At 41.5% G+C, this 144,179-nt stretch overlaps 3 protein-coding genes, 1 long non-coding RNA gene, 1 other non-coding gene and 1 gene segment (V, D, J or C); 2 read left to right on the forward strand and 4 right to left on the reverse strand.

Annotated features, from left to right (window-relative positions):
- The window catches only part of LOC133460792 (uncharacterized), an 18,096-nt gene extending 15,622 nt beyond the window's left edge, over positions 1 to 2,474 (reverse strand). For both annotated transcript variants that reach the window (XR_009784158.1, XR_009784159.1), the window contains exons 1-2: positions 2,411 to 2,474; positions 2,085 to 2,203 (exon numbers count right to left, since the gene is read on the reverse strand). This is a non-coding gene — a long non-coding RNA (uncharacterized LOC133460792). The remainder of the gene's footprint in view (positions 1 to 2,084; positions 2,204 to 2,410) is intronic.
- Positions 2,475 to 28,864: 26,390 nt separating this feature from the next.
- Positions 28,865 to 43,991, forward strand: LOC133460784 (CD209 antigen-like protein A). The gene is made up of 6 exons (XM_061741560.1): positions 28,865 to 28,897; positions 31,355 to 31,402; positions 40,444 to 40,527; positions 41,997 to 42,136; positions 42,356 to 42,471; positions 43,391 to 43,991. Exons 3-6 carry the CDS (start codon positions 40,446 to 40,448, stop codon positions 43,545 to 43,547), a joined length of 495 nt encoding a protein of 164 aa, XP_061597544.1. The 5' UTR covers positions 28,865 to 28,897; positions 31,355 to 31,402; positions 40,444 to 40,445; the 3' UTR covers positions 43,548 to 43,991.
- Positions 43,992 to 54,824: 10,833 nt separating this feature from the next.
- On the forward strand, positions 54,825 to 85,006 carry LOC133460929 (uncharacterized). The gene is made up of 9 exons (XM_061741643.1): positions 54,825 to 54,881; positions 54,986 to 55,302; positions 58,677 to 58,824; positions 60,767 to 60,866; positions 60,974 to 61,278; positions 75,063 to 75,114; positions 76,244 to 76,553; positions 83,538 to 83,644; positions 84,635 to 85,006. Exons 1-9 carry the CDS (start codon positions 54,825 to 54,827, stop codon positions 84,958 to 84,960), a joined length of 1,722 nt encoding a protein of 573 aa, XP_061597627.1. The 3' UTR covers positions 84,961 to 85,006.
- Positions 82,051 to 82,538, reverse strand: LOC133460785 (Ig kappa chain V region 3381-like). The segment is given in 2 exon segments: positions 82,051 to 82,379; positions 82,487 to 82,538. Coding segments are annotated over 2 exon segments (381 nt in total).
- Positions 85,007 to 85,564: 558 nt separating the features above from the next.
- trnak-cuu (transfer RNA lysine (anticodon CUU)) lies at positions 85,565 to 85,637 on the reverse strand. Its single transcript has one exon. It is a non-coding gene; the product is annotated as a tRNA-Lys (tRNA).
- Positions 85,638 to 100,151: 14,514 nt separating this feature from the next.
- Positions 100,152 to 143,345, reverse strand: LOC133460773 (zinc finger protein OZF-like). Of its 2 annotated transcripts, XR_009784152.1 has the most exons (4): positions 143,175 to 143,345; positions 137,595 to 137,693; positions 105,216 to 105,661; positions 103,796 to 103,952 (listed from the first exon to the last, which is right to left on the reverse strand). XR_009784152.1 is itself a non-coding variant. In XM_061741543.1 (3 exons), the coding sequence occupies exons 1-3, from the start codon at positions 143,256 to 143,258 to the stop codon at positions 101,674 to 101,676; spliced, it is 1,125 nt and encodes a 374-aa protein (XP_061597527.1). In that variant the 5' UTR covers positions 143,259 to 143,345; the 3' UTR covers positions 100,152 to 101,673. The 2 variants fall into 2 exon arrangements, 1 of the variants encoding a protein (XP_061597527.1); XM_061741543.1 differs by lacking the exons at positions 103,796 to 103,952; positions 105,216 to 105,661 and adding an exon at positions 100,152 to 102,615.
- Positions 143,346 to 144,179: the final 834 nt, after the last annotated feature.

Raw genomic sequence — 144,179 nt, forward strand, 5'->3', positions numbered from 1 at the left:
CAAGTGTCGCTGTATTTACCACGCTGCATGACTCTGTGTGGCTGGGCCTTTGTCCTCAAAAACTCAGCTCAGACAGCTGAACTGGTGGCGCTGACAGAGGCATGCAAGTTTGCTGAAGGGAAATCAGTAAACATTTACACTGACAGCAGATATGCCTGGGGTGTTGTGCATGATTTTGGCCAAATTTGACGTAACAGAGATTTTTTTTACTTCCACAGGTAGACCCATAGCGCATCACGTACTAGTGGCTGCCCTCCTGGACGCCATGTTGCTGCCTAAACAAATTGCTGTGTGTAAATGTAATGCTCACACTAACAAATCTGGTTTTATCTCTCAAGGCAATGCTTGAGCAAATGCAGCTGCGAGAGCTGCGGCAAAACAAACTTTATCTCTCAAGATACAGGCTGTTTCCCTGCTCTTTCCTTCCTCCGCTGTGACCTCTGTTGAGATTGCTGACCTGCAGTTAAGGGCCTCACACACTGAAAAACAGTCCTGGAAGAATGCAGACTGCAGGGTAATTGACGGTGTGTGGATGGGGGCCCCGACGGCTGGCCATGTCTCCCCAAATGTATTTTCCTTCGCTATGCTAAATTGACACACGGATTGGATCATGTGTCAAAGGGGGGTATGGTGAGTGAAATACGAAGACACTGGTTCACGAGAGGGTTCACAACTTACGCAATAATTTTTGCAAAAGATGTTTGCTCAACAAATAATGTGGGGAGGGGGTTAAAGGTATCACAGGCAGCTCACCCTCCACCAGACAGACCGTTTCAGCATTTGCAGATGGATTTCATTGAACTTACACCAAGTGAAGGCAAAAAGTTTGTTTTGGTCATCGTTTGCATGTTTTCTAAATGGATTGAAGCTTTCCCCACAACAAGGCAGGACTCCGCTGGAGTGGCAAAATCTTTGATGCACCTGATAATTCCCAGATGGGGAGTTCCAGCAAAAATCAGCTCAGACAATGGCATTCCTTTTGTGAGTGCTGCACTGAAACTGGTTGGTGAGTATATGGGAATTGACATGAAACAACATGGCTCCTACCACCCAGCCTCCTGTGGCGCATGTGAAAGGGAAAATGGCACTTTCAAAAAAAAACTTGCTAAAGTGTGTGAGTCTACAAAACTGTCCTGGACCTCCCCATTGTGCTGATGCACATGAGGGTGCGCCAGAGAACCAGAGCCCTTTTGAAATCCTGTTTGGGAGACCTCTAAACACAGGGATTGGGCCCGTTAAGAGGCAGCAGCCAGACACTGGCCTTTGTGAAGATGAAATGTTACGATATTGTGCAACCTTGTCGTCTGTTTTCTCTGATATTCACAAACAGGTTAAGGCTGCCCTCCCCAAACCGGCAGAGACAAAACTCCATGACCTCGGAGTGGGAGACTACATTGTGGTGAAAGACTTCAGACGTAAACACTGGAAAGCTCGGCGATGGAACGGGCCGTGCCAAGTTCTTCTGGTGACGGAGACAGCAGTCAAGGTTGCAGAGAGAGCCACGTGGATTCACGCCAGCCACTGCCGACAGGTTCCTGATCCAACCGCATGCCATGTACCTGATCGAGAGGCCACGGCCGTACAGTCCCCTTAGGCGGCTCGGATGCGGCCTAAAGGCCCGTCTATGCTTGCAGTTCAGAACGTGTACGCGTGACGTCACGCGTATCCTGCGTTCATTTGGCGCGTCGACAGGCACGTTCTCAAAAAGACACTGAACGCGTACGTGACCTGCAGTTCTCGCTCTGGCCGCTAGTGTCGCTGTTCCCGGTCTGATACCAGCTGGCACGATTATGCTGGAGAAAGTTCCCCATGCAGGTTAACTTGCCCCTTGTTAAAGGAGCATGAGGCAGGATTGAGACAGGATTTATGAAAAAAAATTTGTATACGTTTTAAGTTTTCTAGTAATAATGTCAGATGAAGCATTCCAAACCAAAACGAATGAAGCCTCTAGCGTATCTCTCCGTTGCCTTGAACAGGCTGTGTGCTGCAAAATGTGTTGCAATTGTGACCGGAATTTCCCACGCTGTCCTGCGGATGGGACGCCAAATGACTTTAATGAAACTGTAAAAGAAACACTGTCTTACGTTGTTGTCAGTGGTGACCTGTCCACCCATTTCCATTCATATATCCGTTTCGATGTCGACAATTCAGCTTTCAGACCAATCCAGGAGTTTTCATTCGTGTCCAGTTGTCCCACAAAATCCTAAATGACAAGACAAAAGTAGTTTCTGCCGTCATGAATCTGCATATCTGTCGCAGTATCCTGATGATTGTCTAAATGATTTAAAAAGACATTTCTAACTGAAATCCATCAGGATGGAGACAGAAGCAGCACAGACTGACAGCAGGTGGAGAACACAAGTAACAGAAAACTGCAGTAACATCAAATACACTGACATCAAACACCCACCTGCTCCTCTTTGCTGTTAATGATCACCAGATTAGCTCCTCTTTCCTCACACTCCCTCCTGCTCTCAGACCAGGTTTTACTCTCTGTGAATTTTCTGTAAAAACTGGATCCAAATCTTCTCCATCCTTCATGACATTCTCCTTCATATCAGATATCAGACAGACAAGTGGTTTAGAAAGATTTTATGTTAATGAGCATCACAGATGGGTTAGGGGCATCTTAAGACCTCATATTTTTTTTGTTCAAAGATATAAAAGTTTTATATCTTTGAACAAAAAAGATCGGAGAAACAAAGAAATTGAAACAAAGAAACAATTTTAGTATCAACTTTGTTTTATTAAAACAAAGTTGATACTAAAATTGTTTCTTCTCCTTTTTTCCAAATGAGAATCGATAAGGGAATCGAATCGATAAGCAGAATCGATAAGAGAATCGGAATCGAAAAAATCTTATCAATTCCCATCCCTAGACTGGATCCTGCGACGATGCGCATTTTCTCAGTCAAAAGTGTTACCTTGGCTACGCTAGACGCCAAAAAGCGCGCCCCCCTTCATCTAATTGGTCCATATTTGATAGTTCCTACTTTCTGACATAACTTTTGAATGGTTTGATATAGAGAGTCGTGGGTGTTTCATCCACTAAATGTCCAGATCTGAAGAATCTACATCAAGTCATACAAGCTTCCACTGCAGCCTGAACGCGCACAAGGGTGCGAGGGCCCGTTCATCGCTGCTTGCAGCTTTAATTTCTCCTAATTTCGATCACTCACTTTCAGATCTTTTTTTATATTATCCCCTGATTTATATTGTCCATATTTCTCAAGTGTTTTAATCTTGTTGGAAACAAAAATGTCACATTAAAATTTATTTAGTTCTCTGAATCTTTTTTCTGCTGTGTTAAAGTTAAAGTTGAACGTTTTAGGTGGTGATTGTGTAGCTTGAGTTTTTTTTGCTAATTTTAACAGTTTTCTTACCAGAAACATTGTTGAGCAGCTGATTGTAGGTTTTGTTCAGTTGGTTGAGTTTGGTCTTCAGCTGGTTGACTTCCAAGGTGACTTTGTTTTAAATGAACAGATATCATTTAATTTAAGGCTGTTGTTGGATAATGCTCTACTGTAAAAATGTCAGAATATATATATATATATATATATATATATATATATATATATATATTGGAGTAAAAAAAATATAAAACAATTAAAAATTCAGGTTGGGGAACAGGCTCTGACTGTCATCTGTTCCGGAAGGTAATCCTAACAGTCATGACTTTATTTCTTTTTAATACAATCATTCAGTGTTTTAATACTGTTCTTTATTTTGGAATTTAAAAACAAGACTCTGGGTTTTAAGACATAAGTGCACACAAGTGCGATTAAACCAAACACCATCGTCTTTTCACCAGGGTCTGCATTTAAGTTTGAATCAGATGTATTGGAGCAGGGAAACCTCTAAAACATGCAGGGCCCTCGAGGATCTGTACTGGGGAACACTCTTCTGTGGGGAAAAGAAATAAAACCACACCTGGTACCGTGCATGTAAACCGGGCCCAGCTTTCTCAATATCTGTCTCCACTTACACAGTTTAAGACGACTATGAACTAACTATAAAGCTAAGTGCAGCATTACTGTTGACAGGAAGCCCTTCACTCGTCAAAGTGAGGTGTGAGGTGTGAAAGAAAGAACTAGTTTCATTTTTATTTACAGGCTCAAACATGATGGTGAGAAAAAAGTTGTGAGATGATGTTGATGTAAATGGAAAAACTTTCAAACTTATGTTTTCTCCAAAATACTTTACGATGAGTATCATCCATCCATATATAAAACCACTGAGAGTTTCTTATTATACAGATGTACTCAGTACACCTTATGCAGCACATTATCAGGGCCGTGCCGTCAGTACCTTCGCACAGGGTGTCTTGATGATTTGCAATTACAGGCTGAGCCTACCGTTAGTTTTTAAACTGTAAAAAGCGGGGGGGGGACAAAAACATGATTTTAAAAAGTGGGGGGGACATGTCCCCCCTGTCCCCAGTGGAAACTGTGACCTTGTGATGATCTATGAACCACCTCGGTTCACCTCAGTCAATTATTTCCATTATTACATTGATTCAGTCAAAGAAACTCTGAAAGCTACAGAGCTGAACAGAGAACAGAGACCACTGATCCTTTTACCACTTTTGTTCCAGTTTTTTCCACCTGATGGTTTCAGTGTCTCCCAATGGCCTGGCAAGTGCTACTTGTACAGTCTTTCTCTACTTTCTTTTTAATCTCATCCCTAAAGGGTCCATGGGAAACAAAAGCATCAAATTATTTCAATTTAAGTGCATCTAATGTGGCATAAAACACATCAGACATATTAAGATACAAATACTCACAGCGTATGATGAATCCAACCAGAACCAGAAGATAAAACACTCCCAGAAACACTTTGAAAACTCTGAAACTGTTTCTTTTCACAGCTGGGAGGTTCTTCTGGTTGTTTTTTTCTACAAAAGCAAAAAATAGAGAATCCACCAATAAGCTCTTGTGAAGCTTTGTCTTGTTATTAAACTAATGTAGAATGTCTGAAATTTTAAATCACATATGAAAGTAATACAAACTTTTTTAAATAAGTCTTAAATAATCTTGTTCACGTTGTAGTTACAGAAACTGAAATGGATGATGATGTCATCTGTTACTGGTAATGACTGATAATGGTTTATGTTTTAAACCAAATCACCAGAAACTACCTTTTAGCATCAAGTGTTACTGAGACAAGTTCATGAGTTGCTGCTTACCAGTTTGTTGTAAGTCCGGATCAGAGAGTTGGTTTCCTTCGTCCAACGTCTCTATTTCACATTGATCTTGGTCTCTTCCATATTTATGAACCTCTCTGCTAAATTTTACTCTCAAATCTGGTGCAGTTTGAATTTTTGTTGACATCTTGAAAGACAAACTGTAACTGACCTGACAACACTTGTTTCTTTGTTGTTTAGTTCACTTTCAATAGAAAACTGTCAGGAAGTAACAGCATAAAAACCACAGCCACCTCTAAACTGTTTCATGCATCACCTTCTGTGAGCAGTGGGAGGGTACCTGCAAACTATCGACTGGAAAAAAGTTTGATGAAGTTTATATTTTTGTGACTTTTGCAATGTTTGGCTTTTATTTGTAATCGTTTGCAGTTCAACCTCCAATAGATTCAGTTGCAGCCTGAAAGAAAAGTCTCCTCGTTCAACACATGCATATGAGAAAGTCAGATATTTCCACAAATATACAAATAAAACATAAAAATGAAATAAACAGCAGTTCTTCAATAGTGTTTCTTGAAGAGGTTAGTCTTCAAGGCCTTTCTAGGTTGGATATGTGTCTGTAATCGGCAGGGTCTTCCGGGTCCAGGGTGGGGGAGGAGATGCTGACTGAAATTGTTGAAGAGTGTCTGCGTTCACCAGACTCACCATTTTCTGTTGCAGGGAGGCAGCAGTGGTCCTGGTCCTGCAGGGATCATGGAGATCGGGTGCTGGACTTGGACTGTATTGTAACGAGCGGTCTAGAACCCCTGACCTGTCCCTGCAACGAGGAGTTGAGACCTGGAAGATCCCTGGACAAGAATACGTTTAGAGAACCGTAGTCTGTACAGCTGAGGGAAAACCACTGTTGTAGGTTCTAGTAGGGACCTTGTAGCACGGCTACTGCTACGGGGCCTGACCGACAGGATAGAGGAGGACACGGAGTTTTGTGCAGAACCCTTTTATTCACGCCACACGTGCACAAGCACCACACAGGTCAGCAGATCCAGCTTCAGTCTCACCAACAGCTCCTTCACACCAGCCTCCTTCCAGCAGCAGCCATGCCTTATGAAGGCAGGCAGGGTGGAGAGGTTGATGGGACACACCTGTGACCCAATCAACCAGAGTGGCTGCACCTCCACCCTGCCACACACCCCCAACGCCAAACTCGCACTGGGGTCCGTCCGGCCGAGCCTACTCCCCCCCCTGCCCTCCCGGAGCGGGAGAGGAAGCCCGGAACCGCCGTCTGTGCCCCCGGGCCTTCCTGGTTCGGACGGATGCCGAGACCGGTGGGGAGGCCGCCCTCGGCGTCGGGCCGACCAGCGGGAACAGTCGGGAGGTCGCCCTCGGCGTAACCGCCGAGAAAGCCGCTCTCGGGACCGGGCCCAGGGTGGCCTCGGGGCCAGACGGCATCCGCGGCCGGTGTGTGTCCAGGACCACCCCCTCCCCGACGCAGCACTGCTCCGGCCGCTGGTCCATCTCCTCCCTGACGCAGCACTGCTCCAGCAGCTGGTCTGTCTCCGCCTCGCCGACCTCAGTCTCAGCCTCCGACGCCCCCGGGACCGCGTCCTCCGGGACCGCGTCCTCCGGGACCGCGTCCCCCGGGACCGCATCCTCCGGGACCGCATCCTCCGGGACCGCATCCTCCGGGACCGCATCCCCCGGGACCGCATCCCCAGGGACCGCATCCTCCGGGACCGCCGTGGCGAACCTTAGACGTGGCGCTGGAGTGGGTCGCTCCGCTGGTCCCGCAGCCTCTGCCTCCCGGCCTGCCGGCTGCGGCGCAGGCAGCGCTTCCAGCGCCGCGAGCTGCCGCTCACCCTGGCCCTGAAGCACGGCTGCCAGGTCTGCCATTGCTCGGGCCAGTGCCTCCAGGGCCCGCTCCGTGCCTCCCTTCTCCATCCCGTCGGGCCCCACGTTGGGCGCCAGTGTAGCACGGCTACTGCTACGGGGCCCGACCGACAGGATAGAGGAGGACACGGAGTTTCGTGCAGACCTGTTTATTTAAGTTTCACCAACACCAACAATGACGCGTAAAAAATGGCGGAAGCTCCGGCTGGCGGAGTTGTTGTTGTTTTTTCCGGTCAGAGTTAGTTGTGGGCGTGGTTTCATGCATCGCTCCTGTTATGACGTAACAACGGGAGCAGAATCTGAACGGCTCGTAGAAGCCACATCACACTGGACGGCTCATCCGTGCGGCTGTACAGACACTACAGAATTTGGTTGCTTTCCTCCTTCTCTGAGTTGGCAGGCTGAGGGGAGACCACTTTATATATGTCAAAGCAAGAAAAAACGTGTTTTTCATAATAGGTACCCTTTAAAAGAACTTATTCATTACTGCATTAAAATTACTTATTTGCCCTCTAGTGGACATATACATTTTGCAATAAAATGTATTTACTTGCACTCTCATTGACATATAAATTACTTCATTAAAATGACTTATTTGCCCTCTAGTGGACTCATAAGTTATTGCGATTAAATTACTCATTTGCCATAATGGACACATAAATTACTGTATTTAAATGCATTTATTTGCCCTCGAAAGGACGTATAAGTTACTGCATTAAAATGACTTATTTGCCCTCTAGTGGACTCATAAGTTATTGCAATTAAATTACTCATTTGCCATAGTGGACACATAAATTACTGTATTTAAATGCATTTATTTGCCCTCTAAAGGACGTATAAGTTACTGCATTAAAATGACTTATTTGCCCTCTAGTGAACATATAAATTACTGCATTAAAATGACTTATTTGCCCTCTAGTGGACATATTCATTACTGCATTAAAATTACTGATTTGCCCTCTAGTCGACATATTAATTACTGCATTAAACTTAATTATTTGCCCTCTAGTCGACATATTAATTACTGCATTATAATTACTTAATTTCCCTCTAGTGGACATATTAATTGCTGCATTAAAATTACATATTTGCCCTCTAGTGGATATATATATTACTGCATTAAAATTATTTATTTGCCCTTAAGTGGGCGTATACATTTTGCAATGAAATGCATTTACTTACACTCTCATTGACGTATAAATTACTGCATTAAAATGACTTATTTGACCTATATTGGACACATAAATTACTGCATTTGAATGCATTAATTTGCCCTCTAGTGGACATAAAAGTTACTGCATTAAAATTACTTATTTGCCCTCTAGTGGACACATAAATTACCACATTTAAATGCATTTATTTGCCCTCTAGTGGACATAAAAGTTACTGCATTAAAATTACTTATTTGCCTCATAGTGGACATATACATTACTACATTAAAATGTATTTACTTTCACTCTCATTGACGTATACATTACTGTATTAAACTTTACTTATTTGCCCTCTAGTGGACAGATAAGGTACTGCATGGAAACACATTTATTTGACCTCTAGTGGACACATAAATTACTACGTTAAAATGTATTTACTTGCACTCTCATTGATGCCTTTCTACTTTGTGACCAAAATGCATCATGTGGTTTTTGAGGTGGAGCATTTATGAGCAGGATGAACCAGGACTAAAACCACCGTGCACAACACTCACTTATTAAGAGTTCAAAACACCAGCATAGAAAAAAAAGAGATGATCAATGTGGTTAAATGTTTAGCTCCTACATGATGATCTATGAACCACCTCGGTACACCTCAGTCACTTGTTTCCATCATTAATAGAGAACAGAGACCACTGATCGGCCCTTTTACCACTTTTGTTCCAGTTTTTTCCACCTGATGGTTTGAGTGTCTCCCAATGGCCTGGTAAGTGCTACTTGTACAGTCTTTCTCTATTTTCTTTTTAATCTCATCCCTAAAGGGTCCATGGGAAACTTCATCATGTAATTGCTTCAGATTCAAACTTTTTTAATTGATAAAGAACCAAAACAAAAGCAGTTAAGAATCATCAAATTATTTCACTTTAAGTGCATCTAATGTGGTATTTAACACATCAGACATATTAAGATACAAATACTCACAACGTATGATGAATCCAATCAGAACCAGAAGATAAAACACTCCCAGAAACACTTTGAAAACTCTGAAACTGTTTCTTTCCACAGCTGGGAGGTTCTTCTGGTTGTTTTTTTTTTAAATCAAATTTGAAAGTAATACAAACTTTTTTAAATAAGTTTAAAGTTTAAATGTTACTGGTAATGACTGATAATGGTTTATGTTTTAAACCAAATCACCAGAAACTACCTTTTAGCATCAAGTGTTACTGAGACAAGTTCATGAGTTGCTGCTTACCAGTTTGTTGTAAGTCCGGATCAAAGTGTTGGTTTCCTTCGTCCAACGTCTGTATTTCACATTGATCTTGGTCTCTTCCATATTTATGAACCCCTCTGCTGAATTTTACTCTCAAATCTGGTGAGTTTGAATCTCTTTTGCAATCTGTAACTGATCTGACTACACTTTGTTTCTTTGTTGGTTTGTTAACTTTCAATACAAAAACCGTCAGGAAGTAACAGCATAAAAAACCACAACCACCTCTAAAATGTTTCATGCATCACCTTCTGTGAGCAGTGGGAGGGGACGTGCAAACTATCGTCTGGAAAAACGTTTGATGAGGTTTATATTTTTGTGACTGTGGCAGGGTGGAGGTGGGGCCACTCAGGGGATTGGGTACAGGTGTGCCCAATCCCCTGAGTGGCCGCACCTCCACCCTGCCACAGTGACTTTTACAATGTTTGTACTATAGTTAAAATCTGAGAGTTAAGTATTTGGTATTTGACAAATATATTAGTCAGGGTCCAGTTTAAGATTGTATTGTTCATTTCTAAGAGCAAGTTCTCAGGAACAAGTAAAAGTCTGTGAGAAAGCAGATTCAGCTACAACACCTGCTTTAACAGAGAGATGCTGTTTCATTTGGAACAACTAGAAGACATTGTAGTCATTTCAAGCTGGAGCTCGAGTACAACTTACTTTTCAATTATCACGACTATATACTATATATTTTTATTTTTATTCAACCTCCAATGTAATCACAGTTACTCTGTTGAGAATAGTCAGTCATGATGACATTGTTCAAGTGAAATGCTGCATAAACAGTGAACATTTATTTCTGAACCTGAAAATGATTTCATATTTCCAAATTCATTATCAGCATTAAGATGAATTCTCTTCAATATGGTGAAATCTCTCCATACCAATTTTGGGAGTGTTTTATCTTCTGGTTCTGGTTGGATTCATCATACGCTGTGAGTATTTGTATCTTAATATGTCTGATGTGTTAAATACCACATTAGATGCACTTAAAGTGAAATAATTTGATGCTTTTGTTTCCCATGGAGCCTTTAGGGATGAGATTAAAAAATAAAATAGAGAAAGACTGTACAAGTAGCACTTGTCAGGCCATTGGGAGACACTGTACATCAGGTAGAAAAAACTGGAGCAAAAGTCTTAAAAGGGCCGATCAGTGGTCTCTGTTCTCTATTAATGATGGAAACAAGTGACCGAGGTGGTTCATAGATAATCATGTAGGAGCTAAACATTGAACCGCATTGATCATCTCTTTTTTTTCCATGCTGGTGTTTTGAGCTCTTAAAAAGTGAGTGTTGTGCACGGTGGTTTTAGTCCTGGTTCATCCTGCTCATAAATGCTCCACCTCAAAAACCACATGATGCATTTTGGTCACAAAGTAGAAAAACTGCTGTTTATCTCTGAAGTGCTGATGACGTACTTTCATAAAACATTGCTGAGTTTAACCAAAAATCAAACAGAGAAGGTTGTTTGACAGTAAACCAATCCATATGCCACATTAGATGCACTTAAAGTCCAATTATTATTAATTATTATTATTATTATTAACTGCTTTTGTTTGGTTCCTTATCCATTCGGAATTTCAGTTTGAATCTGAAGGAATTACACGATGACGTTTCCCATTGAGCCTTTAGGGATGAGATTTAAAAGAAAATAGAAAAAGATGTTAAAAAATTAGTAGCACTTGCCAGGGAGACACTCAACCCATCAGTTGGAAAAGTTTGTTTGACTGAATCAAAGTAATGATGGAAATAAGAGACTGAGGCGAACCGAGGTTGTTCATAGATCATCATGTAGGAGCTAAACATTTAACCACATTGCTGCAGATCACATGTTTAACATCAGACTTTAATCTTTCTGGACAAACAACACAATTTAACAAGATGCATCAAATGAACATTTCATAAGAAACTCCATGTGACTGTAGAAGGATGAATGAGGACCAGATTGAAGCAGTTTGTAACATTTAAAGAAGGTAAAAAGGTAAGATGTGCTGTCAGTGTGGAGGTTTTACCAGTTACATCGAATTCAATATCTGAAACAATTTTTTTCACGCTGGTGTTTTGAGCTCTTAAAAACCACTGAAGCTTCCGCTCTGTGTTTGCTCCTTACTTTGGTGTGAGGCACTACTTTTTACTAACATTACAGAACACACTTCTCTTTGTCTTATTAATTCCCAGTCTCATGAATTATCTGGGGATGATGTTCTGCACCCAACCTGGGACATAGATTTCAAAGTGAGAGTTATTCTATCAACCTGTGTGGTACTGAGCAAAATGCATCAGCAAGGCTTAATCACACTACTAAGTCGCCCGCTACATCTTTTGGCACTCTGGATCTGGTCCCACATCAAGGAAGACGACTGTATTCGGGGAAGCCTGGGATTCCAGCTTCTGGCAGCTGGTGTCAGTATATCCTTTTTCCAAGGGAAGCTCGTCAACCTCCTTGTCAGAGCAGAGAAGAAGATGTTTCCCTCTAAGTTGAACAACACAGTTGTTGGTGGGGCTGGCTGTGGTACCGACCCTGGCGGTGTGGTCTGTCTGTCCTCGTTAAAATAACGGTTAAAACACTTTCAGTCTCTCTGCATAGTTACAAGAAAACAAAACCAGAAAAATAACACCTCCTATCGTGTACAGGATGGTCATTCTGGGGTGTAGGTGTTAGTGTCATCCTTTGAAGTTGACCATGTTGCTGAGAATGGTTTTTTTTAAAAACTACCTCTTACTAGGAAATGGGTACATTTTAGCATGTTTGTTTTTTTTAAATGGCAGTACTCAAAAATGTTATGAAACCACATAGAAGGCTGAACAAGAAGCACCAGCATCTGAACCAGCACAGATGTCACATTGAATATTGTACAAGAGAAGATCAGCACTTCAACAGCAGATCCACAGTTAGTCAAGTACAGCACCTGTCCGGCTGTCTCTGTCCTCTCAGGATGTCCTCAGATATTTATTCTAAACCAGATTTATCAAAAAAGGTGAGATACAACAGAAATGAGCAAGAAGACGGAGCAGGATGGGAGGAGAGGGAGGTGGATATCTATGAGATTGTTGATGATGTTGGGAATAATCTTACGGTTTTTCAGTCACAGAAAGAAGGTAAGGAAATGACATGGAGTTAATAAAGTTCAACTTTAAAGATAATTATGTTCAGGTATTATACATTCATGTGTGGCTTCAAAGTTTATGGTCTCTGGTTCTGCAGAAAGACAGACTCAGAAGAATCGTGCTCTCCAGAAAAGATCCGTCAGACGTGCAACACTGTGTCGAGGAGTGTTGTGCACGGTGGTTTTAGTCGTGGTCGTCATCTTGTTCATATACGGTAAGATAAAATGCTGAACCTCAAAAACTACATGATGCATTTTGGTCACAAAGTAGAGAAACTGCTGTTTATCTTTGAAGTGCTGATGACGTACTGTTATAAAACATTGCTGAGTTTTACCTAAAACCAAACAGAGAAGGTTGTTTGACAGTAAGCCAACCCAAGAACTACTGGGTTTTTTCTACTTCTAAGTATTGTTCCTGAACAGTAAAACAAGGTACATCTGCAGAACAAGAACCAGTAGATTCTTATGAGCTGGATGAATTGTTTCCAAGTAGAGTCGTTGTACCGCTCTGAGACGGATCAGATGTCAACCATGCATTCTTGTTCAAGCAGATCTCTCTCACTTATGGGATTTTGCTGGCATGCTCTGTTTTTCTTTTTGATATAGGAGGTATTTTATGAAATGTTAAAATGTTAGTTTAATTTGAAAGAATATTTGATTACTCTCAGTAAGTGTGCTACAACTATTACTACTCCTGCTGCGTTTAATCCCACTTGAGGGTAAGCCCACACATTGGATCAGGGCTGAGCCTGACTGAACCACGTAGGTAAAGACCAGGGGCCTCATTTATAAAGATTGCTTGCGCACAAAAAGGGCCTGAAAGATGCGGACGCCACCTTCTACGCAAAGGCTGGGATCTAAAACGAAAAAACTAACCGGAAAATCTGCGTATCCTTATGGCAACCCCGACCCTCCCGTAGGAACTTACTTAAGACACGGGGAACTGGCGACGCAGGCTGTGAGGAGGTGAAATGAAGCCAGATTCATGTCATACTCTTAATAATGTCATCACATATCACAACATATAACAGACTTATAATAAAATAGCGCTGATCGTGTCCCTCTGTGTGTGAAGCTCAGCGTCAGTCAGGACTCTGGTGCAGCCGCGGTGGACACGGAGCCCCTCATTTCTTCCCTAAAGGGACACAGATTTTTTGTCATATATATAATGAGTTTTATGCGCGTGTGAAATCTTTACGTGCGGGTGTAAGCCTAAATTAGGGTTCCACATTAAAACGACGCAGAGCCTACGGCGTAGGGTACGCGGTGACGCGCACCTACGCCGTAGGCTCTGCGTTGGTGTAACGCGGAACCATAAATCAGCCCTGAGTCCCCCTGAGGGGAGAGGAGAGCGGGGGTGAAGCGGGGATGCCAGTTTTGAAACTGTAAAAAGTGGGGGGGACAAAAACATGATTTTGAAAAGACGGGGGGACATGTCCCCCCTGTTGCGCCGGGGCACTCATGGTGTTTAGCGCAGCAACGCCGTGCTGGCTCTCACTCGCTTTATTTTATACTATTTATATACTTTTTCTACTTTTACTGTGACCACCAAATAATGTGGTTTTCCTGTCCTCCACCTCATCCACAACATCTCCATCTCAGATCTCAGTGAAATTCATTGGCACGGTGGCTCGACACGTCTCATTCATTCTGACGCCAAACCAGCTGCAGGAAGCCGCTGCACATGCTCAGCAGGCTCATTTATATGAAAATACTACTTTGCATTGCCCTTTTAAGGTATGAAGTGGGCGTGTAGAGGGCGGGATATGAGGCGGATTCAGCTGCGCAACCTTCCAGCTGGACTGTGATTTATAAAGCGAACATTGCGTGCAGGTGAGCGTGCACATGGTTTTACAGATCCAGATTTTTTTTGCGCCCGCCATTTTCGGCTTTTGGGTGTACGTGCACTTTTAGTATGAATCCTATGCACTCCATTTTAAATGAGGCCCCTGGTAACCAGGTTTTCATTATATCTATGAGAGGATTTTTAGAACCCAAGGGCAGAACAACAACGACAGGTCAAGAGGACAAGTCTGACTGAATTATCCCCAGGAAGGATTTCCAGCTGGAAGTAGCAAACAGTCCTATGAAGACTTGAAGAACCAGCAGAAAACAGCACTGACTGGCAGGCTAGTGAGTGCCCTTGAACAGGCAAACTATTCATTTGGGTGTTCGATGATGGTGACAACACCAGGGAGGGATGAGCTGGAATCGTGATCGAGACAGAAGCAGAACCTGGCAGTCCATCAGTGGGGCAAACAAGGTCCAGAGGTTCAAGGCAGAAGGATTGTGGTGGACGGGCAGAGGGTTGATCAGCAGGTCAAACTACATCCAGAGAGAGTAGACAACAGACTCGTTGTGGGCAGAAGGTCGGAGCAAAGACGAGAAGACATGATCAGGAATGATCCATAATCCAAACCAAGTCATGGATCTGCAAATGAGTGCTGGAAAGTCGTGCAAGCTGCAAAGAGAACCTGACCACATGAGACTTCAGTGCAGCTAAAATGCTGGCATGACATGAAAAGATGAGGTGGTGTGACACGGGGGAGAGTGAACTCACTCACCACAACAAGGTAGAGTGTGACACTCTAACTAAACCATCCTTCCTGCCTGGTTCCAAGCAGTACCGCTTGCTGGGGGACGAACATCGAGCTGTTGATCTTCAAATAACCATCAGAGTCAGAAAAACCACAATAAACTGATTCTTCCTCTAGAACCAGTTTGCCTTGAGAGACAGATCAAGTGGAAATTCCCCCAGACAACGAAGCTCCAGGGATCATTAGGAAATGTAAACCTCTTCATCACAATAAGGTGCAAGTTTGAGGAGAATGTTAAACTTCTGCAGAAACTAAAAGGATATAAACATGAAATAGAAGGTAACATTCCTAATAATTTCCTCAGCATGTCAGATTTACTGACATTACGCTGCACTGCTTGTTGATTAAAAACATATAACTACAGTTTGTAACAGTACAGCATTATCCACAACCTTAAGAGTAAATGATTTCTATTGATTTAAAGCAAAGTGATTGTGTGTTACAGCTCTTTTAGTCACCTTGGAAGTCAACCAGCTGAAGACCAAACTCAACGGTAAGAAAACTTTTAAAATGACCAACAAACTCAAGCTACTCAATCCCCAAATAAAATTTTTTCAACTTTCATTAATTTCTTAAACAAAGTGTCATGTCATGGTAATTATGAGCAGTTTCTCCAGCGAAAGAGACACAGCAGAAAAAATAGTCAGATAACGGACTGAATGATACATTTAAATGTGATATTTGTGTTTCCCACACGATGAAAACACTTGAGAAACATAGACAATCAGAGGATAATGTAAAAAAAGATCTGAAAGTGAGTGATAGTAAAAAAGAAGTAAGTTCAGTTCTTGCCTCTCTTACCTTCTGAATGTGTGCGCGGTCACACGCACATGTAGAAGAGCACATGTCCAGGACGCTGAAACTGAGTGTAATCAGTTACAACGCTGCCATCTAGCGGTCAATATAAGCAACAACATCAGACATTTTCTTTTTTATTTCATGTTTCTCCTTCATAGATCAGTTTTCTTAAATCAAGGTCTTCAGGACTCCACTTCCCTTCAGGTTTTAGATGTTTATCTGTCAAATGTTTGTACTTCAGTAATGAATAAAAGTTTGTGTCCATTTTTGTTTTTTATAATCTATTCATTTTTTTCAACAGAATGTCTGTTTGACCAGTTCTTGTTAATTTATTTTATATTTTACCAGCACTTCCACCATCCAGTCTCTCTACCGCCTGCTCCTCAACCACCACAAATGTTATCACATATTTAACCTACACAGGATGAAACACGTTTTGATATTTTACTGAGTTGTTTTCATGTTATACTTCTAACCAGAAATGACTTTGGACAAAGACCAGCTGCAGGACAAACACGGCCAACTGAATACCAGTTACATTCATCTGCAGGTCAAACACAACCAACTGATCAACACTTACAATCAGCTCAAAAATGAACGTGATGGTAAGAAAGATGTATTACCAAATAAATAAACTTGAACTTCAGCGTTAGCCCCCATAACTTTTTATTTCTATTAGTGTAATTTAATTAAAAATAAATAAGATGGAAAGCTAGAGCTAGAGCTAAAATGGTTTTACAAATAACATGAAAGGTAAAAGTGACACCTGAAGGAGATTTCTGAATATTGAAAGAACACTCATAAATGTGATGCTAAATCTATTAAAAAACACTTGTCTGTCTGATACCTGATATGAAGGAGAATGTCCTGATGGATGGAGAAGATTTGGATCCAGTTTTTACAAAAAATTCACCGAGAGTAAAACCTGGTCAGAGAGCAGGAGGGAGTGTGAGGAAAGAGGAGCTGATCTGGTGATCATTAACAGCAAAGAGGAGCAGGTGGGTGTTTGATATCAGTGTATCTGATGTTACTGCAGTTTTCTGTTACTTGTGTTCTCCACCTGCTGTCAGTCTGTGCTGCTTCTGTCTCCATGCTGATGGATTTCAGTTAGAAATGTCTTTTTAAATCATTTAGACAATCATCAGGATAGTGAGACAGATATGCAGATTCATGACGGCAGAAACTACTTTTGTCTCATCATTTAGGATTTTGTGAGACGACTGGACACGAATGAAAACTCCTGGATTGGTCTGAAATGGGAATGGTCATGGAAATGGGGATATGGATGGAAATGGGTGGATGGATCACCACTGACAACAACGTAAGACACTGTTTCTTTTACAATTTCATCAAATTTATTATTTCAAATCTTTAACAAGTAAAACAGCAAAACATGTTAAAAACCATTTACTTCTGTAACACATTTATTTGAATGAGGATCTGTGTGAACTCTTCATCTGCAGTCTCAGATTAATTTATTTATGACTTCAAACCTTCGTTCTCAACAGTTTTTAAATAATGTATTTAGTTTGTGTTCTGTATTTTTGACCCGTCAGAACAACAGCAGAACGACAGAATTCAGGTCTTTTCCTCTTTGGTGACTTTAAGAACATTAATCATGAAACACGTGAACGTGAAACATTAGAACCTGGGATGAAATAAAAGAGCAGCTTCACCACAAAGTTTTCCTGCAGACTAACTGGTTCTACCAACATCAACGGACAACCGTTTCAAGGTTTTGTCTGTAAAACTGCTGCACAAACTGGTAAAACAACAGCTCCACTATGACTCCTTTATCACCAATGAAACATGAAGATTTAGAGGGTGGGAAAAGAAAAGAAAAAAAAAAAAAAAAAAAAAAAAAAGAAACCAACCCTTCCCCCCACCCTCTTTTTTTTCTTTTCTTTTTTTTTTTTTTTTTTAAATTTTATTGTTATTGTAATGTCTCTTTTTTTATTTATTGTCTTTGTCTTCACTTTAAAAAAAAAAAAAAAAAAAAACATGAAGATTTAGAGAGTGAAAACGTTGACAGTGTTTCTAGTGTCTGAGAGGATTCACAGTAGGACGTCTTCAGCAGAGCTGAGTGTGGTTGGAACAGAGACACTAATGAGCATGTGCAGGGAGATGGAAAACCAGGAAGCAGATCAGCAGGAGAGAAGAGATTTGTGGAAGATGTGCAGACTGAGCTGCTTTCACTGGAATAAATGAATGGATACCATGTTGGAGGATTTAATGAAGACCTCATCCAACATCTGGAATCAGACCAAAAGTTAATTGTGATCTTTAAACAGTGAACATTTGTGTAAAACTATTAAAGAAAGTGTCAGTTTTATCAGAAATTGAAAACAATCTTGATTTTCATCTCAGCTGAACATGTTGTTTTAATACTTCACAGGTTCTGGGGTGCAGGATGGTTTCAACATCATTATAACCAACGTGAATATGCTGCAGTGTGCTGTAATAATGAAGGGAAATGGACATATTCAGATTACAATAACAATAAAAACTGGATCTGTGAGAAGAAAATACAAGATTTCATTGTTGAATCCTGAATAACTTCAGATAACATTTGGTCACTTTCATTTATTGTGTTTCATGTGTCATTTATAAATGTGTTTATTCTGAACTTCATCATGTGTACAGGCTAGTGAAGCTGTCATCAGAACTACAGGAGAACTTGATAATACTGAAGTAAAATATAATGATTGTAAATAAGTATAAATGCAGTTTTTCTTCACTTTGTTTATTAGTGTTGTTTTAATTTGATGTGTGAGGAATGAAGAGTTATCAGTTAAAATAATTGTCTTTATTCTGCTACATTTACATAAACATTTGTCTTCTTGCTTAATTTTCCCCAAAAACCATCAGAAATGATATAAACAAAATGCAAAGTGTATTTCAGGAACAGAGGGAAAAAAATCAGTAAACAAGTGAACTTGACAACAGTTGTTGGATTAAATGTTCCTGCAGGACACAAAGTCTAAAGTTACAATTTAGTTGTTTTTAACATGAAAGTGTTAGAACATGAGGATGAGCAAACTATCTTTCCCAGAAACAGACCTGGATCTTTTATTAACGTGTTTTTTTTGCCAGTTTGACATCAAGTTTATATTATTTTTACTCGTGATGTTCCTGGATTTGTAATAAAGACGCCGTCTTCAACTTAAGTGTGTTATCTGTTTTATTCTTTCAGTTTCTTCGAAAGTTTGTGAGGTTGAAACTGGAACTGATCAGCCAGAACATCACAGCCACTCGTCCAGTTTCTCCGTTATGGATCAGGTCCTCGTGGTCCTAAAACACCTCCAACCAGTCAGGATCTGAACAGAGACCTGAGGGAATCCTGCAGTGTCTGGTACCAGGATGTTGGAAACACATCATTCACACTTTCCAGGTCCAGTTGGATCCAAACACCAACATTCCAACTTCTGGCTTGAAGCTAAAGAGGAAATAAGAAAACTGCAGTTTCTGGAGTTCACTAAAATGTCCAACTTTGTAGCAAAACTAAACATATTTACAGCCTGGTTAAAAAAGAAAGAAACAAACAAAAAACGTTTTCAATTTAACATTTTTATTCAACTTTCTTGTAAATTGCTGCCCCCATGTGGCCAGAACTGGTACGGTGGTTTAAATAGCAGTGGCCACCTGACATGAAGCAGCAGAATCTGAAATCTTACATAAATATACAAGGGCCTTTCTGGAAACAATGTCATGTTCTAGGCAACATATGTTTCTCTTCAGTCCACATTATCACTGTGTGATTATAAACCCCAGATGCCTCTAAGCTTAGAGACACGTTCATCAGTGGAGACAGTGTTCATCGAGGAGTCTAAATGTCTTCATGGCACAGAAAACTTTAACTCATTTAAATTCCATTAAATTTTCTTTCTACATTGAATTCATCTTTAATCTTCTACTAGAACCTACAACAGTGGTTTTCCATCAGCTGTAAAGACTACGGTTCTCTAAACGTATTCTTGTCCAGGGATCTCCCAGGTCTCAACTCTTACTGTTATTTATACATTTAATCCTGAAGTGCCGTTTACAAGCCTATCACCCTCATGTAGGCAGCGCGGGTTCGAGTCCCGTCCTGTCCCACCTTGCTGCGTGTCTTTCACCTTGTCTCTCCCCATTTCATGTCCACCTGCTTTCCCAACAAAGTCCACAAGTGCTATAAAAATGTTAAAATGAAACAAAAGTAACGCTTCCAAATAAATAAAAAAAACAGGAAAATATCTACAGTGTGTATATTGTAACATGTGGAGCGCAATTAATGTAAAGTAATATGTTAAATTTGACAAATAGCCTACATGTGGTTTAAATGAGAGTAGAGTGGGTTTAATTCATACAAATCTGGGTTCAGTGAGCGAAACAACCAAAGACACAACTGGTGAATTCAGCGACCGAGTTAATGCCTATTTGTACCTGTGTACTTTACATGTTTTGTTCTTTTTCTCTTCTGTTTACACACAAATAAAATATGGACAGTTACGGTGGAAAAGTAGGTTGAAGGTCTGATTGCGGTCAGTTGTGATCATTATGTTTCTTATGTATGTGCAACAACGTGCATCTCTTTTTTCTTCTTTTTAGCTGCTATGTGTCTTGCTATGCTATCATTTCTACGCTATCCTCGGCTGGTCACTGCACTGAGATTAAACTGGACAACTGACCACGTTCAGAACCTTCCACCCACAACATAACTAATAACTCCCAGTGGTATTTATGGTGTGTTTATGGCAGGAAATACTTCTCATGGTGGCGCGTTTTTCCCCCAGCTGGACACTGGTATAAGATGTTGCTCTCTTTGACTCCATTTATATACACACTCATTGTTGTACGTTATATAAGAACGGTGTTAGTGTTGTTTTGAAATGTGTTTATATTCCAAAAGTTCATAGATTTAATAATTTTATAAAAAAGAATGCATCATGGGAACATTCCATGTCAAACAAACACAAACCCGGAATAACCGTGTACCGTTAAGTAGCATCAGTGAGTAAATAATTTTAATGCATTAACTTATATATCCACTACAGGGCAAATAAGTAATATTAATGCAGTAACTTATATATCCACTACAGGGCAAATAAATGCATTTAAACGCGGTAATTTATGTGTCCACTAGAGGGAAAATAAGTCATTTTAATGCAGTAATTTATGTGTCCACTGAAGGGCATATAAGTAATTTCAATGCAGTAACTTATATGTCCACTGGAGGGCAAATAAATGCATTTAAATGCGGAAATGTATGTGTCCATTAGATGGAAAATAAGTTATTTTAATGCGGTAAGTGGTATGTCCACTTGAGGACAAATTAGTAATTTCACTGCAGTCATTTATATATCCACTAGACGGCAAATAAGTAAAGTTTAATACAGTGATTTATATGTCAATAAGAGTGCAAGTAAATACATGTTAATACAGTAATTTATGTGTCCACTAGAGGGAAAATAAGTAATTTTAATGCAGTAATGAATATGTCCACTAGAGGGAAAATAAGTCATTTTAATGCAGTAACTTAAATGTCTACTAGAGGGCAAATAAGTCATTTTAATGCAGTAATTTATACGTCCTCTAGAGGGCAAATAAATGCATCTAAATGCAGTAATTTATGTGTCCACTAGAGGGCAAATAAATAATTGAAATGCAATAATGTATGTGTTCACTACAGGGGCAAATAAGTCATTTTAATGCAGTAATTTATACGTCAGTGAGAGTGCAAGTAAATACATTTTATTGCAAAATATATACGTCCACTTGAGGGCAAATAAACTATTTTAATGGAGTAATTTATATATCCACTAGGCGGCAAATAAGTAATTTTCATGCAGTAATGTATCTGTCCACTAGAGGGCAAGTAAGTAATTTTAATGCAGCAATTAATATGTCCACTAGAGGGCAAATAAGTCATTTTAATGCAGTAATTAATCAAATCAAATCAAATCAAAACTTCTATTCACCCAAGTTACACAGACAGACACACACGCAGACACACGGTGTAGACACTAGAGCAGACCTGGGCAATTATTTTTTCCATGGGGCCACATGAGAAACAGAAAATATTGTGGAGGGCCGGGCCAAAAGGCTTAACTCAATTCTGCATAATATTAATTGTATTTCTTTATAAAAAACAGTAAATAGTAGCAATTCATACAACACAAATGAGAGTTTGTACAGTGTACACACTGTTTGTACACCATAGACTGGTGTACAAAAACACAGATTAAAATTTTGACCTTTAGTGAAATATTCAGTTGTTTTTAAAGCTTTTAATTCTGATTTTCTTTCAACTCTTTCTCAAACAAGAAGCCCTAAAGCCATTATGTCAAAAGTTAAACTCCAAATACGTTTTGTCAACAAAAGGATTTGATTTAACAATTTAAAAATAGCCTACATATGCAACACATGATGGCACCACTAACGCGATCAACACCCGCAACAAAATGCAACAAAACGCAAGATCAATTTTCTCAATTTTTCGAACTGTTGAGAAAAAAGTTGGACTCACTGGATGGATGTTATTTTGACTGCAGTTACTTCATTGCGCCGCTATGGGGGCGCTGTATCAACGACAGTGCACCAGCAGAAGAAGACGAAATCTCCAGAATTATTTTCCGTGTTTTTCCGCTATTTGTTGTATTAAAAATCGGCGTCCTGGTTTTCCCTGGCTGTTCAAACAGGTAAATATTGTTTCTTTTGCATCCAAGCATGTCTTGTTTATTCGTCTTATATTCGGTATATATACAGTACTTTAAAAAGCGACCTGGCGACGAGGAGAAGCAAGAGTGCAGGTGAAACAGTGCAGACAATTAACGTTACAGGCAGTTAAAAAGTAATAAATCATGTTACTGACAAGATGCAGCAATTTTGTCAGGGCTGAAAGTAGTGCACAAATATGCATGAAAGGTGATAGCGAGGGTCAGAGTGCAGGACGGGACGATTTGTGAGGCGAGGGTAACGTTAAGGCTGATTTATGGTTCCGCGTTGAATCCACGCAAAGCCTACGGCGTAGGGTACGCGGCGACGCGCACCTTACGCCGTAGTCTGCGTTGGTGTAACGCAGAGGCATAAATCAGTTTTCAGTCATTAGGCGCATATCAACGCGAAGCCAACGTGTACGTGATTTAAACATGACTTTTTATTCATCTTTACAGATCTTCTCAAAAACACAGAGCCAGTGGGTTTGACAAACGGTGGCTGAACCAATTTACCTGCTCAGGCTTACTGAGGAAGGTTTGGTCCGTTATTTATGCCAAAAACACTGTGACCCCCACGTAGCAGGACTATCACTATTTATGTCTGTATCAAAATTAATAAAAAAATACTTAATGCATGAATTGTTTTGTTTAAGGTGAAGACACCTCTGCGCAGCAGACTGCAGGAGAGGCACTGGGATGATGTTGTAAGGACGCCATGATGGACCAGGACCATCGATGGATCAGACCAGGACCAGGACCAGGACCATCCATGGACCAGACCAGGACCAGGACCAGGACCAGACAAGGAGGCATTGGACTACCAGGAGCATGAGGAGGAAATGGAAAAATAGGAGGCTGAAATGTTCTCTGTCTGGTTGCGAGATTTGTCGGTAAAGAAACCCTACAAAAAGTCAAAATCTTACCAAGACTACTTGTCTTATATCCAGTCGAAATGTTTTATTTCTAGTCCAAAAAAAATCATTACATTTAAAATAAGACAGTCACCTAAAAAGTAACTCGTTCTAGAAAACCATTTTCACTCATTTCAGTGAAGATCTTCTCTTGTTCCATTGGCAGTTTTTTTTTTAATTTTAATTTTTGGTAAGATTGAGTTCTTATATTTGTATTTATATTTTTATGTTAATAAAATAATGCTTTAACATGATAATTGTCATATTTTTTCACATCTAATTTTCATATAATTTACATTCTTTGTAAATTGGTTTCTTGGGAAAAAGGGGCAGATTAAATAAGATTCTTCTTTCTGCTCCCTTTTCATTCAGAATTTAGGAAGGTTTGTGTTTATATTAAATTGTTTTATTTTATCAATTAATGAAATAAAGAATAAGTAAATAAATACATTTTTAATTATATTAGAACTCCCAAAATGAAAAATATCTTGTAAAAAGTGTTTGCTTGAGCCAGTTGAAGTCATGGTATACCCGCACGCGTGTGATCAGGATGGTGCCACCTCTGCCTCAATTAAAGCCAGGAAAAACCCTGTTAATATAAATTTGATGTTATAATTATTTATTTTTACTTGTCATGATGACAGGTGAAGCAGCCTCCCCTGACCGCACGTCCTTGGTTATGATTAAGCAATAAAAAAGAGAAGTTGCCCTGCAAAATATGTAATTTATTCAACAACAACAATGGTAAACAAAATGTGATGGTAGCTTTCTAAAGACATCACAATATTATCTTTGCCTCCAAAATATTAAGCAAGATACATCATAACAATTGTCACTGAACTGTGATTTTGAGAAAAAGTAATTTGTAAATTTTGTACATTTGTAATCTAACCACCTCGCAAAAAAATTAATTTATTTAACAACAACAATGGTAAACAAAATGTGATGGTAGCTTTCTAAAGACATCACAATATTATCTTTGCCTTCCAAATATTAAGCAAGATAAATCATAACAATTGTCACTGAACTGTGATTTTGAGAAAAATTAATTTGTAAATTTTGTACATTTGTAATCTAACCACCTCGTTTAGTGATTTTCAGTTCTTCTTGTTCAGTGAGAGAAATCTAGTCTCTGTTGGGCTTTAACGAGTGCATCAAAGTCAGGTTGAATGTCTGAGGTGGAAATGCGAAGCAAAGCTGACAGATGATCATCAGTGAGAGAGGATCTATACCTGGATTTGTTGAACTTCATTACTGAGAATGTTTGTTCACATATGTAGGTAGAGCCAAAGAGAACCAACATCTTTTGAGCATGTCTCCTAATGTTTGGAAAGTTCTCCTCTTTGAGAGAAGAGTAAAAATCCACCAGTGATCCTGACTTAAAGTGCTCCGCCAGCACAGCATCAGACTGCAGGTCAATGAGTTCCATTTATACATCACTGGGTGCATTATCCACACTGCAGGTCAAGGGAGAGGAAATCATGTGCATTTCATCCTCGATTTTTCTGAGATCTTCAAATCTCCTTGAAAACTCCTCATGCAGTGCTCCCAACATGGATGAATACCTGCAGAGGTGATCAGCTGATGGTGTGACTTCTTTCAGGGTTTGCATGTGAGTGAGACTGTTGCTATCCAGTTGGCTTGAAAGAAACTGCAACTTTCTCATGAAGGCCTTCACCAAGCTGTTCATTTCATGAACAAAAAGGCCCTTGCCTTGCAGTTTGGTGTTCAGTTCATTCATCAGTGCAGTCACATCAACAGCAAATGCAAAATCTGCCATCCAGACGTCATCTGAGAGCTCTGGGATGTCTTTGTTTTTCTTTTCACAAAACTCTCGAATCTCTGCTTTCAGGTTCCAAACTCTTTTTAGCACTCTGCCAAGGCTAAGCCATCTGACTGTTGTGTGGTAGCCAATGTCACTATGTTCAGTCTCATGCTCCTCCAAAAGTGCAACAAACTGTCTGTGATTCAATGCTCGTGCCCTGATGAAGTTAACTATTTTAGTTACAACATCAATAACATGGTTAATTTTTAGCACTGACTTGCACAACACATGCTGATGTATAATACAATGCAAAAATACCAATTTGTGATCTGCGTCGATTTCAGTCACTTTATCTTGCATACGTTTCAAAAGTCCGACATTTTTCCCGGTCAGATTTGGACAACCGTCCGTCGTGACACCTGCCAGTCTGTCCCATTTAAGTCCCAGTTTGTCCAAGCACGCATTTACCTCCGTGAACAGATCGCCCCCCGTCGTAGTCCCTTTCATTGGCCGCACTGCTGCCAGCTCCTCCGTAATCTTGAAGTCCGTTATCCCACGGACGAATACAAGTAACTGAGCTGTGTCACGGACATCACAGCTCTCATCCAAAGCCAAGGAGAAGAAGTCAAAACCTGCCACTTCACGTTGCAGCTGAAGCTCCAGATTCCCCGCAATGTCCTCGATCCTTCTGGTCACGGTTCGCCTGGACAGCGGGACTTGCTCAAATGCTTCTTTTTTTTCAGGGCATATAAGTGCTGCAGAGTCCACCAAGCATACTTTCACAAACTCCCCCTCCGAGAATGGCTTACTGTTTTTAGCGATTTTGTGGGATATCACAAAGCTGGTCTTGGATGCTGCATCCCTGGATGCGTGAAGCTTGGTAAAAAAGCCCTGCTGCTTTTGTAGCTTAGCAAGCAAAGCTTCCGATGTCCGCGCCTTTTCAGCATCACTGAAGTTTTTATATTTCTCCGCGTGTTTCGTCTCGTAATGCCGACTCAAATTAAAATCTTTAAACACGGCGATCTGCTCTCCACAAACTAAACACACGGCTTTACCTCCGACTTCAGTAAATAAATACTTAGCAGTCCATGTTTTGTTGAAAATCCTGCATTCGGCATCCACCTTTCTTTTTTTAGCGCGAGCGGACATTTCTGCGGGCTGACACCTGCCAGTCTGTCCCTGTGAAGATGTGACCAGATGTCGCACGTAGGCTATCAATTTACATATATTGCGTCATTGTGTTCTGTACGTGAATGAAAAATGACCTTCAAAATAAAAGCAATGCAGCTTTAGCTCACTATGAGGTAAAATTAGAAAATATGTTTATTTTGTAATTTCCAAATAAACTTACGCGGGCCGGTCAGAGTCAATCAAAGGGCCGTATGTGGCCCGGGGGCCGTACAATGCCCAGGTCTGCACTAGAGGGCAAATAAATAATTTAAATGCAATAATATATGTGTCCACTAGAGGGCAAATAAGTCATTTTAATGCAGTAATTTATACGTCAATGAGAGTGCAAGTAAATACATTTTATTGCAAAATATATACGTCCACAAGAGGGCAAATAAGTAATTTTAATGCAGTAATGAATATGTCCACTAGAGGGCAAATACATAATTTTAATGCAGTAATTAATATGTCCACTCGAGGGAAAGTAAGTAATAAATATGTCCACTAGAGGGCAAATAAGTAATTTTAATGCAGTAATGAATATGTCCACTACAGGGCAAAAAAATGCATATATAAAGTGGTCTCCCCTCAGCCTGCCAACTCAGAGAAGGAGGAAAGCAACCAAATTCTGCAGTGTCTGTACAGCCGCCCGGATGAGCCGTCCAGTGCGATGTGGCTTCTACGAGCCGTTCAGATTCTGCTCCCGTCTTTACGTCACGATGCGTGGGCATGCGATGCGTGACACCACGCCCACAACTAACTCTGGCCGAAAAAACAACAACAACTCCGCCGGCCGGAGCTTCCGCCATTTTCTACGCATCATTCAGGCAGCCAATCAGCACAGTGCCTCATTATCATAGCCTCCCCGCCCACTCAGAATCCCGCATAGATAATGAGGTTAGAGACTGGGAAGATAAATACATGGTTTAGAGGCTGAATTTCTAATTTATTTAGCAAAAACAATCAAAAGCTTGTTTTTAAGACATTCAACGCCTGTTTAAAATAAGTATTAGATGCCATAATAGGTCCCCTTTAAGTTTGTAATAATCTAAATTTTTTTGTTATAAGTAAGTTAAATTCATCATTAATCTTCTTAAACATAGACATTTCCTTTTCCTCTACTAGAACCTACAACAGTGGTTTTCAATCAGCTGTACAGACTACAGTTCTCTAAACATATTCTTGTCCAGGGATCTTCCAGGTCTCAACTCCTCGTTGCACGGACAGGTCAGGGGTTCTTGACCGCTCGTTATAATAAAGTCCAAGTCCAGCACCCGATCTCCATGATCCCCGCAGGACCAGGACCACTGCTGCCTCCCTGCAACAGCACATGGTGAGTCTGGTGAACGCAGACACTCTTCAACAATTTCAGTCAGCATCTCCTCTCCCCCACCCTGGACCTGGAAGCCCCTGCCGATTAAAGACACATATCCAACCTAGAAAGGCCTTGAAGACTAACCTCTTCAAGAAAGACTTTTAAAGAACTGCTGCATGTTTAAGTTTTATGTTTTATTTGTATATTTGTGGAAATATCTGTATTTCTCATATGCATGTGTTGAACGAGGAGATTTTTCTTTCAGGCTGCAACTGAATTTATTGGAGGTTGAACTGCAAACGATAACAAATAAAAGCCAAACATTGTAAAAGTCACAAAAATATAAACTTCATCAAACTTTTTTTCCAGTTAAAAGTTTGCAGGTACTTTTAACTGCTTCTGTGAGCACCCACTGCTCACAGAAGGTGATGCATGCAAGTTTAGAGGTGGTTGTGGTTTTTATGCTGATACTTCCTGACAGTTTTCTATTGAAAGTGAACCAACCAACAAAGAAACAAAGTGTAGTCAGGTCAGTTACAGCCTGCCTTTCAAGATGTCAACAAAAATTCAAACTGCAGCAGATTTGAGAGTAAAATTTAACAAAGGGGTTCATAAATATGGAAGAGACCAAGATCAATGTGAAATAGAGACGTTGGACGAAGGAAACCAACATTCTGTTCCGGACTTACAACAAACTGGTAAGCAGCAACTCATGAACTTGTCTCAGTAACACTTGATGCTAAAAGGTAGTTTCTGGTGATTTGGTTTAAAACATAAACCATTACCAGTCATTACCAGTAACAGATGACATCATCATCCATTTCAGATTCTGTAACTACAACGTGAACACGATTATTTAAAGACTTATTTAAAAAAGTTTGTATTACTTTCAATTGTTAATTTTCAGATGTTCTACATTAGTTTTTAACAAGACAAAGCTTCACAAGAGCTTATTGGTGGATTCTCTGTTTTTTGCTTTTGTAGAAAAAAACAACCAGAAGAACCTCCCAGCTGTGAAAAGAAACAGTTTCAGAGTTTTCAAAGTTTTCCTGGGCGTGTTTTATCTTTTGGTTCTGGTTGGATTGATCATACGCTGTGAGTATTTGCATCTTAATATGTCTGATGTGTTTTATGCCAGATTAGATGCACTTAAAGTGGAATAATCTGATGCTTTTGTTTCCCATGGACCCTTTAGGGATGAGATTTAGAAGAAAATAGGTAGACACTCAAACCATCAGGTAGAAAAAACTGGAGCAAAAGTCTTAAAAGGAGAGATCAGTGGATCAGTGGTTCTCTATTAATGATGGAAACAAGTGACTGAGGTGTACCGAGGTGGTTCATAGATCATCATGTAGGAGCTAAACGTTTAACCACATTGATCATCTCTTTTTTTTCATGCTGGTATTTTGAGCTCGTAAAAACGTGAATGTTGTGCACGGTGGATTTAGTCGTGGTTGTCGTCCTGTTCATCCTGCTCATATATGCTGCACCTCAAAAACTACATGATGCATTTTGGTCCCAAAGTAGAGAAACTGCTGTTTATCTCTGAAGTGCTGATGACGTACTTTCATAAAACATTGCTGAGTTTTACCAAAAACCAAACAGAGAAAGTTGTTTGACAGTAAACCAACCCAAGTACTACTGAGGTTTGTCTACTTAAAACATGTGGGACAGTTCTGTGGACAAATGCTTTAAGAGTTACTTGTTAGGGTCAGAAATCATTGTTTTCATTGCAGTACATGTTATCTGTCATTAGTCTTGGACCATTTGTAAGTATTGTTCCTGAACAGTAAAACAACAACATACATCTGCAGAACAAGAACCAGTAGATTCTTATGAGCTGGATGAATTGTTTCTAAGTACTGTAGAGTCGTTGTACCGCTCTGAGACGGATCAGATGTCAACCATGTATTCTTGTTCAAACAGATCCCTCCTCACTTATGGGATTTTGCTGGCATGCTTTGTTTTTCTCTTTGATGTTGGAGGTTTTTTATGAAATGTTAAAATGTTATTTGATTACTTTCAGTAAATGTCATCTAGCTGCTGAAGGCTTTGATACAACTATTACTACTCCTGCAGGGTTTATTCCAACATGAGGGTAAACCCACACTTTGGATCAGGGCTGAGCCTGACTGAACCACGTGGGTAAAGACCTGGCAACCAGGTGCTCATTTTGTCTATGAGAGGATTTTTAGAACCCAAGTGCAGAACAACAACAACAGGTCAAGAGGAGAAGTCTGACTGAATTATCCCCAGGAAGGATTTCCAGCTGGAAGCAGCCAACAGCCCTATGAAGACTTGAAGAACCAGCAGAAAAGAGCACTGACTGGCAGGCTATTGAGTGCCCTTGAACAGGCAAAACTATTCATTTGGGTGTTCCATGATGGTGACAACACCAGGGAGGGACAAGCTGGAATCGTGATCGAGACAGAAGCAGGTACCTGGCAGTCCATCAGTGGGGCAAACAAGGTCCAGAGGTTCAAGGCAGAAGGATAGTCGTGGACGGGTAGAAGGTTGATCAGCCGGTCAAACTACATCCAGAGAGAGAAGACAAAATACTTTTTGTAGGCGGACAGAAGGTCGGAGCAAAGACAAGAAGGGCTGGAAAGTAGTGCATGCTGCAAAGAAAACCTCAGTGCAGCTAAAATGCTGGCATGACATGAAGAGATGAGGTGGTGTGACACGGGGGAGAGTGAACTCACTCACCACAACAAGGTAGAGTGTGACACACTAACTAAATGCCCTTCCTTCCTGGTTCCAAGCAGCAGCCGCAGTACCGCTTGCTGGGGGACGAACATCAAGCTGTTGATCTTAAAATAACCATCAGAGTCAGAAAAACCACAATAAACTGATCCGTCCTCTAGAACCAGTTTGCCTTGAGAGACAAATCAAGTGGAAATTCCCCCAGACAACAATATATGTGTATATATATATATATATATATATATATATATATATATATATATATATATATATATATATATATATATATATATATATATATATGTATGTATGTATGTATGTATGTATGTATGTATGTATGTATGTATGTATGTATGTATGTATGTATGTATATATATATATATATACATATATATATATATATATTTATATATATATATATATATATATATATATATATATATATATATATATATATTCTTATATATGTTGATTTTCAGACAACGAAGCTCCAGAGATCATTAGGAAATGTAAACCTATTCATCACAATGAGGTACAAGTTTGATGAGAAAGTTAAACTTCTGCAGACACTAAAAGGATATAAACATTAAATAGAAGGTAACATCTGAGGAGATGCTTGACTTTCATATATACAACACACACCATTACATCCCAGTGATGAAAATAATCAGTTATAAAATTTCTGTCCCTAATAATTTCCTCAGCATGTCAGGTTTACTGACATTACGCTGCACTGCTTGTTCATTAAAAATATATAACTACAGTTTTTAACAGTAGATCATTATCCAATAACAACCTTAAGAGTAAATTATTTCTGTTGATTTAAAGCAAAGTGATTGTGTGTTACAGCTCTTTTAGTCACCTTGGAAGTCAACCAGCTGAAGACCAAACTCAATGGTAAGAAAACTTTTAAAATGAGCAACAAACTCAAGCTACACAATAACCACCTAAATGCTTTCAACTTTCATTAATTTTTTAAACAAAGTGTCATGGCATGGTAATTGTGCCGCCCTCGATATATGTTCAGAATATAACTTGGCAGTAAGATAAACACCTTCCGTTCATCAAAACTCTGAAGACAGTGATGAGTTTGTCCACAGGTTTATTGACTTTAAAAGGGTAAAACTGAAACAGAAAGAATTATATTTTAAAAATATACTTCTTGTACAGTACATATTTTTAAATGCTTTTTAACATACTGTAAATATGCTTTTATCAGAAATCAAATTGCTTCCTTTTTAACTCACTCATGAATTATCTATTTATTGCTTATTTATTCATTTTATCTATCAATAAAGAAAACCGCTTGAGTTTAAATGTGTGGTCACTCATACCATTTCACACTGTAACTGAAATTCAATGATTAACTAACCATATTACGTACAAAATATGCATGGAGATTATAACGTCCTTAAATTTCCCAAAACAACTTTTAACCAACAAATATCGCACTATAATTGAACATAAAGACATAAGATACCATTACATACCGACGATGCTTCGTATGGCATGAGATGTAAGCAGATGTCTGCAGATAGAAACATGCAGCCGGAGTAACTTTTTGCTGCCATGTGCTTTCACTTCCTGGTTGATGTGTGACATCACTACCTACGCCCCGTCTCCTGTCTCTTAAAGGGGCCATAACTTAACTGATAAAACAATGAATTTGCTCACAAAAAACTAACAGAAATATGATAACAGAACACTCCCCGTCTGGCGGGATTAAACCGCCACTACCAAACAGTCCATAGAAGTTATTATGGCTTCATCTCAGGAGCTAGGAGCAAGACTGTCTCATTAACAGGCCGCAAAAATAGTTTAGTCCCCTCTTTCCTGGAAACCTTGATCTCCACCTTGCGTACTCTGCAGTCTTTGCTGGGGAAGACTTGAGTAATCAGTCCCAAAGGCCATTCATTTCTTTTTAGTTGGTTGTCTTTGAGAAGCACGATGCTTCCAGGCTGAAGATCGGGCTGAGGAACCTGCCACTTCCTACGTGGTTGAAGTGTAGAAAGATATTGTTTTTTCCACCTGTCCCAGAAGGTTTGAGCTAGATGCTGGACTTGGCGCCACTGTTGTTTGTGGAGGTCTTTGACCCAGTCACCAACTGGGGCAGAGGACAGACTCACTTTCTGAGTGAGTAGGGTTGCTGGTGTCAATATGAATGAGTCGTCTGGATCAGTTGACACTGGTACGAGAGGTCTGGCATTGATGATAGCGACCACCTCTGCCATCAGTGTGGAGAGTGCTTCATGAGTTAGCTTTGATATCCCAAGCTGCAGGAACATTGAGTCCAAGATTTTCCTTGCAACTCCAATCATCCTTTCCCATGAACCACCCATGTGAGAGGCATGGGGAGCATTGAATATCCACTTGCAGCCTTGGTCCAACAAAAACTTCTCGACAGAGATGTTCTCAATATTGGAAGGAATCTTGAGCTCCTTGCATGCACTGACGAAGTTGGTTCCTCGATCAGAGCGTATGAGTTTCACTGGGCCCCTGATGGCAAGAAAACGCCTGAGGGCGTTAATGAAGCTCGACATATCTAGAGACTCGATGAGTTCTATGTGGACAGCTCTTACGCTCATACAGGTGAATAACACTGCCCATCGTTTGCTCTGAGCAAAACCTCCCCTAGTCCGGCGTGAGGACACAGTCCATGGGCCAAAAACATCCAGGCCAACGTTGGTGAATGGAGGTTCGGTTGAAAGGCGGTCTGCTGGAAGATCAGCCATCTTTTGTGTCTGAGGTGTGCCTCGAAGTTTGCGGCATGTGACGCAGCTGTAAATAACACTGCTCACTCGCCTTTTGCCACCGACAATCCAGAAGCCAGCAGCTCGCAAGGCACCTTCGGTGAATAGTCGTCCCTGATGTTGCGTTTTCTGGTGGTAATACCTGACCAGAAGGGTTGCTATATGGTGCTTGCCAGGGAGGATGATGGGGGTTTTCTCCTCTGACTGGAGTTCTGCTTCTCTGATACGACCCCCGACTCTTAAGAGGCCATCAGCATCCATGAAGGGATCTAGGGCTTTGAGAGGACTGTCCTTGAGGAGATTTTCTCCCTTTCTTAAACAGGCATACTCTTCAGCGTATGTCTCCTCTTGCACAGCACGGATGATGGTTCCTTTGGCCCTTAAGAGTTCCTCGACTGAAATTGCTGTGTGGCAGTGATGCCAGCCTTTACAACCACTGACTTCATTTGCAGGATTCTTCTGGAAGAGACGAGCAATATGAGTGAGGCGAGCAATGGCATGCGTCAATGACTTCCAGCTAGAAAACTTGGAGAAGCGCTGAGACCCTAGTTGTTTGCTCGACATGGTCGTTTTCATTGTGGAGACCTGAGGGCGGATCTCTGCATCCAAAGAGGGGTTCACCAGCTCGAAGCTGCATTCCTCATGATGGGTTTGCTGAGGGTGTTTCAGGAATGCTGGTCCGCAAAGCCAGCTAGTGCCTGAGAGATGAGCAGCAGTGACAGACCTTGTGGCAATGTCTGCAGGATTTACCTCTGTCGGCACATAGTGCCATTGTTCGGGACGAGAGAAGCTCCTTATCCGTAGGACTCGATTACTGACATAGACGTAGAAACGTCTAACCTCATTGCTGATGTAGCCTAATACTACTTTGCTGTCACTGTAAAAGACAGTGTCATCCAACCTCATGTCGATTTCAGAAGAAATGAGTTCAGCAAGCTCCACTGCCAACACCGCAGCACAAAGCTCAAGCCTTGGGACTGTATGCTCAGGGAGGGGAGTGAGCTTAGCCTTGCCCATGACAAACCCTACATGGATGGCTCCGCTGCTGTCTGTCAGTTTGAGGTAGGCAACGGCCGCAATTGCCTTTGTAGATGCGTCGCAAAAGACAATTAGCTCTCTACGTGACACCTCTGTGGGAGAGATGTCTGTGTAGGGTCTTGGAATCTGGAGACTCGCTAGATCTTTCAATGAGGATCGCCATTTGATCCACATTTCTTCCTTCTCTTGAGGGAGGGGTGAATCCCAATCACCATTGTCCTGTGTAAGCTCTCGCAGGATTGCTTTTCCTTGTATGGTCACTGGGGAGACGAATCCGAGGGGATCATAGATGCTGTTCACAGTCGATAGGATGCCTCGACGAGTGAAAGGCTTGTCCTCATCAGAAATTTTAAAGGTAAAGGCATCTGACATAAGGTCCCAGTTGAGACCCAGACTACGCTGCATGGGAAGTGCGTCAGAGCCGAAGTCCAGGTCTTTGAATTCATTAGCATGGTCCTGGGATGGGAAGGCTTCCATGACTTCTCTTTTGTTTGAGGCGATTTTGTGTAGACGCAAGTTGGAGTCTGACAGCACGTCTTGCGTCCTCTTGAGCAGGTCCACCGCGGCTTCAACTGTAGGGAGAGACTTCAAGCCGTCGTCCACGTAGAAGTCGCGGTTTACGAACTGTTTGACATCGGGATCTGCATCACGTACAGACTGCCTTAGACAGTATATGGCTACTGCCGGGGAGGGACAATTCCCAAAAACATGAACCCTCATGCGGTATTCCACAATGTCTTTAAGTGGGTTGTTGTCCCTAAACCACAAAAACCTCAGGAAATTGCGGTCTTCTTCTCTCACGAGGAAGCAGTGGTACATCTGCTGGATGTCTGCTGTTATAGCCACAGCTTGCTTGCGGAATCTGATCAAAACCCCAAGGAGGGTATTGTTAAGGTCGGGTCCGGTTAACAGAACGTTGTTAAGTGACACTCCGTTGTGCTGGGCGCTGGAGTCGAACACTACACGGATGTTCCCTGGTTTTCTTGGATGATATACGCCGAAGGATGGCAAATACCATCGTTCTTCGTCTCTCTTAAGTGGAGGTGCCACTTCGGCATGATTGTTCTGGAACACCTTCTCCATGAAAGTGAAAAAGTGCTCCTTCATCACTGGCTTCCTCTCTAGACTGCGTCTCAGAGATGACAGTCGATTCAAGGCCTGGACTTTGTTGTCTGGGAGACGAGGCCTTGGAGTTTTGAACGGCAATGGAGCTATCCAGCTGTTGCTCTCGTCCTTCTTTAAACTTAGTTCCATTATTTTCAGGAATGAGATATCGTCGATGGATGGAGCCACTTTGTTGTCATCCTTGGTCTGCTGAAACACTGTGCAGCCTAAGTCCTCGACCTTTTCACAACAATTTTGCTTCTCTGTAGAGTATGCTCTTGGCTGATCAGGACATTGGAAATTGGTGTAATTCTCCTTCACACGGAAGACGTTTGGGCATGGCTCAAAGATGGAGGGGCGCTTTTGTTCTGTAGCGCTAGTGTAGAATGTATTCACTGTGATAGGCTTGTGAACACCTCCCAAGCACACATTTCCAACTATCACCCATCCCAGATCAAGTTTCTGGGCATAGGGAGCATCACGTGGGCCATTGATCTGCTTGCGCACCTTGTGGATGGAAATGATGTCTCGCCCGAGGAGAAGCATGATGGGAGCACTCGGATCGAGCTCTGGGATAAGGTGAGCCACTGGTTGGAGGTGGCGATGGTTGGATGCAGCACAGGGCGTAGGAATTTCCATTCTGTTGTTGGGGATGTCGTTGCATTCCAAGACACTTGGTAAGGGGAGACTAACTTTTCCATCCATCGATTCAATTTGGAATCCTGAAGCTCTTCTCCCTGTACTCTCCATCACTCCAGAGCAGGTCCGGAGAGAATATGAAGAGGTGGGACCCTGAACATTGAAGGCATCGAAGAACTTGGAACGAGCTAGAGATTTATTACTATGCTCGTCGATGATTGCATAGACCTTCATAGCTCTATGGCGCTGGCCTAAAGGGTGGATGTTAACGAGGCAAATCTTGGAGCACGATTTGTTACTCTGATCACCACCGCAGACCTTGGTGCAGCTAGTAGAGACTTCTGAAGATGGATTAGAGTCTTGCTCCCCGCCGTTATCCGTAGAGGGGAGCGGCTCTCGGGTCCATGGTGCTGGTCCAGGATGGAGGGCAGAGATATGTCTCTCACTCTTACACTCGAAGCATGTTGTCGTGTCTTTGCAGTCCTTAGCCATGTGTCGTGTGGATGTGCAACATTTAAAGCAAATCCCATTTTCCTTCAGGAATGCTTTACGTTCCTCTAAGGGCTTTTCGCGGAAAGCCCGGCACTTCCGGAGTGGATGAGGCTTTTTATGGATTGGGCACTGTCTCTCGGAATCGTTAGCTCTAACATCACGTCCGTGAGAGGCAAGAAGAGCTGGAGGAAGCACATCTGTCTTGTGCACCGAGATTTCCCTTTGTCTACTTGGTTTCCATGTAGTCTTGTCTCCTTTTGAAGGGGCATCCGCTTGGCCAGTGAACTTGAAGCTTGGATCGTTTCGTGTTATAGCTTGTTGCTTGACGAAGTTGACGAAAAATCTAAAGGGAGGGAATGAGACTTGGTACTGCAGTTTGTAGTTAGATCCTAGACAAAGCCACTTCTCCTGTAGGTTGAAAGGCAACTTTTGGACTAAAGGGTTTATTCCCCGTGCCGTGTCTAGGTACTGAAGGGCTGGGAGATCTCCATCTTCCTTTGCAGCTTCCAGTTCCATAAGGAGATCGCTTAACTCGTGAAGTTTCAAATAATCCCTGTTGGAGATTTTTGGAAAGCTATTGATACGTTGGAAAAGAGCATCTTCAATCACTTCAGGAGCCCCATAAAACGTATCCAGTCTATCCCATATCATTTGGAGTCCTCTATCTGGGAAATTAACGTGGACGGCTCTGATCCTTTTAGCGTGTTCAGCTGAATCTTTCCCCAGCCACTTGACCAACAAGTCCATTTCCTCACTGCACGTCAAATCTAGACCTTTGACCGTATTGCTGAAGGACCGCTTCCACGCTTTGTAGCTGTATGGTTGGTCGTTGAATTGGATCAAGCCTGTCGTGACTAGCTCCCGTCGAGCCAAATATCTGACAAAGTCAGTCATGTTTGCTTGGTCTTGGTGGGCATGTTGAGGTGTGTAGCTGGGCATGGAGGAAAGAGGAGGACCGTAGTTTGCTCCCTGTGTGTGACCATCATTTTGCGTACTACTTGAGTAGTGACGATTATCTGGAGTCAACTGCAGCTGCTGAGCTGTTACTGTTTGGTTTGGTGTTGCAGAGGAAAGGTCAGCGTCGGCTTGACTACGCTCTGTTTTGAAGTGTGAGGTACGGATAGGGTGCGGTGATGCTGGCTCTGCCTGTAGCTGTCTATTCTCATCTTGAGATGGCTGATGCAGTGCTGGTGCGAACTGTACTTTGTTTTCCTCTTCGGCATGTTTAGCGACATATTCTTTGGTACGCTCCATAGGGTCAAGAGGGGTAGCAGATATGCAGTCTGAGTAAACCTTGGAGCTACTTCCATCACTATCGTCGACAGCTGCCTCTAAGACTTCTGCTTCGGCCACAGCTGCGGCTGTTTCTTGCTCTAACGATAACATGTCCATAGTTGCTTCTAGTTGTGCTTTTTCTACTTTTAAGGCCATTTCTTTCTTTGCATAAGGTAGCCTTGCCTTGGCTGCCTCTGCTTTCGCACGAGCCATGGCGGCGGCAGCCCCTGTGGAAGAAGCCTTCGACCTTTTTGAAGAACGTGAGGCGTGGGATCTGGTCCGTAATGAGCCTTCTTTAGATTCCATTTTCTGTTTCCAGCATAAACTGCGTTATCTTCTGCGCTGAAGCCGTCGTTTTACTGTGCCGCCCTCGATATATGTTCAGAATATAACTTGGCAGTAAGATAAACACCTTCCGTTCATCAAAACTCTGAAGACAGTGATGAGTTTGTCCACAGGTTTATTGACTTTAAAAGGGTAAAACTGAAACAGAAAGAATTATATTTTAAAAATATACTTCTTGTACAGTACATATTTTTAAATGCTTTTTAACATACTGTAAATATGCTTTTATCAGAAATCAAATTGCTTCCTTTTTAACTCACTCATGAATTATCTATTTATTGCTTATTTATTCATTTTATCTATCAATAAAGAAAACCGCTTGAGTTTAAATGTGTGGTCACTCATACCATTTCACACTGTAACTGAAATTCAATGATTAACTAACCATATTACGTACAAAATATGCATGGAGATTATAACGTCCTTAAATTTCCCAAAACAACTTTTAACCAACAAATATCGCACTATAATTGAACATAAAGACATAAGATACCATTACATACCGACGATGCTTCGTATGGCATGAGATGTAAGCAGATGTCTGCAGATAGAAACATGCAGCCGGAGTAACTTTTTGCTGCCATGTGCTTTCACTTCCTGGTTGATGTGTGACATCACTACCTACGCCCCGTCTCCTGTCTCTTAAAGGGGCCATAACTTAACTGATAAAACAATGAATTTGCTCACAAAAAACTAACAGAAATATGATAACAGAACAGTAATTATGAGCAGTTTCTCCAGCGAAAGAGAGTCTGTTTGTTTGTTTGTTTGTTTGTTTGTTTGTTTCTTTCGACGAAAGGAAGGCCTTTTTGCCCCCCCCAGGAGCTGTATGTAAGAGCAATAATAAAACGAATCATAAAATGACCCCGATATGTCAACAGACATTTAAAAATCATGTTAATTTCAAATACTTATGTCACTGACAACAGCACTCAGGCCAGGATATTCCAGTTTAAAAAGAGGAGTTGCAGCCTTCAACTGATGTTTATGTTGTCATTTTTTGTTTTGGCCTGAAGCTCCACCCTCCACCTATCTCCCAATCACCAAGTCAGTATTGTTTCTGAAGCTCCACCCTCCACCTATCTCCCAATCACCAAGTCAGTATTGTTTCGGCATCCGGGTTGCCAGCTCGGCTCTAATTATCGCAGCCATGGCAGCCTACGTTCCTGCTGCATTCTGCAGCCTACCTGGCAACCTCTGGTCTGGGGGAGGAGGGGGAGGGTACACGCCGCTCAACAATATTTTGAAAGTGACTGCAGTACCAGTTTTGGCCATTTCTTACAGACAGCTCCTTTAAAGAAAAGTCTCTTGGCGCCATGGCCGAAACCGAACAGGAAGTCGGCCATTTTTAACATTTTTAATTAATCGCGTAATTTTGGCGCAATTTATGCCATTCCTTCGGCAGTTAATACGGCCCGAACCGTAACGTGCACCCAGGTGTGTTATACATCACAATGTATAACACACCTGGAATGGAGATTTCGTCTCCATTCTGCGACAACGCAAATTACTTTTCTCTTTCAAAAGCGTTACCGTAATGACGCTAGACGCCAAAAAGAGCGCCCCCCCTTCATCTGATTGGTCCATATTTGATAGTTCCCCAAAAGTCACTAAATTTTGCATGCAACCCAGGCCTGGTGATAAATTTGCTTTTTCATGGTTTGCATTAACGGGCGTGGCCTAACGACTCAACAGCGCCCCTTACAATACTTTTTTCTGCCATAACTTTTGAACGGGTTGTGATAAAGACATGTGGGTAGTGTCATCGGACTCGGTATAGAGTCCTTGACCATAATTAGTGAAAATTATCCCCGCCCCTTCTTCTGATTGGTTGTCCCTATTTTCTGCTATAACTTTTGAATAGTTTGACATAGAAAGTCGTGGGTGGTGTCTTTTCTGATATGCTTATGGGGCCATGAGTGTGAGGGCCCTTTTGTCGCTGCTTGCAGCTTTAATTTCATGTTTCTCCTTCATAGATCAGTTTTCACAAATCCAGGTCCTCAGGACTCCAATTCCCTTCAGGTTTTAGATGTTTATCTGTCAAATCTGTGTACTTCAGTAATGTCAAATAGTTTTTGTCCATTTTTCTTTTCATCATCTATACATTTTTTTCAACAGAATGTCTGTTTGACCTGTTCTTGTTAATTTATTTTATGTTTTACCAGCACTTCCACCATCAAGTCTCTCTACCACCTGCTCCTGAACCACCACAAATTTTATCACATTTTAACCTACACAGGATGAAACAAGTTTTGATATTTTACTGAGTTGTTTTCATGTTATTCTTCTAACCAGATATGACTTTGGACAAAAACCAACTGCAGAGGGAATACAACCAACTGAACAGCACTTATAATCAGCTCAAAAATGAACTTGGTGGTAAGAAAGATTTATTACCAAACAATATTGAACTTCAGCATTAGCCCCCATAACTTCTTACTTCTATTAGTGTGATTTAATTAGAAATAAATAAGATGGAAAGCTAGAGCTAAAATGTTTTTACAAATAACCTTGGGCCTCATTTATAAAGATTGCTTGCGCACAAAACAGGGTTTGAAAGATGCGCAAGCCACCTTCTACACAAAGGTTGGGATTTAAAAAGAAAAAACTAACCGAAAAATGTGAGTATCCTTACGCCAACCCTGACTCTCCCGTAGGAACATACTTAAGATATGGGGAACTGGTGACGCAGGCAGTGAGGTGGTGAAATGAAGCCAGATTCATGTCATACTTTTAATGTAATCACATATCAGACTTATAATACAATAGCGCTGATCGTGTCCCTCTGTGTTTGAAGTTTAGCGTCAGTCAGGACGCTCAGCTGCTGCTGGAGCTGCAGCCGCGGTGAGTGGGCTCGCCACCCGTCCCTTGAAATACGGAATTGTTACGTAATTGGGAATTAAAATTTGTTCCGTATTTCACAATTGTCCCATTCACGTCTGTCACACACGCACACACTAGTTAAGCCTAATTATGCCTAAATTATGGTTCCACGTTAAATTGACGCAGAGCCTATGCCGTAGGGTTACGGCATAGGTTACGCGGCGACGCTCACTGTACGGTGCGCGTGGCCGCGTAACCTTCGCCGTATGCTCTGCGTCGATTTAACGCGGAACCATAAATCAGCCTTGAGCAGCACTGAGTGTCTTGATGATTTGGAATTATAGGCTGAGGCTACTGTTAGTTCTTAAACTGTAAAAAGTGGGGGGGACAAAAACATGAGTTTGAAAAGTGGGGGGGACATGTCCCCCCTGTCCCCAGTGGAAATTGCACCCTTGCGCCTCACTGCGTTTTATTTTCACTCGCTTTATTTTATACTATTTATATACTATTTATACCTTTACTGTGACCACCAAATAATGTGGTTTTCCTGCCTCCACCTCATCCACAACATCTCGATCTCAGTCTCCGTGAAATTTAGTGGCACGGTGGCTCGACACGTCTCATTCATCCTGACGCCCAAACAGGCTGCAGGAAAGCCACTGCGCATGCTCAGCAGACTCATTCATACGCAAATACTACTTTGCATTGCCCATTTATGGTATGAAGTGGGCGTGTAGAGGGCGGGATATGAGGCGAATTCAGCTGCGCAACCTTCCAGCTGGACTGTGATTTATAAAGCGAACATTGCGTGCAAGTGCACACGGTTTTATAAATCCGGATTTTTTTGCGCCCCCCATTTTCGGCTTTTGGGTTTATGTGCACTTTTAGTATGGATCCTACACACTCTTTTATAAATGAGGCCCCTGAAAGGTAAGAGTGACACCTGAAGGAGATTTCTGAATATTGAAAGAACACTCAAAAATGTGATGCTTAGTAACATGAAATCTTTCTAAAACACTTTTCAGAAGTGTTTTCTGAAGGATGGAGAAGATTTGGATCCAGTTTTTACAAAAAATTCACAGAGAGTAAAACCTGGTATGAGAGCAGGAGGGAATGTGAGGAAAGAGGAGCTGATCTGGTGATCATTAACAGCAAAGAGGAGCAGGTGGGTGTTTGATATCAGTTATCTGATGTTACTGCAGTTTTCTGTTACTTGTGTTCTCTACCTGCTGTCAGTCTGTGCTGCTTCTGTCTCCATCCTGATGGATTTCAGTTAGAAATGTCTTTTTAAATAATTTAGATTGTTTTCAAACACAATCATCAGGATACTGAGACAGATATGCAGATTCATGATGGCAGAAACTACTTTTGTCTCGTCATTTAGGATTTTGTGGGACAACTGGACACAAATAAAAACTCCTGGATTGGTCTGAAATGGGAATGGTCGACATGGAAACAGGGACATGAGTGGAAATGGGTGGACGGATCACCACTGACAACGTAAGACACTGTTTATTTTACAATTTCATCAAAGTCATTGTTTCAAATTGTTAACAGGTAAAACAACAGAACATGGTAAAAACGGCATCATCATTAATTCTGTAACACATTTATTTGAATGAACAGCTGTGTGAACTCTTCATCTGCACTCCGTGATGAATTTATTTAATAAAAACTCAACAAGAAGTCTGATGAAAGAGACTTCAAACCTTTGTTCTAAACAGTTTTTAAATAGTGTATTTAGTTTGTGTTCTGTATTTTTGACCCGTCAGAACATCATCAGAATGACAGAATTCAGGTATTTTCCTCTTTGGTGACTTTAAGAACATTAAACATGAAACATGTGAACGTGAAACATTATTACCTGGGATGAAATAAAAGAGCAGCTTCACCACAAAGTTTTCCTGCAGACTAACTGGTTCAAGCAACATCAACGGACAACCGTTTCAAGGTTTTGTCTGTGAAACTGCTGCACAAACTGGTAAAACAACAGCTCAACTATGACTCCTTTATCACCAATGAAACATGAAGATTTAGAGAGTGAAAACCTTGACAGTGTTTCTAGTGTCTGAGAGGATTCACAGTAGGACGTCTTCAGCAGAGCTGAGTGTGGTTGGAACAGAGACACTAATGAGCATGTGCAGGGAGGTGGAAAACCAGGAAGCAGATCAGCAGGAGAGAAGAGATTTGTGGAAGATGTGCAGACTGAGCTGCTTTCACTGGAATAAATGAATGGATACCATGTTGGAGGATTTAATGAAGACCTCATCCAACATCTGAAATCAGACCAAAAGTTCCCTGTAATCTTTAAACAGTGAACATTTGTGTAAAACAATTAAAGAAAGTGTCAGTTTTATCCGAAAATGAAAATAATCTATATTTTCATCTCGGTTGAACATGTTGTTTTAATACTTCACAGGTTCTGGGCTGCAGGATCGTCTCAACATCAATATAACCAACTTGAATATGCTGCAGTGTGTTGTAATAATGAAAAGGAATGGACATATTCATATTCCATTAACAAGAAAAACTGGATCTGTGAGAAGAAAATACAAGATTTTATTGTTGAAACTTAATTAACTTAGATAACATTTGGTCACTTTCATTTATTGTGTTTCGTGTGTTATTTATAAATGTGTTTATTCTGAACTTCATCATGTGTACAGGGTAGTGAAGCTGTCATCAGAACTACAGGAGAACTTGACAATGCTGAAGTAAAATATAATGATTGTAAATAAGTATAAATGCAGCTTTTCTTCACTTTGTTTAATTGTGTTGTTTTAATTTGATGTTTGAGGAATGAAGAGTTGTCAGTTAAAATAATTGTCTTTATTCTGCTAAATTTATATAAACATTTGTCCTCTTGCTTCATTTTCCCCAAAAACCATCAGAAATTATATAAACAAAATGCAAAGTTTATTTCAGGAACAGAGAAAAAAACATCAGTAAACAAGTGAACTTGACAACAGCCGTTGGATTACAGTTTTTCTCGATTGCTTTGACACATTTTGCACATCATGGGTCAACTTTATCTAATGCTCACACCTTCTTGCACAGCAAGAGTCCTCTCTGGCGAATCAGTTAACTATTTCTCATTGCTTTCACACAATTTTCTTTGACTTTTAATACACTTTTCAAAACAGTTAACACACTTTTCACAAAGAGACACAAAACATAACTGATTTACCATGGCAACACATTGCAGACACTTTGTAGCAGCCAATTGGAACTGCTCTCTCAATTCTAAAAATGATCAGCACTTGTGTGAACTCTCTTTGCAAAACAAAGCAAGTAGTCCTCAACCTATCAAAGAGGTCAATAGCTTGAAGTTGACCCCAAGCATGGATCGAGGAGGACGTGGACGAGGACAAGGAAGAGGAAGAGGAAGAGGAAGAAGAGGTCGTGGGAGAGCTAGACAGGCCCCTGCCAGGGGAGGTGGCCCTGGTGTTAGGAGTTCCAATGCATATAAAGTAATGTTGAGTAATATTTGGCTACTCATCTCTGCACAGCCTACCTGCAACACAGCAGTGCTGCTGCTTTTTTGTCCCGCTGCAGCAGGACTTGGAGTGCAGTCTCTGACGGCTCTGGTTGAACGGCCCCACAAACCATATCACGCTGTTTTATTTACCGGGATCACAAGAAAATCAGAACAATGATCTCCTCTCCATCCTGTTTATTTATATTTTATCTCCTGTTGCTGTTTATTTATCTTTACTCCACCAACTCGAAATATTAATCACTTTTCTATGTGAACAGCGCTAACGCAGCTCAAACAGCAGGTGTATCCGCCCCTTTAATCTGATTGGTTTAGAGTAAGTCATGTTTTATCCACTGCTCTGCGTCCCCCACGTGGGGTGCGCTCTTATGATTGGCTGGCCTGGAACAAAGGAAGATATCTGATTGGTTGCAGATCCTTCCGTATTAAAAAAAACGTATTTGTGGATCGAATCACGTCAGGAGAGTCTCAAAACTGACACACAAATCCAGCGCAACTCACAGACAAAAAAACATTTGTAAATCAGGTTATATTTGTGTGTGCATCAAAAATACATTTGTATGGGGCTTCCGGCTTAGCTGTACATGGGGTGAGACGTGATTAGCGGAGCTCCTGCAGAGTTAATTTTAATTCAACATTTATTGGCACTTTTTGCATCACTCCCACGGCTTTGGTTTTAACTAACTTATTTTCAACGCGGTTACTTCGACGACTTACCACGGAAATGCCTCCAAAGTCCATCAAAGCGGGGAATAACCCTCCAGCTAACCCGCGGCCTGCTGCTCATGCTGTCTCCTCGCCCCGCGGTGATTCTCCTCCTCCGGAGAGCACCTGCGCCGCGCAGGCTCCAGCCGCGGAGTTCAGCCGGCTTAAAACCGAACTCCTCTCCGCTCTTCGCAATGATGTTGCGGCTGTATTTAAGACAGAGCTTCAGGCAGCACTTAACGAGAATTTAACGTCCATTAAGTCCGAGCTGCTTTCCCTTAAAGCAGATCTTTCTGGCAGTATTTCCTCCATGAAGGCGGACGTTGCGGGTCTCGCGACCACGGTTGCTGGGATGGAGCTGTCGCTCTCAAGCTGCTCAGACGACATCGTTGCTCTCCAGAAAAAAGTTGATCACTTGTCGAAAGAATGTGTGAGGCTGGAGGACAGATGCGAGGATTTGGAGTCAAAGTCTCGTCGGCAGAACGTACGGATTATTGGCGTCCCGGAGGAGGATCCTGACTCTTCATCTGCAGCCGGTGTTTCCAGGCTCTTGGCGGAAGCCTTCTCCCTCGGCGCGGAGCCGGTGGTGGACAGAGCCCACCGCACCCTCATGCCGAGACCGAAGCCCGGGGAGCGGCCCCGCGCAATAGTGGCCAAGCTCCATTATTACACCGACTGCGCTGACATCCTGAGAAAGGCGAGAGAGCGGCAGCGGATAAAAGTCCGGGGTATGACCATCTCCGTGTTCCCGGACCACACCGCCAAGACAGCGCCGGCGCGCGCTGCCTTTAATGACGTGCGCCGTCAGCTGCGGGAGATTGAAGGAGTCCGGTATGGATTGCTGTATCCCGCCCGGCTGCGTGTAACCCATGATGGCCAGCAACGTGACTTCACGTCGCCAGATGAAGCCCTGGCATTCATCAGGAAAATAAAAAAAGTGACTACCAGCTAGTTTTCTGGGACGATTTATCCAGCTTGCTGTCCGTGCGGGACTCTGGCCCGGGGTGAGTGAGTGAGTCAATTCAGAAAATGGGACTTTATGTCGTAATTTTTATTTTTTATTTTTTATTTATTTATTTATTTTTTTTTCTCTCTTCTAACTATCAATGGGAAAAACACCGTTTAAAATTGAAGGCCTAATCATTTCTCTGGTATGATGCCTTGATAAGAAAATATGCACGCACCCCTGTCTTTGCTTAAATTGTGTGCATGTGTGTGCGTGTCTGTGTGGGTGTGCGAGTGCATATATGTATATATCATTGTTCTATAGGCCAAAGATCTCCTTAATTGAATTAACGTTTGTTATTACCCTGACAAGACAGCGATCGTCAGAATGGCTCAGATTGTTGGTTTCATATGCCTCATATTTTATTTTATTTTTTTTTTTAGGTTTTAACTCTGCAGGAGCTAATTTTGTTTTTGTTTTTAGCTTTATAGTCGAAAGCATCTCTTTTCGAGAATGGCTTCCTTTGAAGCCAGCACGGCTGTTTCCATCGTTTGGGGATGGGATCATCTAATGTGCGTTGGGTGGGTGGGCGGGGGTTATGGGATGTTGGCTTTCTGTCTCTGTAGGTATGTATATACTCCTGAGTTTTGTTTGTTTTGGTTTTCCCTTTTACCTCTTTTCCTTATATCTCCTCTGGTGGTGGGTGAGTCGGTCTTATTTTCTCTCAGAGAATGCCTATGAACGATCGTAATCTGCGCAAGCCTGATACTGGATCAAACATTACATTCACTAGCTGGAATGTTAAAGGTGTGAATAATCCAATTAAGCGATCAAAGATATTTTCACATTTGAAACGCTTGGACACTGACATAGCTTTCCTTCAGGAAACTCATTTGCGAAATAAAGATCATTTCAGACTCAAACGAGCTTGGGTGGGTGATATTTTTCATTCAAATTTTGATTCTAGGTCTAGAGGAGTAGCAATTTTGATCAACAAAAGAGTCAATTTCTCCGTCTCCAGGACAATATCCGATAAGAATGGTAGATATCTTATTGTTGCGGGCACTCTATACTGTAACCCTGTATTGTTGGTGAATATATATGCCCCTAATTTTGATGACCCCAATTTTACGGATAGGCTGTTTGGCAACCTCCCTTTCTTAAATACGCATATTACAATACTGGGCAGTGATCTGAATTGTGTTATTAATCCTTCTTTGGACCGTTCGAATCCTCGTACTTTGACTCAATCAATGACATAATCAAAACATCTGATGTATTAAAACTTATTTTATTTGCTGATGATACAAATATTTTCTGCTCAGGAAACGACTTGAATATACTGGAAAAAGCGATTAACAGAGAAATGACAAAACTAAATACATGGTTTAATATAAATAAATTATCACTAAATCTGGCAAAGACCAAATTCATGTTATTTGGGAGAAATAATGTAAAGAAAAGCATAAACTTGCAAGTTAATGGATACAATATAGAAAGAGTGAGGGAACATAAGGTTCTGGGTATATTAGTGGATGACCTCTTGACATGGCGACCACATGTAAAAATAATTCAAAATAAGATGGCAAGGAGTGTGTCTATTCTGTGGAAATTGCAGAAATCTCTCAATTTAAACTCGCTTAAGACCATATATTCGGCACTAATAGTCCCACATATGAGGTACTGTGTAGAAAATTGGGGTTTCACTTACAAGGGCATTACAGAACCAATATTTAAATTGCAAAAAAAAGCGCTTCGCATCATTCATTCTGTCCCAGCCAGGGCACATACGAACGAACTGTTCATAAAGACGAAATATCTAAAACTGAGAGAGATACTTCATTTTCAGATGCTACAAACAATTTACAAAGCAACACAGGCGGCATTACAAGTAAATGTTCAGAAATTGTTCACTCTTAGTCAAGGTCCTCACAGCATGCGCAGCTTCCTGCAGTTTCAACAGAAAAAGATAAGGACAACGATGGGAAGCCATAGTTTGTCAGTAGCTGGTGTGAAAATGTGGAATAGCCTAAACAATGAATTAAAGTTAGCAAGAAATGTAACTGTTTTCAAACATGGGTTAAAGAAACTGTTATTGAAGGATTATCAAACCTAGGTACAGGAAGGCAATGTCTGGCTATGTGTACAAAACAATGGCAATGTGGGAAATTCAGCACTGGAACACCTGGCATGGAAACAAAACATGGAAACAAAACAAAGTCACTATAAAATGTGTGTGTGTGACATTGAGCTCTATCACAGCACAGCAGATATCACGACCAAGCAGAACATAAAATCAAGAATGGAGATTCTGAACTGGTCAGTAAATGCTATTGACAAGATTTTTTCTACACGGCGTGCTGGGACAAGGGAACCGGCCTGTCCAGATGGGACATTCTTGGCGGGATACACCATGGACAGCTGGAATAAGTGGAAAGTGGTGTGTCTTGGGGTGCTGGATATAGAAGACGTGGAGGACGTCTATATATTCACGGGCATGACGGTGGGCCTAGTGATCCTAGGGCTTGGCGGGGTCTGGATGCTACAAAAGTTGAGAAAAGTGAGAGCTGATCAGGCAAAGCTGCTCTCTGGCCTCGCTGACATCCAGGAGAGACTGACCAGTGTATGGTCGGAGGTGTCCAAAGCTCGGGAGGAGATGAAGTCAGTACGAGCGGAGGGGGCAAAGGCGGCTAGAGAGCCAGAGGACGGCGACTAATCAAAATCTGCATTGACACACGCACCTCCATTGCAAAGTGGATTGCATGCAAAAAGAGGCTTGGACATAAAAATAACTGAACAGTGGACACAGTAGTAAATCACAGGAACGGTGATCAGGATGAGTGGACTGGACACGTGTACAAACATACATGCTATCTGGACTGTGAAGGATGAAATTAGACAAATTGCTATGTGGTAAACTATGTATCTTACTGAATTCTGTTGTTGATGTGATCATGAATCTTACATAGAACGGGGCGGGACTTTGATAAGCGTCAGCTTCTCCCGTACCCTTTTCGTCATGTGCTGAGTATGCAATGTATAATGTTCTGGAGATGAAATGTGTCTATATAAACATGCCGAAATAAACGAAAAAAAACAAAAAAAAAAAAAAAAAAAATCCTCTATGTCAAAATCTATTACCGATTTTACAGTCAAGAACGGGCTTGTTGATCCGTGGAGGTTCTCACATCCTGGAGATAAGGAATTCTCTTTTTTTTCACAAGTACATCAGTCATATTCACGTATTGACTATTTTTTTGTTGATGGCTCTCTTCTCCCCAAAGTTACTTCTGTCGTATACCACCCAATTGTGATTTCGGATCACGCCCCTCTAACTTTGAATATAACATGGTCTGAGCGCCCCCGTTTTTCTTCTCCCTGGAGGTTTAATCCATTGCTTTTATCCGACGATGCATTTAATGTTTCTATATCTGCTTCAATAGATGATTTCATTGCATTAAACAAAACAGATTCTATCAGTTTTTCGCTGGTATGGGAATCACTCAAAGCATATTTGCGAGGACAGATTATCTCTTATTCAGCATACGCCAGTAAAATCCGCAGGGCTAAATTACAGGAGCTCACATCTAAAATTCAGGACACAGACAGACTAAACTCAGTTAACCCAAGTCCGAGTTTACTGAAACAACGGCTTGATTTGCAGTCAAAATTCGATCTTATAGCGACAGCCGATTCTGAACGGCTCCTATTATGCGCTCATGCCAACTATTATGAACACGGCAATAAACCAAGCAGGTTATTGGCTCACCAATTAAAAAGGCAAGCAACGTCGAGACTGATTCCCAGCATTAGAGATTCTAATGGCACACTTACCACCGATCCAATCGCCATCAACACAATTTTTAAGTCATACTACTCCTCTCTCTATGAGTCAGAATCTCCACTTGACACAGCAGAAATGACCTCCTTTCTTGATAATATCACTGTCCCTACTATTAATTTGGATGTGGCTAATGGCCTCGATGCTCCTTTCAGCTTGCAAGAAATTGCTGCCGCCATTGAAGCTATGCAAAGCAACAAGGCCCCTGGTCCCGATGGGTTCGGAGCTGAGTTTTTCAAAAAATTCAAAGACAAATTAGCCCCCCTTTTACTTTCAATGTACAATGAGTCCCTTGATCATGGCTCATTGCCTCCCTCTTTAATGCAGGCGTCCATTGCCCTCCTTTTGAAGAAGGACAAGGACCCTGAATCATGCACTTCTTACAGGCCCTTGTCTTTACTGAATGTGGATGTCAAAATTTTAGCCAAAGCACTAGCAATTCGTCTTGATAAGATCCTTCCTAGCATCATATCTGAGGAGCAGAATGGTTTCATCAAGGGACGCCAGCTCTTTTATAATGTTCGTACACTTCTTAATGTGATTCTCTCTAAAGATTCTTCTCCACTCCCTGAAGTTGTTATCGCAATTGATGCTGAAAAAGCTTTTGATCATTCGAATTTAGCTATCTTTTTGCAACACTTCATAAATTCGGATTTGGACACAGGTTTATATCGTGGATTAGACTTCTTTACACTTCCCCTCAGGCCAGCATTCACACCAATGACAACTACTCCACTTATTTTACACTATCACGTGGCACTAGACAGGGCTGCCCTCTCTCCCCTTTGCTATTTGCTCTATCCGTCGAACCACTTTCAATTGCTTTAAGAACTCTTCCAATGTGGAACTCAAATTGTCACTTTATGCAGACGACCTCCTTTTATATGTATCTGACCCTTTAACCAGCATTGCACCAATATTATCTCTGTTGAAGAATTATGGATCCTTCTCCAGCTATAAGGTCAATCTTCACAAGTGTGAATGCTTCCCCATAAACTCCTCTGCTTTACAACTCAAACAATCTGATATCCCCTTTAAACTCAGCCCGTCGTGCTTTAGATACTTGGGGATTAATGTGACCCGCACTCTGCCCTCTATTTTCACCGCTAATTTTTCCTCACTGGTAACTCAAGTGAAGGCGGACTTACAGAGGTGGAACTCCCTACCATTGTCGCTGATAGGAAGAATTAACACAGTGAAAATGACTGTATTGCCTACATTTCTTTTTTTGTTCCAATGCACTCCTTTATTTCTACCAAAATCTTTTTTTAAATCACTTGACCAAATTGTTTCCAACTTTTTATGGGCCGGTAAGACACCCAGAGTGAGGTATTCGCTTCTCCAAAAATTTAAATTTAATGGGGGTCTAGCACTACCAAACTTTATGCTTTACTATTGGTCAGCGCATATTCACAAACTAATTTATTGGCTTCAGTCTCCTGAGTTATTATGGTGCAGATTGGAGGCTCAGTCACTCTCTTCATCCTCTGTAACGGCCCTACTCTCCTCCTCTTTACCATTGAATCCCTCTAAGTTTACAAATAGCCCTGTGGTACTTTCCTCCCTTAAGATTTGGTCACAGTTTAGGCGCCACTTTAAATTTGCTTCTCCATCCATCTATACACCTGTTACTAAGAATCATCTGTTCCCTCCATCACTAATAGACACCACTTTTATGATTTGGTACAACCGGGGCATTAAGCACTTCAGGGATCTATATAAGGATGGTATCTTTTCCACATTTTCAGATCTGAGGTCAAAGTTCAATTTACCTGCCTCCCATTTGTTTCGCTACTTCCAGCTTCGACACTGCGCCTCTGCTCTGTTTCCATGCTTCCCTTCCCTTCCTGCGAACCAACCGTGGGATGATCTTCTAACTATGAAACTCAGTCAAAAGTCTCTGATATCTAAGATATATGCACTGTGTATGACATTTGATGATCATTCTGTAGCTGTGGGATAAAGCTATCCGTAGCATACGATCTAGCACGCCTTGCGCTAGACTTGAACTTATTCAATTTAAGGTGCTGCATAGAGCCCACCTATCAAAATCCCGATTATCGGAAATATATCCGAATGTTGCAGACCTATGCGACAGATGCCAGGGTTCTCCCTGCAATTTAAGTCATATGTTTTTCTCCTGTCCTAGGTTACAGAAATTTTGGAGTGATTATTCTGTGATCATGTCTAAAGTCCTGGGTAAAAAAGTTGTTATGGCCCCTCTCTTAGCAATATTCGGACTCTCCATTGACTCCTCACATATCAGCCCCACACAGTCAGAAGTATTGGCTTTCACATCCCTTTTAGCAAGACGTCGTATCTTACTTTCATGGAAATCCCCCAAGTCCCCGTCTATTTCTATTTGGCTTAGTGATGTTATGTTTTTTCTTAAATTGGAGAAGGTGGGATACTCCGTAAAAGGCAACTCAGCTAAATTCGTTCACAAATGGCAATCCTTCATAGACCACTTTACCGCGTTGAAGACTCTACCCACCGACTGACCCCCCCCTCCCTTAATTTTCTTTTCATCTCCTTAATTTGTTTTTTTTATGTTTTATTTATTTCCAGTTAATGGGATATCAGTTATGGGCATCTGCATTTACCACTGCATTTGTTTTTTGTATGCACTTTTGCTCATTCATTACTTTCCTCCTTTGATCATTTCTTGCTCATCTGTTTATTTATTATTTAACGCTACAGAGACTCTGTTCCTTAGTTAGGTTTTGTGTGTTTAAAAAAAAAAAAAAAAAAGGAGACAATGTATAATGCGTGTGTTTGACTACATGTTTCCATGTTTTCATTGTATGTTGTTTCTTATAAAAAGATTTGTATATCTTGTCCTACGCACGTGTGAATTGTTCTGTGCACGTGTGAAACTGTGTGTGTATTTGCAAATCGGTCTGTGCATTTGTAAAACTTGTCCTGTGCACGTGTGAAACGGTGTGTGTATTTGCAAATCGGTCTGTGCATTTGTAAAACTTGTCCTGTGCATTTGTGAATTATGAGACTGTTCTAGCTCCATAATTTACATACTGTACTGTGTTTCACTGTATTTGCACTCTTGGCAACAGCCATTTCTGTACTTTTGTAAAGTGTTGCCATACAGTAATACAATGCATTACTGTAGTTTTACTAGAGTCATTTCCAATAGAGTACTGCAACTGACTTTCAAAATATACAGTAGAATTCTGATTACTTTACATTTACAGTATTTAAAGTCATTGGCACTATTTTGCTAAAAAAACTCAATATGAGTGGTTGCCAGGTTTGCTATTGTCAGCGTTTTTCACGCATTACTTGACCACTCCGCCTTTACTTAGTCAACGACCGCTAATATGCGTGAAAAACGGGAAAACAATCTGGCAACCTGGTTTCCTAACTTCCCTCAGCTTTTAAAGCGCTGGACAAAAAGCCGAACTATTGCAGTATTGTAGAAAAATACAACTTTTTGAGCTTCTGACTTTTTTTTGTTTTGTTTATGCCAAAGTTTGTTTACTTTATAAGATATTGCACGGTTTAGCTCCCCCACCCCTAAATCAAAATACTTTCTCAATTGCAGACACCAGAACAGTGGAGTGCCATCCCTTCAAATATTTGATGTTAATCTTAAAAAATGGTTGAAAGTCACATTACTTATGTTGTCATTAATCATTGTCTGATAATGTCTCTGAATGTTGGCTATAAACACTGTCCTACTGGTGTATTTATTATTATAATAAATATTAATAATATGATTAATATAAATTATTAATTAATTTCTAAATTATAATCTTAATTAATGAGGCAGCTGTGTCTGTGATGCGTGTGAGTTTGGTCAGATTTGGCTGCAGCCTCATATAGATATTTATTGTACCAACACATAAGTGATAACTATGGATTTTATGTAAAGTAGTGGACTGAAATCACCACAATGACCATAAATAACCTTGTTCATGAGTTTCACCTTCTCACATAGTCATAAAAGTATTTTTTGAAGAATACTTAGGAAACTTATGTTTCCCAAGAAAACATTTCATCAGAATTTGTCATCACTTATGACAAAGACACAACCGATTCAGACTATTGTCTCCAATTTTAGGGTTCATGCTCAAGAAGATCAACTTTCAAGGACAACAGATTTTATTTGAAATATGTCAAGACATCAGAGAGGTGTATGGATATAAAAACTATTCATCTGATCTAAAATGAACGTTGGATGAACTTACCTCCGTCATGGCTGAATGTAAATTATGATCTATTTTTTCCAATTAATTGTATTAAATATAATAAACTGCAGTATATGAGCTCAGGACTTCTTTCTTTAGCAGTTTTCCAGGTATGATACAATCTAAATGTCGTCACTTTATGGGTTTTTATATATTTATTGTACCAACACATAAGTGATAACTATGGATTTCATGTAAAGTACTGACGAGTTGACGAGATAAACTGTGTTACTTTCTTTATTTTCTAAGTCTTATTTTCTAAGTCTGATCAGGAACAAACTCGAGAGTCAATGATCCCTTGTGGAGAGCTTACTGACTTTTGCCTCAATAGAGCTGTGATAAGCTCAGACAGAAAACTGTGGGCATAACAGAATATATATTTAAAAAATGTCTGTCTTTAAAAAAAACCTTAAGCAACTGTCTTGATGTAAATGTATTTTTCAAACAAGCCAGTACAAATATGCATCATCATCATCATCATCATCATCATCATCAGAGTCTGCTGTAGTCAGTGGGAACATTTCCATAGAAGCACTTTGCATCAGCAGCACCACGCTCCAGTGATCTGGGAGAGTTTATAGTCCTGACACTTGAACTCTGGACGACTGACAGCTGTCCTTCATTACAACAGAACACACAGAAATCCTCCTCATCAAAAACATGACTCTGATCTGCATCCTCATCTGGACTCTCCTTTGCTGCTGCTTCACAGGTAAAGTCCAGAGAACCCAACTACTCTCCTCTATGAACATCTGTCCCTCTGAAATGAAGCTGACAAAACCATGAAGCTGTTTTCTGTTTGTGTCTCTGTATCCTCAGAGTCCAGAGGTCAGATCACATTGACTCAGCCTGGATCAGTGCCTTCTGCTCTGGGAGACTCCGTCCCCATCAGCTGTAAAACCAGTCAGGGTGTTGCCCATTCCAACTATTTAGCCTGGTACCAACAGAAAGATGGAGGAACTCCTAAACGTCTCATTTATTATGCTAGCAGGAGACAATCAGGAACACCAAGTCGTTTTACAGGCAGTGGATCAAACTCTGACTTCACTCTGACCATCAGTGGAGTTCAGGCTGAAGATGCAGCAGTTTATTACTGTCAGAGTCTTCACTGGATCAATAGTCAGGTTGTGTTCACACAGTGAAAAACAGTCGTACAAAAACCTCCCCCAATCAGACTGAACAGAAACTGAACTGACTGATACACTTCACTGAACACACACACACACACACACACACACACACACACACACACACACACACACACACACACACACACACACACACACACACACACACACACACACACACACACACACACACACACATTACATTAACAATGTTGAACTGGTGGCAAACTGGGGTGGAGGTCCGTCTTTTTATAAAGTGGGACGGGAGAGTGTGTTCCAACTACAGGGGGATCACACTTCTCAGCCTCCCCGGGAAAGTCTATGCCAGGGTACTGGAGAGGAGATTACGGCCGATAATTGAACCTCCGATTCAGGAGGAACAATGCGGTTTTCGTCCCGGTCGTGGAACACTGGACCAGCTCTACACCCTCCGCAGGGTGCTTGAGGGTTCATGGGAATTTGCCCAACCAGTCTACATGTGCTTTGTGGATCTGGAGAAGGCATTTGACCGTGTCCGGGGCCCTCTATTAAGGGCTGTCCAGTCCCTGTATAATCGGAGCAGGAGTCTGGTTCGCATTGCCGGCAGTAGGTCAGACTTTTTCCCAGTGCATGTTGGACTCCGGCAGGGCTGCCCTTTGTCACTGATCCTGTTCATAATTTTTATGGACAGGATTTCTAGGCGTAGCCAGGGGCCGGAAGGGATCCGATTCGGGAACCTCAGGATTTCATCTCTGCTTTTTGCGGATGACGTTGTCCTGTTGGCTTCATCGGACCAGGACCTTCAGCATGTGCTGGGGCGGTTTAAGGCAGAGTGCGACGCGACAGGGATGATAATCAGCATCTCCAAGATCGAGGCCATGGTTCTCCACCGGTAACGGTTGGCGTGGAGAAGTCCTGCCTCAGGTGGAGGAGTTCAAGTATCTCGGGGTCTTGTTCACGAGTGAGGGAACGATGGAGCATGAGATCGACAGACGGATCGGTGCAGCGTCCGCAGTTATGGGGTCAGTGTACCAAACCGTCGTGGTGAAGAAGGAGCTGAGTCGAAAAGCGAAGTTCTCGATTTACCGGTCAATTTACGCCCCTACCCTCACCGACCGTCATGAACTCTGGGTAGTGACCGAAAGGACACGATCGCGGATACAAGCGGCCGAGATGAGTTTCCTCATCGCTCCCTTAGAGATAGGGTGAGGAGTTTGGTCACCCAGGAGGAGCTTGGAGTCGAGCTGCTGCTCCTTCACATTGAGAGGAGTCAGCTGAGGAGGCTGGGGCATCTGTACCGGATCCTCCTGGACGCCTCCCTAGGGAGGTGTTCCAGGCATGTCCCTCCGGGAGGAGACCCCGGGGAAAGTCCCAGGACACGCTGGAGAGACTATGGGCCCGATTTACTAAGATCCTAAATAAAGAGTACTAAATTGTGTGTGCACTGAAAAAGTTTGCACGTGCTGTTGTTGTTTGTTTTGCGGGTGATCAACTAAGATTGCGTGCGCAATTGATAACAGGTGCAAACAGCAGTATTTAAATGAGGTGTCAAACTTTGCACCATGGAGAGTCTGGATGGAAAGCAGGATATAGTCGCAAGCGCAAAATGAAATTTGACGAGTTGGAGTTAGAGATATTAGTGGAAGAGGCAAATTGTTGTGCCGAATTCAGCACCCCTGCCGTGAAAAGCACCCCCTCGTAAATTCAATGATAAGTAGACGAAGATAAAAAACAACACACTGACACTTCAATATATTTATATATTCACACTCACACAAACACATACTTAGGAGTTTATATTATATATATTTACAAATATTATGGAAGACAACACAGTAAGCAGGCAATTAATTAATGACATCAATAACCATTTACCCGATTTTGTTATCTGTGACTGTGATTGTGGGAAAGTATGACTATTGTGGAATCCATGAGCGCATTTAAACATGAATCATTAACACAAAACTGGACACTAAACAGAACATGACACGGAATGAGAATATCATTTTTGTCAGACGAGGGGGTGCTTTTCACGGCAGGGGTGCTGAATACGGCACAACACCGGGGTATGACAACTGCAGAACAAGTATAGGCGCACAATAAGAAACACTTTTTTCTCCATGAAAACACGTGATTTATTTATTATCACAAATAAAAAAATGAATGTGCCTCCTGTGGCAACCTTTTGCTGAATAATACTCGATTTAACATTCAAATAAAATATTTCTCCTTTTGCATGTGGAGATTAGCACCTTCCTTTCGAACGTATTAAATACAGACGCAATCACAATCCCCGCAAAAACTTTCAGGCTTGGTAAATCTCATTGCGCGTGGTAAATGGACCAATTTGCATCTTCCCCTCCCAGTATTTAGCGATTTCTGGCGGGTACGCCCCATATTGATTATTCATCAGGGCAAAAGTACTAAATGAATTGCGTGTGCTATTTTGCGCATTTGAGAGGCGCAGTCCTCTTTGCACGCTGTTAGTAGATCAGCTGGCACTTTGGTTTGTGGGTGATGTCAAGTTTGCACACGTTTTTACACATGCAAAACTTTACTAAATCAGGCCCTATGTCTCTTGGCTGGCCTCGGAACGCCTCAGACTCCCCCCGGAATAGCTGGAGGAAGAGCTGGAGGAAGAACTGGATGAAGTGTCTGGGGTGAAGGAAGTCTGGGCATCTCTGTTGAGACTGCTGCCCCCAATATCCGGATAAGTGGCGGAAAATGGATGGATGGATCATAAACTGCAGTCAAGGTTTCTTCCCTTCTAAAGGGGAGTTTTTCCTTGCCACTGTTTGGCTTAAGGTTTTTCTCCCACTAGAGGAGTTTTTACCTGCCATTGTTTATGTAATAATTGCTCGGGCGTTCATGTTCTGGGTCTCTGGAAAGCGTCTAGAGACAACTTTTTCTGTATTAGACGCTATATAAATAAAATTGAATTGAATTGTATGAGCTAATTATTTCTTTCTTTAGCAGTTTTTCAGATATGATACAATCTAAATCTTATTACTTTATGGGTATTTATATATTTATTGTACCAACACATAAGCGATAACTATGGATTTCATGTAAAGTACTGGACTGAAATCACCACAATGACCATAAATAACCTTGTTAATGAGTTTATTGTTTAAAACCATCATCAATGCAACAAGAAGGAAAAAATAACTGTTGAAACATTTCAGGAGAAAAAGAAAGAAAGAGAGAGAGAAGTGTTAGACTAAAAGCAGGTTGAGAGTCCCAGGGAGTCAGGTCAGGACTGGGAGCACTGGTCTCTCCTCAGGGTCTCTGAGACTGGAGTCTGGCAGCCCTGGGTGGCCTCACAGGTCACAGAGAGCACCTTGGTCCACTGGTCTGCAGGGAGTCTCAGGGTGCTGCTCCAGCTGTAGTGGCCGTCCTCCTGCAGCACCCCGGGGCTCCTGCTCTCCTCCCAGCTGCTGCTGCTGCTGCTGCCGTCCACCTTCCAGGACAGACTCCAGTCTGAGGGGAAGCCCTTGTTGGCCAGACACATGAGTGTGGCCGTCCCCTGCTGCAGCTCCCCACTGGACAGGACTGTCAGGGAGGGGGGGACTCGGCCCACTGCAGAGGAGAAGAAATGATACAGTTAGGATGAAAAATCCACCTCAGTGTTTCACTTCCCTCTCTTATGTGCGTAACCGTGGTAACAGACAAGCATCACCGTTGAACCACAGCAACAGACAGGTTTCAGAACTAAAGATAAAACTGTGAGAACATTTCATTCTTTTGATATTTTCACGTTTTAATGTTTTCTTTTTAGTAAATTTCTAAAGATTTTCTTAAAATATCGACATACTTCTAAAAGCTCAATTTAAAAAACTACTTTGTGTACAAAATGTAAAAATGTGTCTTTCCTTTTATCAAATATCTTTCTACAGTGGCAGGAATAATTAAAACAAGAACATCTTTGCACTTTTAACATAGCAATATTCATTATATATATATAAAGCCTAATGTAGAATTAAAAATATTTTGATTTGATTCAATAGGGTTTGTCTTATCTTTTGAGCATCATCACTAACAACAGATTATACACAATCAACCCCAACATAAAGTCATGTGGAACCTTGTTGTTTTGAAAATGAAGGATGTTGTTCATTCAAAGTTCTTCTGTGTTCATTTCTAATCGTTGTCATCAAAACTCAGAGTTCACATTAGAAAAGTCCTACAAAGTTTTCAGTGACACCGACAACATGACTCACTATTTAAATGTGTGTCTGATAGCTAATTAACGTTAATAATTATTTAAATCGTCTTAAGAGCATTTCCCCCTTAAATATAAATACTATTAACCATTGAACTACATATCAAACTCATCAAATCAATGAAACTCAGAAATGTCATGTTCAGATTTAACACTGATGTTTAGAGAGAGTTAACATGACTAAGTTAAATTTAAATTTTGTCTTAGAAATATTTTTTCAAACTTGATAGAGAAAATAATACATATTTTTTCCTACAAACAAAATGATGAACTGAAGAAGTCTTTCAAGTGTCTGAAAATGTAAATGTCTCCTCTTCAAAAATTACTGCAAATTCATTCGAATACAACTGTATCATTGAATGATTTAGTAACATCTATTTTATAGAGTAAGATAGAAACAGAAAAAAAGACTTGAGGTCATTAAATGAATCAGAAATACTTACAGTTAACTTCCAGTCTGGTTCCTCCACCAAACGTGTACCACAGTGATACAAACTGATGAAACTGTCGTACAAAAACCTCTGACTGCAGAGAGACACGCTCTCTGACTCTGAAACAAACAAACTCTACAAAACATCTCATGCAACTCTGCATTTATAAGCTGATATAAAACCTTAAAATGTAGGTTCATCACATATTTATGCTTACTTTGATTTTACATTTTTAAACTTAAATCATCTTTTACTTTTGAAATAAATATTAGACTTTGGAATCTGGAGAAACAGTAGAACACTGTACATAAAAAAACAACCGAATTTTAGGGGAATAACTTCAATGTTCGTTAGTTTTAGCAACTCCCTATTATAATTTATAACAAACTAAGAATCAAATAGCAGTTGAATTTGATTCACTTGATTAACGTATGAAGTTCAAAACAGATGTCATAGAGAAAACGTTGACGAGATAAACTGTGTTACTTTCTTTATTTTCTAAGTCTTATTTTCTAAGTCCGATCAGAGTCAATGATCCATTGTGGAGAGTTTACTGACTTTTGCCTCAATAGAGCTGTGATAAGCTCTGACAGAAACCTGGGGCCTAACAGAACATATATTTAAAATATATCTGTCTTTAAGCAACTGTCTTGAAAATGTATTTTTCAAACAAGCCAGTACACACATGGATCTATTGATGAACATCATCATCATCAGAGTTATGAAGTCCCTCCTGGAGTCAGTGGGAACATTTCCATAGCAGCACTTTGCATCAGCAGCACCACGCTCCAGTGATCTGGGAGAGTTTATAGTCCTGACACTTGATCTCTGGATGACTGACAGCTGTCCTTCATGACAACAGAAGACCCAGAAATCCTCCTCATCAAAAACATGACTCTGATCTGCATCCTCATCTGGACTCTCCTCTGCTGCTGCTTCACAGGTAAAGTCCAGAAAATCCAACTCCTCTCCTCTATGAACACCTGTCCCTCTGAAATGAAGCTGACAAAACCATGAAGCTGTTTTCTGTTTGTGTCTCTGTTTCCTCAGAGTCCAGAGGTCAGGGCACAGTGACTCAGCCTGGATTAGTGCCTTCTGCTCTGGGAGGCTCCGTCCCCATCCGCTGTAAAACCAGCCAGAATGTTCGTGACTCCAACTATTTAGCCTGGTATCAACAGAGAGATGGAGGAACTCCTAAACTGCTCATTTATGCTGCTACCACCAGACAATCAGGAACACCAAGTCGTTTTACAGGCAGTGGATCACACTCTGACTTCACTCTGACCATCAGTGGAGTTCAGGCTGAAGATGCAGCAGTTTATTACTGTCAGAGTGAATTCTACATCAACAGTCAGGTTGTGTTCACACAGTGAAAAACAGTCATACAAAAACCTCCCTCATACAGACTGAACAGAAACTGAACTGACTGATACACTTCACTGAACACACATACACGCGTACCGCACTATCAGTGGACCTGTCATTGCACTACAACCAACAGTGGACCTCTGTTTCTGGTCATTAAAAAAAAAAAATAGGATAGAAAATTTTCTTTTAAGGCCTTTTACCATAATACTGCAAATGTGATTTTTTTTTTAAAGAAATTGCCAAAAGGGACTCCAATCTTTGATCGATGTCTACTTATCAAAGAGTGGACCTCCATATACTTCAGAGGAACTGTCTGTACTCATTCTGTCACCTAATGACTGTTTGTTTACTACAAAGACTTTATTTGATTCTTTCAAAAATTGATAATTTCACTTTAAAGTTATCAACATTTAAACATTTATCTGTGATACAAATATTACTAAAATAATCACGGCCACTTTAATTGAGAATAAATAAGGTTTTACCTGCAAATCAGAAGTAACCTGGTTGCATGCATAAATATCAGTGACTGCAGTATTAGCAACAAAACTGACTTCATGTAGGCTTTAATTATATAAAATATACTCTTTAAGTTATATTTTAACGATTGATTACACCTGTGCACTAATTTTAATTTTCTCTTAGGGGATTTCACATTCTTCTGTATTATTGTTGTTATTTTGTATTCGCTGTTAATCATTTAATTGGAGTCAAGAGACATTTCCCAATCTTAGAGAGGTTTTTAATCATGTGTCAACAACACTTTGTTGTGTCTTTTTGGACGTCTTCAGGAGATTTATTTTAAAGTAATTCCTGAATATAGCGAGGTCAGATAACATACTTGTTCTTTTTTCAATAAGTATAATTTGCTGTTGCTCTCCCCCATAGGCCATAGTGTGAATGGCTGGAGAGCCAAACTGTAGAGGGGCTATTAAACAGGCTACTTAGTGAAGAAACCAGTGTACATGATTTATTATGGTATTGTAAAAAAATATAAAATGCTCAGCTTTAGTGGATGTCTTCAGTTTTAAGTATTTTAAAATCTACAAGGGGAAAAAAATAGAAAAACAACCAGGATACAATTGTAAATAAAATGGTCAGCAGTACGATTCTTTCTTTTCAGTTTCAATAAATCACTAAGGACTGATGTGACATTACACTTTGACTAGATCTTTAAAAAAAATAAAATTGTTCAGTCCCAAAATACTCTGACCAGTTCTCACAAGCACTGGAGGTGCCTGATTAATTGTAGTAGTTTGTTGACTTACATTATAGAAAAAAGGTCCCCACTTGAACTGTATGAAACGACCTGAGTCCACTGTTCACCGGTACATAATGACACAAGTTCGCTCTTAGATAGTTTGAAGTGACAATCACACTCCAGCATGGATTAATTCAAAAAAGAAATAAGCAAAAGGGATAATTCTAAAGAGAATACACTAAATACAGTCTAATCTATAGTGTTATTCTTTTTAGTAAAGTGACACCGGCAATGTTGTCATTGCAGCTTTTTGAAATGTGGGGTGTATTGTGAAGACACAATGACAACCTATCATGATATATGTAAGTGTAGCCCTGTGGAAATTTGAGTAATTTGAGATTAAAAAGGCATTAATTCGGGGCGGCAGTAGCTCAGGTGGCAGAGCGGGTCGTCCAATGATCGGAAGGTCGGCGGTTCGAATCCCGCTCTGTCCCAGTTTGCTGTCGTAGTGTCCTTGGGCAAGACACCTTACCCACCTTGCCCCGTGTGAATGTGTATGAATGTGTATGAATGTTGGTGGTGGTCGGAGGGGCCGTTAGGCGCGATATGGCAGCCACGCTTCCGTCAGTCTGCCCCAGGGCAGCTGTGGCTACAAATGTAGCTTACCACCACCGGAGAGAATGTGTATGAATGAATAATGATCTCTGTAAAGCGCTCTGGGTGCCTTGAAGGGCGCTATATAAATCCAAGTCATTATTATTATTATTATTATTATTAATTAGTGTTAAAAAGTCATTTATTAGAGCATTTTCAAAATAAATAACCTTTGAGATTGGAAAGAAAGAAAAAAAAGGTTAATGATTATGTTATGTCAAATGTTTATTTGTGTTATAAAAAAAGTGCATTTAATATGTTTTTATGTCATTATTGTGAATGTCATTGGGGCATTTTGCTGATGTTGAAGGTACAGGAGTAAATGTATGTATTTTATTTTGAAAAGTCGGGTACGGATGTTGGTCGGGTTGAGAGAGAAGACGCGAAGAAGACGCAGGAGACACAGGGGAAGGCGCAGGGAGGACGGAGCAGAGAGACGCAGGAGAGACGACGCGAGAGCGGAGGAATGACGGTTGGCAGGAAAGCAGACAAAACGTGGACAACTTTGGCTAAAAGTCTGTTGAGTTTTCTGTCTGTTTCACCAGGGTCGAGCAGGAGTTCGACCAGGACTCTGAAAAGACGTGTGGTGATGGTCGTGTGCGGTCCAGTGGCAAACTGAACCCGAGAACGACCATGCAGCAAAGCTAGAGGCTAGTCCAGCCGCACGTGGTTTCCCGGGACTTTGTGGAGGGTGCGGCCAGCTACCTCAATGGCAACGTTGGGACTGTTAATTGAGAGTGCTCAATTTAATTTGCACGTGTTTTATTTTTGAGTTTATGGAGACCCTTTAAAGTGGGATATATTATATTTTGTGAACGAACTGTTTTTGTTGTATCTGTTTGAAGCCAAGTTTGAGTAAACAATTTATTTTTTGGTAAACTGGTTTGGTTATTGAATGTAACAGGTGGTATTTTTTAAGTTTATTACGAAAACCCAATTTTTTTGTTTGGAGGAAAAAAGAGCTCAGGTTAGCCACCTCTCGCTTATAGGTTTTCACCCTAGAGAGGCGCTACATAAGTTAAGCAAAAACAAAAACAAAACAAAAAATTCAGGACATAGATTATTATTGATACTGATGAAGCATTGTTACAGTTTGGCCCCCCTGCAGGGACACAACAACGCCTTGCAGATTCATATACCCCTTAAGACATAGACATGCAGGTTCCAGTCCCTGAAGACCCCTGCCGGGACATTGTCACGCAAGGTCCGGCGTCTTGCATCCCTGCCGAGACTTCCAGCCCCCACAGAGACAAAACCATATATGGACTTCCTGATCCCTCAGGGGTGGTCCCAATGCTTAAGGATCACACCTTTGACTGTCTCTCACTGACTTGTTATTCCTGCCGTTTGTTCTTGTATAAAAAGCTTGTTACAAAATCACTCGATGTCAGCCCACCGACCGAGACACTGCGTCTGTGTTGGTCTGCTGAACGCCGGCTAAATAAAATCTCTCACCACAAAGTGGACTTCTGAACTGGTTTGATAAATTCCTCAACAATTTGGTGCCGTTGACCCGGATAACAATAGACTTTCGATGGGAACTCCTTTTTCCAGACCAACGACACAACCAGCGACTTCTATCTAAATTAATCAGAGGTAAGGGGTCCATTTACAAAATCCCAAATTATTGTTGCTTGGCTGTTGTCGAAAGTCTGTGAACTGGAGTGCCAGATAAAGTTGACGTTATCCTGAAATGATAGGTAAGTCCGCTGTGTGGTTGTGAGGGTTATTTTTTATTATTTTGTGTTATTGGGAAAAGTTATTGTAGAGATGTTTAGGAATGCTGACAATTTCATAACACTTGAATTTGATTGTGTTGCGAGAATGCTTTGCTTATCCTGCCTTAGAATCTGACTCGCTCTTCTAAAAAGGTTTAATATCTCGGGTAACATTAAAGACAGAAATGGCCAGAGTGCCATGGTTGGTCTGAGTACCAAGAGTAGTCCAGTGAGGGACTTATAGCATATGCAGGACTTGGTGTCCGTAAGTGTTGGAACACTGATATATTTGTGAGAAATAGACATATACTGTATGTAGAGGAACTGTTTTTTATTTTATAAGTGGGAATGACACGCTCTCCCAAATGAGGTATATTTCATTTCTGCAAGAATCGACTCGCTCTTCTTTGCATCAACAGGAATGATTTGTATGCTCTGAAGTAGACTGATGATTTGTGGGTAAAAGCGAGTGTAATTGAAAGTTTTTTTGGAGGGATCTCATAGTAAGAAAATGGAAAGTTTTTGGGAAGTTTTTCAGTTCTTTAAATACATGTATGGTAATCACGGTACCGATAGTTTTATTTGTTAGTTTTGTTTGTTACTTAGTTAGTATTAAATATTGTTAAATTAACTAAAAGCACTTCAAACTCCCTCAGATCTTTGGAGGGAAAGTAGACGCCATAATGCAGAATCCCAAATAGCTTCGCTTACTGATCAAAATAAAAAAGCTGATGGCTCTACTAGAAGGATTTAAAAACACAACGCAGACAAAAATGAATTAGAGAACCAGTTAAATGATAAAATCAAAACCTTTATCCGGTGAAACTGATTAAAGAATCAAGTGACGATGACACTTCTGATGACGACTAGATTTTACAAAAAATCCAAGATCTGTTGCCTACAAAATTTGGAGCCAAATAATAGTAAGAGATTTTAAATAAATAAACAAAAATGGCTAGAGGAAACAGCTGTTAAACTAACTTTGCCATATGATTTGAAAAGTAAAGTACTTGATGCTTGAAGAATTATCTTTAATCCCATAGCTGTTGCCAAAATCACACCAGAGCAAGCTCAGACCTTTTTACAATATTTATTGCCTTAACAGTTCAAAGGGAAGTAGTTGATAATCCCAGGGAACTTTATGCTAAAATAGGGTTGACAGCAAAAGAGAATTGTGGTCTGTCACAAGATCAGATTGATAGATTTCCTCCAGGGTACATGCAAAATATATATTTGCTAATTGCCCTCAACAAAGGGGAGGGCTGGATAACGCAAAAAAAAAAAAAAAAAGAATCTGAAATGTATGAAAATACTAATGTTTTTTTCAAAAGTGTTTCCTACACAGGTTGAGCGCTGAGAGGAGGCGCAGAGGAGCCAGCCAATGATCATTCACACCAATCCACATGTCACACACGTCTCAAATAAAGAAAATGGGAACGGCTCCCATTGTGGTGAGCCAAATCAGAGCATCCCAATTTACATAATCTTATCCTGCCTATGGTAACTTCATAATTTAATTGCATGGAAATCTGTCTGTGAGCCAACTATAACGTCTCTGAATGCATGTAAAACTAATCTCTAACTAGAGGTGTCAAGTAACGAAGTACAAATACCTCATTACCTTACTTAAGTAGAAATTTTGGTTGTGTATGCTTCACTGGAGTAATTATTTTTCAGACGGTTTTTACTTTTACTCCTTACATTTTAAAAACAGCCTTACTCTATTTCATTTCGGCCTTTAAAAAAACTATCCAGTTAAATTGTGCCATCCGGATAGAGTGAATTTGGTTGTGGTTGGATGAGAAGTATAAACATAATTGGTTTGTAAGTGTCTGCTCTCTGAAACACATGTTAATGCTCAATAGTGCAAATATATGGTTCTTTAATATATTTGCATTTTACTAAGAGGCATTCATTTTCAATGGCTTTTAGCCTTAATGGTTTTTCCCCCCTTATATTACTTTTACTTTTATACTTTAAGTGTTTTTGAAACCAGTACTTTATACTTTTACTTGAGAAAAAAATTTTGAGTTGATACTTCAACTTCTACAGGAGTATTTTTGAACTCTAATATCTATACTTCTACCTGAGTAATGAATGTGAATACCTTTGACACCTCTGCCTTTAACACTCGTCCTGACCTTTCCTGTTTTCTTCACTGACGGCTCTGCTTATAAAAAATGGAATACCATACACAGGTTATACAATTTGTGATAATTCTTAATTGTTGAAAGCGCCGCCTTGCCCTCCTCCAGCTCCACCCAAGTAGATTAACTATATACACTGATCAAAAGGTAAAACTGTTACAATCTATACAGATTCCAGATATGCTTTTGGTTGTGTACACCATTTTATATATTGTGGGCGAACCGAGGATTTATCACATCCTCGGAGACACCCGTTAAATGTGGTAAATTGATTGGTGAACCGTTACAAGCCTGTCAACTACCTTCATCTATTGCTTTGTTAAATGTGAAGCCCACACCCAGTCCAACCCTGTTTTCACTAGGCAATGCTTCAGCTGACCATGCAGCAAAAGAAACTGCCAAATTTGGCTTACCTGTCTATGTAAAACCTTGCCCTTCTATACCCGCTAACGACCTGGTTTCTCCTAATGATGTAGCCCTCCTACAAGAGAATACTGAGGTGAAGAAAAACGGATTGTAGCATTCCCATGGTTGTAAAAATGTAAATAATTTGTGGGTCAGCAACGACGGCCGCGTTGTGAAACCCACATCCTTGTACCCGTGAATAGCATGTATGTCGCATAGCTGATCACAGTTAGCAATCACAGATGAGCAAAAGGGGGAATGTGTCAGATAGTGTTGAAAGACTGATAAGCTCCAAGATTTGCATCCTATAAAAATATTGCAAACATTATCAACACTTCCCCCCACCATGACTTTTTTGAAGCTCTGCAAATAGACATTATGCGAGGGATATGAAATTGTTCTTGTATGAAAATGTTCTTGTATGAAAATGTTCTTGTATGTGTAGAGAATTTTAAACTGGACTTAAAATAGACAATGTTGACACCCGTCAATACCCATTAGGAAGCACAAACTCACGCCTCATGAAAGGATTATGGGTAGACCTATGACCATACCAAGCAATTCAGTTCTGTATATATGAAGAAGATGGACTTCCATGCCATGGATGAATCCATGATATCATTCTGTTCTACTAACTTCTGCTGTTCAGTCAATCCACAGAAAAGTAAAAGCTGTCCAGTCTCTTCCTAGTGGCAAACCATGCCACAACCCGGAGACTGGGTTTGTGTCAGAGAAAACCTCGCTGGTCCAAGGCTCACCACGTCCTGCACCACCGACACTCGAGTGTGAGGGGCGCTAACCTGGTTCCACGCATCCCACTGCAAGAACACAACTCCTCGACCATGCAGCGGAAACCAGCCGATTCCTTCTTCTTCCTGCCCGGAAGTAGCTGAGCTCCAGCACCCGGGACCTCCGCAGAGGAGCAGGGGAGCAGGGGAGCAGGGGAGCAGGGGAGCAGAGGAGCAGAGGAGCAAAGGAGCAGCACAGGCCAAACTGTGACTCCACATGCTCTCCTTCTGAAGAACCGCTTGTTAAGCCTAAAACAAGCCAAAATCCACTGCCCGATTCCATTGAGGATTATAGCTACCTTGCTACAATGGTTAATCGCTGTTCCATACCTCTACCAAAGGATGTTTACTGGATTTGTGGTGTGAAGGCTTGTGAATATCTTCCAAACGGTTGGTCTGGAATATGTGGTCTGGGCCATGCGGTACCAGCCATGAGAATCGTTCACATTGTTAGAAGAGAATTGTTGTACATTTATACCCGCAATGCCACAGTCCAAGAAATAACGCATCACTTGAAAGATATTGCCAAAATGTTACATACACCTGTCATAAGTAGTTTGTTTGACTGGTTTAAAGAACAGTTAGGACACGTTGGTTACTTGATATTTGAATTTGCTTTGTTGGCTTGTTGTTATTTGGTTTCCGACCACATGTCTAAGGTTTACTTGCAAACATATGTATCACTCAAACTATTACTAAAATGATGTACTCCACTGTAAAAAAAAAAAAAAAAAAAATTGTGAATTGATGAAGCATTGTTACAGTAGGGTAGAGGCTATATTCATTAATATATTGATGAAAAGTATTATTTGTGAGCTTGTGTGTGTGTGTATGTGTGTGTGTATGTGTGTGTGTGCGTGCGTGCGTGCGTGCGTGCGTGCAGCTCCCTCTTCACCACGACGGTCCAGTACATCGACCGCATAACTGCGGACGCTGCACCGATCCGCCTGTCAATCTCACGCTCCATCGTTCCCTCATTCGTGAACAAGATCCCGAGATACTTGAAGTCCTCCGCCTGAGGCAGGACTTCTCCACCCACCCGGAGAAGGCATGCCACCCTTTCCCGGTGGAGAACCATGGCCTCGGTCTTGGAGGTGCTGATTCTCGTCCCTGCCGCGTCGCACTCGGCCTCAAACCGCCCCAGCACATGCTGAAGGTCCCGGTCCGATGAAGCCAACAGGACCACATCATCTGCAACAAGCAGAGAGGAAATCCTCAGGTTCCCAAACCGGATCCCCTCCGACCCTGGCTGCGCCTAGAAATCCTGTCCATAAAAATTATGAACGGGACCGGTGACAAAGGGCAGCCCTGCCGGAGTCCAACATGCACCGGGAACAAGTCTGACCTACTGCCGGCAATGCGAACCAAAGTCCTGCTCCGATCATACAGAGACCGGACAGCCCTTAATAGAGGGCCCCGGGCTCCATACTCACTGACCCCCCACAGAATGGCACGAGGGACACGGTCAAATGCCTTCTCCAGATCGTCAAAACACATGTAGACTGGTTGGGCAAATTCCCATGAACCCTTGAGCACCCTGCGGAGGGTATAGAGCTGGGGCCTCATCTATAAAGCTTGTGTGGTTCGATGATCAACACTTTTTCTTTAGGGCGCACGTGAAATTTCGATTGACTAATACACCAGAGACTGACTGTTATGAAAATATAATTTTATTATCTTAGTTTCAGTAAAATCAGTTTCTCTTTTTAAAATACGTTACCCGGAGGTCAATAAAAAATGGAGTCACACTTCGACAATATTTTTGGGGCAGGGATGGACGGATTTTCGCGCTTGACAGGGCTGAGGCCCACCAGCAAGGGGGGCAAGCCACCAAGGGATGAAGCCAGAGTCCGAACAATACCATGCGAACACACGTGTCACACTCACCCCTGCACTGGGGGGGGGGATGGCTGCCGCCCCGAGCCCACTACTCCACGCCGAAGAGGAAAAAAGAAAGTGTTCTGATTAAAATAAGGAAAGTTGGACTATATAACAATTGAGTTCATAAGGATAAAGTTTTAAAAAAAATAAAAATTAAAGAAATAGTCTCTTCTCCCCGTGTGTGTCTGCCTGTCATGCACGGGTACGTGCGCGCATGTTGTGTTTACTTTTAAGCTGGAATTATGGTTCTGCGTCACACCAACGTAGAGCCTACGCCGTAGGGTCCAGCGTAGGGTACGCAGCGACGCGTACCCTACGCCATAGGCTCTGCGTTGGTGTGACGCGGAACCATAAATCAGCCTAGAGCAGCTCTGAGGAGAGACAGGAGGGAGGAGGGGGAGCGGGTCCCGTCTTCGCATCGCCCGCCTTCGCACAGAGAGTCTGGATGATTTGCAATCACAGGCTGAGCCTACCGTTAGTTTTTAAACTGTGAAAAAGTGGGGGGGACAAATACATGATTTTGAAAAGTGCGGGGGCGGGAGGGGAGGGGGGTGCATGTCCCCCATGTCCCCAGTGGAAATTGCGTTGTGTCACTAACGGACAGCAACAGCATGCTGCCACTCACTCGCTTTATTTTATACTATTTAGCCTATATACTTTTTCTACTTTTACTGTGACCACCAAATAATGTAGTTTTACTGTCCTCCACCTCATCAACAACATCTCCATCTCAGTCTCCGTGAAAGTCAGTGTCACGGTGGCACCACACGTCTCATTCATCCTGACGCCAAACAGGCTGCAGGAAGCCACTGCGCATGCTCAGCAGGCTCATTCATATGCAAGAACAAACCATTTATGGTAAAAAGTGGGCGTGTAGAGGGCGGGATATGAGGCGGATTCAGCTGCGCAACCTTCCAGCTGGACTCTGATGTATAAAGCGAACATTGCGTGCAAGTGTGCGTGCACGCGGTTTTATAGATCCGGATTTTTTTTTGCGCCCGCCATTTTCGGCTTTTGTGTGTACGTGCACTTTTAGTATGAATCCTACGCACTCCATTTTAAATAAGGCCCCTGGTCCTTTGGTCTTTGTCATAAATGATGACAAATTCTGATTATTTACAAATATGTTTATTAATGTGCATTGTCCCTGCGATCTTAAACTGAATACATTTAAAATAAATTTAAATCAAGAGGTTTACTGATGAATTAAGTAGCTATCAATTTTGACAACATGATTTTTAACAATTATGATGCAGATTAACTCTTCAGGACATTTTTCTTTACATATCTGTTAATTTTTCGGGAATAGAAAATATTGGGAGTAGAGATCCATCCATCCATCCATCCATCCATCCATCCATCCATCCATCCATCCATCCATCCATCCATCCATCCATCCATCCATCCATCCATCCACCCATCCATCCATCCATCCATCCATCCATCCGCTCTCAGGGATCCATTTAAAGGAATATAGTTACTTACCTTCAACATTTCTTCTTTACACTGTTGAAACCTTATTGTACCCGACCGACAGGATAAAGAGGACACGGAGTTTTGTACAGAACCCTTTTATTAAAGCATACACCGCCACACACGTGCACAAGCACCTTCTCCCACAGCATCAGCCCCCGACGTGTTTCAGCTCCTTCCTTATCAAGGCTGGCAGGGTGGAGAGGTTGATGAGCCACATCTGTGACCCATCACCTGAGTGATTGCTGCTCCTCCACCCTGCCACACTTATGTTTATCTATTTCAACAGTAGGTTTAGTTTCGGGTATCTATTGTTTATTTAATATCATGTAATCTAAGTCAGAAGTCGAGTTAAGATGTGTGTGTGTGTGTGTGTGTGGTGTGTGTGTGTGTGTGTGTGTGTGTGTGTGTGTGTGTGTGTGTGTGTGTGTGTGTGTGTGTGGTGTGTGTGTGTGTGTGTGGTTGTGTGGTTGTGTGTGTGTGTGTGTGTTCAGTGAAGTGTATCAGTCAGTTCAGTTTCTGTTCAGTCAGACTGAGGGAGGTTTTTGTATGACTGTTTTTCACTGTGTGGACACGCCTTTGCTGTTGATGTAGTGAAAACTCTGACAGTAATAAACTGCTGCATCTTCAGTCTGAACTCCACTGATGGTCAGAGTGAAGTCAGAGTTTGATCCACTGCCTGTAAAACGACTTGGAGTTCCTGATTGTCTGTTGCTAGTATAATAAATGAGCAGTTTTGGAGTTCCTCCATCTCCATCTCTCTGTTGGTACCAGGCTAAATGGTAGGAGTCATAAACATCCTGACTGGTTTTACAGGTGATGGGGACGGAGCCTCCCAGAGCAGAAGTCACTGATCCAGGCTGAGTCACTGTGACCTGACCTCTGGACTCTGAGGAAAAAGAGACACAAACAGAAAAAACAGCTTCATGGTTTTGTCAACTTCATTTCAGAGGGACAGATGTTCATAGAGGAGAGGAGTTGGATTCTCTGGACTTTACCTGTGAAGCAGCAGCAGAGGAGAGTCCAGATGAGGACGCAGATCAGAGTCATGTTTTTGATGAGGAGGATTTCTGTGTCTTCTGTTGTCATGAAGGACAGCTGTCAGTCATCCAGAGTTCAAGTGTCAGGACTATAAACTCTCCCAGATCACTGGAGCGTGGTGCTGCTGATGCAAAGTGCTTCTATGGAAATGTTCCCACTGACTCCAGGAGGGACTTCATAACTCGGATGATGAAGATGATAATCATCAACATGGGCGTCAGTTTGATTTCAGAAGTGCTGGGGACATTTACCATAAACCTGAGTAAGGTTTGAAAAGTGCTGGGTACGAGCTAGGCCCATTACTTCCGAATTGAGGTTTCATGATAAATAATAGGCATTGCATTAGATGATGCGTATTGACGCGATATTGTCCCCATATTAAAAGCCATCTGCGCGGTCTTCAGTGTCGGAGCGTGGGTTTCAGCACAGAGGGGGCGGAGCATTCTCAATGGGCCCTTATGATAATTATTTTACTATTCAACAACGGACACCTCATCATACCCAGCAAACAACCCAAATGCTCACGTTTACTGAGCCAAGCAAGCCTAGGTGCCTCAGAAAGCCTCAAACCAGTTCACACACACACACACACACACACACACACACACACACACACACACGCAGCCTGACAGCCGTCAATCTGAGCGCATCGCTGTCCTTGGTGCTGGGGTGACAGTGACTCACAGAGTCTGAGCCGAACCATTTAATATAACTTAAAACATAAAATGTAATCTACAATTACACAATCTATTCAGATAGAATATAGACACAATTGTCTATAAGGCCATTAATGAGATCTATAAATAGAAAATAGACATGGCGGTCTAAACACAACAAAACGCATAGCCTATTAAAAATGTATCAACTGCACACAATATGCATTCAAATAGAAAATAGACTCGGCGGTCTATTACAGTTGACAACAACACAAGGTACATTAAGGTGGTCAAGGCAATAACAACATTCTGATCATTATTTATGTGCTCACCGATTGCTGTCTCTGCGCTTGTTGCCGCTGCCCCAATTCACAGACTCCGAACTCCAGAACATCATCCTCGGCTCGAACAATATATTCCAAGTAACGTGGAAAACAATGTAACGGTTCAGAACTTTGTACATGCTGTGTGGTCTTCTTAAAGTTTTACCCTCCTCTCCTTCATGGCGGCGAACTTGCCAACCACTTTCTCCTTATCGATGTCAATGTCCCGCTCAACACTCAGAAAAGTGAGGTTCTACAGCCTGGCCTCATCCATGCACGAACGTAAACAGGAATTTATGAGCTTCAGGCGGCTGAAACTTCTTTCTGCACTGCCGCTACAGTTAACACTAGCCTCCTCATCAGCCACCGGCGCCGCTGCAAAATATGAGGTGAGCGGCGGACAGGAAGCAACTAGCCTCTCCTTTCTCTCTTTTACCTTTCTTTTTAACGATCCAGACTGGTGCTTTTTATTTTTTTATTTTTCCTCTTTCAAAGTTCCCTCCAAAATGCCGCAGTCGCACATAGTCTACAACAAGACGAGTTAGTTCAAATGTAAAAAAACGAAACAAGTTAAGTTCCAGCCAATCAGGTTGGCTCACAGCCCTGATGCGTTCAGGACAGTTGTAAAGTAAGAATTAACCTACACTGGCCGCACAATGCACATTTTATCGTTATTATAACCTACAAATTTTACGATTATATATGAACGTATCACACAAAACGCGGCCCTCTCATTGGTGGGGACAAATCTGCTCCTCAGACAAAGTGGTGTGGATGCGTCCCCACCGTCCCCGGCGGAGATGACGCGCCTGATCATCAATATATCCATGTGTGTACTGGCTTGTTTGAAAAATACATTTTCAAGACGGTTGCTTAAGGTTTTCTTTTAAAGACAGATATTTTTTGTAAACATATGTTCTATTAGGCCCACAGATTTCTGTCAGAGCTTATCACAGCGCTATTGAGGCAGAAGTCAGTAAACTCTCCACAATGGATCATTGACTCTCGAGTTTGTTCCTGTAATTGGAGTTAGAAAATAAGACTTAAAAAATAAAGAAAGTAACACAGTTTATCTCGTCAACGTTTTCTCTATGACATGTTTTGAACTTCATACGTAAATCAAGTGAATCAAATTCAACTGCTATTTGATTCTTACTTTGTTATAAATTATAATAGGGAGTTGCTAAAACTAACAAACCTTAAGGTTATTCCCCTAAAATCTGGTTGTTGTTTTTTTATGTACAGTGTTCTACTGTTTCTCCTTTTTCCAAAGTCTAATATTTCTTTCAAAATAGTAAAAGATGATTTAAGTTTAAAAATGTAAAATCAAAGTAAGCATAAATATGTGATGAACCTACATTTTCAGGTTTTATATCAGCTTATGAATGCAGAGTGACATGACATGTTTTGTAGAGTTTGTTTGTTTCAGAGTCAGAGAGCGTGTCTCTCTGCAGTCAGAGGTTTTTGTACGACGGTTTCATCAGTTTGTATCACTGTGGTACACGTTCGGTGGAGGAACCAGACTGGAAGTTAACTGTATTTCTGATTCATTTAATGACCTCAAGTCTTTTTTTCTGTTTCTATCTTATTATATAAAAATATATTGTTTCTAAAACATTCAATGATACAGTTGTATTTGACAGGATTGCAGTAATTTTTGAAGAGGAGACATTTACATTTTCAGACACTTGAAAGACTTCTTCAGTTCATCAATTTGTTTGTAGGAATAAAAATGTATTATTTTCTCTATCAAGTTTGAAAAAATATTTCTAAGACAAAATTTAAATTTAACTTAGTCATGTTAACTCTCTCTAAACGTCAGTGTTAAATCTGAACATGACATTTCTGAGTTTCATTGATTTGATGAGTTTGATATGTAGTTCAGTGGTTAACAGTATTTATATTTAAGGGGGAAATGCTCTTAAGATGATTTAAATAATTATTAATGTTAATTAGCTATCAGACACACATTTAAATAGTGAGTCATGTTTGTCGGTGTCACTGAAAACTTTGTATGACTTTTAAAATATGAACTCTGAGTTTTGATGACAACGATTAGAAATGAACACAGAAGAACTTTGAATGAACAACATCCTTCATTTTCAAAACAACAAAGTTTCACATTACTTTATGTTGGGGTTGATTGTGTGTAACCTGTTGTTAGAGATGTTGCTCAGAAAATAAGACAAACCCTGTTCATTAAACTCAAAATATGTTTCATTCTACATTAGGCTTTTTAGTATATATATATATATATATATATATATATATATATATATATATATATATATATATAATGAATATTGCTACGTTAAAAGTGCAAAGACATTCTTGTTTTAATTATTTCTGCCACTGTAGAAAGATATTTGATAAAATGAAAGACACATTGTCATATTTTGTACACAAAGTATTTTATTTTAAATGGAGCTTATAGAAGTTTTTTCATATTTTCAAGTACTTTTTGAGAAATTTACTAAAAAGAAATCACAAGAACGTGAAAATATCTGAAGAATGAAATGTTCTTACAGTTTTATCTTTAGTTCTGAAACCTGTCTGTTGCTGTGGTTCAGCAGTGATGCTTGTCTGTTACCACGGTTACGCACATAAGAGAGGGAAGTGAAACACTGAGGTGGATTTTTCATCTTAACTGTATCATTTCCCAGAGTCCCCCCCTCCCTGACAGTCCTGTCCAGTGGGGAGCTGCAGCAGGGGACGGCCACACTCATGTGTCTGGCCAACAAGGGCTTCCCCTCAGACTGGAGTCTGTCCTGGAAGGTGGACGGCAGCAGCAGCAGCAGCAGCTGGGAGGAGAGCAGGAGCCCCGGGGTGCTGCAGGAGGACGGCCACTACAGCTGGAGCAGCACCCTGAGACTCCCTGCAGACCAGTGGACCAAGGTGCTCTCTGTGACCTGTGAGGCCACCCAGGGCTGCCAGACTCCAGTCTCAGAGACCCTGAGGAGAGACCAGTGCTCCCAGTCCTGACCTGACTCCCTGGGACTCTCAACCTGCTTTTACTCTTCTACTTCTCTCTCTCTCTGTTTCTTTTCTTCCTGAAATGTTTCAACAGTTATGTTTTCCTTCTTGTTGCATTGATGATGGTTTTAAACAATAAACTCATTAACAAGGTTATTTATGGTCATTGTGGTGATTTCAGTCCAGTACTTTACATGAAATCCATAGTTATCACTTATGTGTTGGTACAATAAATATATAAATATGCATAAAGTAATAAGATTTAGATTGTATCATACCTGAGAAACCGCTTAAGAAAGAAATCCTGAGCTCATATACTACAGTTTATTATATCTAATACAATTAATTGGAAAAACAAGACCATAATTTACATTCAGGCATGACGGAGGTAAGTTCATCCAACGTTCATTTTTGATCAGATGAATAGTTTTTATATCCATACACCTCTCTGTCTTGACATATTTCAAATAAAATCTGTTGTCCTTGAAAGTTGATCTTCTTGAGCATGAACCCCAAAATTGGAGACAATAGTCTGAATCAGTTGTGTCTTTGTCATAAATGAAGACAAATTCTGATTAAATGTTTTCATGGGAAACATAAGTTTCCATAGTCTTCTCCAAAAAATACTTGTATGACTCTGTGAGAAGGTGAACATGTCCACTTCTCCCCTTCATGAACTCCTGGACTTCTATTTCATCAATGTGTGCTGGTCACTGTCATGGTTGGGATTCTGTTTTCAGTTTTGTCAACATGGTGTTGTATTAAAGACTTTTCATCCTCCATCTTTCATGTGTCATGTGTCTATAAACCGGTTTGTACAGTTAGTTACCTTGATACCTTCTCTGTGTTTGTCTCTTGTCCACGTCCCATTACGGATGTGTCTCCACAGTGGGACAGGGTTTTTATATTATTCCCACTAGTGGAGGGGCCAAGACACGAGGTGTAACAGGGGAAGTTGTGGAGCTAATTCGTACTAATTTATTGTAATTTTGCATGTTGAGGATTCTCCTTGTTTGTATTATTTATGTTTGGAGTAATCATAGGGAATTGTATTTGTAGCAAGGCTAGTGCTACGGGGCCCGACCGACAGGATAGAGGAGGACACGGAGTTTACTGCAGAACCCTTTTATTTCCAATCACCAACACACGTGCTTCAGCTCCAGCAGCAGACGAGAGACCTCTTGCTGCTCTGCAGCCATGCCTTATGAAGGCAGGCAGGGTGGAGAGGTTGATTGGGGCCACCTGTGCCCCAATCAACCTGAGTGGCTGCAGCTCCTCCACCCTGCCACAGTATTGTTGTCTTATTTTGATGAAGCGCTTTATTTGGTTATGTCTGTTTGTTGGTAGAATATAAAGGAAAAAAGCTGTTTCCTGAACTGCAAAACCATCTTTCCGTCTTTTATTTTTCCACCTGGAACTCAAAGGCCACGTTCCAGCTAGTGGGCGGGGCAGCTTGGTATCTCACACACTCTTTCCCCATTCAGGTAAAAAAAGAAGAAAGAAACCTTTGCATCATAAAATAAAGTAAAGTAAAATAAAGATAGTAAGAGCTGTAATCAGTAATATATTGATGAAAATGTATTATGTGAGAGTGTGTGTGAGTGTGTGAGCGTGTGTGTGTGTGTGTGTGTGTGTGTGTGTGTGTGTGTGTGTGTATCAGTCAGTTCAGTTTCTGTTGACTGTTGACTGAGGGAAGTTTTTGTACGACTGTTTTTCACTGTGTGAACACAGGACCACTGTGATAACTCTGACAGTAATAAACTGCTGCATCTTCAACCTGAACTCCACTGATGGTCAGAGTGAAGTCAGAGTTTGATCCACTGCCTGTAAAACGACTTGGTGTTCCTGATTGTCTGCTGCTAGCATAATAAATGAGCAGTTTAGGAGTTCCTCCATCTCTCTGTTGGTACCAGGCTAAAAAGTGGAACCCGCTAGAAAAAAAAACATCCTGGCTGGTTTTACAGGTGATGGTGACGGAGCCTCCCAGAGCAGAAGTCACTGATCCAGGCTGAGTCACTGTGATATGACCTCTGGACTCTGAGGAAACAGAGACACAAACAGAAAACAGCTTCATGGTTTTGTCAGCTTCATTTCAGAGGGACAGATGTTCATAGAGGAGAGGAGTTGGATTCTCTGGACTTTACCTGTGAAGCAGCAGCAGAGGAGAGTCCAGATGAGGACGCAGATCAGAGTCATGTTTTTGATGAGGAGGATTTCTGTGTCTTCTGTTGTCATGAAGGACAGCTGTCAGTCATCCAGAGTTCAAGTGTCAGGACTATAAACTCTCCCAGATCACTGGAGCGTGGTGCTGCTGATGCAAAGTGCTTCTATGGAAATGTTCCCACTGACTCCAGCAGAGACTTGTTATATCTCTTTTTTGTTCATTATTTCTGATTTTGAGACTGAATCATCTATCAATTCCGTGAATTAGAATATGTCTGTAGTCAATAATTCAGGTTTGGGGATTTTCTTGTGTATAGAATTTGCCTAAAACCTTTTTGTAGTATTTAACTTGAACACAAATTCACAAATAACATGCGTTTATGTGTAATGAGGAGATGCTACTAGACTCTGAGATTACTTTGTGAATAAAATCCATTTAGCTGTCCTGGACAGCTATCATTAGTCACATTTCTAAGACTTCCAAGTCCTGCAGTGGCAGCTTAAAACTTCATTCTGCACTTAAATAACTTTCCTTACATTTCAGACGTACAGATATTCAGATTTACAAAAGTAAAATGTGCTCTGAAAAAGGATTGAGCCACCAATCTCAGACAACAAATATCCATCCATCCAACATTTTGAATTCCTGCTATCAGAAATCTCTCCCTCTTATCAGAGAGGTTTCCACACCAGAGCAACACAGCCCACATCTGGATCTGGAAAATGCTGCAGGGTTTTTTTAAGTCGTGTAATTGTCAATCTGTAAACGTATGGACACAAAGCCACACTGGTCACTCGTGAACAGGACATGTGTCTGTGCTGCTGCTCACTGAGACCAGTGTGCTCACCAAGCACTAAACTCCACCTGGTGGTGACTGTTAGGAACTACAAACAATTACAGTTTCCCTGAAGCAATGCACTGAATCTGTGGAGAATAAATGCACATGACTGAGCAGCAATCCTAAGAACACTGAAGAATAAATAATACAGGATGTGTTTTACAGTTTAAACAATTAGAACTGTAGATGCAATTTCTGTTCAAGCATGAATGACTCTAAAATAATTACATTTCTTTTTTAGAAAACAGAGCCAGTACTGGTTGTGAACTGAGGGATCCCTTTTATCACTGAAGTACATGAACAAGACTATTTCAAATGATATTGAATGAAGCAGTTAAGCCTAAAACTTAAAGCCACTAAGCGGCTGCATAAACAGGCTAAATGTAATCGCTGCGCTTGTTGCTAATCTACTGTAACTTTGTGTTTAGTGAAACAAACGATTTACAGCTTCACTTCTTTATTTGATGCTTTCTTTATTGATCACCGTCTCAGGATCTTCAATGTCGTGCAAGGATCCATTACCACTGCATATAAAAGTCGATGTATCTGTGACTTGTTTCACTACTACAACAAACAAACGTTACAGAGCGGAGCGGGTCGGAGCGTTTGAAAAACGATGTGCTCCTCCGTCTAGCAACACCTGACACCTGATTGAAAGTTCTCACCAATATAACATTTACCCCTGAGACAGTGAGGACTCCTACTGGCCCAATTTAGTACCTTACACACACACACACACATAGAAATGGCTCCTACACTGATAGTAATGATTATGAAGTGTTGGTCACCTTTAGTTTGCTTACTTGATAGTCTGAACATTCCTGCAGCGGAAGGTCACGCGCCTCATTTCACCACCTTACTGATGTATGAAAATAAGAGTCTGGGTTCTCTCCACGAAACCAATGAGGCAACAATATCAGTTTTACATAATTACAGTAGGATTTCTTAAAGGAGCTTGAGGCCGGATTGTGGGAGGATTTATGAAAAAAATCTGTATACATTTTAAGTTTTCTAGTAATAATGTCATATGAAGCGTTTCAAACCCAAAAGAATGAGCCCTCTAGTGTATCTCTCCTTTGCCTTGAACAGGCTGTGTGCTCCAAAATGTGCTGCAATTCGGTCCCGAATTTCCCGCGCTGTCCTGTGGATGTGACGTCACATGACGCTGCATGTGCGTTCTCCCCGTTCTCCCGTGCCGGCTTCACTGTTGGCTGCAGTACCCCCGACGGCCGTCGTGGTGAAGGGTGGCGCTAGAGAGTCTCATTTCTTAAAAGGAGCCTCAAGCTCCTTTAAATCACCTACAGAAACCAAGCAGGAGCGCTCAGCTGGAAACGAGTCAAATATAAAGTGAACACAGACCTAAAGTGGTGAAAGTTAACACCCATGTTAACCTTTCTGTTATGTTTTTAGGAACATCAATAATGTCCATAGGTCTGTTTGGCTGGGTAATTAATTAATTATTATTAAAGTGTCAGAAACAAAAAAAAAATCCAAATAAATATTGTTTCTATCTCATTTACTCCATTACCAACCATTTAAATCAATATTTAGTGCAATGGTGTTCTTTACATCTTACAGATCGATTTATTGACTATAATTCAGAAATTTTCTTTAAAATCAATCCATGTTAAAACTTTTTTTTTCCTACATTCATTTTCCATTGGAGTTACCTGCATATAAAATACATTAGATATACATGACATTAGTTTTGTTTCAAGCACGAACCTCGTACCCTGATTCTTCTCTGAGGCTCCTAAACCAGCTTTCCAGTATAAACCTGCATGTTCAGTTCAGAGGTGCTTCCATAACTTGCTCCCCAGATGTTTATTCAGTTTTTAGCTGGTTTAGAAGACATATACTACCTACAGGGGGGGTGGCCTCTGAATGCCACCAGCCTTTCACATACTGGTACATTGTTAATGTAACCTGGGTGACAGAGTAGTGGAAACTGCTCTATCTTCTTGTCCCACTCTGTCCCGTTACCTTGTCTTCCTCCCATCTGATAACCTGATTATTAACTGGGATTACTTTGGAGAAAGTATAAAAAGTCTCTCCAAACATTGAGGAAACAGTCTCTGCATCCCGACCTCGCTGCTGATTCACCCCTTAACTCCAGCCAGGTTGAGGACCCCCTTATGTGCATGTAAATGTATTTCATCTGATCCTGAAACTTCTCCCCCAAAACTCTCCTGGTCATTTGAAGAATGGTTTTCTGTATTGAGTTGGGCATGACCGGCTTAGAATCGGACTCAATGTGAGTCAAACAAGTCACTTCCATCCCAGTGGGTCCTGGCACGGTCTCTCTACTGATAATTCTTATCAAGTGTGTGTGTGTGTGTGTGTGTGTGTGTGTGTGTGTGTGTGTGTGTGTGTGTGTGTGTGTGTGTGTGTGTGTGTGTGTGTGTGTGTGTGTGTGTGTGTGTGTGTTCAGTGAAGTGTATCAGTCAGTTCAGTTTCTGTTCAGTCTGACTGAGGGAGGTTTTTGTACGACTGTTTTTCACTGTGTGAACACGCCTTTGCTGTTGATGTAATGTTGGCTCTGACAGTAATAAACTGCTGCATCTTCAGCCTGAACTCCACTGATGGTCAGAGTGAAGTCAGAGTTTGATCCACTGCCTGTAAAACGACTTGGTGTTCCTGATTGTCTGGTGGTAGCATAAGTAATGAGCAGTTTAGGAGTTCCTCCATCTCTCTGTTGGTACCAGGCTAAAAGGTTGTAGCCATATTGGTAAACATCCTGACTGGTTTTACAGGTGATGGGGACGGACCCTCCCAGAGCAGAAGTCACTGATCCAGGCTGAGTCACTGTGATCTGACCTCTGGACTCTGAGGAAACAGAGACACAAACAGAAAACAGCTTCATGGTTTTGTCAGCTTCATTTCAGAGGGACAGATGTTCATAGAGGAGAGGAGTTGGATTCTCTGGACTTTACCTGTGAAGCAGCAGCAGAGGAGAGTCCAGATGAGGACGCAGATCAGAGTCATGTTTTTGATGAGGAGGATTTCTGTGTCTTCTGTTGTCATGAAGGACAGCTGTCAGTCATCCAGAGTTCAAGTGTCAGGAATATAAACTCTCCCAGATCACTGGAGCGTGGTGCTGCTGATGCAAAGTGCTGCTATGGAAATGTTCCCACTGACTCCAGGAGAGACTTCATAACTCTGATGATGATGATGATGATGATGATGATGATGATGATGATGATGATGATGATGATCATCAATAGATCAATAGGTTCACACTATCAAGAAGGTATCAAGATTGAAAACATCATTATAAACTAATATGATGCAGATTAACTCTTCAGGACATTTTTATTTTAATATCTGTTAATTTCTTGGGAGTAGGAAAGATTGAGAGTAGAGATCCATCCGTCCATCCGTCCGTCCGTCCGTCCGTCCGTCCGTCCGTCCGTCCGTCCATCCGTCCGTCCATCCATCTGGTCTCAGGGATCAGCTGAATTCTACAGTATTCCAGTTCTGTTCAGGTCAAAGGTCGTACTCCCTGAATTGGTCACCAGTTCTCAAAAGAAGTGACTTTTTTATTTTTATGATTCTTTTCACCACCTCTGTGTCACAGTAAATAGATTTCTTCTCCTCATGCATAAATCCCTGAGAATATCATTGCAACTAAACATTTTCATTATGCAATTGGACTGGTCAGTTTGTCTACTTTGTCTCTAAAGTGTCCTGCGTGACTTCTACTATAAACGTCATATAAATCACATGAATGAAATCCAACTGATATTTTAGTTTGACCTTGTTGCACATAAGAATATGGAGTTTTTACGAGTCACAAACTTTGGGAAGTTTTTCACAAAAAAGTGTTTATTTCTGTCAAAAGAAAAAGGTTTGATTACGGTAATAAAATTGTGACATAGAAAATAAAATGAGTTTGGATCTGTGCTACATGTATAACTCCATATTTGGTATATTAGGTGTTGAATAGAAGAATATGACATGTTTTGTAGAGTTTGTTTGTTTCAGAGTCAGAGAGCGTGTCTCTCTGCAATCAGAGGTTTTTGTACGACGGTTTCATCAGTTTGTATCACTGTGGTGGACTTTTGGTGGAGGAACCAGACTGGAAGTTAACTGTAAGTCTTTTTCTGTTTCTCTTACTCTATAAAATAGATGTTACTAAAACATTCAATGATACAGTTGTACTTGACAGTATTGCAGTCATTTTTGAAGAGGAGAAATTTACATTTTGAGACACTTGAAAGACTTCTTCCTTTCATCATTTTGTTTGTAGGAAACACTTGAATTATTTTCTCTATCAAGTTTGAAAAAAATGTTTCTAAGAAAAGATTTAACTTTAACTTAGTCATATTAGCTCTATCTAAACTTCAGTGTTAAATCTGAACATGAAGTTTCTGAGTTTCATTGATTTGATGAGTTTGATATGTAGTTCAGTGGTTAACAGTATTTATATTTAAGGGAGAAATGCTCTTAAATAATTAGTTAATTAGCTAGCAGACACACATTTAAATAGTGAATAATTTTGTCGGTGTCATTGATAACTTTGTAGGACTTTTCTAATGTGAACTCTGAGTTTTGATCCTTCATTCTTCATTTTCAAAACAACAAAGTTTCACATTACTTTATGTTGGGGTTGATTGTGTGTAATATCTTGTTAGAGATGTTGCTCAGAAAATAAGACAAACCCTGTTCATTCAACTCAAAATATTTTTCATTCTACATTAGCTTTTTAGTATATATGTAATGAATATTGCTACGTTAAAAGTGCAAATACGTTCTTGTTTTAATAATTCCTGCCACTGTAGAAAGGTATTTGATAAAATGAAAGACACTGTCAGATTTTGTACACAAAGTATTTTTTAAATGGAGCTTTTGTCGATATTTTAAGTACATTTTGAGAAATGTACTAAAAAGAAACCACACAAACGTGAAAATATCTGAAGAACGAAATGTTCTTACAGTTTTATCTTTAGTTCTGAAACCTGTCTGTTGCTGTGGTTCAGCAGTGATGCTTGTCTGTTACCACGGTTACGCACATAAGAGAGGGAAGTGAAACACTGAGGTGGATTTTTCATCTTAACTGTATCATTTCTTCTCCTCTGCAGTGGGCCGAGTCCCCCCCTCCCTGACAGTCCTGTCCAGTGGGGAGCTGCAGCAGCTGACGGCCACACTCATGTGTCTGGCCAACAAGGGCTTCCCCTCAGACTGGAGTCTGTCCTGGAAGGTGGACGGCAGCAGCAGCAGCAGCAGCTGGGAGGAGAGCAGGAGCCCCGGGGTGCTGCAGGAGGACGGCCACTACAGCTGGAGCAGCACCCTGAGACTCCCTGCAGACCAGTGGACCAAGGCACTCTCTGTGACCTGTGAGGCCACCCAGGGCTGCCAGACTCCAGTCTCAGAGACCCTGAGGAGAGACCAGTGCTCCCAGTCCTGACCTGACTCCCTGGGACTCTCAACCTGCTTTTACTCTTCTACTTCTCTCTCTCTCTGTTTCTTTTCTTCCTGAAATGTTTCAACAGTTATGTTTTCCTTCTTGTTGCATTGATGACGGTTCTAAACAATAAACTCATTAACAAGGTTATTTATGCTCATTGTGATGATTTCAGTCCAGTACTTTACATGAAATCCATAGCTATCACTCATACAGTGGGGAGAACAAGTATTTGATACACTGCCGATTTTGCAGGTTTTCCCACTAAACAATGTAGAAGTGTAGAAAAGCATGTAGAAGTCTGTAATTTTTATCATAGGTACTCTTCAACTGTGAGTGATGGAATCTAAAAAAAAATCCAGAAAATCACATTGTGGCAGGGTGGAGGTGCAGCTACTCTGGTTGATTGGGTCACAGGTGTGTCCCATCAACCTCTCCACCCTGCCTGCCTTCGTAAGGCATGGCTCTGCTGGGAGAAGGCTCTCTCGTCTGCTGTTGGAGCTGAAGCACGTGTGTTGGTGATTGGAAATAAAAGGGTTCTGCAGTAAACTCTGTGTCCTCTCTATCCTGTCGGTCGGGCTCCCTAGCACTCGCAGTGCTACACTGGCGCCCAACGTGGGGCTCGAACCCACGACCCTGAGATTAAGAGTCTCATGCTCTACCGACTGAGCTAGCCGGGCCGACCGAAGGATGGAGTGACACGGAGTTTCGTGCAGACCCGTTTATTCAGCCACAAACACCACACACACGTGCTTCAGCTCCAGCAGCAGACGAGAGAGCCTTCTCCCAGCAGAGCCATGCCTTATGAAGGCAGGCAGGGTGGAGAGGTTGATGGGACACACCTGTGACCCAATCAACCAGAGTGGCTGCACCTCCACCCTGCCACACACATTGTAGGATTTTTAAGTAATTAATTAGCATTTTATTGCATGACATAAGTATTTGATACATCAGAAAAACAGAACTTAATATTTGGTACAGAAACCTTTGTTTGCAATTACAGAGATCAGACGTTTCCTGTAGTTCTTGACCAGGTTTGCACACACTGCAGCAGGGATTTTGGCCCACTCCTCCATACAGATCTTCTCCAGATCTTTCAGGTTTCGGGGCTGTCGCTGGGCAATACGGACTTTCAGCTCCCTCCAAAGATTTTCTATTGGGTTCAGGTCTGGAGACTGGCTAGGCCACTCCAGGACCTTGAAATGCTTCTTACGGAGCCACTCCTTAGTTGCCCTGGCTGTGTGTTTCGGGTCGTTGTCATGCTGGAAGACCCAGCCACGACCCATCTTCAATGCTGTTACTGAGGGAAGGATGTTGTTGGCCAAGATCTCGCGATACATGGCCCCATCCATCCTCCCCTCAATACGGTGCAGTCGTCCTGTCCCCTTTGCAGAAAAGCATCCCCAAAGAATGATGTTTCCACCTCCATGCTTCACAGTTGGGATGGTGTTCTTGGGGTTGTACTCATCCTTCTTCTTCCTCCAAACACGGCGAATGGAGTTTAGACCAAAAAGCTCTATTTTAGTCTCATCAGACCACATGACCTTCTCCCATTCCTCCTCTGGATCATCCAGATGGTCATTGGCAAACTTCAGACGGGCCTTGACATGCACTGGCTTGAGCAGGGGGACCTTGCGTGCACTGCAGAATTTTAATCCATGAAGGCGTAGTGTGTTACTAATGGTTTTCTTTGAGACTGTGGTCCCAGCTCTCTTCAGGTCATTGACCAGGTCCTGCCGTGTAGTTCTGGGCTGATCCCTCACCTTCCTTATGATCATTGATGCCCCACGAGGTGAGATTTTGCATGGAGCCCCAGACCGAGGGAGATTGACCGTCATCTTGAACTTCTTCCATTTTCTAATAATTGTGCCAACAGTTGTTGCCTTCTCACCGAGCTGCTTGCCTTTTGTCCTGTAGCCCATCCCAGCCTTGTGCAGGTCTACAATTGTATCCCTGATGTCCTTACACAGCTCTCTGGTCTTGGCCATTGTGGAGAGGTTGGAGTTTGTTTGATTGAGTGTGTGGACAGGTGTCTTTTATACAGGTAACGAGTTCAAACAGGTGCAGTTAATACAGGTAATGAGTGGGGAACAGGAGGGCTTCTTAAAGAAGAACTAACAGGTCTGTGAGAGCCGGAAGTCTTACTAGTTGACAGGTGATCAAATACTTATGTCATGCAATAAAATGCAAATTAATTACTTAAAAATCATACAATGTGATTTTCTGGATTTTTTTTTTAGATTCTGTCACTCAAAGTTGAAGAGTACCTATGATAAAAATTACAGACTTCTACATGCTTTGAAAGTGGGAAAACCTGCAAAATCGGCAGTGTATCAAATACTTGTTCTCCCCACTGTATGTGCATTATTACTATATTTAATATATATGCATATATATACGCATACATATGCATACACATACATAAATATACACATACAAACCCAGTGATTATTTATTTATTTATTTTATTTTTTTTGGGGGGGGGGGGGGGGGCGACACTGCCAATCCAGGAAGCAGGAACACACGGAGACACACGTCAAGCACTGGAAATCTGCAACAAAAAAAACACAAACAAAACACGAAACCGTCACGGAGCCGACCAAAGCACGAACAGCAATCGACCCAAATCTTGAGATCTGATCGCAGTCTGAGCTAAGCTACCGCTACCTAACCCCAAAAAATACAGAGCAAGCATGCAGGTGAACAAGCCAGTGTGTATGTCTATGTGTGTGTATGCGTGTATGTATATGATCATGCGTGTGTGTGTGTGTGTGTGTGTGTATATATGTGTGTGCGTGCGTGTGTGTGTGTGTGTGTGTGTACATGTCTTTGTGGCTATGTGTGTGTGTATGTATATGTTTGTGTGGCTGTGTCTGTATATGTATGTGACTGAGTGGCTATATGTGTGTGTGTGTGTGTGTGTGTGTGTGTGTGTGTGTGTGTGTGTGTGTGTGTGTGTGTGTGTACACGCGTGTGTACATGTCTTTGTGGCTATGTGTGTGTGTGGTGTGCATGAGTGTGTATATGTCTATGTAGCTGTGTGTGTGTGTGTGTGTGTGTGTGTGTGTGTGTGTGTGTGTGTGTGTGTGTGTGTGTGTGTGTAATATACCAAACAAAGCTCCACCTGAAGTGTATCTATAGTGGGGGAGGGGGGGGAGCAACCCCGCCACCCGCGAGACCAGAGGCCGACAAGGAAGAACCCGGAACCCAGGCCACCAGCAACCCCACAGAGGGGAGAAGTAAGAGGGAGGCAACCCACCGCCTGCGAGGCACCCCCCCCACCCCCGGCGGGGCCCCCATGGCGCGGGAAGAAGCAGCCAGAGATCCCGCGGCGGCGGACCGCGACCCAGGCAATCCCCGGCCACCCGGTCCGGGCCGGACACGTGGCCAGGAGGCCCTCACCCTCCAGGCCAACAACCCCCACCTGGCAGGGGACCAGCCTGCCCGGAGAGACAGAGCCGCCACGGCCGCCGATGCGGGCAGGTGCACCCGCCCCCACGAAAGTGGCCCTCCAAGACCAGAGGGGCGCCCCGCTGCGGAGGCAGCGGGGGGGACCGGAGACGGGCCCGGAGAGAGGGAACCCCCCAACAGGGCGATACCCGCGCGGGCCCGACAACAGAGGGCCCCAGACCCAGGCATCCCATTCATTCATCCATTCACCTATCCGATACCTATACTAATAATAAGATATACTATAAATAAATAATAATAATAATAATAATAATAATAATAATAATAATAATAATAATAATAATAACCAACTTTGTATGATATAATATGGATAAATTATTAAGTTTTGTTGTCCTGCCAATGGAGGCTCAAATCCCCCATGGCAGGACCCTTCCACACCGCATTCTCACCAACACAGACACACAATCACGCACCGTTTCCCCCTCCCCGGGGGGGTCCAGCACCGCCAGAAGGCACCCCAGGCTGCACGGCGAGCCCCGCCAGGCCCGGGCATCACGACCCACCTATCCCAGGCCGGCGAGGGAACGCGGGTGATGTGGGACCCCCTCCCGCCCCTGGTGTGGAGTGCATGTGATTAATGCCATAAAAACAGGGAGGGGGAGGTCCAAGTATCGATTTGACACCGACCCCCCCCCTCCCGAACTACATGTCCTTGTCAAATGTATTTATTAAGTGTTGAATGTGCAGTGTCTACATTGCTGTTAAAACCGTGAGGCGGGGAGTGCCGGGCCACGCGGGACAATGCCCCCCACGACCAGGACCCCCCGCCCCTTGGCCTATGTGCGTATGAATCGTGTAGGGGGGGAAGGAGGGGGAGCAGAGGCCGAAGCCAGGAAGGAGGACCAGCAGAGCCGGCTCTGGTAAGACACCCACGTTCCCCCACCAGCCATCCAGTAGACAGGGGCCGGCCCTCCGTGGCGGGCCAGGGCCCCACCGTACCTCCACGGGCGCCCCCGGCGCCGCCGGAGCCCCCAGACGGAGGGGGAAACGGTCCAACATCCCGCCATTCATACGGACAACATAAGACATAGACACCTGGGAATGGTGCCACCCCGCCGCCGCGCCCGCCCGCGCACCCCCCGGCCAGGGGAGGCCCGATCTCCGGACCCGGACCCGGCCCCACCCCCCCCCCCGGGGCCACCACGGCGGACACCCCAAGGGTCACGGAGTCCCCACAAACGCAGGGGCACACGGCCCCCGCCCAGCGACGGAGGACCAAGGCAGCACCCCACCCAGGCAGGGCCGGGCCTTCCGAGCGGGACCCCCACGCCCACGGCCCAGCCCTCCCCGGGAGACCCGGAGACGCCCTAGCCACAGCCCCCCGACAGAGCCCCCCCCAGCTGCCCCCCCCACCGCCATGAGGTAACCCCCCCATAGGCCCCCAAGGCCCCCACCGGCCAGGGACAGGGCCCCACGGCCCCACCCACCGCCCCCCCAGGGGCCACCAAAGGCCCGCGCCCCAGACCCCCCAAGCCGACCCCCAACCCCAAGGGCTACGAGATCACCACCCCCCCCGCCCCCACCTGGTAATGAAGCCAATAATCGGGGACCAGAGAGAGTGTAATTCAGCCGAATGTTGTTCAGTGGAGGCAGACATTATCTCACTACTAATATGATCTGATAAAAGATTCATAAAGTGGTTGATACATAAACTGGACTTTTGTTTCCAATTTACTAGAATGGTTTTCTTTGCGATACATAAGGCAGTGAGAACCCGGTGTGTCCAGTTAGGTTCCATTTGAATGTCTCCCAGGTGACCTAATATACATATCGTGGGGCACACTGGGATTCTGTAGTTGATCCATGTGGATAAATCCTCACAAATCTCCTTCCAGAAACTCTGTACCGGTATACAGAACCATAAAGCATGCATATAATTATCTGGGGTGTTCTCTGTGCACTGTGAACAGATATTAGAGGTTACAAAGTCCATCTGGAACATCCTTTGTCCAGTATAGTGTATTCTATGAAGAACTTTGTACTGTATAAGTTGTAAGTTTGGGTTCTTAGTCATAGTAAACGTATTTAAGCATATTTGTGACCAAGAAAATTGGTCGGTGTTAAGAGAGAGATCCGCCTCCCACTTGGAGATCGGGAGAGAGACTGAATTGTCCAGTTTAGACACTAACCTGTAGAGTTTTGATAACAACTTTAAAGTGCTTAGATTCAATAAATCTATTATCATAGCGGGAAGTTGTAAGTCTAATTGGCTAATTTTATATGTTTTATTTATTATGGCCTTAAGTTGTTGGTACTCTAAAAATGTATTACTGCTACCTCCATATTGAACAATAAGTGTATTGAAAGGTACAAACTGTCGTCCTACAATTACGTGCTGTAAATACCGTATTCCTTGATCTCTCCATTGAACAAAATTTACCATCTTTTTTTATCATTTTTCATTTTTTCTCTGTTGCTTTGTTAACATTTCAGCAAAACCATGCAAAGTTTCTGGCACCTGTGCTTGTGGTTGAGTGACTGCACCGACTGGGGGTTGGACATAAGGTTGAATTTTGTTACCTTGTACTCCTTGTTTGTCTTTGTGTGATGAGTGTTTTGAACCAAGGTAAGAGGTCATTCCATCACGACTTGATGCTCTGGATGTCACACGCAGAGTTTCAAACTCATCCAAGATCTTAATTTTAGCATCAGATGCTGCTAAAGCAGTTTGAATCTTTAATTCCTCCTTTTCTATTTTTAGCTTGGCTTCCTGCTCCTCCAAACTCCGTTTCCTTTTCAAAGCGGAAGCCTGTGCTAGCAATGTAGCTCTCTACAATTCTGCTTTTAGCCGAGTAGATGAAGCTGATGATGATGTGCGTGAAGAATGCGCAGAACTTGCCTTTAATCTTGGTAAAGGTGCACTGGATATGCTGTCAGATGGCTGAACTGCTTCATTGTATCTTTTAGCTTCTTCAACACGTAGCTGAGCTTCCATTATCCAAGCCTCAGGTTTCTCTGCAAATTCCTTAAAGCGGTCAGCCTTAGGTTCGAACCAGTTAGCTTGGTCCTCTTTCATGTCTTCCACAGAAAGTTGGTGTAATGTCTCTTTAACACTGATATTCAAGTCACAAAACTCTCCAAACAGCCTGTTAAACTCCACCATCTTGGTTTGAACCACTGCTAAGCTGCTGTCACCCTTTTCATCCATAGCATGACGAATCTGGTTCATTTTACCTGTTAGCTTAGCCAGCTTGGCCTTGCGTGTGCCAACAGCACATTGCAGCTTTTCCTCCATTGCCTTCACAGAGAATGTCTTTGCTCTAACATCCACAAGTGAGTCTGAATCATTATTTTTGTGCTCCATAGCTTGTCCCAAAACTACACAACAGCTAGGGTGTATTATCTGCAGTCCGAAGATTGAAGCTATCAAAGTAGCATGCTGCTCCGTTAACAATGTTGTTACATCTAATTGGCTAACTAGCAGGTTACTCAGCACTTTTCTTGACTTTTCCTTTGGCTGTACTCACGACCATTTATCCTGTTGTTGGTGATTCATCTTTCCTTGTGGCATCCAGTCCTTTTTATCCTTCCATTCATCCAAGTTGAGCAAGTTTTCTCACAATGTGGGAGTTGAAGCTTTGAACCAGAGTAGACTTGACTCGTGTGCTTTCACAGCATGGAAAAAACATCAACAGGACTCCGATGTAAAAAGATGAATCAAAAGTGGATTTATTCCTTAATTTCCACGGCATCTAGTTACAGGAGTTATCCTATTCCACAGTTTTCCAAAAGAAAAAGCACTACGGTAAGAAAACTGTTTGGCTCTATCCTAACAAAACCTCAACTGCATCTGCTCCTTCTGCTCTGCTCTTAAAGCGACAGTAACATGAAAGTAACTCTCAAAGCAGTTACAAAAACAAGCTTTCTTAACCTCTCTTAAATTATCATTTTACCTATTTTAATGATCTATTTATTTAATGAAATTAACTATTTATTTATTTTAACATTAACTAATAAACCAACAAAAATCAAGTAGAAGCACCTAAATAACACTTCGGCTCCCACATATACAGTATATATATATATATATATATATATATATATATATATATATATATATATATATATATATATATATATAAACAGTGGAGCAAAAAAGTAATTAGTCAGACCATTGGTTGTGCAAGTTCTCCCACTTAATAAGATAAGAAAGGTATCGCTAACCCTTTCTTTTGCAGTACAGTATTAACCAGGTAATACCATTGTATTTACACTGTAATTACCTAGTAGTACGTTCTATTTACAATAGGGGTGTAACAATATATCGTGCCACGAAATTTCGCGATACAAAAACGCCACGAAACGTGTCGTGGAGGTGACAAGGCGCATCCAACCACGCGTGGCGACCGCGCCTCGACCCGCGGACCAAAATCCTACTACGCTCAGAAGAAAGTAGTACCTTTTTGCGGTCCCGATCACGGGACTCTTGGGGGGTTTTGAGCTCTGAAATTTTAAGTCTGGTGTAGAGTTAAGCCTTACCTTATTAAATTAAACCTTTTTCGGGTAGTGAGGAGGATAAACATGGGGACAACTTCTGCTGAGTTCCAGTATACTTTAATGTCCCTCAACAGTGTAGGATTTTAGAACATCAACACAGCACCTAGTGCCGTACTGTGGCGTATCACTCCGCCCAATCTAAAAGCGACTAATCACTACAGATAAACTGACTAGTGTAATTATAGTCCCTGATTTACATCAGAATATAAAAAATATATTTATAAAATAATGAACCCTGAATTACCAAAATAACCTTCTTAACAAAAATAAATCTCCTCTTATACTTATAAGGTGAGCATGAATCAACCTTGTTTATGATGTAAAATTGTATGTATTTATTTACTTGTATTTATTTATTTAATTTTAGTTGTTAAATTTCTGGAAAAGAAAAAAATCTAATCATACATGAGAGAAACTATTCAGTTTGTGGCAAAATATTTTTATTGTATGAAACTGAAGATGCATAATGCAAACCTGACATTTACTTTTAGTTCAGTTTGTGGAAAATGGTTGGCCTGGCTTTCTCTTTAAAACTTAAACAGTTATAAAGCATTACAAACTAACAATAGGGCAAATGCACAGCATTGTTTTGTATTTTGTGTCTTTCAAATAAAATACAATTTTTCCCAGTCATGTGTTCCTCATGCAAGGTTGTTAAAAAAATACTGCTATAATATCGTAGCATTATCGTGACCTCAATATCATGTATCGTACCGTATCGTGAGATTAGTGTATCGTTACACCCCTAATTTACAAGGTAATTACATGGTAACTACCGGGTAAAGACATTAGATGGGAACTATGTGGGAAATTACAGGTATTTACTCGGTAATATTGGTAACTACCAGTCAATTTACCATGTAATTACTCTGAAATTACATGAATTATTTCTAAGTAAGTACCAGGTAATTACTAAGTATTTTTCTGCAAACTACCAGGAAATTATAACCTACATTTGAGGTAGTTACCAGCTAATTACACTTCAATGACCATGTAGTTACCTTCTATTTACTGTACATATCATGGATAACTACCGGGTATTTACCCATTCATTATTGATTTATGTATTATCAATGGCATCCGGTACCTCCCTGTACCGGATGCCTCCTGGACGCCTCCCTATGGAGGTGTTCCAGGCATGTCCCTCCGGGAGGAGATCCCCATACTGGGTTTATTCAGAGTTGTTTTTTGCTCAAACCGAAATACATAGGTTTCAATGGCGAGGAGCGCCGGCCAAATGAGTGTGTATTGTATGTTCTTAAACTATATTCGAAGTAGTTACCAGCTAATTACACTTCAATGACCATGTAGTTACCTTGTATTTACTGTACATATCATGGATAACTACCGGGTATTTACCCATTCATTATTGATTTATGTATTATCAATGAATTGGTGCATGTACCCCCGAGGGGTGTAAATTACTCTATTGACCTTGTTATTAACCTGATAGTTACCATGTTTTACCTGGCAATTGGCAGGTAAAATCATACAGTGTATGTATGGCTTATCTCTCAAAGCAGTTACAAATATTATGGAAACAAAGCGTGTGTTGTTTCCATAATATTACCTGGTACTTTCTCATTAAATACAGAAATAATTACCTGATATTTACCCAGTAATTAAAGTGAAACTGGACTGTAAAGGAATGCGTGTGTTGTTTCCATAATGTTACCTGGTACTTCCTCATTAAGTACAGAAATAATTACCTGATATTTACCCATTAATTAAAGTGAAACTGGACTGTAAAAGATGTTTTTATACAGAACGTTTACGTTACCTTTTAATTTGCATATTAAAATGGCCACCAAATTGCCCATCTTGCACAGTTATTGGACCATTTCCTCCTATTTTGTTTGTAAGTAGGCAATCAAGATGAGGAAATTAAGTTTCTAGATCGATAGTCAAGGGTCAAACAAGGATTAGTGGAGGCTCAGTGCCTTTTTTATGTATATATATATATATATATATATATATATATATATATATATATATATATATATATATATATATATATGCAAAATACCAACTTTTAAAGTGAAATTAAGCATTATTTGTGTCATTTTTTAAGGCCGACATAATATTTTTCCTGTTGATATGACATATGATGTACACCATATTATATGATAACAAAGAAAAAAATCCATTGCAAGTTGTCTGGGATTTCATGTTTTTTTTTTTTTTTTTTTGCAAATTAAGCATTTGCTCTCTAAATTATCTAAAAACCCAGGTAAATAGGGAAAATATTCAAAAAGAGACCACCATGAAACATACCAAGTTGAATATTTAGATCAGTACATAGCATGGTCAGTCCCATCGCTGAGGACCCTTTGCCTGAGGTGAATTAACAGCAAAGAGGATCGTAACAGTTTCACACGCTTTGGTACCTATAGCCACCTGCAGCCACCTATAGCCACTTATAGCCACCTGCAGCCCCTTATAGCCACCTGCAGCCACCTATAGCCACCTGCAACCACCTGCAACCACCGTATAGCCACCTGCAGCCACCTATAGTTACCTATAGCCACCTGCAGCCACCTATAGCCACCTATAGTCACCTATAGCCACCTGCAGCCACCTAAAGCCACGTATAGCCACGTATAGCCACCTGCAGCCACCTATAGCCACCTGCAGCCACCTACAGCCACCTACAGCCACCTGCAGCCACCTGCAGCCACCTATAGCCACCTGCACCCACCTACAGCCACCTGCAGCCACCTATAGCCACTTATAGCCACCTATAGCCACTTATAGCCACCTGCAGCCACCTATAGCCACTTATAGCCACCTGCAGCCACCTATAGCCACCTGCAGCCACCTATAGCCACCTGCAGCCACCTATAGCCACCTGCAGCCACCTACAGCCACCTACAGCCACCTGCGGCCACCTACAGCCATCTACAGCCACCTGCAGCCACCTATAGCCACCTGCAGCCACCTATAGCCACCTGCAGCCACCTACAGCCACCTGCGGCCACCTACAGCCACCTACGGCCACCTGCAGCCACCTATAGCCACCTGCAGCCACCTATAGCCACCTGCAGCCACCTATAGCCACATGCGGCCACCTACAGCCACCTGCAGCCACCTATAGCCAAATGCCAAAAATCGGGGCTGTTATGCACTGCAATGTGTACATGTCAGAGTGATGACCAATGTCCTTGTTTAAATGTGGAGTTGTAGTCCTCAAGCATACCAAGGCAATGGGTAACCAAAGAACTTGGAAAAGGACTGCAGAAAGAAATACTAATCAAAATGAAATTCCAAAGACAAATGGCACACAAGCAAACTAGAAAGGTATAAAAACAATTTACCAAAACAAGTGACCTATGGAACTTACAGAAGAAGACAGATGAAAGCAAAGCAATTCAGCTAGAAACATGAAAGAAAATATACAGAAACAAGATCTGATCTGTAGAACTGTTCAAGGGAAGTTTCATGGTTATTTTTTCCCTATTCACTTAAATTTTTCAAATGTTTGAATTAAGAGCATTATGCTTTGTTTGCATAAAAAAATGAATTTTCAGACAACTTGCAGCGGTGTTTTTCTTAATTATTATGTAATATGGAATACATCACATATCATATACACACTGGGAACATTTAAGAGTGATATTGACTGAATATTTATGTCGGCCTTAAAAATGACACAAATAATGCTTAATTTCACCTTAAAAGTTGGTATTTTGCATATATATATATATATATATATATATATATATATATATATATATATACATAAAAAGGCACTGAGCCTCCACTATATCCTTGCTCTGACCCTAGACTATAGATCTAGACACTTAATTCATCATCTTTGAATGCCTACTTACAAAAAAACTTGGGGAAAATGGTCCAACGACTGAGCAAGACAGGCAGTTTGGCGGCCATTTTGATATGCAAATTAGAAGGTAAAAAACTCAAAATTACGCTCGGGTACCATTTTTTTTGGATTCAGCACCCTTGAAATATGTAAAGTAGGCCGGTTCCCGACTTGTACCCATAAATGCTCCTTACATTCACTTTTTGGGTACATCCCGTCTAGTCTATAAAGGTGAGATAATTATCAGACGTTTTGCCAATTGTTCAAATCTTTATAATTATAATCTACAATTACCAGGTAATATTATGGAAACAACACACGCTTTCTTTTACAGTCCAGTTTCACTTGAATTACTGAGTAAAAGTGAGGTAAAAATGTATGTACTTATTGGGTAAATACTTAAATAGAAATAGAATTACTGGGCAAGTAACTACAAGGTACGTACCTGCCAATTGCCAGGTAAAACCTGGTATCTATCAGGTTAATTACAAGGTCAAGAGTCATTTACACCCCTCGGGGGTACATGCACCAATCCATTGATAATACTCATCACTCTTCACTCACTCATCTTCTTCCGCTTATCCGTTCCCGGGTCGCGGGGGCAGCAGCCTCAGCAGTGATGCCCAGACTTCCTTCACCCCAGACACTTCCTTCACCCCAGACACTTCCTTCACCCCAGACACTTCCTTCACCCCAGACTCTTCCTCCAGCTCTTCCGGGGGGGAGTCCGAGGCGTTTCCAGGCCAGCCGAGAGACATAGTCTCTCCAGCGTGTCCTGGGTCTTCCCCGGGGTCTCCTCCCGGAGGGACATGCCTGGAACACCTCCCTAGGGAGGCGTCCAGGAGGCATCCGGTACAGGGAGGTACCGGATGCCATTGATAATACATTAATCAATAATGAATGGGTAAATACCCGGTAGTTATCCATGATATGTACAGTAAATAGAAGGTAACTACATGGTCATTGAAGTGTAATTAGCTGGTAACTACCTCAAATATAGGTTATAATTTGCTGGTAGTTTGCAGAAAAATACTTATTAATTACCTGGTACTTACTTAGAAATAATTCATGTAATTTCAGAGTAATTACATGGTAAATTGACTGGTAGTTACCAATATTAACCTAGTAAATACCTGTAATTTCCCTAATAGTTCCCATCTAATGTCTTTGTAATTACCTGATAATCTTTAGTTTAAACAACCAGGTATTTACCATGTAATTACATAGTAAATACACATAATTACATGGTACAAGAAAATACGTAATAATTAACTAGTACTTACTGGGTAAATTACCGGGTAGTTATCATGTAATTACCTTGTAAATAGAAGGTACTACTAGGTAATTACATTGTAATTGCCATGGTATTACCTGGTTATTACTGTACTGTAAAAGTAAGGGTTACCGATATCTGTAATTTTCATCACAGGTATATCTCAACCATGAGATACAAAATGAAAAAAAATCAATAAATCAGAAAATCACATTGGCTGATTTTTAAAGAATGTATTTGCAAATTATAGTTTAAAATAAGTATTTGAGCAATAACAAAAGTTCATCTCAATACAATACAAAAGTATTGAGATGAACTTTTGTTAACTGGTTATCAATACTGATAACCAGTTAAAGCAGGTGCCATTAATACAGTGGAGGACAGAGGAGCTTCTTAAAGAAGAAGTTACCGGTCTGTGAAAGGCAGAAATCTTGCTTGTTTGTAGGTGACCAAATACTTGTTTTACCCAGGAATTTATCAATTCATTCAGTAAAAATCCTTCATTGTGATTTCTTGGATTCTTTCCCCCCATTCTGTGTCTCATAGTTGAAGGCCTCTCATGTTTTTAAGTGGGAGAACTTGCACAATTGGTGGCTGACTAAATACTTTTTTGCCCCACGGTATGTCCCGCAACATGAGTCTTTCAAACCAGGCAGTCGAAAACCTGCGGCATCCATCTTGCTGTCGGGAAAATGTGGCAACCAGAGATTATTTGCATGGAATTTTAAATTTTGCACACTGATTTCAAAGAATGTCAGTTTCCGTAATTCAGAGAGAAGCAAGAGATAAAATATGTCCCTCAGCATGAGCCTCTCAGAGCATGCAGGAGAAAACCTGCAGTATCCATCTTGCTGTGGGCATTTTAGCAATCAGTCTCTTGGGCCGCCGATTTCAGCGCATGGCAGTGTCCGTAGTGTAGTGGTTATCACGTTCTCCTAACACGCGAAAGGGCCCCTGTTCAAAACATGTATGACTTTGCAATAACATTATTTGGACTTGGAAAACCACTCTACTTGGTGCTCAGGACAGGAAGGCCGACCATCTCTTTCTCATATTGGGTCTCATGCAGAAATGAATTTTGTTACAGTTGTTGCAGACCAAAAGCCAGTCATTCTCAATTCACCTACACTTTAAAATGTCCAACTTTATAACAAAAAAGAAACATTACCTGCCTTTAAAAAAAAGAAAAAAAATGTTTTTTTTCTAGATTGTTTTCACACCCATGACATCTCCGTGGTGGATGATTTTTTTATTGTACCACAACACGACAATTTATATAAAGCCATACATTTATTTCTAATATGATTCATATGAAGATAACTTCAAAGCTTCAATGTGCAAAGACCCGAAGAAAAGGAAGAAATAAAATATTTCTTGCAGAATGAGTCTTTCAGAGCAGCCAGGAGAAAACCTGCAGTATCCATCTTGCTGTCAAGACTTGTGTAGCGGTTATCACGTTAGCCTAACACGTGAAACGTCCCGTTTGAAATTTGGTGGAAATGTGAGACATTACAGTGTTATTATTTGGACTTGGAAAACCACTCCAGTCCTCTTCTTGGTGCTCAGGACAGGAAGGTTGACCATCTCTTTCTTGCATTGGGTCTCATGCAGAAATTAATTTTGTTGCAGTTCCACAACTGTCAAAAAGAAAGTAATTCACCTACACTTTCAAATGTCCAACTTTACAGGAAAAAAAGAAACATATTAACTTCCTGCTATAAAAAAAAGGGAAAAATTGTTTTTCTTTTCACACCCATGACATCTCTGTGGTGGATGATTTTTTATTCTACCACATCAGGACAACTTACATAAAGCCATACATTTATTTCTAATATGATTGATGTTGTGCCACAGGAGAGGTGCTGGTTCAGTTATCAAAGAGTCATTAATGATTGTCGAAGGACAATCATTAATAATTAATAAAGTAGATTATCAAATTGAATTATCAAAATGACTTAATCAAAACGGGGCACCACCTGATGTAATCAGGAAAATGATAACTAAACAGCAAAAATCAGTCTCAAGGTAGATTATTCTTCAGAGTAATAGTGAAGGGAGGAGTTCTAACACAGGCATTTGCAACAGCAGTTGTGACAAATATGCGTAAAATAAGCACAAACTACTTCTCTCATTCAAATTAATCAGAATTTATTTACACAAGTGTCAAGAAGATGGTAAAACAACACTTCGGATAGATTCTGATGTCTAAACTACCCAAAAACAACAACTAACTAAACATGAACAGTAAACTTCAGATTACCTGTGTATGCGTGTGTGTGCGTGTGGGGGAGGGGGGGTTAGTAGGAGCAGAATGAGGGGAGAAAACAGATAAACAAACACACTCAACTAAAGAGCACAGTTGTGACGGGATCACCAGTCCGGCTCAAAACGTAAAACTAACTTTTAAAAATGTGTTACTAAGTTTCTCTGCCCAGACACAGAACAGCCTCTTACGTGAATCTTTGTAAATGAAGAGAAAGTGGTTTGATCCGGCCGGTCAGTGTTTCTTGATGAAACAAAGGGTAGTTATGCTCAGCAGGGTATCCTCCAGGGAGTGTCTCTCTCTCACCCCTGTTCCTTGTGGATGAGGGTTCTGCAGCATGGGCACAGCAGCTTGGCCTCCTTGAGCTCCAGGTCGGTCCAAAGGCGTTCATGTCGAGGCCTGCAGGGTCCCTGGTTCGGCTCCTCTTTGGGCTCAGAAAACTCGCGGGCCATTCACTGCAGAGCTGCAAAACGGACGCTTCTTCAGTCAACGATCTTGGAGGGAAGAGACTTGCAGAGAAAAGAGAAAGGAAAAGAGAGCTTTTCCTTTTATAGCTGGCCCAGGAAGTCAAGCCCCCCCCTTTGGCTTGGGGTCTGTGTCCAATCAGGGGCTGTTCCTTATCACTGCAGGGCCTTAGATGCAAATTTTAAATTGTTAATATTAATTTGTGTAACTTCTCAATACATCGAGATTTTTGACATCTAATAACAAGGGTCTATGTAAAAACATGGTATTGAATTCAAGGGGTAGGATAAGTTTTTTTTTCTTCTTCTTACTTATTTTTGAACATGTCAAAACTGCTGCTGCTTCAAAAAAAAAGTCTCTTGCATTCATTGTTCAAGTATGTTCGAGCATGTCTGTTACTTACACTACCATCATGTTCAAAATAAAGACTTTTGAATTACATTTTTTGTACTTCATTTTCTAAATCTGGTTATAACTGAACAGCTCTTACAGCTGTAAGAATCTGCTGCTTTTAAAAAAAAAAATATTCAAAATCTTTCCCACAATCGAACCACCAGAATTATTTCTTTCAAACTAAATTAACTAAACTAAATTGGTACCTTTTATAGGAGCATGAGGCTCCTTTTAAGAAATGAGACTCTATAGCACCACCCTTCACCACGACGGCTGTCGGGGGTACTGCAGCCAACAGCGAAGCCGGCACAGGAGAACGGGGAGAACGCGCATGCAGCGTCATTTGACGTCACATCCGCAGGACAGCGCGGGAAACTCGGCCCCAGCACTGCAGCACATTTTGCAGCACACAGCCTGTTCAAGGCAACGGAGAGATACGCTAGAGGGCTTTTTTTTTCATAAATCCTGCCTCAAGCTCCTTTAACTGAACTCTCAAAATAAATGATATCAGCACTGATCACAAATGTACACTTTTTAACTAGTGTGAATACGTTGATGTCTCATCAAATGACCTTGCTGGGCAAAAGCCGCTCCACACTGATTGCATCTGTAAGGCTTGTCTCCAGTGTGAACACGTTGGTGAGTCGTTAGGTTACTTTGATGGGCAAAAGCCACTCCACACTGATCACATCTGTAAGGCTTGTCTCCAGTGTGAATACGTTTGTGTCTCGTTAGAGTACCTTGCTCGGCAAAGGCCGCTCCACACTGATCACATCTGTAAGGCTTGTCTCCAGTGTGAATACGTTTGTGTCTCGTTAGAGTACCTTGCTCGGCAAACGCCGCTCCACACTGATCACATCTGTAAGGCTTGTCTCCAGTGTGAATACGTTGGTGAATCATCAAATTACCTAGCTGGGCAAAAGCCGCTCCACACTGATCACAGCTGTAAGGCTTGTCTCCAGTGTGAATACGTTTGTGTCTCGTTAGAGCACCTTGCTCGGCAAAGGCCGCTCCACACTGATCACATCTGTAAGGCTTGTCTCCAGTGTGAATACGTTGGTGAGTCATTAGGTTACTTTGATGGGCAAAAGCCACTCCACACTGATCACATCTGTAAGGCTTGTCTCCAGTGTGAATACGTTGGTGAATCATCAAATTACCTTGCTGGGCAAAAGCCGCTCCACACTGATCACAGCTGTATGGTTTATCACCAGTGTGAATACGTTGGTGACTAATTAGAGCACTTTGATGGGCAAAAGCCGCTCCACACTGATCACATCTGTAAGGCTTGTCTCCAGTGTGAATAGGTTGGTGTCGCTTTAGATGATCTTGTCGGGTAAAAGCCGCACCACACTGATCACAGCTGTATGGTTTATCACCAGTGTGAATTTTCTTATGGAGCTTCAGGTTTGATGAAGTGGTGAAGACTTGCTTGCAATGATCACAGCAGTATCTTTTGGGTCTTCCTTTATGATTCTGTAACAGAGAAGATGACTTACATTATCTTGTCTGCATTATCAAAAGCCTTTTCAGTTTCAAGTATGGAGCTAGAACAGTCTCATAATTCACATATGCACACGCTGATCCACAAATGCAAAGGACAAAATTCACAAATGCACAAACCGACTTACAAATGCACACGCCAATCCACAAATGCATAGACTGATCCACAAATACACAGAACAATTCAAACGTGCGCAGGACACGATACACAAATGTATTTTTGATGCACACATAAATATAACCTGATTTACAAGACAAGACAGGCAAGAATTTCCCATTTCTCTCAACTCATCACAGATAAAAAGAATGACCATAAATTCCTCTTCTCCACAACGCTCGTTTAACCAATACTGATTTGAAGAAATCCTCCATGGCACCAACAAATGATCTATGTGAGGACTTTGCAGACCACTTCAAAAGTAAAATCGATGGGATCAGATCCACTCTTCTAGAACAAAACAGTGTTGCTTTTACCAGACCTGGGGCCTCATTTATCAACCGTTCATGGAAAAGGTTCTAAATTCTGTTGTAGGAATGAAATTTAGAATTCAATTCAATTTTATTTATATAGCGTCTAATACAACAAAAGTTGTCTCTAGATGCTTTCCAGAGACCCATACCCAGAACATGACCCCCGAGCAGTTATTACATAAACAATGGCAGGTAAAAACTCCCCTAGTGGGAGAAAAACCTTAAAGGGGACATATTATGGCATTTAATGTATATTTTAAACAGGCCTTGAATGTCTTAAAAACAATCTAAAGCTTGTTTTTTCTACATAAATCGGAAATTCAGCCTGTGGGCCATGTCTTTAGTTTTACCGCTTCTAAAGCCTTTTTCTGTCCTTCATTCTGAGGGGAGGCGAGGCTATGATAATGAGGCTGTGCGCTGATTGGCTGCTTGAATGACGTGTAGCAGGGGAGGAGACAAAGCGTCGCTCCGGGGAGAAGAGCAGCGGCTGCGTAGCAAAGCGTGTCCACGGTTCTGCGTTAAATCGACACGTACCCTACGCTGTAGGCTCTGTTGGTGTAACGCGGAACCATAAATCAGCCTTTAGTCACCTCGTCTTCACACAGGAAGATTGAATTTAATTCTAAACAGGTACACCACGGTTATTTACTCCAATTCCTCATCATTTAACTCAGACAAATGAATCATGTTAACTGTAAAGAATTCACAGCACTGAATTTTCACAAATGGCAACTTTATTGTTAAAATATATAAATAAAATGTATGCACTATTGCTGGCTCAAGGAAGGACCGCGCGTCTTCTGAATGTGTCGTTGAACAGCTCCAGGTGCTTGAAAGATCTGAAACCACAGAAGAAAAATTTATTAGTTAACACTATACAATCTGTACTGTGCACTCATATTACCATATCTGATCTATTGTGTTGAAATCTGGGGTAATACTTACAAGAGCACCTTACAAAGGATATGCACATTGCAAAAAAGAGCAGTAAGGATAATAAATCATGCTGGGTATCTCGATCACACCAATCCTCTATTTCTTAAATTACAGACTTTGAAATTTATGGACTTAGTGAAAATTAGAACAGCAATAATAATGTTCAAAGCAAGAAATAATAGACTGCCTGAAAACATTCAAAAAATGTTTCAAGCTAAAGAAGGACAATATAGTCTAAGAGGAAAATTACATTTTAAACTACCATGTGTACGCACTACTCTTAAAACCATGTGCATATCAGTTTGTGGGGTAACTTTGTGGAATGGTCTTGATGATAAAATCAAACATAGTACTAACTCTATACAGTTTAAAAACACATACAAGAAAGCAATTCTTGACAAGTATAATAATGGGGACCTCTAAGGGAAGTAATTCACATTACATATGTATTTCTTTGATTATTATTTTGTTTTATTGTGAATGGATTATATATGATACAACTGCCAGCATTCAAGGCTGTTTGTGGATCAGTGTAGAGGTGACGGGGAGATGGACTCTGGAATTTAGGATATTGAGGAGACCGGTTCAATTATGATTATAATTACTGATATTGCTTATTGGTTGTTTGTGTTGTATTTATTTATTTTTTGTTATTTTGTTTTTTCCTTTCTTTTCTTCTTTTTCTTTTCTTTTAATTTTATTTAATTTTTATAGTTTATATATGATATTGTGAGGAAGGGACAGGACTAAATAAGCGTTCTGCTTCCTCCTGTTCCCTCTCGAACACATTGTTTTGCTGTGTGTTTTATTTTTGAATGAGACTGTTAAATTGTTTTGCTTTTATTTTTATTTTTTTTATTCTGATGCTTTTAATTTGATTGGGTTTTGTTGTGTTCGAGACAAAGCCAATAAACAAATAAAAAATAAAAAATATTACGGTACTAATAGAGCCCCGAGCCAGGAGCCCCCGGGTTCGGAGCTCCGGGCTCGGGGCTCCCTCGGAGCTCCCGGGTTCGGAGCTCCGAACCCGGGGCTCCTCGACGGTCCGGTCCGTGAGCAGCTCCGGCAGCTCCGTATGCGGCCCCGGTGCTCCGGAGCTAAGCTAAATACTTTGCCCATGCAAAGATCATACAAATACAAATAACATAAAAATGAAGGTCACTTACCGCTGACTTGTGTGCAGTTGCCGGGTCCGTGCTGTTGGAACTGATCCTTTCATGAGGGTAAATGTCGATGCAAAACCTAATTTTAACTGTCCCTCGCTGTTGAAACCGGTGGAAAACAGTCACCGCTGCTGAACAATGGCTGAAGCTCCAGCCGGCGGAGGGAGCTGGTTGTGGGCGTGGTTTCAGCAGCGGAGGCTGAACCTATGGAACCTATGGAACCTATGGAATCTGCTCCCGTCGTGACTCACGATTCCGGCCCAATCAGCAAGTCCCAGGTTGGGGTGGAAGGTTGGGGAAAGGTTGAGAAGGGGCAGGGCCAGGGAGAGGAGTCTTGACGGACAAACCTCTCCCCCGCCTGCCCGGGCCGTTACCCTGCCCCCTCACTCCCACACTGCAGGATCCGGTGTTTTGCATTCAGAGATGCTCTTCACCACCGGCAGAGGATGCTGCAACATGTACAAAAGAGAAAAAAGAGAAGAGAAGGGGGGGCCAGCACAAAAAACTACAGGAGCGACTCTAACACACTAGAGTTTACACCACCTAGAGATTTACCAACAGCAGCTAGAGGTTTACTAAACACTAACTATAGGCTTTACTAAACAGAAATGTTTTAAGTTTAGTTTTAAAGGTGGAGGTGGTGTCAGCCTACTTAACCCAGATTGGAAGTTGGTTCCATAGTAGTGGTGCCTGATAGCAGAACGCCCGCCCTCCAAATCTACATTTGAATACTCTAGGAACTACGAGTAAACCTGCACTCTGAAAACGGAGAGCTCTGACAGGAACGTAAGGCACTATCAGGTCTTGCAAATAATGAGGAGCTAGGCCGTTTTGGGCTTTATACGCAAGTAATACAATTTTAAATTGAATTATGAATTTTACGGGTAACCAATGGAGCGACGCTAACACTGGAGAGACGTGGTCTCTCCTGCTGATTCCTGTCAGTACTCGTGCTGCTGCATTCTGGATCAGCTGGAGCCTATTCAGCAAATTACTTGGACATCCTGCTAAAAACACATTACAGTAATCTAGTCTAGAAGATACGAACGCATGAACTAGTTTTTCTGCATCACTCTGCGAGACGATTTTCCTAATCTTTGCAATATTACGGAGATGGAAAAATGCTATTTTACAAACCTGATTAGCATATGGTTTAAACGACAAATCCTGATCAAAAACAACACCAAGGTTTCTCACAGTTGCACTGGAAGCCATTGCAACACCATCTAATCCCTTCCTAAGATGTTCTGGACCAAGAATGATAACCTCTGTTTTATCTGAATTTAGAAGCAAGAAATGTCTGGACACCCAGTCCTTGATGTCCTTCAGACATGCCTGAAGTTTAACTAACAGTTCTGTTTCTTCCGGCTTCATAGACAAATAGAGCTGCGTATCATCAGCATAACAATTAAACAGTATGCCTTGATTCTGGATTATACTTCCCAATGGCTGCATGTATAAACTGAACAAGATTGGCCCTAGCACTGAACCCTGTGGAACACCATAACAGACCCTTGATTGTTCTGAAGAAACTTCATGTACATGAACAAACTGGAACCTCTCAGATAGATATGATTTAAACCAACGTAGAGCTGTCCCTTTAATCCCAACAACATGCTCTAACCTGCGCAGTAAAATGCCATGATCTACAGTGTCAAAAGCAGCACTGAGGTCCAGTAGGACCAGAATGGAAACCAATCCCTTATCTGAGGCCATAAGGAGATCATTCGTGACTCGAACCAGTGCTGTCTCTGTTCTATGATGCATTCTGAACCCTGACTGAAAGACTTCAAACAGATCATTTCTATACAAATAGTCACATACCGTATTTTCACAACCATATGGCGCACTGTGTGGAAAGGCGCACCCTCAGTTTTGTGTGTCATTTTTGGTTTTAAAACACACATACGGCGCACCGACCCAAAAGGCGCCGTCTACGGAGACGGAGCTGCACACACATGCGTTGCAAAACACACACGCGTTAAAAATAGAGCGGAAGCAAAACTTAATTTGATATTTTATTTCACTTTTCACATCAATCAAACCCTTCAAAAAGGTTCATATTCTGTTTCTGCATTAAAGAATAAAAAAAAAACCACCGGGGCGCCGCACATAAACCTGTCTCAGCCACCCGATCATCTCCTCATCCATCCAGCCCTTTTCATTTCACTCTGGCTGGAAAAGTCTCTTTAGGCAACGCTTTTCTTTTAAAAATCACCATAGCCGGCAGTTTCTGTCCATCAGCGTGGCAGCCAAGCACAAGAGTAAATAAACTTTTCATACCCCGTTGTGCTGCGGATCCCGACCGCGGCGGTCCCGGGTACCGCTCCGCTCCCCCGCGCTGGACCGGGTCCGCTCCCCGTCTGCTCCCCCGCGCTGGACCGGGTCCGGGGTCCCGGTCCCGGGTCCCGGTCCCCCCCCCCGCTGGTCCCGCTCACACACGCGCTGTCAGGGAAGCCGGTACCGGGTTGTATCCGACAGGAGCTCTGCTCCGCTAATTCAGCTGCGCCAGTCCGAATTTCCAGACCTGTCTCACCCACATGATCATCATTCCTTCATCCAGCCACCTCTTTTCATTCGTCCTTATAATGACTCCGGCTGGAAACGTCTTATGCAAAGTTTTTCTTTTAAAAATCCCCATACACTGGACTTCACAGGGGAGCTGTGGGATAAAGCTATCCGTAGCATACGATCTAGCACGCCTTGCGCTAGACTTGAACTTATTCAATTCAAGGTGCTGCATAGAGCCCATCTATCAAAATCCCGATTATCCGAAATATATCCCAACGTTGCAGACTTATGCGACAGATGCCAGGGCTCTCCCTGCAATTTAAGTCACATGTTTTTCTCCTGTCCTAGATTACAGAAATTTTGGAGTGACTATTCTGTGATCATGTCTAAAGTTCTGGTGAAAAATGTTGTTATGGCCCCCCTCATAGCAATATTCGGACTTTCGGTTGACTCCTCACATATCAGCCCCATACAGTCAGAAGTATTGGCTTTCACATCTCTTCTAGCTAGACGTCGTATCCTACTCTCATGGAAATCCCCCAAGTCTCCGTCTATTGCTCTTTGGCTTAGTGATGTTATGTTTTTTCTAAAATCTGAAAAGGTGAGATATTCAGTAAAAGGCAACTCATCTAAATTTGTTCGTAAATGGCAATCTTTCGTAGATTATTTTAACTCATTGAAGACTCTACCCACCGACTGATCCCTCCCCCTTACCTTAATTTTCTTTTAATTTCTTTCAGTTTATTTATTTGTTTTGATTATTGTTATTTATGCTGCATTTTATGCTGCTTGCTTTTTTTTTTTTTTTATTATTATTATTTCCAGTTAATGGGATATTAGTGATGGGCATTTGCATTTATCACTGCATTTGTTTTTGTATGCCGCATTTGCTCATCCATACTCTCCTCCATTGTTCATTTGTTGCTCATCTGTTTATTTTATTTATTTATTTTTTTTAACTCTACAGAGACTCTGTTCTTAGTTCTGTGTGTTTATAAAAAAAAAAAAAAAAAAAAAAAAAAAAGGGACAATGTATAATGCATAATTCGTATTTTTGATTATTTGTGTTCATGTTGTCATTGTATGTTGTTTTCTTTTCTAAAAAGATCAATTTAAAAAAAAAAAAAAAAAAAAAAAAAAAAAATCCCCATACAGTTTCTGTCCATCAGCGCGGCAGGCAAGCACCACATAAATGAGAATGTGTGTGTGTCGCGCCGCGAAAAACACACACGCGCATGTCGGGGTCCGGTACCGGGTTTGTAACCGACAGATTTGGCTGCAAATCTCGGAGGGTGAAGCTGGTCCGACCTGAGACGTACCTCAGAAATCTCTGCTCTTAAAGCGGCCAGGAACCAGGTCATCGGACCCCGCTTGGGGACCAGGAAGTCGGGCTGCAGCAGCGCCCATCACCGCGGCTTTAACCGGCATTTCAGCCGGATCTGCCGCGGGGATGCGGCGATCGGATCCGCGAACTCACGGCAGGTGCATGCTCGGTTCCAGACATGCAAAACACACGCGCTCTGCAGAACACGCACACACAAGTGTGCTTATTTAAAAATCTAGCGGGAGCAAAACTTAGTTTGATTGTATTTTATTTCACTTTACACATCAAGCAAATCCTTAAAAGTCTTCATCATCTGTTTCGCATTAGAACAGCTCAGTGGATGGTCTCATTCACGTCGCAACTCACGGGGGCTTCACCCGCCCCCTTCTCCCTTTACCGTTCTCATGGTGGCCGGCCTCACATTACCATAATTCAGGTAATAGACACGGCGCACTGTTTCATAAGGCGCCCGGCACATTAAAAAAAAAAAAAAAATGTGCGCCTTATGGTCGCGAAAATACGGTAACTGGCTTGAAACTGCTTTTTCCAGAATTTTAGATACAAATGGAAGGTTGGAAATTTGTCTATAATCAGTTAAGGCAGTGATTCTTAACCATAGGGCCGCGGCCCACACTTGGGCCGCGAGCGCTATCTAGTGGGCCGCGAAAAAAATTCAGTTTTGTACGTGTGGGCCGCGGGGGCCGCGGCCCGCGGGACTGCATAGCAACTCCCGACCAAATGAGGAGAAGAAGACCCTCAGCTAGCTCTAGGTGTAATAGTAAGATAAATGGTGTGTATTTATAGAGAAAATCCTTCATTTTGCACAGAGTACGTTTAGATCCGCCAGGATCAGGGATCGATTACTTGGGTCTGCGCCCAGAGCGAGCGAGCGCGGCGTGATCATTTATCCTGACTCGTCCGCGCAGCCGGGGAGGTCGGTGCCGCTCGGGCGGTGGGCTCCATCATTACTGCTGAAGGATTGTACATGTAGATGTGTCTGCTGGACTGGACTGTTGTTCGGGCTCGCAAAAGCATCGGAAAGTGACTCTGCTGCAGCGGCCAGAGAGCTGCGGGTTCTGCCCGGCCGTCTCAGCTGATCAGGCTCGGATGAAATCCGACACGCGCAGTCCTGACAACTTATTAATGTAAATAAAACTTAGTAAGTTACTTAGTAAGTAATTAGCTTGACTCTTACAGAGATGAGAAGCCTAACAGGTGGAAAGGGAAGTTCAACCCGGAATGGACAGATTCATCCTGGTTCAGTCTTCCCACTGGGACAAAACCAGTGTCTCATACGTTCAGAGACCGTGGCGTTCAAAGTGCGAAAGTGAAACGCCACTGAAACAAAACACAAAGTTTTTCATCAAACATATCCACTCAAGTCTGAACTGAAGTCACAGAAAATAAGCTGACCATCTTAAACATGTTTGGGTCCACATACAGCTGTGAAGCAGCTTTGTCCACAATGAACATAATTAAAACTAAATATCGTTCCAGGTTCATCAATGAGCACCTTCTCATGTGCATGAGAACCTGACACCATCCAGCCCAGATTTAAAGTCCTGGCAGGAGAAATTAGAGCTCAGTTCTCTCACTGAACGACAGAAAGTGAGGGCATAAGATTAAGGGGAAGAAAGAAAAACTGCAAAACTTTTAAATTGCTAAGATGTGTTTATATTAATTTATTATAAAAATGTGTTGAGACAATTAACAAAGAAAAGGGGAAATTCAAACTGCTGGTAAAGAAATAAAATAAGATAGCATTTGAAAAATAAAATAAAATCTTATTTATTTATTTTATTTTTAAGAGAAAAAAATGTGTAATTGAAGTTACACATGTTAATGGGCAAATATGTACTTTTTTAATATAACAGTCAGATGCAGATGTTGACACAACTATGAGGCTACTTGAATATATATATATATATATATATATATATATATATATATATATATATATATATATATATATTTATTATGATGTTCTGGACCTTCGCTGCTATACAGTGTTAATATTTAACGGGCCTCGGGCCACTCTGTACTGAAAAAATTGGGCCCCAAGGTCAGAAAGGTTAAGAACCCCTGAGTTAAGGTGTCTGGGTCAAGAGAAGGTTTTTTAAGTAAAGGTTTAATTACTGCAACTTTGAAAACCTGTGGTACATATCCTAAACTTAGAGATAGGTTAATTTGTTCCAGTATTGTCGTACCAATAAGAGAAAAAACATTTTTGAATAGTCGAGTCGGGATGGGGTCTAACATACATGTGGTTGACTTAGCTCTATTGACGAGTGACGTCAGCTCAGGGAGGTCTATAGGATCAAAACTGAAGAAACACCTACAACCGGCTGGTTGATTTCTTCTCTAATTCTCATGATTTTACTGTTAAAGAAGCTCATAAAGTCTTCACTACTGAGAGCTGCAGGAATGCACGGCTCAACAGAGTTGTGACTCTTTGTCAGCCTGGCTACAGTGCTGAACAGAAAACGTTGGTTACTTTTGTTATCCTCTATCAACGTTGAATAATAAGCTGTTCTGGCTTTGCAAATGGCTTTTTTATATACTATTAGAATATCTTTCCATTCACGATAAGAGTCTACAGACTTACAAGAGTACCACTTCCTTTCCATTTTACGCACGTTTTGTTTCAACATGCGGATATCTGAATTATACCAGGGAGTTAAGCTCCTATGGTTGGAAACCCTCCTTTTCAAAGGAGCAACTTCATCTAAAGCTGAGTGCAACAGATCAGCAGTGTTACTAACAAGGAAATCAACAACTGCAGAGGCAGAACCCAGGTCACTGGCCTCTACTGCTTCACTATTTCCCACTGTCGTAAGATGAGCAATGGCCTCCCTAAATTTAGCAATAACTTCATCAGACAAAAATCTGCTAAAATAATAACTCCTATTTTGCACTTCAACATCGACAATATTAAATTCAAACGTTATTAAGTAATGGTCGGATTACAGGTGACACCAACAGATCATCGGTTTCAACACCGTAGGTGAGAACGAGAGCATGATTAAAACACTGCGTCGGTTTATCCTATTTTTGTGATACCCATTGATTCTAGAAGAGAATCGAAAGCTAATTTATGATTATCGCTTTCAACATCCATATGAATATTAAAGTCACCCACTATGATGAATTTATCTGTACTGATCAATAATCCAGATAGGAAATCTGAAAATTCAGACAGAAACTCTAGATAAGCACCAGCAGGGGGCCGGTACACTACCACTAACACAACTGGCTTCTCTGATTTCCAGCTCGGAAATTTCAGACTAAGCGTGAGGCTTTCAAATGTATTATAATTGCATTTAGGTTCAATTTTTGTTTGGAGACTGGAGTTATAAATTGCTGCGACTCCTCCGCCTCGGCCCGTGTTTCTAGGAATGTGATGATTAAAGTAGCCGGGCGGATTCATTCAAACGATCGTATATTTAGTAGTCCGCATCTAATTTTTCGGTACGAATAAGGGTACGGGGAGTGGGGGGGTCAAGGGAGATTTTTTTTTTTTATGTATTAATGTAAAGCACTTTGTGTTGCACTCCAGCTGCATGAAAAGTGCTATATAAATAAATAAAGTTTAGGTTTAAGTTTTAATTAACTTCCAACCAAAAAAGGCGGAATAAGTCAAATTTACCAAAACAGTATTTATTAAACAGTTACTAAGCAGTGAATGGCACAGACATAAAAAGTGTCACGTTGCATCTCTCTGACTCCCCGTCTGAAGAACATCTGCTAAGAACATGTTCTGGTCCCGGTTTTACCAGGATGAGCTGCTCTGAGCAGGAGGGGGCCCTTAGAGCACCTTTATATTCAGACTAATGTAGGTTTAGGGACTGCAATGTTTCATCCTCTCCTCCTTTACTTTGCATCACTTTCACTTACTTTTAGAAATACGATGTCATATAGTCATATTGACTTTTTTTTCGATGATAGTGATTGATTTCATGTGGCCACATTTAAGCAACACTAGGTGACGTTTCTCAGCTCTGGAAGAGAAAGGCTCAGCGGCGAGCGGACGCGTGCCGAAGAGCCGTGTGCCTCGTGCAAGGAGAAAACATCCCCTCCCGTCTTTACTAAACCGTCCCACTTTGCTTTGAAAAGAGTCCGTCGCGCGTAGTAACCGCGCGGATGAGCTCACGGCGCAAACAGGCCGCGTTTGGGAAATTAAATTAAAGTTAAAGTGGGGTGGAACTGACCGGCGGACCGGACCGCAGCGCCGACACCAGCTGCTGGTCGTATAACGATGCATGCTCAACAGCATGTGACTGACGTATCTAACAGGGGGCGCTTGTTTTGTCTCTACGAAGGAGAGACGAGAGAGTGTGAAAAGTCTGTAATTTAATGCCCGCGGCTAAAAGCAAATACGTGACAATGTATACTCGAATATTCACGATAGTCATTTTGTACATCGCACAGAGTAGAAGCCGAGAAACATCGACTATACTATTTTTCCTGCATTCCCGCCTAATTTCGTGCCGCCCCCAGCTCTTAAAACTCTGACGTCATAAAAATTGTTATTATCTGGCAGGCGTTGGACTGGAAGGATGTCATTTTAACTGCAGTTAAAGCATTACGCCACTATGAGGGCGCTGTTTCAAAGACAGTGCACCAGACCAGAAGAAAAAGAAGACTAATTTTGAGAATTATTTTCTGCGTTTTACCGCCAGTGGTATTTAAAATCGGTGTCCTGGTTTTCCCTGGCTGTTCAAACAGGCAAGTATTGTTTCTTTTGCATCCAAGCATGTCTTGTTTATTTAAAAAAAAGTTTCCTCTGTATCAGTGTAACGTTATTGGTTTTAGCGTTGCAGATATGGCTGGTAAAATCAGCAACTACTTTAAAAAGCGACCTCGCGACGAGGAGAAGCAAGATTGCAGGTGAAACAGGGCAGACAATTAACGTTACAGGCAGTTAAAAAGTAATAAATCATGTTACTGACGAGATGCGGCAATTTTGTCAGGGCTGAAAGTAGTGCAAAAATATACATGGAAGGGGCCGGTGATAGCGAGGGTCCGAGTGCCGGACAGGACGAGCTGGCGAGGCGAGGGTAACGTTTCCAAGTCATTAGGAGCAACGCGAAGCCAACGTGTACGTGATTTAAACATGACTTTTTTATTCATCTTTACAGATCTTCTCAAAAACACAGAGCCAGTGGGTTTGACCGACAGTGGCTGAACCTATTTACCTGGCTCAAGCATACTGATGAAGGTATGATCTGTCATTTATGCCAAAAGCACTCTGCCCCCACGCAGCAGGCACTTGCTGCTGGCCTTGTTAGACAGCCATCTACCAACTACAGGCTGGACACATTAAAAAGGCATGAGATGACAGCCCTTCATAAAGCAGCAGAAGAGAAGGAGAAGTGCATTAAAGAAGGTAGCACCTGCTGTAAAAAAAAAACCAAAAAAAAAAACCATTCAACTATGAAAGTTACTACAAACTAAAATTAAAGTTTTTAAAACAAATAATTGGTTTGTGTTTTTAGGGAGGACACTACAGCGTGCCATTGCTGCACAGGTAGACATGGACCACAGAGCTCTTGAAGGCTGCTTCAAGATAATATATGAATGCCTCAAGCAAAAGTGGCCCCACCACACAAGCTATGATCCCATTATTCGCTTATGCAAGCGCTTGGGCTGTGCTTATTTTGATGGTTTGAATGTAAATTCTTATTTAATCACGTCACTGTACATTGAACATTTTTCACATAATTATTCTACTATAAAGTAGGCCAACCTTATTACTATTTTGCCCCCAGGTCAGTGCCAACACCAAATACACCAGCAGCCATATCATTGATGAGATGGTGGAGGTCATCGGCCAGATTTTGGATGACCAGTTGGTGGCAGAGGTGTCAAAATCCCCAGTGTGGGGATTAATGGTTGATGAGACCACTGACATCTCTGTCACCAAGCAATTGGGTCTAGTTGTGAGGTGAGATTACTTTGTACAATTAAATAAAATTGATGTGTAATAAAATAATTTCAACCACATATAATTCAACTAAATATTTGTTTTTATGTTTAGCTTTTTAGGACCGAACCAAGTGGGACGCACAGCAGTTCAAACCAAGGTGCTGCATTTGGGTGAAGTGTCTGCTGGGGATGCTGCAACTTTATATGACACCATACTGCGGGTAATCCATGACAAGACGCTGCCAACCAACAAGCTAGCCTCCTTCGCTAGTGACGGAGCTGCAGTAATGATTGGTGAGTTTTCTTTTTTGATTTTACCTTAGATTGACATAGTGATTATTTTTGAATTATTCTTTTAGGGAGAAAAGCTGGAGTTGGTAAGAGACTCCAAGACACATTCCCTGGCATGATAACAGTGCAATGTGTGGCCCATCGCCTCAATCTGGCAGTGTCAGACTGCATTAGGGGGCAGAGGGGAGTACCATACCTCACCAGATATGCCAGGATTGTTGGTACAATCTTCTGGTTCTACCAGGCCTCTAGTATTAGGACCAACAGTCTAATGGCCCTTTTCCACTAGTCCCGCCTCAGCTCGGTTCTACCCGCCACGGCCCCGTCTTGCGCTTTTGCACTAGGGGCTGAGACGGGTAGAGCCGCTCCAAGCCGATACCTTTTCTGTAACCATTTTGGCGAGGTTCTATCCGGGCTGAGCCGGGACTATATCTGACGTCACCATCCTCCGCGCCACTGATTGGTCGGGGGCGGGGCGTCAGACGTTTGAATCAGGAAGCGGGAGTCAGCGCGAGCGCAACTCGCGGCGATTTTATTATAAAGCGCAAAACGTCTGTTTGGTGATCCAACTCTGAGGTGCAGATGTTCATAAACCTGGTGGCTGAGGAGAGAATTAAAAAAGGGATGTAGACGGGCTGTTTTACTCTCAGCTGCTCGCGGCTCCAGCTGATTTCTCATCAGCGCCGACATGAACAAAGCGGTTGCGCAATCGAGTACGTCACAGCAGCTTCACCCCAACCTGCCCACTTCTCCCCTGGCTGTGGAAAAACAACCGGGGACAAAACGGGTAGAGGCGTGACGAGCCGAGTCGGGCCGAGTAAGGACTAATGCAAAAGGGGCATAAAGGAAATGGAGAGGCTTTTTGAACTCCCCCAAAACAAACTGCAGGTTAACAGTATTCAGCGCTAGATTATTCAGATTCATTTTCGCTTTTTTGTCATTTACTAAATTCAATGTATTTTGTAGGGAGGAAACAGTACCAGATGGGAGTCAAATAAGGAAGCAACAGATGTGATGCGCCGGATTCTGCCTGCTCTCATCGCAGAACTCTCACTCCAAGCCCGGAATGAGACAACAGCTCAAGGACTGTATTCCTTTGTAAAGGACCAGTTCTTTCCCCCTGCCCTGTGCCTCATGCAACTTGTGCATGAGAAGATCCACCGGCAGTTTTTGGTTTTTCAAAAAAGAAACCTTTTCTTCTCCCAGGTGGAGCAGGGGGTATGAGATCAATACCACAGTCCTTGGTTTTCCTGTTAATTGAAATGCTATTCCTAGCTGAGCCGTTATGTTTTATCTCAGGTCACAGTGCTGAAATCATCCCTCACACAGCTGAAGGAGAGCAACATGGTCAAAGACCGCTGGCAGGCATGGCTCCAGTCTGACGCTGGTCTGAAGCCTCTGCAGGAAGAGGTCCCTGCATATTTCCAAGAGCATGTGTGGGAGAGGTTCAAGAACACTGCAAGTATTAGCAATGTATTTGAGTAATGTGGACAGAAGGACTGTTTTTTTAAAATGTGTTAAATCTTCTACAGGTGATGGAGCCATTTCTGACTGCACCGACAGAAAACATTGAGAACAGATTCCCAAACACCAGCAGTTTGTCTGTCTTCAGTGTGTTCTCTCCCAGACAAATTCAGACAAATGGTGGTGATTATGGGGATGCTGAGATGAGGACACTGGCAGAGCAGTTTCCAAGACTGGGGGAATCTGACCTGCTGTCTGAGTGGAGCTCCTACAGACTCAGAGTGAGGAGTCCTGATCTGAAGGCACGATATATCAGTTACATTAACTGTATTATTTACCACCATGACAGTCTGGTTTTACAGAATAATTTCATCTTTGTTTTCAATTTGCTCTTCTTCAGACCAAATTCCTGGAGGAGGTGCTTCTGTGGCTTGTATCTCCAGAGTCCGCTGAGCTGTATCCCACCCTAAGCCTTGGAGCTGCAATCGCCCTCACAGCCCCTGTCCAGACTGCTGATGTGGAGAGGCTGTTCTCTGCACTCAAAATTGTAATATATGATTGAAAACACTATCACTATTTATGTCTGTATCAAAATAAATACAAAAATATTTAATGCATGAATTGTTTTGTTTAAGGTGAAGACACCTCTGCGCAACAGACTGAAGGAGAGGAATTTGGATGTGTGCTGTAAGGTGGCCATCGATGGACCAGACCAGGAGGCCTTGGACTACAAGGAGTGCATGAGGAGGTTCTACAGGATGAAAAATAGGAGGCTGAAATGTTCTCTGTCTGGTTGCGAGATTTGCCGGTAAAATTTTCACTTGTTCCATTTTTCTTTTGGGTAAGTTAGAATTTTCATATTTGTATATTTGTATTTTTTATGTTAATAAAATAATGCTTTAAATAAACATGATCATTGGCGTATTTTTAATCATATTACATCTCTCAAAATACAAAATATGTTGCTCGAAAAAAGTGTTTGCTTGAGCCAGTTGAAGGCACGGTTTACCCGCACGCGTGTGGGCATGATCAGGATGGTGCCACCTCCGCCTCAATTTGAGCCAGGAAAAACCCTGTCGCGCAGACCTAACTCCAATATGAAATAGAAATGAAAGCAAGATATTTAAAAAAGAACTATTATGAATCAGGTCCCAAAGCAATGGAATTATTGGGGAGACGTTTACAAAAACAACAAGCAGAAACTACAGTCAATAAAATGTATGACCCCAAAACAAATCAGCCCAAATATAAACCAAAAGAAATTGAAAATATCTTTAAAGTGTAAAGATTATTACAAAGAACTCACTTTCCTCAACTCCCTAGACCTACCTTCAACAGGCACAAAAAGTAACAAGGATAACAATCAATGAAAATCGGAAAGCAATTGGCAAATTGAAATCAAATAAGGCACCTGGTAGCGATGGATTTCCCTCCGAGTGGTATAAAACGTTTAGTGATATAAAATGTTTAGTAAAGAACTAACACCACTACTCCACAGTACTTTCAATTGGGTTATTAGTGATGATAAAATCCTCCCCTCCTGGACTGAAGCAATAATTACACTTCTTCCCAAGCTCCTAAAAGATAAGGACTATTGCCAAAATTATAGACCGATATCAGTATTAAATGTTGATTATAAAATGTACACTTCAATCATATCAAATAGACTCCAAACAATTGTACCAGACTTGATAGACGAGGATCAATGTGGATTTGTTATGGATAGACAAACGCAAGATAATATTAAAACATTAAACATTATACATAAAATACATTAAGATAAGATACCAGCAGCCTTGATTAGTTTGGATGCAGAAAAAGCATTTGATAGAGTTAATTGCGAATTTTTATACTTAACTCTGGAAAAATTTGGATTTAATAACAAGTCAATTCCGTGTATCAGGTCTATACATAACAAACCCACAGCTAGACTGAAAGTCAATGGCTCTTTGTCAGAAAGATTTACCTTAGAAAGAGGAACTAGACAGGGCTGCTGCCTTAGTCCAACACAGTTTGCCGTGCACATTGAGCCGTTGGCCCAGATGGTTAGACAAGACCCCTCAATAAAAAGGTATAGATATAAATGAACAAAAACATAAGTTTGTTTGCAGATGATATTAGGATTTATTTGACAAACCCAGTTGTTCATTCAAGCAACTTACACAAACTCTAGAAAGATTTGGTTTATATTCAGGCTATGGAGTAAATATACTTAAAACCCAACTTCTCATGTTTAATTGCTCGCGTAATCAAGAACTGAGGGAATGGCAGATAAACTGGGAAGCTAAATCAATTAAATATTTGGGTATAAATGTGACTAAAGACCTTTCTAAATTATATAGAAGCAACTATGAACACATTAAGACATTAATAGATGGATCACCTATCCACTGGGATTAATTGATAGGATGAATGTGGTTAAAATGAACATCCTGCCACGTTTGCTATATGTGTTCTTATCTTTACCGGTTGTGATATCAAAAGAACCATTTAACAAATGGGATAAATGCATATCAAGATTTGTGTGGGGAGGCAAACGACCCAGAATACGCTATACCACTTTACAATTGTCTAAAGACAAAATGGCAGTCCCAAACCTAAAAGAGTATTTTCATGCCGCTCAACTGCGTCATCTAATCAGCTGGTGTGATAAGGGGTATGTAGCTCGTTGGAAAGATATTGAAATCTCCATATCCAAAAACACAATTCAAACGAATATTGGGGAAATAGAGACCCGCAGCCACATAAGAGGAGAACATAATTTTAACCCAGTGATTTCATTCACTTTAGAAACATGGTATTCCGTAGTGAAACAATTAAAACTTGGTAAGGAAATAGGATTGCTAAAATGGATTGCATTTGACGATAAATTTATATTTATATCAATTTAATTAAAATTTGATGGGAGATTTAAACAGTGGGCAGAAAAAGGAATTACAGTGCACAACTATTAAAAAAGGGTGAAACGAAAAACTTCCAGGAACTAAAAAATGCACATGATCGAACTAATCAGGACTTATTTAGATACCTGCAAATGAGGGACTATTATATCAAAAATATTAAAAACAGATGAGGATAAAATACATCCTATCATAAAGATACTGGTTAGGGCATATAGCCATGCCACCCCGAAAGTGGTATCCGTTTTATATGGCTGATAATTGGACTCCAGAATAGAATCAACATTCTATGTTAAAGCAAAGTGAGAAAGGGAGCTGGGTGAAGAGATTCCAGAGGGCATATGGTATGATTTGTGGAAAACACACCAAAATACTACACAGTCTCCGAGATGGAGAGAATTTAATTGGAAGAACTTAGTTTGATATTTTATCACACCTAAAATCAGAGCTAAACAGATAAATACTCACCAACCATGCTCAGGGCTTAAAGTAAAAAAAATTCCTGAGCCTGAACTTTTTTCCGGGAGCGGGGGCACATGCGCTCGGCAATTTGGCAAGCAACAAAAATGACATAATTTGAATATTATTTTCCTTTTCACTATGGATGCTTTTGATATCTTCGCTAGTTAGGGCCCGAGCACTGAAAGTGCGAGGACCCTATTGTATCTGTGATGTTTATTATTATTATTATTATTCTCGCCGTAAATAAATTGCCTTTTTGGAGGCCTTAAAATGCTCGAAAACTCACCAAATTTTGCACACGCTTCCAGAGTCGCGTAAAATTACGTATTTTATGGGCGACAGGCATGGGTCCACAAGAATGGGCTCTATAGCGCCACCTATTTTATGTTTTTTGACGAGCCCCACAATATGGTTTGACTTACAGCAATGACCTTTATGTGAGTATTATATTAGACAAAGAGCTACAAAAAAGTCTTTTGGACCCATGCTCTAAGTTACACAGGAAGTCCGGCATTTTGAACAGAAAATGTCATTTTTCATGAATTCTGATCATTTCTAGGCCTCGTACTTTAACGAACTCCTCCTAGAGATTTTATCGAATTGGCTCACAACTTGGTTTGTACAATCTAGACACATGGCCGACGCTAAATTGCGAAGCTTTTAAGTTTCTGCCAGAGGGCGTGACCGTAGTGATCCGGCGAAGTTTGAGGTAATTTTTAAGCTTCGCCATCAAACATCAATTGGCTGTAATTCAGCAATACATGATTTGATGTGGTTGAAAACGTATGTGCATGATTGTAGGCTGAGCCTGAACCCATCTATGGTGGAATATTCAGGATCGGTTGTAGCGCCACCTGTTGGCACCAGGAATTGTCATGTCTTGTAGTATGCATCTGTGCTCCAAACGAGATCAGTTTCTTGATCTCAAAGTTGGTGAGATAATAGGTAAGGCATTGACGATGAGTGACAGAGAAAACTGTAAGTTTGTGTCAAAGGGCGTCGCTGTCAGAGGTTGTCAAATTTCGGGGTCTCGCCATGAACATAAAAGTTGTTGTAACTTAAACATAATTGGTCAGAATGAACCCAAATTCAATACATTTAATCGGGCTTGCATTCTGAACAAGTGGATATGACAATCTTGGATGAACTCCATAGCGCCACCTTTTGGTCAGGTATACATTTTTCATCAAATTATGTGCTTTAGTTCCTGTTTGGTTTATCCAATCTTAATGAAATTGACACATTTGATTGGCAGTAGGTTCCTTGTTGACCGTGTCGCGTATCGTGGTTATTTCTTGAAAGGAATTGGCATTTTTATGTCATTCTGTATTTCTGGAAAAATATTAATTAAAAATCTAAGATTTTGTGTAAGGAAAATCAAATGACAGTTTCAGATAGCTTACAACAGGACTAAAAAATCATACACTGGAACATATTATGTTCGGAGAACTTTGTCACTCTAAAAATTAAAAACATGAACTAATAACGTAAAAAGCTATGTCTTTGTCAATAAATGTCATAGACATATGGGACTTCATAAGTATATTGTTTACTGTATTTTGAAAATGTCCTGTGATTTTGATAAACCTAATCATTAGACGTGATTTTAAATGAATATTTATGTGTGATCAGACTGTCTCAGTCAGATCCAGCAGGACTGCTGCCGCTGAGAAGACTGCTGCAGCACTGGGAGGGGAGGGGTTGAGCTCCCGCGGGGGGACGGTGGGGGGATGAGTGCAGTTTTGAATGCGCGCGCAGCTCCCCGGGGGAGGGGGGGTGGGGCGCGGCCGCCATCTTGGACCGGGCGCCGATCGATGCGGCCGCCATCTTGGACAGGGCATTATTTGCGTCTTAGTGCATCATTTCTACTGAGCAAGGTTTCTCCCGGACTACAATCATTCATAACTCTCAGACTCTTTACCCGATTTCCACACAGTTTGGTTTGTACAAATGGCAGACGTGTAGTTATGATACAGGATGCTGTCACACGTTAAAAATACGTAAATGTATTCTGAAGGACTTTGTATTATGCTGTTTTACAAAGACATAGGCTATGGTTTTTGTAAAATTGTATAAAGGAAGAATTATGATTGTTCATTTGAATGTATTGTAAGAGGAGAGGGGTGTGTTGTTGTATTTATTCATTTATTTGGGAGTGAGAGTGACCTTATGCAAATATCTTAGATTAATTCCAATATCTGCTCAACAAACCACTTGCTCAGAAGTTGTTGTCTGTTGTTTTGAAATATGTATACACTGTTGACATCCCACTTGCATTGGTTGTCGCTGTCTTGCCTGTCTCACTCACTGGTTTTTTTTTGTTTGAGTCATTTTTCTTTCTTTTCTATTATTATCATAGCCTGTAATTCCTGTATATAATCGAATTGAATCAATGTATTTTACAATTAGCTGTGATGTACAATAATTGTCATTAAAACCGATAATATTCCTATTTGTTTTAATTGAAATGAGAGAAAAACATTTAATTTTATTAAAATAGAAAAATAATATTTATAGCTTATAGGCTATAAAAATAATGTTCATTAAAGCAGTATATAAATACCATGTTATACCTATCTGTTTCTGGTTATTTTCATATAAAAGTACGTTTTTCAATGTTTATAATTATTCACAAGTATGCAGTGTTATAACTACATCTCTGACGTTCATAACAAACTAAACTGTTAGAAAATCTTTAAAGGGGCACCTATTATGAAAAACACGTGTTTTCTTGTTTTAACATATTTAAAGTGGTCTCCCCTCAGCCTGCCAACACAGAAAAGATGAAATCCCATGAAAATCTGAAAGGGCCCCCACCCTTACAGAGTCCCCCAGTGTCACGTGGTTTCTGTGAGCCGTTAAGATTGGTGCATTTTCTTTACGTCACCAAACTGACACCACCCCTTGGTCTCCTCCGCTGCTGAAACCACGCCCACCACCAGCTCTGCCGCTCGAGCTGCAGCCATTATTACAAGCAGGGGCTGTTTCCACAGCGAGGGAGAGTTAAAATGAGGTTTTGCCTCGACAAGGCGGTGCCGAGAGGGAGAGAGAAAAAAAAGGCGCTGGAGGAAGACACGGCCAAATGTCAAAAATCGGTTGATTTATTCAGCCCCCTCCACAGCAAAGATGCGTCCGCACGTAAGTTGCAGTTCACTTTCAGGCTACACAGTGTAAATATGCAGCCTATAAACCCTGGCCGGTAAATAAAAATAAGGATTGAGATTTTAAAATTATTGATTTATAAGACACTTTATTATAATCAGTACTCGAGTTGAGGGGGGATGAGGGGGATTTCCCCCCTGAAATAAAAACAGTCCAAATCATCCCCCCTGTAAAACTGCCATCACCCCTTTCCATCCCTTATGTCATTTCATCAATGAATGTGGTTTTACTGCTATTTCAACATTTAGAGTCATCACCAGAAAAATAACACCAGAAAAATAACTTATTTGACAATTTTCACCTGTTTCAAGTAAATGTTCACTTGAAATAAGTAGAAAAATCTGCCAATGGGACAAGATTTATCTTCTCATTACAAGCAAAACAATCTTGTTCCACATGCAGATTTTTCTACTTATTACAAGTGAAAATCTACTTGAAACAGGTGGAAATTGTTGTTTTTTCCAGTGATGAGTCTTGTTTTAAGTGTAATGAGATTTTTTTACTAAAATGAGACATTTTAACTAGAAATGAGACAAATATTCTTGTTAAGATTGTGAGTTTTTGCAGTGATCCATGTTACTTATCCTGTGAAGGACAGAGTCATATTGATAAGTTCAGAAAAGTGTTTTTTATTGTTGTGTTTTGATGTATTTGATGTAAGCCCAGTGGATATTTAAAGCTTACAGAAGGCTGCATTTAACTGCTGCTATGTCATTCCTGCAGTATTTCTGCAGCTGTTTTGGTCACTGCTATTATTTGTAATATATTATATTATTTGTAATCAGCACAAATTATCTGTTCCCATATGATCAAATCCACCATCCCCCCTGATTTTTTTTTTTTACAACTCGAGTACTGATTTTAATTATTTACTGATTTTGAAATTATTTATTTGGGCAACAAATGGGATAGCCTATAATCATTCAATTAGTATGTATATGAATACAAGGCCAAATCAAGTGAGACAAAGGCTACACTATCTTCCTGTATGAACTATACGTGTATGAAAAAACACTGTAAGCATATTGGCTGTTCAAAGGTGGTGATGGTGATGACACCAGTCCTGCTGTTGCTTCAGGTATTAACGTTTTACTACCTCCTCTCGAAACACTGAGCCAGGCCTGGTGAAAAATGTGATATTTAATGGTTTGCATTAATGGGCGGGACCTAATGGCTCATCAGCGCCCCATAGAAAACTTTGTGCCTCAAGCCCCACAATACGGTTTGACGTACATGCACCAAAATCGGTACACACCTGTATCATGTCACAACTTAAAGAAAAGTCTCTTGGCGCCATGGCCGAAACCGAACAGGAAGTCGGCCATTTTGAACATTTTGAATTAATCGTGTAATTTTGGCGCAATTTATGCCATTTCTTCGGTCATTAATACGGCCCGAACGTAACGTGCACCCAGGTGTGTTAAACATCAAAACGTGCGTCTCCATCCTCCGACACCACGCATTACTTTTCTCTTTCAAAAGCGTTACCGTGGCGATGCTAGACGGCAAAAAGCGCGCCCACCCTTCATCTGATTGGTTCAGACAGAAAAAACTTTGCGCCTCAAGCCCCATAATACGGTTTGACGTACATGAACAAAAATCGGTACACACCTGTATCATGTCGCAACTTAAAGAAAAGCCAGGCCTGTCGATACATTTGATATTTCATGGTTTGCATTAATGGGCGTGGCCTAACGGCTCAACAGCGCCCACTAGAATACTTTTCTCTGCCATAACTTTTGAAAGGTTTGACATAAAGTGGTGTCATCGGACTCGGTATTGAGTCCTTGACCATAATTGGCGAAAATTAGCCCCGCCCCTTCTTCTGATTGGTTGTCCCGATTTTCTGCTATAACTTTTGAATGGTTTGACATAGAGAGTCGTGGGTGGTGTCATCAGATTCTGTATGGAGTCCTTGACCTTCATTGGCCTGAATTAGCCCCGCCCCTTCTTCTGATTGGTTGTCCCTTTTTTCTGCTATAACTTTTGAATGGTTTGACATAGGAAGTCGTGGGTGGTGTCATTTCTGATATGCTTATGGGGGCGGTGGCCGTGAGTGCGAGGGCCCGTTCATCGCTGCTTGCAGCTTTAATTATCATTGTGTTTGAAAGGGTATAAGACGACCTACAATCTAAAATCTGAATATTTTAAAGGTCATAATGTTATATCGGCAGGTGAAACTCAGGCAGGCTAATTAATTGGTGGCATTGATTAGCAACCATTTAATTCAGTAAAGGATATATATATATATATATATATATATATATATATATATTTGCAAAACACCTAGAGTGCAACAGTTGAACAATAAAAGAGAGGAAAGAACCTGGCTGGCCCTGGTGAGGTGGTTGCTGGTTCTCCCTCCTAGCTTGTCTCAAGTCCAGTCCTCTTTCCCTTCATAATGGCACAATTCTACTGCAGTAGAAAACTTGTGACTTGTTTCCACTCAAGCTCATGAGACTGCAGGATCTTCTAGTTCCAGGAGTGCTGAAGCATCGGCAAGATTCACTTTTCTGCTTGCCAGATGTTGAGTTGTTACTCTGGCCGTATCAAAAAAGTAAACAAGTACTTTCATAATTTTGTCCTGCTCTGGCTGGTGGCTTCATCAATCTTTAATGAAAACACTCTTTTTGAGCTTCTCTGACAGCCGTTTTTTTAAACTCTGGTGCTGTGCCCAGACCTGTCAAGTCTCCCGTTTTGGCCAGGAAACTACCGTATTTTACCCTCTTTCCCACCGTCCTCCCGTATTAGTATTTTCCCGTAATTTACCGTTTTATAATATAATAATTCTTAAAAAGGGTTATTGTGCCTTTTTCACCTCTCGCAATGTTAGTGGCAACAAAGGGAACAAACTCGGAACAACAAATCACATGGATGGATATGTAACGAGAAGAAGACATTTCTGCCAGAAAAGTGAAGATTTCATGTAAATATATCTAAAAATGGGAGCCAGAGACCCACATGAGTGACAATGACAAATTAAAAGAAAATGTTTAACTTGAGGACAATCAATTTGTATATAAACTGAAAATATTTAAAATAAATAAATGTGCTTTAATTCCCCTATGTGTTTTAATTTAGGCTCTATTATAGGAATTGCATACAGATGAATGTCAACAGCATTTCAGTGTCAACAAATGTACATAAAGAGCACATAATTGTAGTTTGTAAATGATTGACAGGTAGATGTTTTAAATATCTTGTAAACCTGTCTTAAAATGTAAATACTGTAATACTGGACCTCGGTTGGGCTGGTTGGACAGCGGGTGGCGGAAAATTTCCCTTATTTTTTTTAAATCCAAAACTTGACAGGTATGTGCCATGTCACATGGCACATACCTGTCAAGTTTTGGATACACATGATGTGTATTCATATAACTGGCATGATGATTAGAAATGGTCAGGCTCCTCAAAGCTTTTTTATCAACCGCAATTTTTTAAAATAGATTTACAAGCGGTTGAGCAATACAGAAGGATAGATCATGTTAAGCAATGAATGAGCACAGACGGGTGTTCGCATCACAAACCCGGTGGGCCGTTGGTGCCAGTCCGTCAGCCATGGCTGCGCTGAAGAGACAGCAGCTCTATTAAGGCTGATTTATGGTTCTGCGTTACACCAACGCAGAGCCTACGGCGTAAGGTACGCGGCGACGCTCACCGTACGCCGTACCCTACGGCAGGGGTTCTTAACCTTTCTGACCTTGGGGCCCAATTTTTTCAGTACAGAGTGGCCCGGGGCCCGTTAAATATTAACACTGTATAGCAGGGGTATTCAACTAAAACATTAAGAGGTCCATTTAGAGAAAATTTACTCAAGCGAAGGTCCAGAACATCATTATATATATATATATATATATATATATATATATATATATATATATATATATTATGTGTGTGTATATATTCAAGTAACCTCATAGTTGTATCAACATCTGCATCTGACTGTTAGATTAAAAAAAGTACATTTCAAAAATATTTGCCACTTAACATGTGTAACTTGAATTACACATATTTTTTTCTCTTAAAAATAAAATTGATTTCATTTTATTTTTCAAATGCTATCTTATTTTATTTCTCTACCAGCAGTTTGATTTTCCCCTTTTCTTTGTTAATTGTCTCAAAACATTTTTATAATAAATGAATATAAACACATCTTAGAAATTGAACAGTTTTGCAGTTTGTCTTTCTTCCCCTTAATCGTATGCCCCCACTTTCTGTCGTTCAGTGAGAGAACTGAGCTCTAATTTCTCCTGCCAGGACTTTAAATCTGGGCTGGATGGTGTCAGGTTCTCATACACATGTGGAGGTGCTCATTGGTGAACCTGGAACGATATTTAGTTTTAATTATGTTCATTGTGGAGAAAGCTGCCTCACAGCTGTATCTGGACTCAAACATGGGCGTTTTAAGATTTATTTTATTTAAGATATTAAATTAATCAGTTGTCAGGACTCAGCGTGTCGGGCTTCATCCGAGCCTGATCAGCTGCGACGAGCTGCGACGCGCTGCAGCCCAGTCACTTTCCGATGCTTTTGCAACAACAGTCCAGTCCAGCAGACACTTCAGCCCACGCATCTACCATCCTTCAGCAGTAACGAGCGGCAGCGGGCTCCGCGGCCGCGGGGACGCGTCGGCTCCCGCTCAGTCGGGCGGCTCCTCCCGCTCTCCGGCCCGCCTCCGCGGGGCAGCTCCCCCGGGAGTCTTGTCTCCTTCTCGGCTGCGAGCCCCAGGTCTCGCCGTCCGCCCCAGGTGTCCCGCCCAGAGCCGCCGCCGGGCAATCACTGGCAAATCACGCCCCCCTTCCCCCTTCTCATGGTGGCTTCAATTACGTCCGCCTTAAGCCTGAATTATGGTTCCGCGTAAATCGACGCAGAGCCTACGCCGTAGAATCCCTGATCCTGGTGGATCTAAACCTACTCTGTGCAAAATAAATGATTTTTTCTGTAAATACACACCATTTCTCTTACTATTACACGTACAGCTAGCTGAGTGTCTTCTCCTCATTTGGTCGGGAGTTGCTATGCAGTCCCGCGGCCCCCGCGGCCCACACGTACAAAACTGAATTCTTTTTGCGGCCCTCTAGAGGGCGCTCGCGGCCCAACGTTGGGCCGCGGCCCTATGGTTAAGAATCACTGCCCTACGGTGTAGGCTCTGCGTCGATTTAACGCGGAACCATACTGTAATTTAGCCTTTAGCGGGATCTCCTTCGTGGCGAGGTACAACTTTTACCGGCGTAGGCCTACGGTAGCTGTTTAGAGCAGAGCTGCAAAAGCACCTGGCTCTCTTCTGGCACCCGCTACCGAAACACCTGCCGTCTCCGCCCGTTTCTTCCGTCCATGCCCAGCACCATTTAATTTTCAGTCTTTTATCGGCCAAATCATCCTCTACAGACTTCATGAATTTTTTATTCGTCTTGAAGTCGGTGATACGCAAGTGTTCATGTTCCTGAGGGCTAAAGTGCAGCGCTCTGCTGGAGTCAAAGACCCGCCCAGCTCCACTTCTGATTGGCTAGTCAGTGTTTCCCCTAGAATTTTTTTTCAGGCCCGGTGGTACCCACCGAAAAAACCCTAAACAGACGAGGCGCGTGGGATGGCATATTGGACATGTGATATGCAGCAATATAACAAAGTTTTACATTAAAAATCATTGTAGGCCTATATTGCTGAATTATATCACTTCAATGAAATCATTAGGCTTAATCTAACCTTTAACCAGAGTGTCATGGGCCTGAAAGGCTGCAGTGTGCTGGTCTGACTCCATATGAGCATTAGGCACATCTTTTCTATATATTTCAGAGGGGATCTCTATGAAAACCCTCTGGGATGCTCCTCTTTTAACGGGCTGCTTGGGCCGACGGCATATGCGACAAAACATCCCTATTCACAATTGAGATTATATCAGTTATAAATAATTTAAACATTGTAGAAGATTTCTTTTTTTCCCCGTTTTGTTATAACAGAGTTACATGCATTTGACTGGGGAAAAAAATGAACCTTTAGTGGTTCTAGTGGAAAGACAATCTATTGTCTGTTATTTTCATCATTATTGCTTACCAAAAAAAGAACCTCAATCAGAACAAAAATGTAAGCTAAACAACAAGCAGAACCTACGGCGTAGGGTACGCGGCGACGCGCAACGTACGGTGCGTGTCCCCGCGTACCCTACGCCGTAGGTTCTGCGTTGGTGTAACGTGGAACCATAAATCAGACTTGACGCTCATACATGGCTGGCGCTAGGACCCCGCGGACGCATGGTGTGTTGTCGGGCTGTTTTTTCCTTCATGCTTCCCTGCAGCGTCACATGCAAACACAAACACACGTACCTGGCAGAAAGATTTCTTTATATCATGTTGTCTGTCGCCCGCGATATTTTTTCTTTTTTTGGCCGGCGCCATAGTTGGCTAGCTACAAACTCTATACATCCCATAATGTATAATAATATGCCCGCGCTCTCAGCAGTTACTTGGCAACGAAGCAGGTTGACTCACGTTGCAGAACAGTGCTGCAGAGTCGTAAACGTAAATGATCATTGATTTTTTTTTTTAGGCCTGGCGGGGGTTCTCGTTGGCCTGGCGGCCCCGCCAGGCCTATACAATGGTAGGGGAAACACTGCTAGGGTTAGTTTGGTTAAGCACCAGTCTATGGCCAGAGCTGCTTTCCTCTCATTCCATTGGTAGACGAACCCAGTTGACTCAAACTGACAGCCTATCAACACATCTTCATATGTAAACCGTTAAAGTTATTCATCTCTTTTTTTTTTTCTTTTTTTTTTTTTTTTAAATCAGTCAAACTCCACACGCCGAGAAATGAAAACAAAAAAACTCCATACGCCGGAGATCCAGCACGGTGCCGGAATACTTTAAGCCCTGCATGCTGGATATTGTGTAACCACATGGATCCAGATCACACACACATATTTTGGAAATGTATGAATGTACAGCCCTTCTGGGAGAATGTTCACTCAGTTCTCTGTAATGTACTGGGATATGTGATTCCCAAATCCTGTCTTACTCTGTACCTTGGACATTTGGATGGATGGGTATATGTTGGAGACAGATATCTGGTCAAGATTCTACTAGTGGCTGGGAAGAAGGCCATTAAAAAAAACTGGCTCAAGTCTGATCCCATAGACATATATAAAGGCTAGATGACTCGTCCGCGCTGCTGCCAATGCAGAGCGACGTCGTCACAAGGCGGCCATCTTGCCACAGGAGAGCTCGCTCACTCATAACATTGTGTTTAATGGTGCATGTACTGCTTAAAACAACCTTAACTTGCTCAATTCTCAACAGATTTCCAAACAGTTTGTTTTTTTATGAACGTCAGAGATGTAATTATGACACTGCATACTTGTGAATAATTATAAACATTGAAAAACGTACTTTTATATGAAAATAACCAGAAACAGATAGCTATGGAATGGTATTTATATTAAATCAATATTTCTATAGTATTCTTAGTAATATTTATATTTACATTATAACATATATACATATATATTATTACCATATAACATTATATATATATATATATATATATATATATATATATATATATATATATATATATATATATATATATATATATATATATATATATATATATATATATGGTAATAATATATGTATATATGTTATAATGTAAATATAAATAATGTAAATAAATATATATATAATAAATATAAATAATGTAAATATAAATATTACTAAGAATACTATAGAAATATTGATTTAATATAAATACCATGTCATAGCTATCTGTTTCTGGTTATTTTCATATAAAAGTACGTTTTTCAATGTTTATAATTATTCACAAGTATGCACGTTCATAAAAAACCAAACTGTTTGAAAATCTGTTGAGAATTAAGCGAATTAAGGTTGTTTAAGCAGTACATGCACCATTAAACACAATGTTATGAGAGAGCGAGCTCTCCTGTGGCAAGATGGCCGCCGTGTGACGACGTCGCAGCAGCGCGGACGAGTCATCTAGCCTTTATATATGTCCAGTGTTTCCCCTACCATTATATACCAACGAGACCCCCCGCCAGGCCTAAAAAAAAAAAAAAACAATGATCATTTACGTTAGGAGCCTCTGCGCAGCGCTGTTCTGCAACGGGAGTCAACCTGCTTCGTTGCCTAGTAACGCTGCTGAGAGCGCAGGCATATTATTATATATTATGGGATGTATGGAGTTTGTAGCTAGCCAAAAAAAAAAAAAGAAAAAATATCGCGGGCGACAGACAACATGATATAAAGAAATGTTTCTGCAGGTCCGTGTGTTTGTGTTTGCATGAGACGCTGCAGGGAATGATGAAGGAAAACACGCACCATGCGTCCGCGGGGTCCTAGCACCAGTCATGTATGAGCGTCTAGGCTGATTTATGGTTCTGCGGTACACCAACGGCGTAGGGAAAAAAAATCTTCTACAATGTTTAAATTATTTATAACTGATATAATCTCAATCGTGAATAGGGATGTTTTGTCACATATGCCGTCAGCATAAGCAGCCGTTAAAAGAGGACCATCCCAGAGGGTTTTCATAGAGATCCCTCTGAAATATATAGAAAAGATGTGCTCAATGCTCATAAGGGGTCAGACCTTTCTGGCCCATGACACTTTGGTTAAAGGTTAGATTAAATCTTATTATTTAATTGAAGTGATATCATTCAGCAATATAGGCCTACAATGATTTTTAATGTAAAACTTTGTTATATTGCTACATGTCCAATATGCCGTCCCACGCGCCTCGTCTGTTTAAGATTTTTTCGGTGGGTACCACCGGGCCTGAAAAAAATTCTAGGGGAAACACTGATGTCTATGTCTGATCCCCCCAGTAGCCAACAATGGATGTCAATTATAGATGAAATACTGGTGATGGAACATCTCACATACAAATTGAAAATGGAAGAAGATCTCTTTGTAACAAAGTGGGGAAAATGGTTGTCATATAAGGAAAGAAGTGACAGTACGTAACTGTGCACAGACTCTGGTCGATCTTTCTGAATGGTTGTTTTTTTTAAATTAATTTGTTTTATCCTCTTTATTATTATCATTATTAGGGACCAAGCACTAACAGTGCGAAGGCCCTATTGTTCCTGTAGGAACCCCCCCCCCCCCCCCCATTTTTATTTTTCCGACGAAATTAGGGCCTTTTTTCCCCCCTAAACGTGCCCCAAAAGTCACCAAATTTTGCACGCAAGCCAGGCCTGGTGAAAAATGTGATATTTAATGGTTTGCATTAATGGGCGTGGCCTAATGGCTCAACAGCGCCCCCTTGAAAACTTTGTGCCTCAAGCCCCAGAATACGGTTTGACGTACATGCACGAAAATCGGTACACACCTGTATCATGTCGCAACTTAAAGAAAAGTCTCTTGGCGCCATGGCCGAAACCGAACGGGAAGTCGGCCGTTTTGAATTAATCGTGTAATTTTGCCGCAATTTATGCCATTCCTTCGGCAGTTAATACGAATACGGCCCGAACAGTAACGTGCACCCAGGTGTGTTATACATCAAAATGTGCGTCTTTTCTCAGTCAAAAGCGTTACCGGGGCGACGATAGACGCCAAAAACTGCTACATCTGCTTCTTCATCTGATTGGTCCATGTTTGATAGTTCTTACTTTCTGCCATAACTCTTGAATGGTTTGACAGAGTCGTGGGTGGTGTCATCAGACTCGGTTTTGACTCCTTCACCTTAATTGGTGCAAATTAGCCCCGCCCCTTCTTCTGATTGGTCGATATCTGATAGTTCCTACTTTCTGCCATAACTTTTGAATGGTTTGGTATAGAGAGTCGTGGGTGGTGTCATCCGCTAAATGTCCAGGCCTGAAGAATCTACATGCAAGTCATACAAGCTTCCATTGCAGCCTGAACGTGCACAAGGGCCCGTTCATCGCTGCTTGCAGCTTTAATTAGTGCCACGGCCCCCGGCCAGAGGCACGACTCCTCCAAAGCTATGCAATAGCAAGGAGGAGTAGGCCTCTGGCCGGAGGCCAGAGGCACTATTGTTATTCTGCGGGTTTATTAGTGCCACGGCCCCCGGCCAGAGGCACGACTCCTCCAAAGCTATGCAATAGCAAGGAGGAGTAGGCCTCTGGCCGGAGGCCAGAGGCACTATTGTTATTCTGCGGGTTTATTATTATTCTTCATTTTCCGGACAACTTTCGGTTCGCTACTCCTCCTAGAGCTTTGAGAAAACGCGAAAAGTAAAAACGTAGAAACATGCGCCTTAATCGGGAATCGTGTGCTATGACTTTTATAAGCAATTGGCGTGCACGTTTTTGCGCAACGTGGACAAACGTGCGCGCTAAAACCCATCCGGAATGCATTGGGAGAACTTTGGGGCCTCACCACTCGCACACGGTTACTCGAAAAATTCTGAACCAAATTACAAAGTTGTAGGGCCTGAATTTAACTACAGTCCTGTGGATTTTCAGAGCGATGGCACAAATAGTTTTTGCACGAAGTGCAAAAACATTTCCAAATTTCCCAAACTAATGGGGAGATCACGTCCCATGTATTCCTATGGCGCCATTCAAAGCGGATGGGAGAAAAAAGACGAAATTCACCTTTTTTCTCAGTCACGTATCTTTCTCATACTTGCACGTAGAAATGTCATTCAAACTTCAAAACGGAGGAAAACTTCTGTTCTCTCTCTGAACCTGGAACTGTTTTTTCCTAAAATGTACACTTTTCAAGATATGAGCGCTCAAGCGAGGACTGGAAATCACTTTTTTGTCAAATCTTCAGTGCGGTTCGAATTCATTAGAGTGGAGAGACTTTCGAAAAATGATCATAATTTTTATTTGTAACTCGAGCTCACGGGCAAACCGTAAAAGCTAGAAAGATAATTTTTGGTCAGAATGTAGACATAGATGTTGAGTTTCAAATAATGTGACTTTGACAGGCGTTGTGTGCACAAAATTGGAACGGCAGGGCCAACAGACACGCCAAATCCTGTCTCTCTCTCCATTGACTCCCATGTTAAATGAAGTTTTCTTCAAAAAAATCTCATTTTTGTTTTCGAATTGCTGTTACTAACACATTTTAAGTGATATCTGTATGAAAATAACATTTCCGGAATCTGCTGGGTTCTCCGTCGCTCACAATGTTTTCATTTTTCTGCTAAGAGCTACGGTTTGATGACAAAGTGGAGTGATTTGAGGTTTGTCACAACCGAAAATATAGCTGAATCATTACCTCTGTATATATACTAGTAAGCTTCTGAAGTTTCTAGAAGCTTCTCTGTTCTGATGACTCATCCCCCCCGCAGGCTTCTGGGTCATGTGACCCAGGACTGGTCACATGACTCAGTCAGTACAGACTTAATATAATATAACCTGGAAAATGGAGAAATCTGAACCCTGACCTTCATCATCCTCTACCTTCATCATCCTCTACCTTCATCATCCTCTACCTTTATCATCATCCTCTACCTTCATCATCCTCTACCTTCATCATCCTCTACCTTCATCATCCTCCTCTACCTTCATCATCCTCTACCTTCATCATCCTCTACCTTCATCATCATCCTCTACCTTCATCATCCTCTACCTTCATCATCCTCTACCTTCATCATCCTCTACCTTCATCATCCCTCCATCCATCCATCCATCCATCCATCATCCCTCCATCCATCCATCCATCCATCCATCATTCCTCCATCCATCCATCATCCATCCATCATCCCTCCATCCATCCATCATCCACCCATCATCCATCCATCCCTCCATCCATCCATCATCCATCCATCCATCATCCATCCATCATCCACCCATCATCCATCCATCCATCATCCATCCATCCATCATCCATCCATCCATCATCCATCCATCCATCATCCATCCATCATCCATCCATCCATCATCCATCCATCATCCATCCATCATCCATCCATCATCCATCCATCCATCCCTCCATCCATCCATCATCCCTCCATCCATCATCCATCCATCCATCCATCATCCATCCATCCATCATCCATCCATCATCCATCCATCCATCATCCATCCATCATCCCTCCATCATCCATCCATCCATCAGCCATCCCTCCATCATCCATCCATCATCCATCCATCCATCATCCATCATCCATCCATCATCCATCCATCATCCATCCATCCATCATCCATCCATCCATCCATCATCCATCCATCCATCCATCCATCGATCATTCATCCATCCATCCATCATCCATCCATCATCCATCCATCATCCATCCATCATCCATCCATCATCCATCCATCATCCATCCATCCATCATCCATACATCCATCATCCCTCCATCCATCATCCCTCCATCATCCATCCATCCATCATCCATCCATCCATCATCCCTCCATCATCCATCCCTCCATCATCCATCCCTCCATCATCCATCCATCCCTCCATCCATCCATCATCCATCCATCCATCCATCATCCATCATCATCCATCCATCCATCATCCATCCATCATCCATCCATCATCCATCCATCCATCCATCATCCATCCATCCATCCATCATCCATCCATCCATCATCCATCATCCATCCATCATCCATCCATCCATCCATCCATCATCCATCCATCCATCCATCATCCATCCATCCATCATCCATCCATCATCCATCCATCATCCATCCATCATCCATCCATCCATCCATCATCCATCATCCATCCATCCATCCATCCATCATCCATCCATCATCCATCCATCCATCATCCATCCATCATCCATCCATCCATCATCCATCCATCATCCATCCATCCATCATCCATCCATCATCCATCATCCATCCATCCATCCATCCATCATCCATCATCCATCCATCATCCATCATCTATCATCCCTCCATCATCCATCCATCCCTCCATCCATCCATCATCCCTCCATCCATCATCCATCCATCATCCATCCATCCATCATCCATCCATCCATCATCCATCCATCATCCCTCCATCCATCATCCATCCATCATCCATCCATCCATCCATCATCCATCCATCCATCATCCATCCATCATCCATCCATCATCCATCCATCATCCATCCATCCATCATCCATCCATCATCCATCCATCATCCATCCATCCATCATCCATCCATCATCCATCCATCCATCCACAGTATATACAGCATAATACAGTATACACTTCCGGGTCATGTGACCCAGAACTGGTCACATGACCCAGGGAATGCACATTAGCCCCGCCCCTTCTTCTGATTGGCTGATACGTTAAAGTCCAATATCTTTTGAATGGTTTGACATACAGAGACATGGGTGGTGTCAAATGACTAAGTATCGAGCCCCTGACCCTCATTGGTGCAAATTAGCCACGCCCCTTCTTCTGATTGGCTGATACGTTAAAGTCCAATATCTTTTGAATGCTTTGACATACAGAGACATGGGTGGTGTCAAATGACTAAGTATCGAGCCCCTGACCCTCATTGGTGCAAATTAGCCACGCCCCTTCTTCTGATTGGCTGATACGTTAAAGTCCAATATCTTTTGAATGGTTTGACATACAGAGACATGGGTGGTGTCAAATGACTAAGTATCGAGCCCCTGACCCTCATTGGTGCAAATTAGCCACGCCCCTTCTTCTGATTGGCTGATACGTTAAAGTCCAATATCTTTTGAATGGTTTGACATACAGAGACATGGGTGGTGTCAAATGACTAAGTATCGAGCCCCTGACCCTCATTGGTGCAAATTAGCCCCGCCCCTTCTTCTGATTGGCTGATACGTTAAAGTCCAATATCTTTTGAATGGTTTGACATACAGAGACATGGGTGGTGTCAAATGACTAAGTATCGAGTCCCTGACCCTCATTGGTGCAAATTAGCCACGCCCCTTCTTCTGATTGGCTGATACGTTAAAGTCCAATATCTTTTGAATGGTTTGACATACAGAGACATGGGTGGTGTCAAATGACTAAGTATCGAGTCCCTGACCCTCATTGGTGCAAATTAGCCACGCCCCTTCTTCTGATTGGCTGATACGTTAAAGTCCAATATCTTTTGAATGGTTTGACATAGAGAGTCATGGGTGGTGTCATTGGACTTGGTATTGAGTCCTTCACCTTTATTGCTTGTAAAATGTACACAAATTTGCAGCAGCCCGCCGTGGCACTCTCAAAATTTCTGCAAGAAATTGTCTAGTTGCTATTATTATTTTGTATTTGACAGTTTCTTTTCTCATCCGTAGATTTGAGGAATTAGTCTTAAATGTGTTTGTTAACATTGATAATTGAAATAAATCAAAATTGATAAAGAAAGAAAAGTGTAATGATGATGTCCTCCATCTCTAGACCTGCCCCCCCTGGCTCTGTGGGCCTGCTGATGGCCGGTGTCTCTTGGACCTTACCTTGGTGTCAGTGTTACGGGCCTCAGGTCCTGAGACCGCTGCAACAAGATTGGAGCTTTGCCTCACGGAGTTGAATCCTCCTAACTCTCCTCTGGAAACCTGGGAAGCAGAATTGAAACGTCAGGAGGAAGCCGGCCGTCTTTCTTCCCCGGAAAGCTTGGTCTGATCTATTTTGGAGACCGCCTCTCTCTTCTATTGACTGTAAACTTTTGAAAGAAGGGTCGATAATTCCTGTCAGCCAATACAATCAGAGTTACCCACGTGCGTATTCTCCAAAGGTAAACAGTCGCCAGAGCATACTGAGTGCACGGACACCAGTGAGCATTAAACCAGTTTAAAAACAAATATAAAAACATGATTTTCACAAGGTGCAAAGAGGAAGGGGTTTAGCGCCTTTAGGGGCCAGATATAACACTATTGGGTGAATGGGTAGATTTGTTTATATTTATGTACATATAGCACGCACACACACTTGTGATAAAGTTCTTTATTTTCTATCATGCAATTAAAAAAAATTTCATACATTCTGGATTCATTACAAATCAACTGAAATATTGCAAGCCTTACTTTAATATTGCGTATTATGGCTTTTTTGAGATAGGATATTTGAGTTTTCTTAAGCTGTAAGCCATAATCAGCAATATTAAAATAATAAAAGGCTGGCAATATTTCAGTTGATTTGTAATAAATCCAGAACGTATTACATTTCTGCATTACAGAAAATAAAAAGGACTTTATTACAATATTCTAATTTTCTGAGACAGTGCTATGTGTGTATGTAATATATATATATATATATATATATATATATACACATATACATACATATATACACAATTATATTATATAATGTATGTGTGTGAATACGTGTGTAAGTAGATATATACATACAGGTAGATATAGAGCAGATGGAGTTAATATAGATATAGTATGGTGTAAATAAGTATATTTATATAAATATTTATATGGGCATATAGAAATACTCAACTATGTATGTATAGGTAAGTATGTGAGTATAATTATAGTATAGTTAGTTATTATACGTGTTAATAAATGATTAGTGAATGGGGGTAGGATTAAATAAGTTTACACTTCTTCATACTCCTTTTTACACATGTAAATTAAGATAGTAAGTGTTAAAATGAAATTCTTTGTTTTGTTTTCTTATCTTCTCTTTAATTGTTGTTTTTCTACATGTACAAAATAAAAATAAAATAAATAAATAAATAAAAGCTTCTAGCTCTTGGTGATGAATATGGTTTGGGTCACAAAATAATCCTGAAGGAAGAGATGGCAAAAAAAATAACTGTAGATTAAGTTTTCGAAAACTACCTATGAGTGATGCTGGTGCTCTGTTTGAAACCAGATGGGTCATTGTCTCGGTTTCTTTGTTTCGGGCCATGTGGTCAACTGGAAGACAACGTGATCTTACAGTGGATGTTAGACCTCAGAGTTGAAGTTACACCTTTACCATGTTCAACACGTGGCTGCGGCTCAACACTTGTTAGACTCACAAAATAAACTTTAAAGGTTTCAAACAAAAACTTTGTATTTATATTTCAATTGAATTTTTTTTTATCGTGCAATTAAAAAAAACATAATTACAGTTTGTATATTTTTTCCTCTCCATCTGATTTTTGATTGAAAGTTAATTTTATCTTTGCTTCCATAATAAAGAAACAAAAATTCCTTCACACTTTTGTTAGTTTAGAGCATTAATCCTCAACTGGCGGACCGCGATCCGGTCGCGGACCGCCGGCCTCCTCTGTCCGGACCGGCGGACCCCAGGCAAATTATATATTTAAAAAAAAAAAAAAAAAAAGATTTTATTTAATACTTTTTAAATATTAATGGACCATAATGTGCGCAGTTACCGCGACCATTATTTTGTTAAACTTTGCATGCATGAGCAGCACCGTAGCTTGTGTGTGCAGCGTGACTGTCTGCAATTCTCTCGCCGCACAGAGAGAGCCTGCATGGGGCTTGTGTTTACTGTGTGTGTAGCCCCTTTCACACAGCCAGTTCGAGGCGGGAACGTTGCGCCTTTAAGCCGCCTCGCTGTTCTGTGTGAAAGTCACGGAGGCGGAATGGGGGGGCCAAGTGGCCCCACCAATAAGCCGGCAGCGGAGGTAGTCACAGAGCCGAAACGGGGTCTGTGTGAATGACACAGCCGGCATGCCGGCATGCCACTAGACGCTGACGCTGTCGTCACGCCTCTGATTGCGGAACGCCGGCATGCTGTGTGAATTTACAGACGGGAGCGGCGTTATGCCGGCGTTGTATGGTTCTGTGTGAACCAACAAAGGCGGCGTATTGGCAGGACTTCTTTACACCAATATTGCGGAATCTCTGTGTGAAAGGGGCTTGTGTGTGTGTGTGCGTGTGTGTGAGAGAGAGCGTAATGGCCGTCGAATGGCTCAGCTGGGCATGTCAGCGAGAACGCTGCGCTGATTGGCTGTTCTGACACACTGATGCATTAGCATGCGTCTGCTACAATACACACTGACACGCATTGGAAACAAACGCATGCGCGACGTGACGGTGTGCCAGACGAGTCGCGCAAAGTTTAAATTCTCCTCTGTTTTGCGCTGTTTTACACGAGTACATGTTGAATTAATCACGATGGCGTGCTCTAAATTCAGTACCAAGAGAAAGGTGGACAGTGAGAATCGCCGTTTTCATGAAGAATGGACTGACAAGTATGCTTTCATTCTACCTCTGTCAAGCAACAAGCCAATGTGTCTTATATGCCTAAAGACGGTAGCTCTGATCAAGAGTCAAAATGTTCAACGCCATTATGTGACGGAGCACAGTTCTTTTGAGCGTGATTTCCCTCCTAAGTCAGAGCGCAGAACAAAAGAAATAACAAAGCTGAAAAAGTCATATGAAGACTCAAGCAAGAAGTTTGTTACATGTATGACACAACAGCAAAAAGCAACAGAGTGCTCACTCAAAGTTGCTTGGGTTTTGGGTAAGCACAAGAAACCATTCTCTGATGCTGAAATAGTAAAAGAGTGTATGACTGAAGTAATGGACTCACTGTTTGAAGGCAAAGAAAAGGAGGAAATGACAGCCAAAATAAACCAAATACCACTGTCAGATTCCACATCAACCAGACGCACTGAGGTACTTGCTAATGATCTGTGCACCCAGCTTTGTGATGCAATACAAAATGCAGATTGTATTTCCCTAGCAGTGGATGAGTCCACTGACACCACTGATAATGCACAGTTGGTGGTGTTTGTGAGGTATTTTGATGAGGCAAAGGGGGAGTTCATCGAAGATGTGTTGGAATTGTTAAACCTCAGTGGACAAACAAGGGGAGAAGACATCTATGCAGCAATGTCAGAAATGCTGAATGAAAAAGAAATAAATGTGAAGAAAGTTGTGTCAATTGCTACTGATGGAGCACCAGCCATGTTAGGGGGGAGATAAAGGACTGGTTCAGCGTTTGAGAGAGCACCACCCTGGCTTGATAGGTTACCACTGCATAATCCACCAGTCTGTCCTTTGTGCACGTCTGGGAGAAGTGTACTCTGAAATCATGACAACAATGATGAAACTCATAAACTTCTTGAGAGCAACATCTGCACTGCAGCATTGCTTGCTTCGCACATTCCTGACAGAGGTAGATGCAGCTTATGATGATTTGCTCCTGCACAACAACGTCAGATGGCTGAGCAAAGGGAAGGTCCTGGAGCGGTTTTGGGCCATTCGGAAAGAGCTGGAAGTGTTTCTGTCACAGCAAAAGAGCACAAAAGCAACACAGTTCCTGGAACTGCTGAGAAATCCAGATGAAATGGAAGCTGTGGCATTCTTGGCTGATATAACCTCTCATCTCAATGAGCTAAATCTCAAGCTACAGGGGAAGAACAACACAGTGTGTGAGCTGATGATGGCAGTACGAGCCTTCCAGAGGAAGCTGGACAATTTCAAAGTTGACCTACAGGTGATTAGATGTTGCATTTAAATCCCACACATGTTCTGGTTTCCATGTTACATATTTTTTTATATTTCATACCACTTTTAAACCATATCTTCATATTTATTTTTATTTTTTACCCACAGGAGAGACTGGAACACTTCCCCAGACTTCTGGAACAGACGAAAGGAAAAGGAGATGGGATTCAGTGCCATGTGGAATTCCTGGAGAAGCTGATTGCAAATTTCAAGACTCGCTTTGATGACTTCATATTAGGAAAACAGGTGCTACTGTTCATCGACAACCCATTCCTGGTCAGAAATGTAAGAGAGTTCTCTGCAGAAGCACACACAGTCTTCCCATGGGCAACACCTGCTACTCTGCAAAATGAATTGATTGACCTCCAGGAAAATATTGCACTGAAAGAGGCTCAGTGTGACGCTATCACCTTCTGGACAAAGATGGTAACTGCAGCCAAGTATCCTTTGCTACATAAGGTGGCAGTTAATGTTCTCACAATGTTTGGGTCAACTTACAGATGTGAGTCTGCATTCTCCACAATGAATATTGTGAAGAACAAGTACCGCACTAGACTCACCAATGAACACTTGCATCAGTGTCTCCGCCTGGCCATCACACCTTTTGTGCCAAAGTTCAAAGTCTTGGCAACAAGCACAAAATGTAATTTTTCTCATTAAGCAGCAGTGTTTGTTTGTTTGTTTTTTCTCTGCTCAATGTTAAAATGGTTCTTAATTCTCCCCCAGGTAGTTATGTTATGATTGTTACTATCATTTTTATTTTTATTATTATATTTTTTTTTTTCCTTCTCTTTCCTTTCTGTGTAACTTGAAAAAGACAAAATAAAAAGTATATAAAAAAAATGGTTCTTAATTCCTCCAGATATATAGGTATGTTTAACCTTGGATGTTGGATTCCTGGAGTGGGTGTGAAGAATATTTGAATTGTTCAAATGAAAAGGGATTTTCATGTTTAGTATTTATTTTAATAAAAGGAATTATTTTATTTTTGTTAAATTAAGACACAGACAAGTCAAAGGTGTCATTTCTCTAAAAGTGTCTACCAGTATTTCCATTAAGCACAATAAGCAGGCACAGCTGAAAAAATAAAATGGTTCTTTGAGCCTCAACATACCTCTCATTATTTCCTGTGGACTAGTAAAGTGAATAATTGTATTTTCATGCACTCCATTATTGGTAACGGTTGGTTGGGAGGGGATATGATTTGTATAAACTAGGCTTGACCATACTAAATGGGAATGTAGCCCTGCTCGCGATGGCTGTCGTGCATGGGAGCGGACCTTGGACTGATTCAAAAAATATTTGTGGACCTCCAGCATTTGTAGTTGGGGACCCCTGGTTTAGAGTCTCGTTTGATGAAAACTTGTCTGTGTTTCAGTGGTTGGACGGAGGCAACATTCATGCTTTTATGTCTCTTTATTTGGGAGTTATTGACCGCAGAAGTGGGAATCTACGAATATCTGTCCATTTACAAACATTCAAGCGCAGAAACGTTTCTATGTGCAGTAAAAAACAGGTCATGTGTTTGATTTATCTGTGGTTTAGTTCAAACACGCTGATGCAGATTAAAATACAGCGTTTGGATCATCATTAGCAGACAGAAAAACCCAGAACACTGACCTGCAGACCAGCAGAGGAAAAGCTGGACCCTTGACAGTCCTGGTCCTGGTCCTGGTCCTGGACCTTCTCCTTCTCCGTTTGCATTCTTCCAAAATGTTTCAACTCTTCAATGTAACGGGAGTTTCTCTGGTCTGAACCAGAGCAGTGGATAAAACAGAGGCGACGCTTCCATAGGACTCCGTTGGAAATCATGGCGGCAGCACTTCCGGGTCATGGAGCCTTTATTTAAAAAACTTTATTAACAAATGCCGCGGTTAGCACCACGTGTTGTTGTTGTAGCCGCTGCTAAGCTGCTAAAAGCTGCTGTTTGACCCGCTCAGGTTTGATATTCCGGGGCTCGAACCCCCGACACACCGAGGATCATGGCGTCCACCGCGGCAGGGAAGCAGCGGATCCCCGAGGTGGCGAAGGTACGAAACCCGGAGCTTAGGGAAGCTAAGCTAAGCTAAGCTAAGCTAAGCAGGTTTCGGACAGGGCACGGGTTTTAGTCATGAAGTCTTAGCGTTTTAAACTGTTTCTGTGTAAAACTGGGGCTGGTGTCGGGCTCACATTCATATGAATTGGTGGAATAAGTTCTGATGTATTAATTCAGTTTAATTAGTTTAATCCAGACTAGGGTTTCCACCTTTCAGAAATAGAAATAAGGGACGCCCTGATTTCAGCAGCGCAGGAGCAAAAAAAAAAGCCCCAAAACTTCTAAACTGAATAAAAATGTGTTTATTTTATATGAAAAAACAAAATGCTTTGATTTAAAGTTTAAAGTGCTTTAATAGCGTTGAACTTGCATGACTGTAGAGACAGACAACCATATAGTAACTGAAATATCCTCCTATGTATGTATGGCCACATCAGCTCAGATGTAGAATATACAGGTGTAGAATATGGTGTAAAAGTTAATTTATTTCAATAATTCAACTAGAATATGGTGTAAAAGTTAATTTATTTCAATTACTCAACTAGAATATGGTGTAAAAGTTAATTTATTTCAATATTTTAACTAGAATA

Source organism: Cololabis saira, chromosome 15 (assembly GCF_033807715.1).
Source record: "Cololabis saira isolate AMF1-May2022 chromosome 15, fColSai1.1, whole genome shotgun sequence".
Taxonomy (NCBI): Eukaryota; Metazoa; Chordata; class Actinopteri; order Beloniformes; family Belonidae; genus Cololabis; species Cololabis saira.

Excerpts from the sequence above, each read along its gene's own strand:
- LOC133460784 (XM_061741560.1), top strand. The coding sequence starts at position 40,446 with ATGACTTTGGACAAAAACCAACTGCAGAGGGAATACAACCAACTGAAC. Across the intron at positions 42,137-42,355 it reads TTAACAGCAAAGAGGAGCAG|GATTTTGTGGGACAACTGGA; the intron begins GTGGGTGTTTGA and ends CTCGTCATTTAG. Across the intron at positions 42,472-43,390 it reads GACGGATCACCACTGACAAC|GTTCTGGGCTGCAGGATCGT; the intron begins GTAAGACACTGT and ends AATACTTCACAG.
- LOC133460929 (XM_061741643.1), top strand. The coding sequence starts at position 54,825 with ATGACTCTGATCTGCATCCTCATCTGGACTCTCCTTTGCTGCTGCTTC. Across the intron at positions 55,303-58,676 it reads AGTCAGGTTGTGTTCACACA|CACCCCGGGGCTCCTGCTCT; the intron begins GTGAAAAACAGT and ends GTCCTCCTGCAG. Across the intron at positions 76,554-83,537 it reads AGGAGAGACCAGTGCTCCCA|AGTCAGAGAGCGTGTCTCTC; the intron begins GTCCTGACCTGA and ends TGTTTGTTTCAG.
- LOC133460773 (XM_061741543.1), bottom strand. The coding sequence starts at position 143,258 with ATGCAAACGGAGAAGGAGAAGGTCCAGGACCAGGACCAGGACCAGGAC. Across the intron at positions 137,694-143,174 it reads TTTCCTCTGCTGGTCTGCAG|GTTTCCAGAGGAGAGTTAGG; the intron begins GTCAGTGTTCTG and ends TCTGCTTCCCAG. Across the intron at positions 102,616-137,594 it reads CCCGTAACACTGACACCAAG|AATCATAAAGGAAGACCCAA; the intron begins GTAAGGTCCAAG and ends TCTCTGTTACAG.